General features: G+C 42.4%; 1 protein-coding gene across 1 annotated transcript; it reads left to right on the top strand.

Moving 5' to 3' along the window:
• Positions 1-35,020: 35,020 nt before the first annotated feature.
• Positions 35,021-121,787, top strand: CAB39 (calcium binding protein 39). Its single transcript, XM_082658831.1, has 9 exons — positions 35,021-35,312; positions 70,797-70,952; positions 97,200-97,364; positions 99,715-99,833; positions 104,976-105,144; positions 112,186-112,245; positions 115,839-115,904; positions 118,471-118,614; positions 119,242-121,787. The coding sequence occupies exons 2-9, from the start codon at positions 70,839-70,841 to the stop codon at positions 119,428-119,430; spliced, it is 1,026 nt and encodes a 341-aa protein (XP_082514957.1). The 5' UTR covers positions 35,021-35,312; positions 70,797-70,838; the 3' UTR covers positions 119,431-121,787.
• Positions 121,788-144,179: the final 22,392 nt, after the last annotated feature.

Here is a 144,179-nt window from a genome sequence, read left to right as displayed (position 1 = left end):
TTCAGGGGGAGATTTCAGTGGGCCTGGGCCCCCAGGTCTGAGAGGTGGATGGGTCAGAAGGGGAAGGAGAAGCCGACCACAGGAAGGAGGCCTCGTCTGCTAAGGAATTGGGGTTTTAGCTAGAAGGTAAGCGAAGACGACTAAGGGGAGCTCTGGCCGTGGGGGCTGCATTTCTAAAAGATTGTTCCTTAGCTCTTTGGAGACTGGCCCCAAAGGAGAGCTCCTGGAGGATAGCCAGGCATTGAGAGGCTAATGTAATAACAGGCAACAGGAGGGAGAAGATGAGGGCCTGGGGGAGAGGGGAGGGGGGGAGGAAGGGGAGGGAGAGTCTGGAAGGGTCGGATGAACCGTGGTCACTCGAATATGTGTGGGAGGGGAGTCCCAACGCAGGTGAGGAGATTAACATCTGGGTGGGCCACAGGGCTACATCTCTGGCTAGGGAGCAGATTTTGAGGCAGGGACTGTCATTTGAATGATTCCCTGGCTTCTCTGAGTTGGGATCAGGGTGGGGTTTCCTCATCTGGGTTCTGCAACACTCTCCAAAGTGCCTTGGAGTAACAGAAAGGACACCTGGTATCCCCCCAACTCCACTCTGGGCAGTGAAGGCATCTCTCCAGAGGCTGAAGCCCCAAGTTTCACAGGAGCTGGTCCCTGACCCTCTCCGGGAATCACCCCCAGTGAAAAGGGCCAGGCAAGGTGAAAAGACACCTTAATACTTTGTGGAATGGGCTCGACGTGGTGGTGTCTGGGATGGGGGCCAGGGCTCACAGGGCAATGGGGCTAACGCAGCTCGGAGAAGACTCACTATAGAGGGCTGGGTCCACCCGGGGTCCAGCCCTGCCCCTGGGGGCAATGAAGGGGTTGCAGGGCAGAAAATGTGCCAAAAGGCACCCGGGTTGGCTCTAAAATTGACTGACACTCAAAACTCAGGCCGCCTTTCACAATTTGCTGGGGGCCCCCTCCTGGTAGAGATAACAGCTGTCATTTGCCAGGCTTTGCCAGCTGCTCAAGTCTGTGCTGGGCCTGAAGCCAGCACTGCAGAGCCTCTTCTACACCCTTATCCGCTTGAGGTGCAAGTACGAACCCTCATTACTTTAGCTGATGTCATTTTAATTGTGATCCCTCAGGCCATTCTCACGCCACCCTTCCCTCTGTGATCCTTGTCCCCTGGTCTCCCAGTCTGTGGCCCACACAGCCCTCAAGGCCTAGCTCAGGGCCACTTGCTCCACGGCCCCAGACCACCTGATGACCCCACTCTGGAACCCGCAATTCCGAGTCTGCTTCTTGGGGCGCACAGGCCTTTCCGCCTCATGCTGGGGCTGAAAACAGGGCTCTGCCGTGTTCACCTTCTCCCACGATGTCCTGCACACATCAGGGTCTTCATGGGCATCTGGAAGCAACTACTTCATGAAGGGAAGTGTCCCGCAAAAGGTAGCAGTGGGCGAGTGGTAACCTCTGCACCCCAGGCTGGGGCAGCTGACCATTGTGTCCAACCCACAGGCTTCTGCCACAGCCTGGCGGTGACCACATGGCAGATACCCTGCAAAGACCCTTTCCTGGACGTGCAGAGCATCCGTCCCCCGGCCACCAGCCCTGCTCTAGGGATAGCGCCCCATCACAGACTCACGGCCCCTGCAGCCACTATGCCTCCTTCAGGCTCTTCCAAAGGAAAGTTCCCCACCTGGCAGGTAGAGGCTCAGGCTCCCTACTTCCTCCCAGGCCTCCAGTGACCGACCCCTCAACCGTCTAGACATGGAGCAAACAGCACCAGCACTGAGCAGGCCCTTCATAGGCCACACAGGTATGTCCTTGGGGCCCTTGGCCACAGCCCTGGTGACCACAAACCCTGGGACAGTCCCTGCCCCACACTCCAGCTCCCACTGAGAATGGCTCTGCCCTGCCTGGTGTGCCCTCAGCGCCTTTAGCCAGGCCTCTGCTGCCATCCCCAAACTCCCAGACCCCTCCCACTCCCCCCTGCACAGCCTGCCTGCCCAGCTTTCCCCAAGCATCCCCACTTGTCTCCGTGACCCCAACCTGCCTAGCCAGTCTAGTTCAAGCCCTGGATCCTCTCTTTCTACCCTTTTAGCCAGAGGTGCCCCGTGGAATCCTGAGGGATGTGTTGCCCGCTTCCCAGGGAAGACATAAAGCACCATTACAGAACGCAGCAGGTTTTAATTTCTAGAACTGCAGAATCACCCTGAAAATGAGAAACAGGGTGTTGGGTGTCTGATAAGTGAAGATAGGGGTTTAGCGGATGACAGGTTCCGAAGGAAAGGCAGTTACACTACTTTGTCTAAAGAAGAGCCCAGGAGTCAGCCCGTCAGTAGGGTAAGCGTGGGTAGGAGAGCCCCACCGGGACGCACGGGGACACCCTCGTTGTGACCCTCCGTCAGTCCGCGCCAAGTCCAGCCCTCGCCAAAGGCATCTGCCCAGCGGGGTGGCTGGCGGGCACCTGCGGCCGGGGCCCTGCCACCTCCTCAGACTCAGGCAGGCGGGTGTGGCCTGGGGCAGCCTCGTCATGCCCTCTGGCTTCCCACCAAGGCCATCCAGGCCACCTGCCTCTGCATCCAGCCCCGTGATGCCACTGCCCTCTTCCTATGCCAGGCACCTTCCTGTTGGGGGCAGGGACTGTGCCAGGCAGTCTTGTCAACAGGAACAGGCCGTGCTCCCGGGCACATGGGCTCCATCCCTAGGCCCCCTGCACATGCAGAGGGCCCAGCAGACACAGAGGGTGTGCCACCCGCATCCGTCTGCCACACTCATACCGGGGAGAGGTGGCTGGCTCACAGGCAGCTGCCCTCTGGCTCTGGGGACAGGGTGGAGAAGGGCCTGCTCTGGTTCACCTTCACCCAGATGCTGACCTGCAGAGTGTCCAGGGCTGTGAGGCCAGCAGGGGAGGACAGAGGTTCCCAGCCAGACTCCCGAAACCAAGCTTACAAAGTCAGTAGTCAGAAAGTCTCTGAAGGCCCCTCCTTGGTGCGAAGGGAACACCTGCACGAGGAAAGGGCAAGGGCTCTGGAGACCAGAGGGGAGGGCTCCCGAGGGCAGAGCCCAGGCGGGCCTCCACCCAGGCCCCACAGGCCTGGCTTCACACTGTCCCCAGACTGTGATCGTTCCTCCGGGATGCCTTGGACGATCCCCAGCCTCTGCTGTGGAGTAACCAGGCCATTCCACAACCAGCTACCGGTGACAGAGAGCTGGTGGCAGGGGCACTTCCACCTCCCCGTGACCCTGGCTGAGATGGGCATGGTGTGGTCTTGGAGGGGGAAGAGGAGACAATCTCAACTCCCAGGAAGAGGCGATCTGGGGGTGGGAGTGCAGAGGCAGGAGAGGTTACCGACCACATGTTCAGGAGTTCAGACCTTTGTCCCGCTAGCTGTCAGAGTTTCTGTCCTCTTTCCTAATTCTCTAGAGTGAGGAGTTTGGGGGACAGGCTTGACCAACTGCAGCCTAAGGCAGCACATGGCAAGGTGCACAGCCGGTGTCAGTCGACGGTGAAGGGACCTAACACTGAACTCAGACGGGGTCCCAGCCCAACCGATTATTAGTCACTTGAGCTCTCTAAGCTTCTGTGTCCCCACCTGTAAAATGGTGACAGTATCAGTGACCGTCTCGCAGGGCTGCTTAGAGGATTAAACGAGAAACTCGACATCATGCACTGAGGACAAAGCTCGGCACCTGCTGGACCTCCATAAACCCCAACCACGACTGTTGTCCTGACTAGAAGTGGCAGCTGAAGAACCAGTGGGCTGCTTACACCCTAATCTTGGGGGGTCTGCCCCACTGGGCGGGCCTGCAGGTAGTGCCTCAGGACCAACTGCTTCCAGGGACACTGAGGAAATGCTTTCCCCCAAAGCCGTCTTCCTTCTCCTCCTTCCACTGGCTTCAGTGCCTGAAGTTGTACCGTAGAGACTTGTCTCTTTGGGTGGTACCAGCAACATCTCAGATCACGGGTTTGCTCAAAGCTGCTGAGAGAGAGGGCGAGGGGTCCAGCGTAGACCCATTTAGGAGTGGGGTTGGGAGCGGGGCAGATGGAGGACCGGCCTGACCTCCCGCAGAACTCCGGATAAGGAGGGGGCCCTGGTGAGTCAGCAGCTGGGGCCCCCTCCCCCCAGCCCCAGGAGGCCTAACACACCAAGATGTAGCCTTTCCCTAGCGCCTGCCCCCAGCATCACTTCCTGGGCCTCAGTTTCCGCACCTGAGAAGTAAGTACTTATCTCTTAGGATTGTGGTTAAGATCAAATGAGACAACGTGTACAAAGCCGTTCACACAGAGCTAAGCATGGGTGCTGTATTCGCTCACTAGGGCTACATAACAAAGGACCACAGACTGGGCGGCTTAAACTACAGAAGGTTATTTTCTCATGATTCTGGAAGCTAGAAATCCGCAGTCAAGTGTCAGCAGGATTGGTTTCTTCTGAAGCCTCTCTGCGTGGTTTGTAGGTGGCCTTCTTCTCTCTGTTGTCTTCACATGGTCTTCCTTCTCTATGTGTCTGTGTCCTAATCTCCCCTTATTATAAGGATAGCAGTCATGTCGGATTAGGGCTCACCCTAATGACCTCATTTTAACTTCATTACCTCTTCAAAGACCTGTCTCCACCTATAACCACATTCTCAGGTACTGGGCGTTAGGACTTCAGCATATGAATTTTGGGGAGGACACAAGCCCCTAATAGGTGGTGCTCGGGAAACATTGCTATTTAATTCAGTTCAACAAGTACCTTTTTAGGCCAGCATTATTCTAGGCTCTTAGAATGTATTCATAAACAAAGCAAACCAAGACCGCTATTTGTGTGGGGCTTAAACCTGGAGTGGGGAGAGAGGGGACAGACATGTACAGCCAAAATAATAAAAATAAGTTAAATACTGTGCTAGAAGGTGATCTATTCTATTGAAAAAAAAATAGAGCAGGGTAATGGAATCAGGAAATAGGGGTTGAAATTTTAAATAGAGTAGTCAGGTTAGGTCTCCCTGAGGCAACATCTGCAAAGCCTCCAATGAGGCTTTGATCTATTTATGATGATGATGATGATTCCTAGGAAATCACAGCAGATTCGCTGGTCTGCAAACTCCCACATCCTTGCCCGACCTCACCCACCTTAGTATCGGAGAAGAAACAGTGCCTCTGAGACAGAAGAGCTTATCCTGACTCTTCTCTTACTAGCCATGTGATGCAGGAGAAGTTACTTAACCTCTCTGAGCCTGTGGCCCTACACCCCTGCACTCCTCTGGGCCACCGCCTCAGGGTGGTGGGGTCAGAGTAGAGGCACGGCCATCCTTGGGTGGGGCTGCTGGAGGGTTGGCTGGGGTAGGTGCTGAGATTTCAGAAGGAGCCACCAGATTTTGTGTAGGAAGGGCTGTGTGTCAGTTAGGACTAGGTTTACCTGCAAGTACCTGAAAACTAGAGTAACAGGGGCTTAAACAAAGAAGAGATCTTTTTTAATCTCTTGCAAAAAATAAATTCAGAGTTGGCAGTCAAGGGCCGGTGCTACTACTTAGGGCTGTTAGTCAGATTCCTTCTTTATTTCTCCTCCACCACACTCAGCACCTGGCTTTTGTCCTCATGGTTGAAAGGTGGCTGCTGCACCTCCAGGCCTCCAAACTGTCTTCCAGGAAGGTAGAAAGGGGAAAGGGTGAAGTCAGCAATCAGAGGTAAAGAACTGACGAACATGTCTGCTGAGTCAGTTCCTTTTTCAATATCTACTAGCTGACTTCTCCTCCCATTCCATTGCGCAGAACTGGATCGACATGGCCACCGCTGGCTACGAAGGATCCTAGGAAGTATCTTAGCTGGGTACATTGCTACCCCTCTCCCCAACTCAGGGTCCTGCTAGTAGAAAGAAGGGGACAACAGACATTGGGTAGGTGCCTGGCACACTGCTCTCAGCAGAGCTCAGTACAGTGAGGGTGAGTGATGCATTAGACCCCTGGTAAGGTCAGTGCTGTAGCCAAGAGCCTGGCCCAAGACCATTCCCACCAGCAACAATGGCCCCAAGACTGGCAGGAGAGTCCAGAACTGAGAGGGGCAGGGCCTAGGGCTGTGGATCTGGAGGGACTGCGTGGTATGGGCTGGCCAGTGGTGGGTAGACTTTTTGCTTCTCATTCACATACGTGCGGCCCCTATGCACCAGCATCCTGCAGGCTCCATTTTTGCCGCTTGCCCTGGGGTCTCCCGGACACTGTGAGCCTGGTGCCCATGGCAGCTGGGGGAGGGGGCCTGGGGGAGGAGGGGTTGGCCACTGCCCCTCATCACAGCTTCTTGGAGGTTTCCCCCTCCACTCTGCCAAAGAAGGGATGTGAAGCTGGGGTGTGGAGATTGTGTACCAGTTTTAATATTATTCCTAGGGAATCATAGCCCATTTGCCACCTGCTAAAGTCTAGGCTCCATTAATGTCCAAGGCTAGGACATACAAGCATTGTGCTGTGTTGGAAAGCGGGTGCAGGCAGGTGGAAGGAGGAGCCCCAAGTTAATATTTCAGTGAATTATGCTGCCAGGCACGTGGGATGCTTAGCAGGTGCAGGGGACATGGTAGGGCTCCGACAACTCTGTACTGACGGGCTCTCGTTGCCATCAGCTTAGGCTGAGCGACTTATGAGGGGGCTTGCGATCATCACACCTTCTGCGGACACCTTTCTGGGCCCTCCTGCCTGTTCTCAGTGCTGTTTAACTCTCCGGAATCTTACAGCACAGCTGCAGATAAGAAGACCTCGGGACCAGAGGTGGCATTTGCAAATTAGAGCCATGTGAAAGCTGGGGTTGGTGACCCAGGAGAAAAGATGGGAAGAAGATGAATAGACAGAGGGCATCAGGCAGGACATTCTGGGGAGAGGGACTGAGGGCCTGTTAGACTGCCAGGGCCGCCATGACAAGCACCACAGACTGGGGGCGGGGGAGGGTACTTCCACGACCGAAATTTATTTTCTTACGGTCCTGGAGGCAGACGTCCAAGATTGAGTTTGCAGGGCTGGTTCCTTCTGAGGCCTCTGTCCTTGGCTAGCAGATAGTGTCTTCTCCCTGTGTCCTCCCAGGGTCATACCTCTGTGTGTATCAGTGTCCTGATCACCTCTTCTTATAAGGATAGTGGTCATATTGGATTAGGGCCCACCCTCATTTTAACTTAATTACCTCTTTAAAGACCGTACCTCTCAAAGTTACATTCCGAGGTACTAGGGGAGAGGGCTTCCACAAATGAATGGGGGTGGGGCTGGAGACATAACACAGCCCCTAAGAGCCATCACATTGCGGATGTCCGGTATGGGGATGGTCCTGCATGGGAAACGGGTGGGGGACACCAAGATGCTGTCCAGCTACCCAGCCCCACTCTGCTGCCACCACCACCAGGCTGAGCCATCTCCTTCTTACCTCCCCACCCCCCTACTTACTGCTCCCTACCACTCAGACCAGCTCCAGAGCCTTCTAAGACAAGATTAGCTTCTCAAACCACTTCTCAGGCTTGATGATAGCACCCGATGGTGAGTAACGGAGGGACTTTCAGGCAAGGTCAGAAAGGAGGCTGGCACAGAGTATGCGGGAAGGATGAGGTATTCTGGTTGCTCCTCCCCCAGCGCCCCAGGAAGTTGCCCGTCCAGGCCTCTGCCCTGCCCCGAACCCCGTTAGGCTCGCCCCGCCCCAGGCTCTGGTTTGCTGGCCCAGGCAGTGCTCTGACCTGTCGCTGGCCACACTGCCAGGCCTGCAGGTCTGGAAGGAGGACAGGGAAGCAAAAGAGGAAACTGTGTCAAGAAGGAGAGGGGAAGGACAGGGGCTCCCCCTTCCGTCTTTTCAGGCCCTGGAGGACTAGGAGGCCCTGTGGGGACCGCATCCCTGCTGGGAGCTGCACCTCTGCCCAGCCTGGCCCCAGGTGCCCCGTCTGCCTGCTGTGACCTGGGCAAAGCCTGCTGCTCTGCACACACTCGTGCTTTCTGAAACTTGAGGAGGCCAGGGGGGTAAGGGGATGTCCCGCACAGTCTGGGCCCAGCTGGTCAGGCTAATTTTAGGCTTTTCACAGCTTGACCAAGGCCCACTAATCTCCATTCACCCAGAGAATGTGCATTGATCAGATGGTGCCTTCACTCACTGTGACCCCCACCCTCTCTCTAATTTCAAGCCCTCTTTTACCTGCCCCGGGTCCCACCCCTCTGAGGAAACCCGCACTGACCCCTCCCTCCTCTCCCAGCCCCTGGGGCAACTGCAGTCCGAAGGCACAGTGGAGCCCTGTGTCCCCAGTGCTGGCACAGTATGGGGCCGAAAATAAGCACTCAGTCAGTATGGGTGGAAGGAATGAATGAGCACTTTATTACCCGAGGCCATCGCATGCTACATGGAGGTTAGGTCTAAAGTTAGCAAATAAGGTCAAAAGAGCTCAGAGTTTAAATCACCCTTGAGACTCCATCAGGAAGACATAAATCTCTCAGTAAGCCCAGTGCAATGATACTTCCTCCGCAAGATCTCCCTCCTCAGACCCCCGCCCCCAAAGCTAAGGGGAGGGTCTTGGTCCTCTCCCCAGCCCCAACCCCAGTCCTCTGCCCAAAACTTGAGGCTGACAGGTGCTTGCTCAGGGATTCTTGAGGTTCACACAATATGTCCCCAAAAGAACCCACATCTAGAATTCTCAGAAGTAAGAGGTTCTCCATCCCCTCTCAGCCTCTTCCGGGGCTGCTCCTCTGTTGCCATGGCAGCCAGGGTACAGTCTGGCAAATCCTCAGAAAGACCAGCAGGCTGAGGATGAAGCCAGTGAGAGACACAGAGGAGACCTCAAGGCAGAGAGCAGAAATCGGAGGCCTGTAGGAACGGCCCAAATTTTAAACAGCGCTGAAGTATGAGGGGAAATACCCTCCAGCTCCAGGCGTGAAAAGGGACGTGCCCTAGGCTGGTAGAGCCTAAAACTACCAGCCAAGAAAGGACAGCGATTCCTCTTACTCCATTTTTTCTCTATAGTTCGATGGGTTTTCTCTATCTTTTTATTTGCCCATTTCCAAACATAGAGAAGAATGGAAAGAATAGGACAAGAAACACTCGTGAACACTCCATCTAGATTCAACAATTGCCAATATTTTCTATCTATCAGGATTTGGGAGTGAATTTAGTCATGGGGACACATCAGCCCTAAAGGCTTCAGCTGCATCTCCTAAGAATGGTCCATTCTCCAACATAACCACAAAACCAAGTGTAATGGGTATTTGAATTTTAAAAAAAGTAACAACTTGTAACTAATATTTTTTTCTAAATAAGGAAGCTTTGCATGACTAGAAAAATAAGGGGAGGCCGGGAATTACAGAGTAAAATCATACCAAGCCAAGCCTAGAATGAAAACCTTCTAAATTGGGCTCTCATCACAGAAAAACAAGTGAGCTTTTCAGCTCTGCCAAACATCTACCCAGGAAGCCTCTAGGTATATATTTAACAGCAAGTCTCCAAATCATGTATTTATATTTCCCAAAATAATGTTTTGTGAAACTAGAGATGTTCTGTAAATGTATGCTTATCACATAGTAGGTGCTTAATAAATTCAAGTGCAAACTGCCTTGGGGCAGTAGAAGGTCTTCGGAGCCCACCAGGTGGGCTGCACAGGGCTGGCTCATCCTGAATTGGCCCTAACTCAGCTTCACAAGAATGGCCTTTACTTAACCAAAGATTCCTCTGGTCCCATCAGCCACCAGCTCTACACGCTCTGAGACCTCCTTAGGCACCCAGGTCCTCCCTTATCTTATATAAATCCTAATTTGTTTGTGGCCCATATCACAATTTAGCTCCTAATTTGTCCTCTATTTTCTCCCCGTGGGTTGGTCTTATTTCCCCAACCAGGGCTGCAGACCCTCCTCTTTCTGCCGCAGCTCAGAGCTCCCAGCCAGAGTTGGCTACAGACTCCAGGCAGGTGACGGATCACAGAATCCTTGGCTCCTGACAAGCCAGGTCCCTAGCTAAACCCCTTCCCAACACAATCTCATTTAATCTTCACAAAACCCTATGACAGGAGACCTAGTTTTTTTGATTTTTGTTTTTTTTTGTTTTGCGGTACGTGGGCCTCTCACTATTGTCACCTCTCCCGTTGCGGAGCACAGGCTCCGGACGCGCAGGCTCAGCGGCCATGGCTCACGGGCCCAGCCGCTCCGTGCCATGTGGGATCCTCCTGGACCGGGGCACGAACCCGTGTGCCCTGCATCGGCAGGCAGACTCTCAACCACTGCGCCACCAGGGAAGCCCGGGAGACCTAGTGTGATCCCCAATTTATAGACGAGAAAATTGAGGCTCAGAGAGATTAACAGAAGTCACACAACTAGTTAAGTAGCAGAGGCAGGATCTGAACTGGTCACTCAGAAGCCAAGGCCCAGATTTTTAACCAATGGGTCTCAGAGATGGGATGCAAGGCGAAGGGTGCTGCGGCGGTTCCCATGCAGATTGGGAAGGGAGTGGGTGAGGGAGGAGACGACTGAGGCTACACGCATGGAGTTGCTGTTCCAGCGCCGCAGTGATTCGGTTCCCAGTGCAAGGTTTGCATCCTCCTACAGAGGGAGGCCCACGGAGCTGGAGACACAATCGTCTCTTCCAGCCTAACCCTTGGATGTCACACAACAGGTGTTCCATAAATACTCAGTGATCACAGGCAGGTATGAAGAAATGTGACTTATTTCTCCTTCATCACCCCCCTGCTTCCCAAGCAAATGTCCAGACAGCAGAGTGCAGGGGAAGATGTGACCTCCATTTGTGTCCCCTTGACAACTGCAGGGCGCCCCTCTCCGCTGGTCCAGTTGTGTCCTGACATCCTGCCATCGTCTCCTGGGGAACAGTTTCTCCACAGCAGACAACCAGAGGGAGAGACCCCACATTCTTCTGGAATATGTAGGACAGCTGTGGGGTTACAAGGGAGGCCAGAAATGGAGCAGGGATGGTGGGACTTGAGACACGAGAATAAAGGGCTGCCCCCAACAGACTCCTTCATCGTGTGACTCATTCATTATCCAGAAAATATGAAGCAGGAAACAAAGAGGAGATTTCAGTTCTTTTTCTCAAGCAGCCAAATAAAACTTTTAAATTATTATTATTTTTTTTTTTTTTGGAGCAAGAACTTTGTACATGATGAATGTATGAGTAGAAAAGTATGCGATGGGTTTGAAAAATATTAGTGAGACCTGGAACTTCCACCTTCGTCTGTGTGGTTTCTGCCTAGGGAAAATTTAGGATTTGTTACTAGAGTTAAATAAAGAAAAAAATCTATGTGCTATTCAACTTCCACAGGGAAAAAAAAAAAGTCTTGAAAGTCAGACTATCACCTTGAAAAAGAATTCTAAATTACTTAATCCAGCCCACCACCCCATGCCCCTAAGTTAGCTTTCAGCAGAATGTGCTTTCCCCATCCCGTGTGGAGACAAGGGAAGAGCCAGCCCAGGGAATAGTGAGTAGCTTAGCGGAGGGCAGAGAGAGGGGAGCGAGGGAGCAAAGCAACCCAGTGTGTGCCCCAATCTGGGGGAGGCAGACAGGATATAAAACAGAGCAAGGTGGGGGGAAGAGGGAAGCTACTGCTCCACCCCCCGGCCTCCCCACCCCTACTCCTTATTCAGGCCTCTGCAGAGAGGCTGCCTCTACCTGCCTGGGAGACAGCTGCATCCGTGCCAACCAGAGGGGGCATCTAGGTTAGCTGAGGCCCACCCCACATTTGAGCTTTGCCAGATCCGCCCTTGGATCCCGGGGCCACAGGGCAGACTTTGTAGGAGCTGCGGGTCTAGACAGGGTGCTTCCTGGAGGGGCCATCATAGCACAGGTGTTAGGGTGTAAGCGAACTGCCAACTCAGAACCAAGTGTAAGCCCCAGGCTGACCGCAGAGGGGCCTCCTGCCCCAGCAGGAGCTGGGTGGGCCACTCTGTGGTGTGCACGCCTGGGAGCACTGCAGGCCACAGCGTGGTCTCTGAGGATGCAGCAGCCACAGGGTTCAACATCACTGCCCTGTGCCCTTGCTCTGCAGAGCTGGCCTGGAGACAGTGGGCACATATGCACGGGGCCAAGAAGCCTCCCAGAACAAAAGCAACTCTGACCCTGGCCCCCTGGGCCTGTTGACCTTCAGCATGCCAAGGGCATCTCTGATGAACTGAGGCGGTCCCAAATGAGGGCTAGTGGCAGCAAAGGCCTGAGAGGGGAATTCACTATGAGGACAGGTGGTGACGTGATTCAGGACCCGGGTTCAACGGGAAGGCTTAGCCTGCGGGGCTCAGCCTGTGGACTGACCCGGCTTCTCCTGGGAGTAGCGTTCAGAGACAGAGGCTGAGAGCGAGCCTGTAAACGGAACATTCATACCTCAGTAGCTGAGGGTGGGGCTTTGCTGCCATCGGGCTAAAAGCGGAGCAAGGGCACCATCCCAAGTGAGAACAACGAAGCCTTCTTCTGCAGGGAACGCTTTCCCAGCAGCATCTCCCTGTGGCAGGGGCTGAGCCACCCCAGTCAAAACGAGGGATAGACTGAAGTCGCCGTCATTCACTGTCTCCCTGATTTGGAATCCTGTGCCAACCTGGGTGCCTGTCGCCAGGTCCTGGCCCCTTCTGTCCCTCTGCTGACCGAGATCCTAAGCCTCTCCTGTTACAGACTGAGCTCCTGCTCTGTGTCTAGTGGGATTGACTACAAGAGGGGCTTGGCTGTCCGGTTACTGGGAGAGGCCCCCACATGGCACACGCTCCTCCTGGGCCTATGCTGAGCTCCAACACAGGAGTGAGTGCCGGTGTGTCACCCAGCCTCACCCACCCCAAAGCTCGACTTTCACCCACTCAGTATTTGTATGACTGGGTCCCTGTACGCTCAGCCGCTGCAGCTGCACCCACATCCAGAAGCCTTTCTTCACTGAGGGCAGCCAGTCCAAGCATACGTCAGGATATTCCCTCCTTCTGAGCCTTTGCGTGTGACACCCTCCTTCCTCCTCCTACCTGGATTCACCTGGCTAGTGCTGAGAGACACTGCTTAGGCACACTGGCTGCAGAAAGCCGTCTCAGAATCCCTAGGATGGACTAAACTTCTCCAGCACCTGGCACAGACCTTACTCCTAGTACTTCATTCCTTCAACAAATACTTAAGTATCTACTATGCACCTGCCCTCAGCCCTATGGGTGTAGCAGTGAACAAAAGAAACAAACAAACAAAAATCCCCACCCTTATGGAATCTGCATTTCAGAGTGTATGGGAGGGAAACAAACATAAATTAAATAAATAAGTAAACTACATGGCATGTCAGATTTAGAGTTCTATGAAGATACACAAAGCAGCAAAAGGGATGAAGTATCAGGGGGTCATTTATGTGTATCTCTCGCTACGTGCTCCTGGGGGACGGCCATTTGGTTGGGTTTCTCCTTGGGGCTCCAGGCCTAGCCGGGCATCCTGCTGACTGGTCCTTTTCCCCAGTGCTGTCACAGGCATGGCCACTTGCCCCTTGAGAGCACCCAGATCCCCTGAGTATCTGAATCCGTGATCACCAGCCAGTCTCCAAGGCGTGAGGGCCCGGGGAAAGTCAAGACACAGCCTCCACATGACCCTGGGACCACCCAAGGAACATTAGCTCAGGCTCTCTTGAAGCCAATTCTGGGGATCCAGCCAATATCATTTCTGTGAACCCTTATAGAAGAGGACTTCAGGCAAAGAATCAATGGACAGAAAATTCTGATTTTCAACAAACATGTGAATCACAATGTAGCATTAACGCTCCGATGCATCAGAAGAAGGCCCCGCCCAGGTAGCTTCACAGGAGCTACTCAAAGAGGCTAGCTCAGGACATGCGGAAGAGGACCCAGCTTTAGTGTTTCTTTCTAGAAGTTTCCTTTCATGGTTTATTTTTTAAATCAGCTCTACCAGAGATGCGTATCATTTCCTTGCTGGCCACAGCTCCAAGAGGTCCCTTTCCTACCCCCAACTCTAATTTGCCCATGGATCATCCCTTACCCAAAGTGGCCCAATCACTTTCTCCTGGGGATGCAGGAGTGAGTCCCGAGTCCCAGAGGTGCTGCTGCTTAGAAGCTGGCTCATGGACCCTGCAGCTGGGAGGTGACATAGGCTGGGGTCAGTGCCACATGCAAAGGCAAAGCTTCCCAGCTGTCTTGGGGAGAGTGTAACAAGTGTGCAGAGGGGTGGGGGCCGTGAGAGAGAGAGAGACAGAGACAGAGAGATGGAGAGGTGGAGAGAGATGGAGAGACAGAGAGAGCGGCTGGGTCTGATGTGCTGTGTTACATGCAGCGGTGGAGGCATGCCCAGAAGGGCAGCACATGGCTCTGCCTGAGGATGCCAGACGGGCAAAGGTTCCTGGCAGAGAGGTGATGCCTAAGGTGAGCACTGAGGATGAGTAAGAATGAGAAGAGACACCTGAGGCAACATGGCGTGTACTGGAGTCTGCAATGACTAGACAGTGAGGGAGACTGAAGAAAGAGCAGGAGCTGAGACCTGCGGGTACATACCCCGAGGAACTGGGACGTGGTGGTCAGCCATGTTCATGGAGGAGCAAGAAATGCAATCCATATGTGATAGAATACTTTTTTTTAACCCTTACAAGCAGTATCAGGGCTAAAGATATCAATATCTATCAGAGCATTGGTAACATAGAAGTGAAAGAAATTCTTAGATGGATGAGAAATGACACAGAAGAGGAGGGAAAAGAGCACCACGCTGAGCATAGAACTCCAAGGAGCAAGACTCGGGTCTTAAGATCCAGAGCCTCCATCAGAGAGTCTTGGAAGAGGGCTTCCCTGGTGGCGCAGTGGTTGAGAGTCCGCCTGCTGATGCAGGGGACGCAGGTTCGTGCCCCGGTCCGGGAAGATCCCATATGCCGCAGAGCGGCTGGGCCCGTGAGCCGTGGCCACTGAGCCTGCGCGTCCGGAGCCTGTGCTCCACAAAGGAAGAGGCCACAGAAGTGAGAGTCCCGCATACCACAAAAAAAAAAAAAAAAAAAAAGAGTCTTGGAAGAATTGGTTGATTGACTAGGAGGAGCCAGGCGAGAGGCTGTCTTGGAAGCCAAGGAAGTGAGAAGTCTGAAAAATGAGAGTGTGGTCACCATGTCACATCAACAAAGTGACCCAGGAAGATAAGGACTGAAATGTATACAGGGCCTTTGCACAGGCTGTGAGTTTGGCTGGAATGCTCCCCGCAACACACACACACTGTTCTCCAAGTTAATTCCCACTCTTCCTTTGGACCCTGACCTAAATGTCACTTTCCTAAGGATGCCTTTCCCGGCCCTTTGCCTGGTCAGTTGTCTCCCTGTTTTCCCTCATAGGAACATGTGATTCTGTGAAGGCAATTACCACTAGCTACGGGGTCAAACCAAGGTCTCAGTGGACAAGCACAATAGAGGCTTATTTCCCCTAAATGTAATGTTCAGTGTGGGTTGGGTAGACCCCTTAACCCTGTAGCTCCAACATCTACATGGTGCCCACGGTCATCAAAACAGAACAAAGAGAGTTGAAGGAGATGCACCCCAGTTCTTAGTCCTTCCCTGGGGGTGATACACATCATGTCCACTCATGGTCCTTGGCCAGAATTAATCACTTGGGCCCAACTGAAACTGCAAGAGCGGGGGTGTTGGGAAAAGCAGGGGAGCACACAGGATACCGGGGGAGTGCTAGCTCAGCTGCAGCGCTTCCTGAGAAACTTTTATCACACTTGTCATTCTCCAGTAATTTACAAGCTTCTTTGATGACAACCGTCTCCCGCATTGGGCTGTGAACCCCAAGAGGGCAGGAACCATGCGTGTGCTGGCTTATCACTCATTTTCAGAGTACTATGTAGTGGGTGCTCACTAAATATTTATTAAATCATCCAATGAATAAACAAGTAAGTGGGAAGTGGCCTCGGCAGGTGGGAGTTCATCTCGGGAGACACAGGACATCAGTTCGGAGGGAAACAAAACTTTGAAGTCTAAGGGGTGATGTTGAGTTTGGGATCAGAGGGGCAGCACATTTTGATGGAGTAGGGCGAGAAGACCTGATAAGGAGAGGGGTGGGTAGATTTCCCCAGCAGCTTCTAGCCCCCTAAATCAGCTTTTATTAATCCACTTGGCAAGGGCCATGGCCCCTCCACTGCTGCCTCAGGGTAAGAGATAAAGAAGCCAGTAGCTGGGGGAGAAGGGGAAGCCTGCATGGCCATCACTCCTTCCCCTCCCACCCTCCCCCTGCCAAAAATAACCTAGCGACAGCAGAATGGGCAGTCTCTATAATTAGGCACCGTGAGGAGGGGACGCAGTCTCAAAAGGACACTTGCTTTAGCTCTGTCAGTTGTCTGAAAGCAGAGGCTCTTTTATCCAGGACAGATGGCTTAGGGACTGGTTCCTGAGACACAGGCAGGCAAGGAAAAGGAAACCAGTCAGGAGAAAAAGCCTTCAAACGTCTGGAGAGGCAATGGACTCTGGCACAGTCTAAAGCCAGCTCTGCCTCTGATTAGCTCTGTGGCTCTGGCCACATTACCCAGCCTCTCTGAGCGTCAGTTTTCTCTGTACAACTCCTCACCATCAAGTCTAAGATGCACTTTTTTTTTCCTTCACATTTTAACATCTCTGAAATTAGGATGCAATCTGCAATCAGTGTCAGGTTACAACACAGCTGACAAGGTGTTGTTGGGGTTTCTTTGTCCTTAATGTTACACAGAGTAGCATTTGATTTGATGAAGTGCAGCATTTCCCTTTTGCTTTAGGATCAGCAATCACATAGGTGAAGCCTCTGGCACAGGACCTGTGCAGAGTAGTTTCCAAAAAATTTGCGATTTTAATACTATCCCTTCAAGATTTTAAAAAACAGTCTTAAAGTCTTTGTGAATTGTTTGATTCCTACCCTCAGACTCTGCACAACTGTCATTACGGGCCTTAGGAGGTGCCCTTGCACGGCTTGTTGGGGGAAGTGCTCTGATGTGTAGGCAGGACTGGAATACAGACTAGAAGACGGGTGCGGGGCTGTGGGGGGGGGGCAGGGGTAGAAAACAGAGAGGGATTAACAGGAGGAGAAATTAAAAGTGAAGTAATAATCGATCGTCTCCTTGGAACTTTACAGTGGCAACTGAAATGTGAGTGATGCCGGTTCCAAGCCTGGGAAAGGCAAATGAGCTCAGATGAAGTGATCGAGCCTCACGAATGACTCAGCAAGGAGCAAAGAAGAACATGCAGAACAAATCTTCCTGAGCCTTAGAGAACCAGAGGCTAAGCTCCGCCAGACCTGGAAGAGTTGAGAAGCCATAAGCTTTGGTTACTGTAAAGTTGGAAGTTGAAAATCTAAGACTTTTTCTTTCCTTTCTTCTTTTTAACCGGAAGAGAGAGACCGTTGTTTGGTGCAAAGCTCCCTATCAGTCTTTAAAGAAATGAAGGAACACTGTTAGGTACACGGCAGTAGATCTGGAAGGAACGCCTGCATTTACCCCCGGTAGAACCCAGCTCCCTCTGCCCTCATTCACCCCACACCCGGATGATTGGTTCAGTATGAATTGTATCAGTTTTGTTAAAATTTTGTTAGTGTGTGAGTATCTGGGTATTTGTATTTGACTTTAAGATTTGAATGTTTAGTGTGCTTTTCAAAATGGCTTTTAGGAAAGGATTTCATTGCTTAATGGAGCAGGGTAATATTTAAAGTAAAATCAGGGTTTGATCTGCACTGATCTGGAAAAGTTCTGCAGGATGTCAAATGTTTATGGTTTTACAGGTCCCAATTATAAGAATCAGGGAAAGACATTAAAACATCAAGATAGGGGCTTCCCTGGTGGCGCAGTGGTTGGGAGTCCGCCTGCCGATGCAGGGGACACGGGTTCGTGACCCGGTCCGGGAAGATCCCACATGCCGCGGAGCGGCTGGGCCCGTGAGCCATGGCCGCTGAGCCTGCGCGTCCGGAGCCTGTGCTCCGCAACGGGAGAGGCCACAACAGTGAGAGGCCCGCGTACCGCAAAAGAAAGAAAAAAAAAAAATCAAGATAAATAAGCTTATAGAGAAACTTGTGTAAGTAGTGACTCAGGACATTCATTATCTTAGGAGAAGGGAATTATTAATGAATTACTTTAATGGTAGAATTGCCAACTGTTATGTTACCTTTATGGCTGAATAGAGCAAATGTGAAAATGCTCAGTTTTGTTTATAATTCAGCATACAATTGTGTAAGTGTGCCCAATTCCACTCAAGGAAAGTATAAAGTTGTATAACAGGTTTATATTTAGAAAATATAGATCATACAAAAATGCAGAACTGAGTTTTTTATCATAAGATAGCTTGGCAAATAGCAACATGCTTAGAAATACTTTCTATGATGCAATTTGTCCTTTAATTTAATCAAGATGACTTTTCTTTAGAGATCATTTTTGTTAAAACAGTCAGTGATGGAACTTACATTTGAAACAGTGAGATAGAAATTGGGCTGTTTTAATGTAATTTTAATTTAAAACATTCCATAGTGTTAGAGCTTATTTGCTTGGTAATTTGAATGAGAGCATGTAATGATTATTGGTGAACTTGATGGGATTTTATGTTTTTAGCGGTACCTCCTCTACCCATAATCTGGCCTGTGCTCTGACGTGGTTTGCGATGTAATCACCGTAAAAGAGGCCTGGGCTACTGAACACTTGGATCAACTTAGATCTACAAAGAGATTACAAACACTTTTTGTTGTTGTTGTTGTTGTTGTTGTTGTTGTTGTTGCGGTACGCGGGCCTCTCACTGCTGTGGCCTCTCCCGTTGCAGAGCACAGGCTCCGGATGCGCAGCCTCAGCAGCCACGGCCCACGGGCCCAGCCGCTCCGCAGCACGTGGGATCCTCCCGGACCAGGGCACGAACCCGTGTCCCCTGCACTGGCAGGCGGACTCCCAACCACTGCGCCACCAGGGAAGCCCTACAAACACTTTTAATGAAGATGTTACAGTGTTGATACTTTATATATTTTGAAAATAATTTTTATCTCTTTTCATATGAAACTTGTCTACGGCATAGTCTGTCCCTATCCCTGGCTGGTTCCACAAATGACTGGAAATTTACTTGCATGATCCTGGGAGTGGCTAGTAGAGTGTGCTGTGAATATGGAATTGGTATGGCTGGATGCACTGGGGTTTGCAGAAGCCACACCGAGACTATACACACAGATCCTCAGCCTGGAAGAAATCAAGTTTCAGTTTGATGAATTTGCTCTGGGCCATCTCCAGGACACTTAACGTACCTTATGTACCGTTCCTCAGACGCCGTGGCAATACAAATAACATCTTCTGTATCACTCCTAAAATAGCCGGAGATATTGCAGTTCCTTCTTGGAGGCCCTGATGGCAAGTGGAGGCCGGGTGCCAAGTCCATCAGCTGCATCTAGCTGCACCAATCTGGGCATGTACCATGGTGCGTTGTCACTCAGACCATGCCTGGACTGGAGAGAGTCTTCTTCATTCTAGGTCTGAACAATTCTTTCTGGAATCAGTGGGACTAAACCACAGTAGCCGGCAACTTCCCTGAGCTCTCTTCCACCGTCACAGGATCTTGGGAAGGCCAGATTCCAGCCCAGGCTGATGCTTGAGTGAGGGCTTGGTGTCTCCATTCTAGTCCCTGGAAGGCTTTGATCCCTGGATCCTTCTTCTGGCAGAGGTCATTGGTCACCCTTCAGTATGAGGTCGGGTATACCTGTATTGAGGCTTGTCCTACCTGCCAAACTCAACCCATTTTGGAGAGGTAGGGAAAGAAATGGGTAAAAGACAACAGGTTAATACAACTGAACATCTTCTTGCCTTTCTGACCAGCCCAGCATGCACTGCCTGGGGTGGGTCAGTCAACTTCCTGTGTAAGTGTTACAGGCCACCTCCTGCTATACCTCCCTCACATTTATACACATTCATGTTCACTCTCACATACACTCACTCACCTGTATGCACCACACACACACACACACACACACACACACACTCCCACCAGCCAAATGGACAAACCACCCAAGGGAATCATGCACTTTCCTCAACTTAATAGATGCTCTTTCCCAACTATCCCCTCCCAGCCCCCAAGAAAGATGTCATTTACAGAAATCAAGATCCAACTCTTCACCCTAAAATCAAGGACAGAAAGGATCTGGCTACCTTTCATAGGTAACTATGATCTTTTTCATGACAAATTACAGGGTGTCAAAGAGACTTCTAAACTCTGGTTCACACCACTATAGACAGATAGCACAGATGAGTCCCTGTACTGGGCTTCCCCTCTGCCACCGAGAGCACACCTACAAGCTCTTCAGCTGCTGTCTGTAACCCGTATTGGACGCCCCACTGCTCCTGGCGCCACCCAACTGGAAACCGTTGGTCTCAGTCTCACTTGGATACTTGAACATAGAGCCTCGTCCAGTTCCTGCAACCAGCACTCTCCTAGGTAGGTGTCCTTCAACCAGATTATACAAGACTCAGAGTTTGAAGAGTATATTCATCTTTTGAAGCTCAGGTCTTCCGTCCAGGACAACCTAGAAGAAACTTACAATGGGGAGTTAGCAAATCCTTGACCACACCCAGCAAGGACTGATGTCATTGTAAAGAAGAAAAACTGGGAGCTCCAGCTAAAACAGGACAGCCCTGAATGGGGCTGGGTCCACCAAGACAGGAGACATCAGTCTGGAAGGGAAACTAGGATATAACTAGGTTGCATATTCATACAAATCCCATGTAAGTACTTTGAGCCCTCAAACCCCTGCCTCTATTTTTTCTCACCAGGCCCAGACCCTGTATGGTGGCTATCAAGGTGGTCACAGTAAGAGACTCACTTCCAATCATTTTCAATTCATGAAGTCAATTTGGAGGAACCAGTCCATCCATTAAGCTGGACATTCTGAGGACAAACAGTTCAGATGTGGGCCTGTGGGCCAGCAGAGAAGGTCTTCTGGACGTGCGGGGATCAGTCCAGGTCTTCGGTGATACTCTGAGGCCTGAACCACACCAGGTGGGTTCTGAGGACTCACAGGTGTAGTCCTCCAAGACCTCCTGGTCAGGGGCAAAGCCCTACTTGACTGATGTTCTGACCCACAGTTATTTCCTGGACCCTGTCTTTACACTACGTGCGGGCCAGTGTCCCCTCCCCCAAAATGTATATGCAAAATACTTAAGGTTGACTTGACTAGGTTTCTGCATTCAAGGGGTTAAACTCTTATACATCAGGAATAATACTTCTCTGGTTGCCATAGGTATTCAAAAACTCACTTTTGGGCTTCCCTGGTGGCACAGTGGTTGAGAGTCCACCTGCCGATGCAGGGGACACAGGTTCGTGCCCCGGTCCGGGAAGATCCCACATGCCGTGGAGCGGCTGGGCCTGTGAGCCATGGCCGCTGAGCCTGCGCGTCCGGAGTCTGTGCTCCGCAACGGGAGAGGCCACAACAGTGAGAGGCCTGCGTACCGCAAAAAAACAAACCAAAAAAAACCTCACTTTTTCATTACCATCCTGTCAACAGACTTCCTCAGAATAAAAGGAATATTCTTTGGACCCCCAAACTAGCAAAAAATCCTCCCCAAATCACGATCTTATCTGCCCTCATCCAAGCCTATTCTAACTCAGCCCACCCATGTCCGCCTGGCTTGGAAGCCTCCCAAACGTATATACGGGGCCACCATGTTGCTAGAAAACTTTTGCTCTGTTGCCAATTTTTCAAAGAATCTAGTTCTCTGAGAAACCAACTCTCAGGACACAGATAACATTAAAAGAGGTTTTAAGGCTTGGAGAGATGAACTTAACAGAATCTAACATACTGGGCCTCAAAGGCTAACGACAGCGTCTGGAAACAGCTCTCAGAGACAGGAAAACTCAGCCCTGGTCACTTAGAGTGGGCACTTAACTTTCAAAGATGGGGTTTTCAAACAGCTAGCCTAGGCAACCTCTCAGCTAAACCTTATCATATGAGCCCAAATAACAGGAGCTGGCAGAGGCCAGCCTAACTCAAGGAAGGTGCTCTATTCTAAATAAATTATAGCTTAGCACTCCTAGAACCTCCAGCATGACCAGATACCAGCAACAGGCCAGTGTTGCATTCAGCAGCCCCTGGACAAGGTCCTGTACCATTGGGTAGGGACTTCCAGAGGACAGGGGACAGGGGAGGCTTGCTCTGCCATTATGACCCCTTCAGCATGTTCCCTGGGGAAGAGCCAGCACACAGGCCTGTACTTCTGCCAGGACAGAAACCCAGACACATCCAGATGTGAGGTTTCTGGCAGAATATACTCAGGTCCAGGCAAGGGCCAAGAAGACTCTGAAGGCTCCCTATTCCCCTTGGATGCCAGAGGCCCCTGAAAAACTGGACTCTGTAATGGTTGTGGCCTCTCGAACTGCTGGTGTTATGGATGATGTCACCAAGACAATGCACATGATCTCCTGGACCAGAGCCCATTTCCAGCCATCACAGCCCTATTGGTCAAGGTTAGATTCCAATCCACTGACTACCTAGTGGCCTGAGTTTGCACCCCAGTTCTGGAAGCACAGTTCAAAGCCCAATGAGTGTCAATCCACCTCTCTGTCCCCTGGTTTTATTCAAATAATAAGTGAGCCAGAGCCCAGAGGGGTCCTACCATTGCTATACACAGAGATGATTTTTAGCCAGAATCCATTCTGCTTAGTATATACTTGTAGAAATAGTGTAGTTCTGGTGAATAAACATGTTTAATATGACTCCTGGCTGCATGTCACATAGTCAGCATGACCCATGCCCTCATCCTGCCTCTAATGAGCTTTCTAACTTTGTCAGTTTTTTATGACCCAGGACACAATTTTGTACAGTAAGTACAGATTCTTAAGCTTCTTAAAATGGCTCCTCAGTCCCAGGCACTGTGCTAGGCCTGGGGACAGCACAGAGAATACCCAAGGGCCCTGAGGATTCTCACGAGCTTCCTGGCTATCATTGTCCCCTAGGACCTCGCCCCAGACATGCTTGCTTCACCAAGGGGAATCATATCTGATACATTAAAAAAAAAAAAAACACCACGGATGTCTAGATCTCTCAGGCTACAAGAGAGACAGTTCCAGAATGGAGACATCATCTGGTCTCCTCGCCCTTCTCAGCATCATGCCCTTGCTGAAATCTGGAAGGCCTCTTTCCGATTCAACTTCCTGTGAAGTTGCAGAGGTGGTGAATCCTGTCACATGCTGCCATCAGAGACCCCTGAGGGTACATGTTCTGCCCAGTGGAGCCTTCCCTGCCTGCCCTCGCTCCCCTCCAGGAAGAGGAATCAGACGGGGTCAGGGTTGGCTAAAGGCCTGTACACCTTTTACTTCCTGGCCAGTCTTTCCCCTGGACTTTCCCTCTTTGGGATCTCCCCTCCTCCCAGCTTTTAGGGCTGCCTCTGGCATTTCTGACTTTCAGATTCACCCTTCGCTTCATAATGGTCAGTCCGACAGCTCCCCCGTGAGCAGCACCTGCTGCGGTCCAGCTCTGCCTCAGCCTGCGCCCTGCCCGGCCCCTGTCCAGCTGATGTTAAAGACATCTCTGGGTGTGTTTACCCCCAGCTCATCTCAGAAGTATCTCACACTGATTCCTTGCTGTCCCATTCAACATAGGACGTGAGAGCTTCCTTCCGTAACTCCAACACTACCTGAGGCAACTAGGGCCATGCTGTCCTTCTCTGTTTACTCATGTCCTGAGCTGTCGAAAGGGTGGTTGTCCTCAGGAGGGCTGAACAGAGTATCAGGGCACAGTTGGTTGTTATTCCAGCCGGGCAGTCGGGGGCAACGTGCCGGCTGCCATCAAAGGGAGGTCCTCACTGGAGCTGTGACAGAAAAAATTCACCTGATAATTAAGAAGATGATTGATTCAGGTGATTGCAATAAGGAGAACATCCACTGATGAGGAACGTCTCAAAGAAAAGGAAGGGGACCAGGGGTTTTAGAGAGGCAGGTAAACAAGGGAGCCATCTTGGAATCTTACAGGAGTCATGAGAAAGGATGGAGTTGAGACTTTTCTTGGAAACTCTTAGGGCAGTGTGGTCCTTTGTGGTTAGCTGGTTTGTCCTTTCCAAGGCACAGAGGGGTAGGGGGGATTTCTCAAGCATCACTGCTGAAGTTGCACAGAGCTCAGGTAACGCTCAGTAATGTCAGTCCCGCCTCCCCGTTCCAGATGACTATATTTTGTCACTGAACAACTCAGAGGCAAGCATAAGTCTCCCAAGGGGCAGGAAGCAGGGCCTAAGAAACAGTCTCTCCAGCGTTCTCACTGGTGTTGTTCTTCTAAAACTGGTGGCGCATCTGTTGAGAGGTGGGGCAGAGGTCAGTTGTTTTATGGTCCTGGAGATCAGATATCTTAAAAGAGGGATGCCTGAAATAGAGACATAATAGTATAAGAATTGTATTAAGGTAAAGAGCCAGGCGTTGAACCTTGAGAATTCACCAGTCCAGGGGATTCTAGAGGAGGAAAATCATGCAGCACCACTCCTTGAGTTTCTCAAAGCTAAGATGGCCATACTCTTGGTGATGTTGTGCGTCGTCTTGGCTACCTTTCATTCACGGGCACGTGTGATCCAAGTATTTTGTTGGCCTTCCTTAGTGGTCCAGCAGCAGCTTGTCCAGGGAGAATTCCAGCCTGCGCATGGTCTGCTGTGGAGCTGGGTCCTTAAAGGTTGCTGCCAGGCCACTAGGCTACAGCTTGCAGAGCTTCTTCAGATCCTGGGGGGAAAGGCCAGCTGCACGGCAACCTGAAGTGCTGATAGGGACCCAGGTAGCCAGGTTTTAGTGCTTGGTAATGCTGAGTCAGGCAGGAGGGAGAAAAATTTGAAAAGTTAGTTTGGAAGATTGTAGTCAGATCTTGAAGAAAACTGAAAGACTTGAAAATGTGGTAAGGATCGACAATTTTGACAAGGCAACAGATCCAGTCCAACTTAAAGGAAGGTACCAAAACTGGTTTTTCCATGAGGGGTGGGGAAAGGAGGTCAGTGAAATCTCATCAGACAAGACAGAGTCTGCACAGTCATCAGCTACCTGCAATGTACAAAGAATTGCAAAAAAGAAAAAAAACTCAAAGGCAACAAACAGGGTGAGAGTCTGATAACCTGGAAGGGTGTGCTATAATTGAAACACAAATTTTCTCTTTTTTGATACCCCTCTTTTGACAAAGATAACCTCAAAGAAAGGTTTTTCTTGATCACAAAATAAGGCTGGTGTCAGTAGATTTGGCCTATTTACATAGGTACCTCCAGAATGACGATCTTCCACATAGGCCTGCTTAAGTTCGTTTGCTGGAAGTTCTAATAAGGTATCTCAGATTGGACTGTTGAAAGCCTCTTCAGGCTAGGAAGCCAAGACAAGGATTTGCCATCAAATTCACCTGCAGTACTCATAAATTTGAGCAAATTCCTCTCTTCTCAAGGTTGCGCAATTATCCTAAGGCTCAGGGGCCTGCCAGGAAGTGACCTTCCTTACTCACCTGTAAGGCTGGGAACTCGGCAAACAAGTACCAGGTCAGTTTTCCCAAGAAGGCTTTGTAACCATTGGCTCCATAAAATCAACCTTAGTTCCTTAGAAGTGTCAGGTCATTTCTGATCAAATGAACATCATTCTCAAATATGATATTCCAGGCAAAGCCTTGGGGTCATAACCAGTGCTTCCAATTTTGTCCTGTTAAAAAGGAAGACAGATTCTTATTGAACCTATGCAAATAATTATATTGCCATGAAATTAAGAATACTCACAAGACTTTCTGAATTTTGGAACCATCAAGGAGGGAGCATAAGATATTTACACATGGTTTGTTTCTGGTTAGCAAAGCATAGTCTACTGAATTATTATGAGTTATAGATAGCTTTAGGAAAAGAGAATGGAGTTCCTTATATACCTAGAAAACAGAACATTAAAACAACACCAACAATATTCCAAACAAAACCCACCATCACCCCTCATTCATTCATTCGGTCCTAGGTAACTAATTCTTGTTCCCCTGGATTTTGGTTTTGTATTCTCATGAATTCATCTGTGTCTCAGCTAGAATTCTAGAAATCCTGACTCAGCCCACTGGTATGGTCTCACAGTTGTCTAAATAAGGCCACCAGAAGCCTGTACCCCAAAGTGCCTAGCACAGTCCTTTTCCACAGGACTCTGAGACAGCGCTTCTTTGTCAAAGACAAGCACTCTAGTCTATAGCTGATTGTAAGTGCTTTCAGGGAAGCATCAGAGAAACCCAAAAAACTACCTTTAGATGACAAAATAAGATGGCTGTGGTTAACCTGTTACTGACATTTTCAAAAGTGAAAGATAGGCTGGGAGTTCATAACAAGAATAATACAACTGACAAGGAAATTTGGTTGTTTCTACAGCACAGAAACCAAAATAATAAAGTCAATCCAGAAAATGTTTTAGGTAAAATATCTGTTAACATAACGAGTAACTCTATTTTCAAAGAAGAGTAGACATTATATCTAATTTATAAAAATGGAGGAACATAATCTTCAGAGGAAAAATATCTTCAGATATAACATATAGTAATCCTGACATAATATACACTAAGAATATATAAAGAATATCAAGTAAAGAGACTCTGTAAATCTGGAATTGGTCCTAAACCTCTGCATATTAATATAAGCCCATAGTAAAGGATATTAGTTTCCAGTTGAAAACTGCCACTGTAGTAGTTAAATTCAAATTAAAGAAGCTATGGCTGAGTTACCATTTTAGGAAATAGCTAAATTATGCCTGACAACACCTCCTGTGGTTGTCTACAGTTGGTCCTGTGTCCATGGGTTCTACATCTGTGGATTCCAGCAACCGAGAACAGAAAATATTCTGGAAAAAAAAATTCCAGAAAGTTCCAAAAAAGCAAACTTGAACTTGCAGCACACTGGCAACTATTCAAATAGCATTTACATTGTATTTGCATAACATTTACATTGTGTTAGGTATTATAAGTAATCTAAGGAATACGGGAGGATGTGAGTAGGTTATATGCAAATACTTTGCAGTTTTCTGTAAGACTTGAGTATCCACAGATTTTGGTATCTGTGGGAGATCCTAGAACCAGATCCTTGTGGATACTGAGGGATGACTGTACTATCAGGTACAGCAGCACCAAGAAACAACAGGGCCAATGAGAGCATTGACAACGCTCTAGGAATTTTCCCCAGAGCATATAGTTCCTGAAATCCGAATTTAATTACAATTTACCAAACTGATTTATTACCCTGGGACATGCTAAGCAGCATCTCTTCTGATTTAACAACTCTTCCTATGCAACTCATCAGTAGTAACCATCAAATAAACCCAATTATTTCCTGCCTTTTCTCTTTTTACAATGAGAGAACAAATCCTTTGTGTTTTTTCCTTTGGGAAATCTTAAAGACAGTCTTGGGTGCAAAAGGTATTATTTAGGATCAATTTGGGGTAAGACAAAATATCAAAAGTTGTCAGGATATTTGAACACCTGAATACGGTAGGATCATGAGTTCCTGAGAAATAATACTTGGTACTTACTTAAAGTGACAAGAAAGGATTTTAAAAATAAGCATAGGAGGTAACGTGATTGTAAAGAATCTTAGCTCTTTCCTAAGTAAGAAAACTTTGTTCTCTTAAAGAATCAGGGACATAATAAAGTCAGCATAAACCATAAAAAGTTATTCTGGCAAAACAGAATCTTTGTTACCTTGGCAAACCACGCAGAAGGTACCGAATAACCTTTTACAGCTTCATATTCATTTCTGATTGCTGCTCTAACAAATTTGGGAGCTTAAAACAACACAGATTTATTATCTTATAGTTCTAGAGATCGGAAGTCCAAAATCAGTCTCACTGGGTTAAAGTTAAGATGTCAGCAAAGCTGGTTCCTTCTGGAAGCTTCAGGAGAGCATCCATTTCCCTGCTTTGTCCAGCATCTACAGGCCCTTTTCATTCCTGGCTCACGGCCCCTTCCCCAATCTTCAAAGCCAGCAGTGAACTAGCTTTCAATCTCTTTCAGTGTCTGTTGTCATATCACCTTTTTCTTATTCTGACCCTCCTGCCTCCCTCCTATAAGGACCCTTGTGATTACACTGGACCCCCCAGATGTCCAGAATAATCTCCCCATCTCAAGGTCCTTAACTTAATCACCTTTGCAAAGTTCCTTTCACCATGTAAGGTGACATATTCACAGGTTCCAGAGATTGGGCCATAGCCACCTTTAGGGGGCCATTGGTCAGTCTACCAAACCTCTCACGAAGGGCAGACCAATAATTTTCTCATTTTAACGGACAGAAAAACAAATTCTAGTTTTGTGTCCATATATTTGATACTAAAACTCTTTTTAAAAAAATCTTATAAATAAATCCATAAAAAAAATCCACCAAAACTTAGCCAGCTTTCACAAATAAAATCCCCTTTTCTAGACCTTCTGTACCTTTCTATATCCATTCAGGTTGTAACCTACACGTTCCTCTTTCTCATTATGGAACAACCAGTCCGTTTACTTTAGGACAAAATTACTCTTTTTTTTTTTCTTAACAAAACACATCCTGCATACCTCAACTCCCGGAAACATTCCCCTGATTTTACTGAGCCACCATCTTCCCGGACCTCCACCCTCTTCTGTCTTTGCTATTACACAGTGGGAGCCCTCGTCCTTCTCCTATGCTCCCATGAAATCTCCTCCCTCCTTAGGGACCTCCAGGCATCTGTGATTCCCTTCTCTTTCTTGTATCTTCAACTTCTTTAACTGTTCCTTCCCACAAGCACTTAAACGTACTCAAGTCTCCGCTGTCTCCCAGACCCTCTCTTGACCAGGCCTTCCTCTCCACTTCTCTGTCTTGAAAGTGCAACCTCTACTCATATTTTCCCTCTCCATAGCTCCTGTTCACACCTTAAACCCACTGCCATACGAGTGCCTCTTCACCCATCACTCCACTGGTACGGCTCTCTCCAAGGTCACCAAAATCCTCCTGTTGCCACATCCAACCGATAACTTCCAACTTTGTATCACTTGATCCTACTGTAGCACTAGCCTGCTGACTATTCTTTCTCTGGAAATGTGTCTGTGGGACATTATGCTCTCCTGGTTTTCCTCCTATCTTTTGACTTCTCCTAGATGGCATCCATCTAATGAATTAGCCCTATTATCCAACCAGTTGCCTATGTCAAAAGCCAGGTTTTCATCCTATATTCTATATTCTCCCCTGCCACCTATAGCCTTCAAATCACCAATTACTGCCTTCTAGATTTTTTTTTTCCATGCCCCCTAGTTCAGGCCCCATTTCTCTTGCCAGAATGAAACTAGCCTCCCACTGGCCTCACTACCTCTACTCTGGCCTTCTTCCACCCACAGTGCGTGCAGGATCAGAGTGACGTTTATAAGTCTAAAGCACGGATCTGAGCTTGTCACTCCGTGGCTTAAAGTTTCAGTGTTCATTCCTCCCAACCTACCCCCATCGCCTTCATGTTGAAATCCAGTCTCCTTAACACGGGTGATGTGGATCTTCAAATATTAGAACTTTGTTTATCCTTCAACCTTATCTAGTGCCAATTTCCCTCCGCGTTCCTGCCAGTTGCGACAACATGGATGGACCTGGAGGGTATTCAGGTATTCTCCTAAGTGAAATAAGTCAGGCGGAGAAAGACAAATACTGCATGTTCTCATTTATATATGCAGAATCTAAAAAAGATGAACTCACAGAAATAGAGAGTAGAATGATGGCTGCCAGGGGCTGCAGGTGGGGGAAATGGAGAGATGTTCATACTATATCTAATGTAAATATAATATATATAATGTACATATATCACATATGTAATGCTCATAGAGATGTACATATCTAATGTACAGCGTGGTGACTATAATTAGCAGAGAGTAGATCTTAAATGTTATCACCACACACATACACACAAAATCATAATTATGTGAGGGGGTGAAGATTTGAACTAACCTTATTATGGTAGTCCTTTTGCAATACATACATGTATCTAATCACCATAGTGTACACCTTAAACTTACATATGTTGTATGTCAATAATACTTCAGAAGTCGGGGAAAAAAAAGAAATAACAAATTAAAAAAATAAAATTCGCCTCCACAAGCTCTAAGCTGTATATACTGTATGTTCACTGTGCTTTCCTGCGTTGGGTGCTGTTCACATGATTTTCTTTGAGCATTTACCCCCATTTTCAACTGGCTAAATCTTATTTATACTTCAAGTCTCACTCTTCTGTAATTGCTGTTTTTTTGTGTGCCTTTCCTGGACCACAGGCTCACTGAATGCAGGGGCCATGTATTGGCCCAATGTCTCATTCCCACGGCTTGTGCCCAGTAATTATGTGCTCTCAATATGTATTTGTTGAATAAACAAAGTTTTAATGAGATTCAGAGCAGGTTTTGTGGGTATGAGGGTGTGGGAAGGGTGAATGGGTGGAAAGAGCAGTTAAACAGGAGAGTTACAGAGTTCAGGCTTCAAAGGTAGAATCTTGGTGACTGCAGAGACCAGGATGGCGCTAACCAGGTGGTTGGTGAGTAGAGTGGAAGTGAAGGTCACTGGGGCAGAGAGTATGAGGGAACCATGACCTAACATATCAGATGAGTGGCACTTATGTTGCCCTGGAGAAGTCAGGCACAGGGTGGGGTGGGGAGGGAAGCTGTGAGTCAGGCTTCAAAGTCCTTTCGCGAGTGGTGTGATTAAGGCAGGGAGGTGCCTTTTTCGATGGCCCAGCTTCAGCAGAAGACAGGAAGGGAAATGAACGTGATGGAAGCATTAACACAGGACCAATACGGACTCCAGGAGAATGATGACCCTCCTGTGTGACTCTGAGGTCTGTGGACATAGCATGGGAGACTGAGCGGCCCCTGTAGAGAGGGCTTCAAGGTGAAGAGGTCAAGGAATTTCCAAGAAACAGGTCATGCCTCATAGACTATAAATTATAGAGTATATTATATAATACATATATATTATATTAATAGAAAGGGCTTGGAGTCCAGTAGAAGGATTGAAAAGGTATCTCCCCAAGGGCAAATTCAAGTGCTCAGATGGTCAAGTGCTCAGATGACACTGCTTCTTTCACTTTGGCTTCAGAATTTGTTACAAACTCCTTTTTCCAGAAACTTCTGCCATCTTGCTGCTATAATTCTCAGCTGCAGTGGACTTATCCCAGTTAAAAGATTAATCTGGAATCCTGCTCTGACCCTTAAATCAAAGGAATCCAAACCTTGCATGTGGGATTATCCACCCCCGTGCATTCTTTTATTCTGTGGGAAATTGGGTCCCTACTTGTTTTTGTGGAATGTCAGCACAATAAAGCCCACCTTTTGGGGGACTGCCGTTAAAAAGAAAACTCTTAAAAAAAAAATGCAGTGGGAGTAAACTCCTCATTGAACAAAGTTTCAAAATTAGATAAAACTTGCAGTCTGCTCACTGAAGAGGGCGAGGTGCCTCCCTTCCCTGGTAACTAGAGAGAAGCAGAGACAGCCTCAGGAACCAGCTTGCCCAGGGCTTGTCATCAGTTGATTTCTCTCTGAGCCTAGACAGCTATAGTTTTTCTAATAGCTTCTAATATGTTTGAGATCAATTGTCCTTGGTTGGAATGAACTTTACTTGTAATGTGTTATTATTTTACTTATATTTCATACTTTTTATTTAGGTTTTTCATATATATATTCACTGGCAAGATTATATATATTCACTGGCAAGAGTCACTGGTTTTCTTTGTGTGTGTGTTGCATTTATTGAGGTTTTGGTATCAAGGCTATAACCAGAATAAGAATAATCCTCCCCCATCCCACCGCCAACTTGTTAGAAATGGCGAATCACAGGCCCCATCCTCGACCAAGGGAATCAATATCTGCATTTCATCAAGATCCCCTGGTAATGCACGTGGACATTAGTTTGAGAAGCTGTCCCAGGCCTTGACATTTACCGGAAACTGCTTCTTCCATAGTCTCATGGTAAGCAACCTGGCTCTCCTCCTTTCTAGCACCTCCTCCTTTCCAGCTCACTTGGCCTACGGTGCTGATTACACCATCCTTTCACCCATCATTCCTTAGATCCTGCTGCCACTTCCACAGAGTCTCTGCCCTCCCATGGCTCCCACCTCCTCCCCCATTTCCTCATTCCTTCCTATCCAGCTCGGAGGCAACAGTCAGCAATTATTATTATTACTTCCTTGTATATACTCTCGCCTTCCTTTCCCCTTTTTCTCTCCATGGAATTATCTAACAAAAATAACCCCGGCTGAATCCAAGTCTCCACCATCCTGCGCTGGCACCATCCCAGCAAATTGTGGCCTCTGAAAGACAGACTAATCCCGCTGACTGGCCCGTCTGTACACCTTCCCCTCTCCCCTCCAGCTTCCAACACCTCCACCTTGTCCACGCTCTAAGCTGATGACCTTGCTTGCTTCCTATTTCCCTGAGAAAAGAGAAGCCCTCAAAGGAAATGTCCACACGTTCTGCCACCTCATCCCCGGGGCTGCCTGTCCTCCGTTACTGTGAGGGGACGCTTGCCTTGCTGGTCTCCAAGGCCAGACCCGCCACTGTGCGCTGCAACCTTCTCTACTTGCTCACTCAAGGATAACTCTCCACAAAATGCTGCCCCACCCCAGTCATCATCAAATTTTCCCTCACTACTGAATCATTCCTGTCAACACGGAAGCTGGCTCTAACAGCTCCCATCCTCAAAACAAAACAAAATGAAATAAAACAAAAAATCTGTTTTGACTTCACTCTCCCTTCTGGCTGCTGCCCCATTTTTCTGCTCTCCTTTAGAACAAAGCTTCATGAAAAAATTGTCTGCACCCATGGTCTCTCATTCTAGAGCCCAATTCTCTCTACAGAGGTCTTATTCTAGGTCTTATTCTTTCTATTCTTTCTAGAGACCACTCCTGTCAGGCTTTCCCACCCACTTCTGCTGAAACAGCTCTTCCCAAGGCCACTAGTTACCTCTGTGGCACTGACACCAATGACCAATCACCACTACTAATCTTACTTGAACTATTAGCCACATTCAGAGCCATGGATCCATCCTCCATCCCTGATCTTCCAGCATGTGAACCTCTCCTGGGTCTCCTCCGGCCACGCTGGCTCCTCTCAGCATCCTTTGCTGGTTCCTTGTCATCTCCCTGACCTCTCAGTGTTGGGGCCCAGGCTCACCCTTGGCCTTGTCTTTTATTAACCCTCTCTCCCTAAAGGATCTCCCTGAGTACTGTATTGAGATTTTACTTACTCTGAGGACTCCCCCAATTCTATCTCCAGGCAGACCTCTTCCCCAAACCCCAGACTTCTACATCAAGCTCCCTCCTTGGGTGTCTCACAGGCAGCTCAACTTAATATGCCCCCAAATGTATTTCCAAGTTCCTCCCTTCATATCTGTTTCTGTTTAAGTCTTCCCCATTTCCCCAAATTGTATCTTCCAGTTGCTTGAGAAAACAAAAGACAAAGAAACACACACACAAAAACTTAGAAATCAGTAAAATCAGGCTTCCCTGGTGGCGCAGTGGTTAGGAATCTGCCTGCCAATGCAGGGGACACGGGTTCAAACCCTGGTCTGGGAAGATTCCACATGCTGTGGAGCAACTAAGCCCGTGCGCCACTACTACTGAGCCCACGTGCCACAACTACTGAAGCCCACGTGCCTAGAGCCTGTGCTCTGCAGCAAAAGCCACCACAATAAGAAGCCCATGCACCACAACAAAGAGTAGCCCCTGCTCGCCGCAACTAGAGAAAGCCTGTGCGCAGCAATGAAGATCCAGTGCAGCCAAAAATAAATAAACAAAAAAAATTTTTAAACGAATAAAATCTATCTTAAAAAAAAAAAAGAATTCAGCAAAGTCATGTCAGCTCCCCCTTTTAAATGTGTCTAGAACACGACTACTTCTTTAGTCTTCCACTGGGCTGAGTCTGTCTTCTTGTCACTGGACTATTTCCAAAGCCTTCCAACTGGTCTGGATGAAACTCTCAGGCCCTTCAGGCTGGGCTTCACACCACAACCAGAGTAATTCTTTTGAAATGTCAGACCACATCCTTTCTCTGCTCAAAACCCTCCAAATATCTCCCACTCTCATTCAGAGTAAAAACCAAAGTCCTCACTTTGGTCTATATGGCCTCCCTCTCTTCTTATCTCTCCTCTCTCACCTCAGGGCTCTTGCCTTGCTGGGCTCCAAGGCATCCCCACCTCAGGGCCTTGGTCCTTGCTGTTCCTTCTGCTTTTCCATACTCATAGCTCACAGCAGGCTCTTTCTTCAAGTAGCTTGCCCCCTGCGGGAGCGCTAGAAATAACAATACCCTGCACTCCCTCGCCTCTTTAGCCTGTGTGCTTTTTCTCCATAGTACTAAAAACCATCTGATATCATATATATGTTGGTTTATTTGTTGTCTCAGGAGCAGGTAATGTTTCGTTCAGTGCCCCACCACCTAGAACAGTGCTTGGCACACAACAGATACTCAAAAATAGCTGTTCAGTTACAAATTAAAAGCAAAGCAACAGAAAGAAATGAAAATATACATGTATGGCATTTTTATGTACCAGAGTCTGTTGTCAGAGCTTTGCGATGCATTATCTCGTTCAACCTCATAAGCCTATGGTACTATGCTATTATACTTCTGTGTGAGTGTATGTGAAGGAACGTAGGAACAGGGACAGGAAATAGCCCATAGCGACTAAATGGTGGAGTTGAGATTTAAATCCAGGCTTTTGAATCCTACTAATATGGGTCATTCGATCACTTTCTACACTCTCTCTCAGAGGATGCTAAAATGAGAGTTACCTGTCCCTCGAAAGTAGGAAGGAATGAGTCTGCACAAGTCAGCCCCCGGCCTTTAGCAGAAATAGAGCTTTGTTAAGAGTTCAGGAAGTGGTCGCAGACAGTGGACGTAGGATTCCTTCGGTTAGAGTTCTTAGAATGACGAGACCGGGCTGAGCACCAACATCTAAGCTGCAGGTGAAAGGAGAGGAACTCCCGTTCTCTGCTTCCGCTTTTCTCTGCTCCCCCTCCCGCTGCGGCTCGGCGCGGACTCCTACGCCCCGAGTCCGCCCGGCCGCCCGAGGGCGCCCGAGGCCGAAGGGGACGTTGCGGCACCGCCCGACGTCGCGCCCTCGGCGGCTGCGCAGACGCACGTCAAAGCCGGGCTCGGGCCGGGAGCGGGGAGCGGCGCGGCCTGGGAGAGACTGAGACTCCGGGAGCCGGGCGAAGGCTGCGCGGGGCCCCGCAGCAGAGCCGCAGCCGGAGCAAGCGAGCGAGAGCAGCAGTGCGGCGGCCGCCGCGGGAGTCCCTGGGCCGCCGTCCGCTCGCGCAGCCGCCGCTGCTGCCGCGGGATCCTGTCACCGGGAGCAGGAGCGGGCGGAAGACAACGGAGGGGCCGAGCGCCCAAGCCGCGCCGCGGGGACCGAGCGAGCAGCCCGAGGCGGCGGCGGCCGAGGACGGAGACGGCGACGACGCGGAGGCGGAGAGGGAGCCGCCCGGCCCAGCCCCGTGAGTGACCCCCAGCCCGACCCTTTTCGAGGCGCGGACGCCAGCCCGGCTTCCGCCTCCCTGCCCCGGCCCGTCACCGGCTCCGGGGCTGCCTCCATTTTCTCGGGTGGCGGCGGCGGCCCCAGCCCGGGAGTCGGCGGGAGCGGCCCGGCCTGCCCTCTCCGCCCGGCCCGGGCTCCTCACGGAGCCTTACCCTCTCGTCCTCGCCGGCGCGGCGCCCACGGGCCTGCGGCCGGGTCTCCGGAGGCCCCGTGCTCTCCTGCCAGCTTTCCGCGGTTCTGTGGCGGGGCTGGCGGCGTGGGGGCGTCTGCGGCCGGAGCCGGGAGGACAGGGGAGTGCGGGCCCGGGTAACTGTCACTCCCACTGCACAAGGGCTCCGGCCACCTCGCTTCTGGTCCCTGGTAAACTTCCTGTTATCAGGAGGCGGATAGCATCTCTGCGTTCTTCAGTTCGGGAAAATGCCTAACCGATTTCTGGTTAGGAATTGTGCGGTCGGAGCGTTCCTGAGTTCGGTTGAACCAGCCTGCGCGCTGAGTGCGTGCAGGCGCCCTGGTCGGTCCGCGCCAGAGGGATTCAAAGGGGAACCCGGGCCCGCGGTCCCCTCCCCCGAGGAGCTTACTCCTGTGGTGCAGGAGATAAGGCTAGTACACAAATAACCACGATACCGGGAAGGAGATGATAAGTCTTGTGAAAGAACTACAGAATGCTAGAAAGCTACCCAGGGAAGACCGGACTGATCGATCACTTCCGCCTAGCAGAAATCTGGAAGGCTTCTTGGGCGAGGCGGTACAAAGCGGGTCTTGAAGGCCCGACGGCATTTGGGAGAGGGGAGGGTTGCAGAAGAGAACGGTATGTGGAGGAGCCGCAAAGCTAGAGGACAAAGGTAAAAAGGTATAGTCTAGAAATAGTAGATAGTGCAGTTTATTGCGTAGGGCCACAGTGGGGACTGGGGGTAGGCCAAAGAGTTGCTGGGGGGGCAGATCGTTGAATGCTGTAGAGGAGCCGTTTGAGTGGCATTTTAAGGAAACTTAGAGCTGATTTCTCAGTGACTCATGGGCCCGGAAATGTAAGCTAGGGGATATTAAGGGCGCTCTTGTGAAAGAAAGGAGAGAAGGAGGCCCAGTAAAGAGGTGACATTCTGTGCCTTGAATATAATGCAGTTTGAGATCGATTTTGACAGCTTCCCGGATATTCAAATAAATCCACGTCCAGGCTAAGCAAAGGACCTTTTGCAAAAACCTTCTTTAGATATAAGGCTCTTAAGAAGTAATGGAAAGGTGTGTGTAAAATGAGGTGTTTCTGTTGGTGCAGTTCACTAAAATGCATCAAAACTTCTCGCACTGTGTATTAGGTGTCTACATTTTGGAACTACTGAACTGAACATAACTTAGTTCTTTGAGATGGTTTTTGTGTAAAGCAGTCTAAACTGATGCTTTAAAAAATCAGATTGTCACTAATAGAAAGTTGGACATAGAACCTTTTCTTAGAAAGGTAAAAATTTCTTTATTAGTTTTTAGTTATGAAAATATTTATAGGAGAGCCAGAAATGAAAGTCTTTGGCTTTATTTTGTTCCTTTTTTTCAGATTACTAGCAAATAATTAGCACCTTTATTCGAAGTCTAGAAGTATGGTCTATGGAAGCAGCTTAGAACCTGTGTTGGTTTTGTAAGGACTTATTTGTTGTTTGTTTATATGACAAGTGAATGCCAACTTTTTTTCAGTTAAAAAAAAAGACTTTTGCAGGAAGTATGGTAGAATTTTTAAAAATTATCTTATGTAATCTCACCACTTATGTTACTATTAACATTTTTGCATATTTCCTTTTCAGTCTTTTTATGTTTTTTTTTTTTACATAATGAAATAAGCTATGCATATATAGCTTTTCTTAGGCTTTTCATTTTTGTCATTGAATATCTTCATATAAAAATAGTTTTACTGAAGTGTAAGGGAAGTCTTTCTTCTTAAGTGTATTATTTTTTCTGACAAGATAGCCTTATTTACCTCAGATAAAATGCAGTAGTCATGCTTAATAACTGTTGCTGTGGACAGAAATTTTTCTAAAGCCTTCTTGTTTGAAGACTATTTTTTAACTTCTCTGTAAGATTTGGATCCTATTGCTTGTTGAATGAAGAAAGGTTTTATTACTTGGGATGTGTGTTGTCATCAGGTATGGAAGAGATCACACATTTCTGCTATATGAGTGGATGTACTTTTTTTTAAAAGGCACTATAAAAAGGTTACTTTCATAGCTGGTATAATATCTCCCATACACTGTGATGCACCTCCCCTTCCCACTCCACCCCATCTCCCCCCGCCCCTAAAAAATAGTCTTTATACTAAGGCCATCCATATAGGTTAACTACTTTTTGATCATAACATCACAAAGATTCAGGCTAGGTGTATTTCATTTTTCTGTCGGTATTTCTTTAGTAAAATATAGAATTTGTTGTGAAATAATTTGCTGCTGTAACAAAAGGGACTTTTTTTTTTTCAAGGCAGATCACTTTAGTTCATTAGCAGGTTCTTGTTTAAACCAGTTTTTTCCCTTGTGCTTTACAGTCTAAACTGCATTAATGAGGTCTCTGTTTCTCTTTCTAATGGCAGTTAAAGTGTGATGCTGAGTTAGACTATAAATTTTCATAAAGTTACTGTAAAGGAAGAGCTGAGAAAGCTCAGTTTAAGTATGGGGCTTGGTTTTATAATCTGGTCTTATTTTTATTTATTTATTTTAATCTTTTTGGCTGCGCCCCGAGAATGCAGGATCTCAGTTCCCCGACCAGGGATCGAATGAACCCATGCCCCCTACAGTGGAAGCACAGAGTCTTAACCACTGGACCGCCAGGGAAGTCCTAATATGGTTTAATTTGAATCTTTATTTGTATTTTGCAAATGTGTATACCACAAGGCATCCTTTATTACTTTTGAATATTTACTGATGTATTTTTCTTTTGATCAACTTTTGTAGGTTATAAATTTCTGTAATTACTGCCATATTTTACCAAGCGTCTTTTTTCCAAGAGGAGTTGTTCATTGATCATTCACAGTTGTGCCACCTGTCATAAAATACAGACACAAACCCAAATCCCACCCCCCTACCTCCACCCACCTCACCTTAGCAGGCAAATACAAAATCCAATATATACAGCAGGATTTCATCATTTCAGGTAGTGTCTTCTGGTTACCTTTCTGGTGGTGTCTCTATTTTAAACATCAATTTCCGTCTTCCATGGCTTCTTTTATTTAGAAATTTGATTTTACGGGTGTTTTCTGGTGTTAATAGAAGCAGGAGTCTGATAGGTGGATTAGTGTATGTAATGGCAAAATGTTGGTAAAACTTTGTTGTGTGATGAAATTGTGGAAAAGAAGATCAAATCTTAGAAACTCTGTGTTAGGTTGCTTATGACTTGTTTTGTTATTTAATTATTGAGATATAAAGATCTTGTGTTTGTGTGAATGCAGATCAAGCCAAGTAGCCTAAACATTGCGTAACAGTTTGGTCATCAGTCTGTAATCTGTTTTCTATTGGAGAGAAGGCTAGTTTGGAGCCATCCTTAATTAAAGAAGGAATTGATCTATGGGACTTCTTACTTATGTGTCTCACCACTCAAATGACTATCCAACTGGACCCTAATCACTACCCTGTCAGTCCAGAGTATGAGGGCAGAGCACAGTGAGGCAAATATTTGTACCACCACCATTTATAGAGTAGACTTGTCTGGGAGTAAACGCTAAATGTTTGTTCTGCTTCTGTTTCTTAGGCCTTCCACGGATTCTGAAAAGAGTTATTGCAAGACTAGGTGGCAGATGATAGACTGTGGTGATGAAATTAAGGTTAACAGCTTATTGCAGTCAGCATTTTGCGGGGGTGTGTGCACATGCATGTGTGTGCATGTGTATGTTGTCCTCCAATGTGATTTGTTTTCTACCCCACTGAGCTTCCCTGGCGCCACTGTGCTTTTAACTTTTCTCTTGAGATAGAAGGGGTGAGGGGATGGCAGAATTGTGGGTTTTTAGCAACTGTGATGTTAAGTTGGCAGAGGAAGGAAGAGTGGCATGCAGAGAATTGCAAGAAGTCAGTCAGGTGTGAAGTAGCTCCAAAGGAGGGAGGTCAAGCCTGCCCTGGCCGTTTATGTTGGCAGTGTCTGGCACATACCTATTTGCATAACCCTTAGTACATTGTGTCTAATTTGAGATTTCCATACTCAGAATACAGTGTTTAAGTTGTAGGTTTGTGTGTGCTTCTTGATATGTATATATATATATATTTTCCTGTGCATGGTTACAGAGGCAGAAAATGTAGTTAACCAATATTTAGTGGCATTCTGGTTTTATATGATAATTATTCCTTAGGAGCATTATCCAGCAGATAAATTTTTATAACCAAGGAAGTATGATAATGTTAAAATATCGCAACACTGATTATTTTAATAACATGTTTGAGAAACAAAATACACATTTTGTAGCTTGATCTTAAGTTGCTACTTTATAACTTTGTCAAATGAACTGTAGTTTTTTCTTTTACAGGGTACCCTTAACATGTTAGTCACTGTTCTCTCCCTCCACAGTAGATTATGTATCAGCTGTATTTGGACACAAGGAAGAAATAGCATTAACAGTTTTCTGTTTACATGTCTATAGTTTAAGGCCCGCTCTGGGATTTATAGGATTCTGAGAGCCAGTATTACCTGTGGTTAAAAGCACAGATGCAACCAGACTCCTGGATTGTTGAACCCCTCAGCCCTCTTATGGGCTCTGTAACTTCAGGCAAATTCCTTCACTTCTCTCTAGCTTAGATTCCTTGGATAGGAATGATACAGACCATCTGAGAAGATTGTAGGGGGATTAAACGAGTTACTATGTCTAGAGTGCTTAGAACAGGGCCGATTCATACTGAGTTTTGTGATGGTGCTGATGCTACACTGTTTCAAGTAGAAGAGAGCTTTAGGAACCCTGTAGTCCGAATGGTTCTTCCTGCACCATAACTGGAATGGGGTGTGGCTGACTTTGAGCTGTAACTGGTGGAGTTTTCTGCGAGGTGGAGTCACTTGCATAGGGTTGTGCTGCTTATTAGTTGTAGGACTGATGTAGAGTCTGGTTCTTTGTTCTTTATCCAGTTTGCTTGAAAGAAAGTTAATTTTATACTTTATGCAGTAATGTCTTCTTTGAACTTTTTCACAAAAAATTTACAAAGATTGTATTCATATGTTAAATGTTTTATGGCACTTAATCCTTTTTTTAAAGGTGTTTAATATACTAATGTTTATAATCATGATGTAGATGACAAGTTTTTTTTGGAAGGGGGGTAGTTGTATGAATATAAAGTTGAAATAGGTGAAGAATCAAGTGGTATTATCCCCCAGCATCATTACAGATGGAAGCCAAGGTGAGGGCATGTCCAAGGTCACACAGACATTGAACAGTTGAGCTAGGATTTGAACCCAGATTTGCCTCACTTCAAAATGTGTGCTCCCGGAAACAGTATGACTCTCTCATATGACATAGTTTTATCTCAGTCCATAGGGTTTTGGTTTCTTGCTGACTTCTTTTGATTTAGTACTTTAGAATGAAGGTTTGTAAGTATACCTAAGAGGGTATTAATAGGTTTCTAACAGCAACCACATGTTGTAACACAAAATGAGATGTTTTCTTCTAAATGCTCTAGTTGTATAGAGTCATAATTTGATTAGTGATTATTAGGCCAGTAAGTAGTGTTTATTTTTCATGTTGGTCTTGTAGAGAAGATGGGAGGCTTTGTGTTATAGTGGGCAATGCAGAAGCCTGGGAATTGGAAGATCTGGGCTGGATCCTGACTCGTTCACTAATCACGTCACTCTGGGCAAGTCTTTCCACCTCTCTAGGCTTCAGTCGTCCCATTATTATACTAAGGGGACCAGACCGAAAAGCCCTTTCAGTCTCTTTTGCTCTTATTTTCAGTGATCCTATGTGTAAGCTTTCTGTAGGCTTTTCCCCCCTCTACTGGACACCTCTCCTTTTGCCTGTGGTCTTGAAGTCAGTTTCTTTATGTGAGCTCTGTGGCACGTAACCATGCTTTTACATTTTATCTTCTGGTTGGTCAGGTGCCTCGTGTTATTTCACAATGCAGTAGTTTTCTGCTTCAGGTAATGTTACATCAAAATGTATTTATTTTTCAAATTTTCTTCTTTTGTACTTATGAATAAATGGTTACGATCTAGTGTTATGTGGTTGTGAAGTACAAGCTTAGTAAGTTAATGATTAACAAATCCTCAAGCCTCACATCTAGTTTCACTGTCAACTTTTAAGTATCAATACTATATGTTGTGAAGTGTTATGAGCTGTTTGTTTTGCAGAAAGGAAAAATATTAACTAAAGGCAATGTGAATGGAAAAGAAAAGACCAAAAATGTAGAAACAGATTTGAAGATGTGAAGAACATGCTCAAGATAGTATTCTTTGGTTATAATTGGTACTAATCCTCTACCTGTGAAAGGGTGGTAGGCTGGCTTAGATCATAGGATGGTTTCTAGCCCAGGGTTCTGTAACTGATAAGAGATGAGAGTGATATTCACCACCCCTGAGCATTTATGACTCCTCAGACATCTATTCTGAATTAATTTGTTCCACAGGCAGTCTTTACTGCCCATTATAATGGGTCCTGTTCTATATGTCAGTCTCAGAGGTTTCCTAGTCCAGGTAAACAACTCTTCCCCTCTTTGATGGCATGTTATCAGCCAGTTTACTTTTTCTGGATTCTCCAGCAGGGAGACAGAAACTCAGGTCATTAAAATGATCCTTGCAGATCTTTCGGTTTTCTGTTTACAATATGGTTTTATGAGAGATTAGTAGTTGGTAGGAGAGGTTCCAGAGAAATTTTAAGTTTAGAAAGCATTGGATTAAAAACAGTTAATCAGTTTTTATTTTTTGATGATGGTCGTGTTATTGTTTTTCTGCAGAGCTTTTCAGAGTTTTTAATGATGTGCATTTTGACTGTCCAGGAGGGAAATGTAATGTACAGTATTTCCCAATTTTCGAGTTTCTTTGGTAACAAGAACACCTCCTTTCCCCAGGAAGTACCCACAAACACCTTGAAGGAGGGTTCTGTTGGAACATAATTTGGGAGAACCTCTTATTTCCATACTTATTAGTATGGAATTCAAAGCATTTACTTTTTAATTGGAATGATTACTTACAGCAAGTTGGAATTCAATTAAGGTTGGAATAATTTATTTTCAGTTTTGTTAAGTAAAAGAATGAACGCTTTAGGTGAGTGGCTTTTCAAGCTCCGCCCCCCCTTTTTTTGAACTTCAGCCCACAGTGAGAAATTCCATTTTTAATCAGTGACCCAGCACATATATAAACACACTGTCAAAACTGAAAAAGAAGTTTCATGAAACAATACTTAGGCCTGCCTATGTACAGTGCATGTGTTCTGATACTTCTTATTTTGTTCTATTTTTAAATGTATGTTATTAGTTACTGAAATAATTCATCATTCAATTCGAGAAACACTGTGAGGTTACATGAATTTATAAACTCTTAAGATTTAGAGTGAGAAGATACTGTCAAGACTGTTTTGTGAGTGAGAAAACTAAAGCTCAGCCTAGAAGAGGAAGGGCTCTCGCTTTAGAATTCCTGGATTTAGATTCTGGTTGTGTTTTCTTGGGCAGGGTGTTCTGTGTCCATTCTGCTTCAGCTTTCTCATCTGTAAAATAGCAAGAGTGGAACCTACGGATGAAGTAGTCTTGAGGATTGGAGGATTCAGTAAGAAGTGCTTTGCATAATGTGTCTGATATGCTTTAAGTGCCCAATACCTTTTAGCTTTTATGATAACTGAAGTTATAAAACTCCTTCTGCACTGTACACACTTTCAAAAATATTTTAGGACTTTGAAAGTGTTAAAGTGGCCTTCAGGTGAACCTGAACTCTTTTTGATCTGTAGCTGGATATATCATTTGCTCTGATATCAGCCCTTTGGAATAGTAAGCTTTAAAATAGCCGTAAGGACCCACTTAAAGTTGATTTGCCTCCTAATTGTAAATGGACTCATAATTGCTTCATGCCATATTATTGTATTTTTTAAACTATTTTTTAACAGTATCTTAAGTTTAGAATAATCTTTCTTTATAGCATGTAATTAAATACAAATAAGTACATACCCATATCAGTGGTTAATTTAGTATTCTTATAGTTGTAGTTCACTAAAAGAAGAACAAGGTAAAAGTTGTTCTTTCCTGTTTTATCTCCATTTCTGCATTTTTTAAATTCCCCCATCCTCAGTATTTTATAATGCTATTGAGGGTTTAATTTTTGTGTCCTGACCTAAGAAAAGGAACATTTAGAGCGTATTAACAATGGTGGGGGCCAAATCCAGTTTGTAGACTGTTCTCCATTGTCCTGAACTTAGCTGGCTGCTTCAGTCATTTTTGTCACCTGTTGAGGCATTTACATTGTCCATCCCTAATTAAATTTTCTCCTGTTGTTTCTTTTATTGCCCATTTGTCCTCAGTATGACCTGAAGTTTCTGAAATGAGAGGTTCTAATCAGCATCACTGAGGCAGACCAAGTCAGTATTAAAGAAGCATAAAGATTCTGTACTTGTGTAAGTAAGAGGAATGAGGTAAAAAGAATAAATAATTACTAACATGGCACATATATGTTACCTGCTGGTATAAAGTTTAAGACCGCTATATATATTTACCTCATTTACTCCTTTAATAATCCTATTTTCATTACCATATTTTCAGTTGAGTAAACAGAGAAAAAGAAACTAAGTAATTGGTCTGAAATCATACACCTAGAAAGGGGCCCTAAATTTGAAACCCTGGTCCCGGAGGGTGCACTTGTATCCCACCATACTCTGTTGCCTTCACCACAAGGTATTGAAATGTAGAATCATCCTGGAACATAGGAAATTTCTGTTACAGAAACAGATGAGATCAAGTTTTTTTGGTCAGGATGTGTGATATCCTAGGACACTGAGACAACTTGCACATTACTGAGTAGCTGTCAGGGGTCTTTGAGGAGCTTGAAGACAGAGAGCTGTGCAGGAAGAGGAGAGAAGCTAATGTACTGTTCTTCCAAAAGAGGAAAAGGTGGAATCCACAAATCATAGACAGTGAACTTGATGATTGCTGGACAGATTCCAGAAAGGGGTGAGTCCTTAGCAGAGTGTTAACTTCTAGAAGCTACTGTCCATTTATTAACTATTTCTTTTCCTAATAGGATTCTATTAAGTGTGTTGGATTAGGATGTAGCCAAGATATGGATCTGTAAGGATTCATAGTTTCATTCATATTTGAGATTGTCTGAAAAATGTTAAATCGTATAATTTAAGTTGGAATATTTTTTAGGACTTAGAAGTCATTTTGATGTCTTTACAAGATCACTTTACTTATGTTTATTGTATTAGAATATAGCTTTATAATAATACACTTTTCCTAGGCTGCATCTGGCAAATCAGTTGCAGATACAGTGGCCCGCATCCCTGTGCCTTGCCTTCTCAAGTAGGCAAGGAGGAACTAGAACTGGTACCATCTTCCTGTATGTGCACACAGCAAAGTAAATACTTCCTAGTTTTATATTGTTAGAATCATTCACCCCTGTTCTTTAAGATTGGTCATAACCCATTTGTTTACCCAAGAGCTAGTCTTGCTCTTGTTCCTGAAGACTACCTAGTGAGTGACTGGAAGTAAGTTGATGGAAGAGGACTGGACAGTAGGGGAGTGCACTCCATCCTCACAAAAGCTAAAACCTTATGGGGGGGGGTTAGCTTTTTTCTCTTTTATCTTATGAAAGCTCCCCCACTTTTAAAATTAAATGTAGTGAGGGATGAGTGCCCTTAGCCTAGGCTATCATAGGTGTTTGGAAAGGGCACAGCTATCTTTTGCAGATGCTTTTGTTGTTGTTAAGAAGAGGAAGGAATAGGGAAGAGGAACAAGGCATAGCAGTGCATCCGGAAGGAAGTGACCAGAGAGAAAGACAGTGGCTCTAAATTTGTATGTCATGTGCAACTTTGAAAGAGCTAACGATAAAGGTGGAACTGGTTGCTTTTAGGAATTGTCTTAAGAGCTGCTGCACTTCAATAGATTGTTAATCATGGAATATATTACATGTATATTAAAGGCCGTGGCCTCCCAACCAAAAAAAGGAGGGAATCTTCAGACCTCTATAATATAGACAGGATAAGTTCTTTTAAAAATCTTGAAAAACTTATCAATAAATGATCTCATTTATTCTAGATTCTACAAAAATACCAGGAGGTATAAAATTCATGTTTAAAAACCAGCATGAAAAAAAAAAAAAAAACCAGCATGAACTCTTAAAAACACAATAAAATATAAGAGAGACAACCTGCTGAGACATTACAAAAGAAGAAAACTATGTTCGATTTCACTTGTGGAAATAGCCATGAAATTTCTCAGTAAAACACCAGCAAATTTAATTAAATAGGAAATTCTCTTAATTAAAGAAGACAAATAACGCTTGGTATTTACTGTGTGCCAGGCATTGCTCTAATATATTATCTCAGTTAACAGTCCTCAAAACAGCCCTAAGAAAGAGGTTGTTATTATTACCCTCATTTTATGCGTGAAGAAATTTAGGCCAAGAAGTTAAATTATATGTCCAAGGATAAATTGCCAGTAAGTCACAGAGCCTAGTTTTTGAACCCTTGAGGTCTGGTATCAGCATACATTGAACATGCGGTATCATACCAGTATGTGCCAAGATAACAATGCTAATTCAACAGTTCTTCCTGATTATGAACTCTTTAAAAGAATATCTGTTTTAAACCAACAGCAAACAACCTACTAAATGGGAAAACATTGGTGGAATTCCCCTTGAAATCAGAAAATGAAACAAGCGTGCCATACACCTTTGATGTTTGATATTATCCTGGCCAATGCAAGAATGCATCAAATAAAAGGTATAACTGCTTGAAAAAAATGGTGGAAAATAGCAATATTTGCAGATGTTGCAATCTTAAACCTAGGAAAACCAACAGAATCAACTGAAAAACTAAAAGTGAGAGTTTAATAAGATAGGTGTATACCACATAAAGATATTTAAATGTTGGTAGCATTTTTCTTGTTAGCAATACCCAGTTATAAAAATACTGGGAGAAAAATCTCATCATAGCAACAAAAAATAAAATTCCTAAGTTGGGGGGATTGATATGAAATGTTTAGGATCTCTGAAGAAAACTAGTATAAACTTAACTGAGTGAAAAAAAGACTTAAGAATGGAGAGTTACCATGTTTTTGAAGTGAGTACTGAATGTTATGAAGCAAGAAAATTTCCCAAGTTAAATTAGTGTATTCTTGGCCAGAGAATACAGTCAGATTTTTAAAAAGTCAACTTAGGGAGTTCAGTGAGAGGTATATATGCACCTAATACATAAGTGAAATCATACATCAGTGGGGAAGGAGGAAGGAGTGTTTAGCAAAAGATTTTTAGATAATTGGTTATTTGTTCTTTGGGAAAATCGAGTTTGATAATTAAGCTACCCCTTTATGAAAATAAATCTGATGGGAGAATGAGAAAACAAATAAAAACATAAATTAGAACATTTATCTGAATATTTATCAGACCTTTGGATGAGAAGCAGGCTTATTTCCATTGCTGTCAAGTGATTGAAAGGGAAAAGACACTAAGGTAAATATGCGAAAAAACTTTGCATAATGATAGACAAAAGGTTAATATTTACTTCAGTAATAGTAAAAGCTCATACAGACTGATAACTGCCATTTATTAGTAAGCTCTCCCCGTGTTTTCAGTACTACCCTGGGCATTTTATTCATGTTAAAAATTTAATAGTCATCCTATCATTTTGTAAATAATCGAGACTCAGAAAGTAAATGTTTTGCCCAAGAGCTTTTGTGCACACTTGTACTAAATGGCGGGTCTTGGATTCCAACTTGGGTGTGATAAGATCTTATGTTCTCAGCTCTTAAAAGATGTTGTTTTTCAAACAGGTTGTAAGACTAAAAGCACTGGATAAATGAGTAGTCAATTCAGATAGTGGCTAAATAAAAGAAATTCAAATAAACAATGGGGCAGAGGCTATTAAATAGAGATTTTAAAAACTGATAATGCTTATGCTACTAGGGGTGGGTTGAGACGTGAGATAAGGCAATTTTATGTACAGCCTGGCCCTCTGTATCCACAGGCGGGGGTTGAGCGGAGTTGGTTCCAAGGACCCCCATGGATACCAGAATATGCCCTTATGTATAAAATGGCATAGTATTTGTCTATAACCTTTGTACATCCGCCAGTATATTTTAAATCATCTCTAGATTACTTATAATACCTAATACAATGTAAATGCTATGTAAATGTTGTAAATACAGAGTACAATTAACCTTTGGGGCAAATTAGATCAATTGGATCAGCTTGTTCTGATCCCTTCAACAATGAGAGCAGGATAGGATGAGTCAGGATAATATTTAAGACATAGGGGAACTGGCAAATTGTTGACTACCTGGCCTGGAGCAGAGTAGTTGGTGGGAGATTCAAGAGTTAAGTTATTCCATGACATGGGCATATTCTTCCTGGTGAATTGTAGATGTTTGCTGATTTGAAATACCAGATATTGCTAAGAAAGACTTATTTTCATCATCACTGACAAGTATTTATATGCAGGTGACCCTGCTAGGCCTTGCTGTAGGTGGAGGGTGCTTTGCCTTTGCTAAATCAGAGTAAATGAAATAGAAAAGTTGGCTGGTCATAGGGGAGGCAAGATGGCCATAGTTTAGTAGGGGTAACCAAATGTCTTGGCTTGCCAGGAAAAGTCCAGGTTTATGCCTGTTGTCCTCACATAATTATTCATTGTGTCACCCTTTATTCCCTGAATTGTCCTGGTTTGGATGATAAATTATGTCATCTAACATTTAGCAATTGCAAAACTAGCTGTTCTTGGACCCCTTCCCTGCCTTATTTACTTATTTATTATTTTTGATGCTTAAGGAGCAGGGTTGTCTCTCAGATCCTCAGGTGTCTCCTCCTAAAGTAGCTTGATTTTTGAGACATTTATTCTGGAGCCATGGCAGCTATCTGATTCTTCTTTTGAACCAAAAGACTTTTCTCTCTGAATGAGAACTCCGATGTTCTAACTCTAAAATGTTCTGCTTTACCTCAAGTCAGACATTTGAATGGAGAGATTCTAAGTGTAAACACCTTGTTTTTGCCCCAATTCCCTCTTTCACTCTTCCTCCACTCATATGTGTAGCTTCTCAGGAACTACTGAAGAAAGAGAAGTTGTGGAGTTCTAGTTTTTAAATGGTTGTTGTTGGATGCCATATAACTCTGAAAAAGACTTTTTTTAGAAGAAAATTTGTTTTTGAGGTATAGTTGATTTACAATGTTGTGTTAGTTTCTGGTGTACAGCAAAGTGATTCAGTTATACATATATCCATCTTTTTTCAGGTTCTTTTCCCATGCAGGTTATTACAGAATGTTGAGTAGAGTTCCCTGTGCTATACAGCAGGTCCTTGTTGATTATCTGTTTTATATGTAGTAGTGTGTGTCTGTTAATCCCAAACTCCTAATGTACCCCCCCACACACCTTTCCCCTTTAGTAACCGTAAGTTTGTTTTCTATGTCTGTGAGTCTGTTTCTGTTTTGTAAATAAGTTAATTTGTGTCATATTTTAGATTCCACATATAAGTGATCTCATGGTATTTGTCTTTCTCTTTCTGACTTACTTCACTAGTATCTCTGGGTCCATCCAAGTTGCTGCAAATGGCATTATTTCATTCTTTTTTATGGCTGAGTAGTATTCCATTGTGTGTATACACCACATCTTCTTTATCCATTCATCTGTCAGTGGACATTTAGGTTGCTTCCATGTCTTGGCTATTGTAAATAGTGCTGCTGTGAACATTTGCGTGCATGTATCTTTTCAAATTAGCGTTTCCTCTGGATATATGCCAAGGAGTGGGATTGCTGGATCATATGGCAACTCTATTTTTAGTTTTTTTAAGGAACCTCCATACTGTTTTCCATAATGGCTGAGCCAATTTACATTCCCACCGACAGTGTAGGAGGGTTCCCTTTTCTCTACACCCTTTCCAGCATTTGTTATTTGTAGACTTTTTTGATGATGGCCATTCTGACCCGTGTAAGGTGGTACCTCATTTTAATTTTAATTTGCATTTCTCTAATACTTAGTGATTTTGAGCATCTTTTCATGTGCCTATTGGCTATCTGTATGTCTTCTTTGGAGAAGTGTCTATCTAGATCTTCTGCCCTTTTTTTTTTTTTTTTGTGGTACGCGGGCCTCTCACTGTTGTGGCCTCTCCTGTTGCGGAGCACAGGCTCTGGACGCGCAGGCTCAGCGGCCATGGCTCACGGGCCCAGCCGCTCTGCGGCATGTGGGATCTTCCCGGACCGGGGCACGAACCCGTGTCCCCTGCATTGGCAGGCGGACTCTCAACCACTGTGCCACCAGGGAAGCCCCCACTTTTTAATTGGGTTTTTTTGTTGTTGTTGCTGAGTTGTATGAGCTGTTTGTGTATTTTGAAAATTAAGCCCTTGTCGGTTGCATTGTTAGCAAATATTTTCTCCCAGTCTGTAGGTTGTCTTTTCGTTTTGTTTATGGTTTCTTAAAAGGACTGTTTAAAGAGATGATATACCTGTATTTACTACACTTATATATTTATGTAATCTTTAATTCTTAAACGTTTCCATATTTCTTCCACATTTCAGAGCAACTGTTTTCAAGGGAAAGATAAAGGGTTTCACAAAATCATCTTGAGAGTTCACTTTAGGATGTCCATGGGAAAAAAATTGCATTTAATTTGCATTTGCTTATATAATATTGAGCTTTATTCTCAGTTTGTGACAATAAATGGACATATCTATTTACACATTTTCATTTTTTTATGTTACTTCCTGTGTCATTTAATGACACATTTCAGATCTCCAGCCCCAAAAGTAGGTATGTGGAGTACACGGTAGAGTAAAAGATGGTGCCACTCTTAGTCTTCACTGCTCCAGTTTTGGCCTCTAAAAGGTTGAGAGAGCAATGTCTAAGCCCTACCCTTATTAGAGTTGCCTTTCTGAGGCACAGGGCTGGAGCAGTGATGCCTAGGAAGTAGCCCCTTTGTTACTTGGAACTCCCTTTCTTCCAACAAGGCAGAGATTTAGTGAAAGTTTATCTCAGGGAGGAGTCAAACACTCAAGGCAGAAATGCACTGGGGTCTCACCAAGAGTTCTCACCAGGGACACAAACTCTATTGTGAGTGTCCATCTGCCACTGCGTTTCTCTGTTTACTCACTGTCGTGGCCCCCCTCCCCCCAGCATCCTCTCTCTGCAGACCAGCTTTCTCCACCTGATAGAAAGCCTGGTCACCTACATTTCTTTCATGGAGCTTCAGCCCCTCAATAGACACTTTAGTCCGGGGTCTACCTTCCCCTCTAGGTTACTTTGCTGGGGACAGCAGGGGTATGGTTCTTACAGGACTATAGCACCTCCTATTGGAGCTGTGTTAATGGTGTGGGGTGGGAGGGGCAGTTGCCAGAAGGAGATGGTGCTGGGGACCTTATGACCCTATAGAGTGACCTTATGATGTTCCCAGCTGTGAGGATTGTTGGCATTCTTAGCCTCCTATCTGATTTGTTTAGGTGTCCAAGATGCAAGTTCTAAAGGACTTCTTGGTTATTTGTCTGCCCTGAGGCCACATATTTCTTGCTATTCTTTTGTCCTTTATCTTTCTTTTTAGCCTTAAAAACAGGCTCCATCTTAGCTCCTCTGGCCATAGATATCCTCAAGGCCCAGAGGAGTCTGTAAAGAATTGGACTATAGTATCCTAAAGGAAATCCACCTCTGACTAAAAAGCTACTGCATTTGTATCAACAATCCTGGAAATACAGAAGGAGGGGCTGGGTGTTCTGCTTTTAGTCTAAACCAGCAGTGTTTGTTGATTGAGTAGCATTTTGATTTATCACATCATTCTCAGTTTGTTTCAGCTACAGTGAAGTGCCCTTTGCCTCTGCACCGCCCACCCGCCCCCCCCCCCCCGCCCCAAATGCCCTGACCCCTAGTTGTATTCTTGTTGTTTTTCCTAATTTCCTAGAAGACATTGGAATAGAATAGAGGTTTGGAAGTATAATTCAGCCATTATTTTAATTTATGAATGGTATTTTTTACACTAGTTGAATAGAATACATTTTGTATAACTGGCTAAAAATATTTTCTGTAAACACAGCCATTCAGACCTTGTATCTGTAAAGCCTCATAGGTAATAGGGGCTTGAAAAATATGTTGAATAAACTTGGAAGTATTTTTTATTTATCCTTACTTACCAAATGACAGGGACTGAATAGGAGTTGCATGCTGGAGTCAGAGCTCTTTGAGTGATGGAGGAGCTGTGACAGCCATCTCTCTATGTTAGAAAAGAGGCCGGGGCCATTGTTATTCATAGAAATTATTTGACTCTGAAGAACAGTGATGGAAGTACTTTATTTTGCTGCACACCATACACGTTGATTGCCTCAATACACTTTCCGTGTTTGACTTAATTTAGTAATCTCTTCCCAGACAGGATGTCCCCTTAGCAGTGTTACCTGTTTCCACCTGAGCGAGAAAATTGACGCACTAGATCTTGCAGTATTTAACAAGTTTATCATGGTGGTAAGGTTAAAACCACACCCTTATGTTAAGATTAGCTAGTTATTTTTTTTTTTCATGTTTCTTGCCTTCCATTTTAGGGAAATGCAAAAAAATAGGGGTATGTTTCCTTCTCTTTTCCCCTTTCTGTCTCATCCTCTCCCTCACCCCAGAGAATTAGATAAGGAGCAAAGGAAAAATAAGGAAAGACAAAATGATTCCTGGGGCAGGGTTAGTACACAAATAAATGCATGTCTTTTACACTAGCTAGTTGGGGACCACCCATTTGGCTTTGAGTTTTAGAAGCCAAAACAAAGAAGAAATCGATCAATTGCAAGGCTATGTTCATGAGATAAAAAGTAAACCAGCCACTTAGGAGAAGCATAATTTTTCCAGGAATTGAGACCCTGTGGATCCTTTATTAATGAAGGCTCTGGGTCCTTGGTACGCTTCTCTCTGTTCTCTGAAGTGTCTGTAAAGGTACCCAGTTCAAGTATAAGGCATCTTAGTACAAGACATAGGAATAATGTTAGACTGGAGCACAGTTTAATTAAATCACTACTTTTCTGATGCTCTATAGCTATGGAAATGGCCCCCTATAATCGTTCATGCCATTGAACTTTTTATGAAAATTGAGTACCAAAGAGGTCCAAGGTTATAGTTTTCTAGTAACTACTCTACTTTAACAATTAACTGAGGGGGCCAGCAGCACTAATCATCTGCCTTTGAAAAATTGAAGAGTTTAACCAGGACTTGATTTCAAATCTAGATGTATAAATTGACTTGGAGGCCAGGTCATTGAATTCCTCAGAAAACAGTTCTATGTCCAACATGCAGACATGTTTTTTGGTTTTGTTTTTTGTTTTTTAAATTTTATTTTATTTGGCTGTACCGCGCGGTATGCAAGATCTTAGTTCCCTGACTAGGGATCGAACCCATGTGTCCCCTGCATTGGGAGCATGGAGTCTTAACGAGTGGACCACCAGGGAAGTCCCCCAAACATGTTTAATGGATAGTGTTTTACGTCATAGGGTAGTAATTTTTTTTTAATTTGTTAAATTTCTGACACAGAAGCCCAACATAAAAAACTGATAGAAGTGAGGTGTTTGGGCTAGAGATGAGGTGGACCCTCACCTGCTCCTTAGGGAGACCTTAGGGCAAGGTTTAAAAGCCACTGTGAGATTCAAGGCTAACACCATTTTAGTTTGGAAAAACTTCAAGAAAGCCTGGATCACCAGACTCCCACTTTTATGGAACAAGCTCACCCTGTGTGCCCCCTACCCACAGAATACCTGTAGAAAGCCTAATTTTAACATTTAACTCATTAACTTCCTGTTTAAACCACTGTGATTCTGATAGGTTGGTGACATGGTTAGCAATAACCCAAATATTTGGTAGATCAAGTTAAAAACTAAGAAGGTGGATTTTTGAGGCCTAGTAATCATATTCACTTGAGTTGGTAGCATTCTTCTGCTGAAACAGTAAAGGAAAAACAGAATCCCGTGTTCAGAATTTTTGTAGAAGGAAATAAGTTTTTAATGGAAGAAAATGTATCCTTTGTAGCTTTTCCTGAATGTTTTGTGGCCTCTACCTAAAACTTAAGTGTCTATACTCCCTTGGATATAAGATGTCTCTGTTGTGCATTTTCAATACAGCTTTCAGATAAAAAGCAAGTTTTCCATCGTGACTGTATTGTGATGTCAACACTCACCTAAAAAGCACCACTCCATAAAGTGGGGAATGTTCTTTGAGTAATAAAAGAAGCCATGTGTTTATTCTGTAAACAGCACTTAAGTTTACAGTGAGTTCTGTAAACTCACTGCCTTCTGCCTTCCTTTTCATTCAACACTTTATTACCCACCAGAGCTTGATGAAATTACAAAATAATTTTTGTTTCCTTATCAGAGTTCAGATTGTTGCATAAAGCTCTCTAATCAATTGTAATACATTTTCTGACTTTTATCCCAATTTATTCTGTCTACAAAATGCAGCTCAAGAATCATCTCCCCTGTCGAATGAAGTGTGAGACCTTCAACACACAGTGCCCTGTCTGTCCTCTGAGCTTGCCACTTGGCTCTCTTATTTGGGTTTTGTCATGCAGGGTCTGGTGGCATGTATTAGTCTTCCATAGATTTCACTCTTGCTGTGTGTGCCTTGTCTCCCTAGCTGTATTCTGAGTCCTGGAAGAATTCCTGTGTGTACCACATGAGGCATGACCACATCTTTTGGTCCACAAGCTGAGTTTTGGCTGTAGGATTGAGAACTTTTACCCTCCAAAAACACAAGCAAGAGTTTTTATATACGAACATGCCAATCAGGTGACAAATGAATTCAGTTACTTCCTCTGATATAAAATGTTTTTAGCCTCATTATTTCATCTAGAGTTTTTCTCTCAACTCAGGATCAAGCCTCCATATGCCAGTTAGTGTGTTGATTTGGAGGGGTGGAAAGGAATGTTGACTGGTTAGAAGAATTCTCAGAGAAATCATCTTTGGGTAAGATGTTCTACATGATCCTCTAAAGGGCCATGCAACTGTGTATTCTGTGACTCTAAATATTTCTGCTGGAAAAAGTCTGTTTACACTGAATACCACCATACGGTGGCCTTTGAGCAGTTTTAAAAGAAAACAAACCTTCAAATCTCCAACTATGGTGCTTCAGCTCAGGCTGGTTTTGTGGCATGTTTATGCTTTTGTGGGCATTTAGCCAGAACAGAAATAGCAATGCTGAACCTTGAAGGAGAGTGATTTTTCAGGTTTACATCTGATCCTCTAGAAATAAGTTTTACGGTTATAAATTTTAAAAAGGAATTTTTTTTTCAAAATACAGTTCTTAATTGGAATGACTGAAAGGAAAAAAATAAAAATCATTTCAACACTCTCAGGTGTAACTTTTTAGAACCACAGTATTTTCTTACTTTTTCAATCTATCTTAATTCTTTGACAAAAAAATAATTTTCGAAAAGGCTTTTATTTTTCTTGTTTGAACTTTGTTTCAAATTTTCTCACTTGTTTACTGTTCAAGTTTTGAATTACACAATTTTTTTAAGGAATTACCATCTTTTTAAAAGAGCAGGATTGGCTATTTGCTTTTTCTTCTTTACCAAACATGGGTGAGGCTGTGATGTTTACTCATGGTCATATGGACTATGCTTCCACAACCTTGTGGCAAAGTGAGTAGTAAATTGAACCAGAAGAAAAATGGATTTATAATTTTTTCCTTGAAGATTAATGATTTCACGTTTAAAAATGTGGACACTGATTAACCTTCATATTATTAAATTCAGTGCTAATTTGTCAAGGAATAGTTGAAGTTCATGTTTCTGAAACTAATTCTACAACTATGGTAATGTAACTTAATTCCTTAGAATATCTGTGAATGAATCGGTGTAGATAAAATTAAAGATGGCAGATCCATACTGATAAAAGGCCTTTAACATATTCATGGAAATCAGTTAATTAGTCATGTATTACAAGTATTTCTAAATAATGCTTTGTAATATGTAACTATGATTTCAAGTCTTAAACCAAGTGATGAAATCTTTTTGCCTTGTGATAATTTGAGAAATTAAGCATTGTGAATAAGATAGCTATCGTTAGTAAATGAACTACTCAGGTTGATTATAAATCTATTTTACAAACTGCCCGTCCCATCCTGTCAGTTGGTTATGAGATCAATTTAGTGGGCTATGACTAGCATTTTAAAAGGGAGGGAAGGGAACAGGGGACTAGGATAGAATAAAATAGAATGGAGAATGTCAGTGTAATTTTGCATAGTGAGGATAAGTGCTGTTTGGTGGTACTTTGTGTGTGTCTGTGTGTATGTGATACATATTTTTTATGTATGAATATATGTGTCTTGAAATCAGAGAAATCTGGAAGCTATCACTGCTAGTGGTAATGAGTTAGGTGACCTGGTGGCCTTGTGGTTGTTTAAATGGCTGTACACACAAAATAGTGGGAAGCAGCCGCATAGCACAGGGAGATCAGCTCGGTGCTTTGTGAGCACCTAGAGGGGTGGGATAGGGAGGGTGGGAGGGAGATGCAAGAGGGAAGAGATATGGGGACATATGTATATGTATAGCTGATTCACTTTGTTATAAAGCAGAAACTAACACACCATTGTAAAGAAATTATACTCCATTAAAGATGTTAAAAAATAAAACCGCTAAGACTGATGTCAGAAAAATTAAAAAATCAACGACTGTACACACAGTACAAACTGATGGCCGGCTTTAATTGGAAGGTTCCAGTATTTGTACTGTGCTTTTAACAGAGAATAAAGGAAGACCTGTGTGACTTGCTGAACAGATTTGTATTTGACAGGAATCTGGTAAGGAAAGCTAATAATACTCTGGTTAACAAACTAGAGATGCAAGAAAAATTTTTAAATGTCAAATGTATATTGAATCTAAATCAGAAGCAATTTAATAGGAATAATTGTTCAGTCCAGCAGATTATGTCCCAAAAGGCAGTAGTAAACAATGGGTGCGGATGTGGTTCACTACAGAACATACAGGTCAATTATGTGGCTCAATAGAGAGCTGCCATGTAATGTATCAAAACTATTAATGGAGTTTAAGACTACATTTATGAAATCTATGGATAGGTAGTCTTGGATCATATGTGGAGTACAGGGTCTGGTTTGGAACACCACACTTTTAAGAGGGGTGGTGACAAGCTGGAATCCTGGAGAATAACTGAGGGCAGTCCTCTGATTGAGTCAACTCTTCAAGTTTTATCTTCCTTATCTGTAACAAAAGCACAACTGGATACATTTTATAGGAATTTGGCTGCCGACAGTGCTAAATGTAACGCAGACTGAATGGGAATATTATGGCTCTTGTTCCCAGACAACTCACAGGCTAGCATGGTGATGGTAATTTATATATTAATATGTCTGATTAGGCTGTTCAAAGTGCTTTGAGTTCTTCTTTCTACATGACATTAAAAATATTCTCAAATCACAGATTTGTATTTTTGAAAAATATATCATTTAAATGTTTATTTGGCATCATCCTTATTTAACATGTATTTTAGTATAGTCACCATTTATAAAGAATGCATTCTGTACCACCCCACCCCCAATAACTTAATTAGGTGGCTATTGGAGAAAGGTCACTGATTCATGTTAGTATAGAGGATTTCTTGATTGATTTTTCCCACAACTAAGCAGTGCTAGTGTGAAAGGTGCCTCACTGTCAAACTGGATATCATAGTGAGGTTTGTTAAATTAGATTCTACTAGAACTAATTTCAGAAAAGGATACCATTGTTTAACTGTAAATAATGTCTGATACCTATAATATGAAATCTTGCATCATAGTCAGTATGCAGTTACAAGCTTGATAGGAAACCCAGAATTCATAAAGAAAAAGATTATAGATAAAGCTATAAGCAAATGAGAACTTTGTACATGACAAAAAGTTGGAATGCAAATGGAAAAACTAACATATTTGCAAAAAAAAGACAAAGGGATAATGTTCATAATTATAAGTATCCTATCAATCAATGAGAAAAAGACTCCAGACCCAGTAGAATAATGGACATTAGAGATGTACAAACAATTTTGCTAAGGAAATACAAATGGATAATAGGCATGAAAATGTGTTCACTGTCATCAGTGATCAGCAATTCAAAGAATCAAGTTGATATGTGGGGAAGAGAAGGTCAAGAGAATAGCATTTTTAATCTGACAGGTTGGCAAAAATCAAAAGGGTTAGTAGGGCTGGTGTTGGTTGGCTGGTGAGGAAATAGCTGCCGTCATCCACTGTTGATGACAGTGTAAATTGGCATAAGTTTTTGGTGCAAGTTAAAAAACATTTAGAAGAGTAGTCCCATTCATGGCACTTATTTTAGTCCTGAGCAAACTACCTTTCTTTTAAGCAACAAAAGATATTTGAAAACTATTATGGGGCCAATACTCAGATGGAGAAAAAAGCAGATGTATAAGAGCAAACTTTTCTGCAGAAGCCAGGTTCAAGTTAGTGTGTGTGTGTGTGTGTGTGTGTGTGTGTATTTTTAAGGTTAAAATTTAAACTTACAAGAAAGAAGTCAGAGAGCTCTGAAACATGATACAGTCTTAACTCCTAAGAATTACTTAGGTAATTCCAGTTTGGTTAAAATACTTCCAGCCATATCTCTAAGTGAATTCTAGAACTGTTTAAGTGGTTGTTTATATGTGCCCTGCCCTGTTCCAGACAGGATCTAAGGTAGCTTGAAGTATTCTGTTGTACTTAATTATCATAATTTTAGTCTTGGAAATCCTTAATGACTGCATGATACACTGAAATTACCACAGTAAAACTTGACACTAGTAGTATGGTTCTCTTAAAAAGTGTTTGAGGCTTAACGTGAGATTCCTGTTTGTAAAATTAATACACAGATTTTTTTTTTAACAAGAGCTGGTGCTTTAAAAAAATCCTTGTAAAACTACTTTTGTCTAAAAATTACTTTGTCTGAAGCAAAGCTCTCTCCTATAAACAGGTGTCTCTTGCTTTGTTGTTCAAATAAAGAATGAACTTTATCATTAGAGCATATTTCATAAACATTCATAATTTGACATTCGCATGTTTAGTGTGAGTAAAAGAAACTTTCAAGGGTTAATAGAAAGCCTATTAGAAGAACACAAAAGTGAAATTATTTCTAAACATTGTATTTACTAAGCCCATTTCATTAAGTTCTTGATCTGTAATTCATACATAACAAAAGCTATTAATTTAAAATAGGAATTTTTTCTAGAAATTTAAATTTATGGGAATACTATTAAAGATTGATTCACCTAGTGATTATTTACTACTTTTGATGACCAAAAACAATAAAAACAACAACAAAAAACAGAATTAATGGTCCGTATGATGTGATGTATGTAATTGGTGCATTTAGCTTTAGGGTCATGGAGAAAGTTCCACCAAGAATAGTCTACCCTAACCTACACTTCTAAATTCTGAAAATGTTAGAGATTTGAGGTTTCCAACAATCTCTCTTTTTAAAAAGTGATCTGGGAAAAAGTATTAGGCATATGCCTAAAGGAGATTTGTTTTAGTTAATATGACATTTTCCCAAAAGATGAGTGGCTGGAGAAGTTCGTGGTCACTCAGACCTATACATGTGTTTGGGAGATTTTAGTTGGAACTGGAAGGTAGTTCCTAGCTCTCTATGCAATGCACTTGTTATTTAATAGAAAAAAGGAACGTGGGTTGTCAACGATGAGAAATAAAAGTCCTCTCCAAAGCATATGGAACAGAGATGTGGGCCAATTTTTGTTTTTTGATACTGTGGGGGGTTTTTTCGGGGGGGAGGGGACAGTCAAGGGTATCCTTTTCATATTTATTTAACTCATAATAATCTTAGAAATTGCCTTTTGTCTATTTGATCAGAATTTAAAGATCAATATTTTTAAAAAGACACTTAGTGAACATTTATTTCTGATTACTTTTTGATAATTAAGTCATACTTCCATGTTGTACATTTTGTGATACTTGATCTGTTTGTAAGATGATAGGACAAATAAATACAAAGAGAATTTGAAGTCAAAAGACTTGCCTTGAATTCTGATGCAGACGTTCAACATGGGATCTCAGGACGGACCTTTTATGTGAATCTGAAGACGTACAGCAAGTATTTACCATAGAAATTGGGGAAAGTGGGAAGGGGTAGTTTCATGGATAGAAAGTGTTGGATTTAGAGAATACACATCACAATATAATGCCCAAGTGATCAGTCAATTAAGTTCATTCTAATATAACATTAATAAAAAGTCAATGCAAAAAAGTTGTGAAGATCCAAAACAGGATGGTTCTACAAATTGTGCCACAGTCTTGGGAACCCAGATCCACCCTTTCAGTATTTCATCTTGGTTAATTACATGAATCTATTACACTTTAGTCAGAATTTTTCCATGTTTATATTCATGGCACAAACAACATACAGGTGGCAACTTATAGATTGGAACAGTTAAGTGAGCAGGTGTGGGTCCAACTTTGTACATAGCAATAGCTAGATTATAGGTGCTTACCTAGATTTCCTGCTCACTTATCCTCCAAGACCATCTAGGTGGTGGCCCCTAACCCTGTTCTGGCTGGGTTTCAGATTAAAACTTTCTGGTTAACTCCTGGTTGTTCATGTATCAATCGTTTCTGTGGCCTTCTTTGTTTTGAGAACTGTTTTTCAGTTCCACTCAATACATGTGTCTGGAGTCTTAATGCAAAGCAATATGCCAAATGTTATGAGAATGTAACATGTTGGCTGGTGTTCAGTTTTGCCACATTCAGTTTTGGGGCTTCCTGACTCATTGAGGGTGATACATATGTAAATAATAAAAGCACACTATAATCGAGGTTTTGAAAGCTCAGGAGTGAGGAGGAAGATTACTGTGGGGGTCTTCATGGAGGAGCTGTTATTTAAAAGTGGAATTAGACATGGGCAGGATTTTGAACAAGTAGAGAAAAGGGGGGCATTCCCAAGGCGGGGATACTCATGCTGGCATTGCTGTAGTTTTCCAAGAATTTCAGGGAGGGGCACTATAAGTCAGCTATTGAAGGCATTGCCTGTGTGTACCTATTTCCTCTGTAGATATTCTTTTCCTGTGCCATCAGCAGATAAGTTAGTTTGTTGAATTACAGTGGACAGAATGACAACACATATACATTGGAACAGTTAAGTAAGAGCTGTGAGACTATAGAGGAGAAAGGGTTGTTTTTATGTGAGAAACATGGTTTAAGGTGATCACTTTGCAGTTATACATAAATTTAACTTTGACCGTTTAGGCAAATAAAGGGGAAAAAAGCAAAAGCAAAGCACAATGGGCATACCAATTACAAGAAGCATAACAATTCTTTAGAGTAAAAAATGTTCTCTATTACTGATTTTTAAAAATTATGAAAATGTTCAAGTATATTCAAATAATCTAGTATAATGAAGTTCTAGCTCCAACAGTTACTAATATTTTGCTCACCTTGTTTCATCTATCCCCCCCCACCTTACTGTTAGGGAGGGGTGGTACTGTAGTATTTTGAAGCAAATCCCAAATCACCTGTATTTCAGTATGTATGCCTAATTGATAAGGATATTTTTTACATATCTACTATATTATAATACCTAACAAAATTAACAGTAATTTCTTAATTATCCTACCCAGTATAATTTTCCTGACTTGCCCAAGTATCTTTTGTATAGTTTGTTTATTTGAATCAGGCTCCAGAGAAGAGCCATATATTTGACTATGTCTAGTGAGTTTCTTTTATTACTTAACATTCTCCACTGCCTTTCCTCCCCCGCTCTGTTAATGCTATTTGATTTGCTGCAGAAACCCAATATTCGTCTTGTCGAGGGGCCCTTGTTCTGGGTTTGACTTGGTGATTCCATGTGATGTTTAACTTGTTCCTTCATCTCCCGTGTTTCCTATAGACTGATAGGTTTAGGAACTTGATTAGCTTCAGTTTTTTTTTTTAAGTGGAGGAAAGGAGATCAAATATTTTTATAGATGGACCTTTCTACTTCCTATTGCATCCTATCATGAGACACATTGATGTCTGATTTTCCTATTTTTAATGATAGATCAGTGTTCCAAGTTATCAGCTCCAGTTATCTACTATGAAGTTCTCCATCAACCTTTCACCTGTGATTTTAATGGCTGTTGATAATTGTTGCCTAGATCCCTTATTTCATCAAGGATTACAAAATGATAATTTTCTACTTTTCTTTCTACATTTATTAACTATATGAATCTTCTATAAAAAAACTTTCCCTTTCAACTATTTGGTTACCCTCAAATACAGGCTACGCAGTAAAGACAGGATAAATGTGCCATTCCCTTTCTTTTATTTACCAGTTTGGGGGGTATTGAGTTCTCACAAACTCTAAGATGACGAATGAATTTTCTTTTTTAGTATTATAATTTTCATGGGTTTTAATGTTTTATATTAACTGTATTATTGTTACTTGTACTACTATTAAATACATAACATAATATATATGCAAATTTTAATTTGCATGTCAATTCATTGCAATAATTTTTCTTTTTTATGCCAAAATTGTACCATCTTAGGCCTGTGGGAGCCTTTCAGATTGGCTCCTGTGTCTTTTTTGGCAGGACCTCATCCATCTTTGCTTTCTGAGGTAACATGCCCTAGGCTCGGCTCATCTTATATATTTTCCTGCTCCTTCATGGAGCCCTGGTTCCTTTTATTGGGAATGATCTTGTACTAATTTTTTTTAATAGCACTTTTATAATCAGGAAAAAACTGTACATGTACATTGTAAATATTTAACATTAAGAAAAATTTAATATGGAACACACATTCTCACTACCCATTATTAACCTCTGATTTTTTTTCTCTTAGTCAACATATGTGTTTGCATATATAGAACACATGACTATTTTATATACATATATACACTCATATGTATATGTGGTGCATATAAATATATATATGCACCTTTGTATCTAAAGTGTTTTCAGTTAAAAGGAATTGTGGGCATTTTTTCACGTCAGTAGAAATCTTCAGAAGAATTGATTTTTAAATGAGTTCACAATGTTCAATTATATTTCCTGGGGCTTTTTCCCTTTTTTTCAACTGTCTTAAGTAATGATTCAGCTGCCATCTTGGTACATAAATCTAAGAGAAGCAGGTTTAAGAGAGAAGCATTTTTAAGTCTCCTGATACATAGTGAACATATTCATTGTCATATGAAAGACACTGGTTAATCTGATAGATGGTGCATTAAGAGTTGGAGTCAAAACCTTGGAAGTCCTTTCTCTTCCACCTTACTAACTAGCTTCATGGTGTTTGAACAAATTATTCAATATCTTTGTGCCTTAGTTTACTCATCTATAGAATAGAAAAAAAAAATAAAACTTAGTAATGAATCAAAGGAGTTCTACTCTTTCCTTGAGAATCAAAAGATAGTTTGCTTGTTCTACAGATATTCTACAAGTATGTTCTAGACACTGTTCCAGGGTCTGGGTATACAACAATGAATGAGTGAAACAAACAGAGTCCTTTTCCTGGGACATATATGTCAGGTAATGGTGACAAGTACTGGAAGAGCAATGAAGCGGGATAAGGAGATGAGATTAGGAGAAAGGTGCTCTTTTGGAAACATTGGTCAGGGAAGGCCCTGTGAGTAAAATGAGGGAGAGAGCCATAGTGATCTGAGCGAAGAACTCTCCATGAACAGTATGGGGAATGTACTTAGGCCGGGCCCAGGAATGTCAAGCCAGGCAGTGTGGCTAAAGCCTCGAGTGTAAGAGATGAGGACAGAGAGCAGTAGATCACAAGGAGCCTTGCAGGCCTTGGTCAGGAGTGTGGATTTTATTCTGAATGAAGTGAGAGGTCATTGGGGGAGGGATTAAACAGAGAAGTGACGGGGCTTTGTAAACTGTGAAGTGTAGTACTGTAGGAGAGATCTTACATTATTTAAAATATTGCTACTATTACCACCATGGCAACCATCTGATTTACCATCTAGGCTATAAAAAAATGTCAGTCTAACTCCTGCATAGTATCCAGTGTTGCACATCATTGGCCCCTGAAAGTCTGATCAAGATACATTAATTGCAAAGGACACTTTACAGGTCGTCTTGTATGCTCTTGAACACTTAATTTTGGTTTTGACATAGTTGATGATGAGCTTTGTATATGGTAGCTTTGGTAATTAACCAAAGGTCCAGTTGCTTCTTAAAGCTATCCATGGTTTATTTTAATGGAGCTGAGTCATTGCATCTTATTTGCAGCTTAGAAGGGCATGTAGCCTATCCTTCCAAAAACTGAATCAAAACTTTTAGATGCAGGTTTTAAAAGGATAAGATCACTCATCTTATATTGCTATACAGTCTGTGTGGATACCTTTTTTTTTTTTTTTTTTTTTTTTTTGCGGTACGCGGGCCTCTCACTGTTGTGGCCTCTCGCGTTGCGGAGCATAGACTCCGGAGGCGCAGGCCCAGCGGCCATGGCTCACGGGCTCAGCCACTTCATGGCATGTGGGATCCTCCCAGACCGGGGCACGAACCCGTGTCCCCTGCATCGGCAGGCGGACTCTCAACCACTGCACCACCAGGGAAGCCCTGGATACCTTTTTTAAAACCCATTTTGGCCTTGGAAACAGTAGTCATGAATCAGATTTTAGAAGGAAAAAAAAAACCATGTAATTATGCTTAACTGCTGTTTATTCAAATTTTACCATATGCAGATGCTGTTCTAAACACTTGAAACACATGCAATTCTTATACCAAGTTGTTAGGTTGCTATTGTTTCTCCCATTTTAGAGATGAGGAAAGGGGGCTTGGAAAAGTCTAAGTCAGCTAAGGCATGGTGAAGCCAGGATTTGAACCCGGGTTATCTTTAAAGCCCATGTAATTAACTACTGTGCCTTATATAATTGCCCTACCTTACTATATGGGTAGTCTAGCACCTAACACAAGATCTAGCATGTTGTAGATATTTAATATTTATCTGAATCAAGTAACATTAACCCTAGAAGCAGGGGATTTAGGTCTCAGAGCCAGCTATCTAAAAAATGGATTCAAATGTTTACGACATTTCACACTTTCCATGACTGCTTAATTAAGTACCTTGATAGTCCTCTGCAACAGTCTTATTATTGTATGTGGGGTTTTTTGTTTGCAGTTTTGGCATTTGACCACCAAGTTTATGAGTCAGATGTAACATATATGTTAGCACAGAGTCCTGTGAACTCAACTGTTTAGGAATGTGTTGTCATTCAGGAGCTTTTCTGTATTGTCTTAAAACATATACACCCACATCCATATATGCCAGAATGTTGTCTTCTTGAGAGCAGCCACTCTTGGTGCCTTAAGTTTGTATGGTACATAGTGAGTGCACGGTTGGTACTTGAATGAATGAATGTCCTAATTAGTGGCTTATGGACTATTTGACTACTTTTCAATATTTATCAGTACATAGGTGACTAGAGTTAGCTGCATTTAGGGGTATGTTGCATGAGCCCAAAGCAGTCAGATTGCCTAAGAAGGTCAGTGCCTAACAGTCCTAGCTAATGGTGTTACCCTTCTAGTTTCCCAGTGGGTGTTCTGTATGTTCTCCAGCGGTTTCTTGGTATGGAGCTTTGTACTCTGAGGAGTATTAACCTAACAGACCAGTGACTTGAAGTTTTTGTGCTTTGTAAGATGGAGGTGACCATTTCTGCTATCATCTGGTCTCCATCTGTTTTAGAGAAGAGTCGAGTCGCCATGTGAAAGACCACAAATATAGAGCAAGTAACAAAAAGAAAAATATATATCAAACTGTTAATACTAGCTGTCCCTATAGGCTTTGCAGGTGATTTTCACTTTCTACCTTGAGTAGTCCTTTAATGTTTGAATTTTGCATGATGAATAGTATAACCATTTTTTAAAAGCTAGAAGTTTAACACTCAGTGATGGACATAGATGCAGGAGTAGATAGAAAAACTTCATTTATTCTGACTCCCAGCCTAGCCCTCTCCTCCCTACCCCAAGGATATAGAAGCTAGCTAAGGACTGTGCTTATGTGAACAGTGGCACAAAAAGCAACCCCACCCACCTTTTTAAAGTGATTTCAGTGGGTCAGTAAATGTCCCAGTCATCGTGGTGGCCAAATTTTCAAGAACATCTCCTAGGGGTGATATTGGCCCCATTGACAACCACTGCCCTTTGTGGAGAATAGCGAGGGTCTACACTTGATGTCTGTAGGGACAGAGAGATTTAGAAAACAGAATTTACTGAAATTGTGAACTGATTATATGGAAGAGTTAATGAGTGGAAAGAGTCTGCTATGGTGACCAGGTTTTGTGATTGGGTGAACAATGGATCCGTTCACTGTGAAGGGGAATTTAGAAAAATAAGCGGGACTTGGGGATGAGGTTTGAGTTGCCTTGAGGACATCTTTCGGGAGCAGTAGTTAGAAATGTAGGCTGATTGGTCGGGGCTGGAGGTAGATTTCAGGTTGTTGAAAACGTGGGTAGATGAGATCACTCACAGAATATAGGGTAAGAAGACAGCCAAGATAGAACCTTAAAGTACATCACCATTGGAAAAAAGATGAGTCATTAAGTTAAAGGCAGAAAGAAAGAGCATTTGGAAAGACAGAAAAACAAATGCGTGAAACCTAAGGGGTGTAACAGTGCTAAATGTTCCTGCAAATCCCTTTCATGCAGATTTAGCATGTTATTTCATAAATATTTAGTTTAAAAGCATGCTAAATTATTCCCCACCCTGGCCTCCCTCCTCCCAATTTTCAAGTTATATTTCCCCTCTAACTCTTCTTTACCTTTGGGATTCAGGCATACACCACTAATAAACTATCAGGAGCACGCTTACCGCCAGTGTGCGAGATGGTAGGCACGGGTTTCCACAGCCCTCTAAATGCGGACAGTGGCTGGCGTTCTGCCAGTGGCATTGGTAGTTTTGACTCAGCCCAAGGACTCCTACTGAGGTTTATTATGAACCAATTTTTTTTTTGAAGGGATGGGGAAGTGAGTATTTGAAAACTAAATGAATTTTTTCAATTATAGTACGTATTTCTGTCCATTTCCTTCATGAACTCTAGTTATGTCTGAAACATAGTTTAGGCAAAACATAGTTTAAGAAGAAATTTGAATGTACAGAATAGTTGAGTGGCAGTGAAAACCCATATATCCATTTAGATTTAAAAATTAAGATTTTTACCATACTTGCAAGTTTGTGGTACTCTGGCTTAGAGGTAGTTGGCATATTTAGGGAACAGAAAGGACCTCAGCGTGGCTGGACCTCTGTGCGAGCCTCTGTGGGCTGTGCGAGTTGGAGATGGGTAAAGCTATGGTAGGGAATTTGGATTTTACCATAAGGGCAATGAAAAGTTATTGAAGGGCCTTACTCAATGAACTCTTGCTGTTATTGTTCCCTAGAATTCTCTCAAACACGTATGACAAAGGAAGAAAGTGGGAAATGAGAGTCAGGCAGGTGAAAAGTGTCTTGTAACCATCTTATCCTTTGTTTAACCATTGCTACTTCCAGCTTTGGCATCTTCATACTCTTGGGATTGTCAGTTCCAAAACTCAGACATGTACCTGGGTGTTTCACATCCTTCAAGGAGACAGAACCCTGTGAATAGTTCTGCTTGATGGTGGACCAGGCCCCTTTCAAGGCACCGTCTCCACTCCTGGGAGAAAGCAGTGTGGGCTGGAGAGTTCACTCTCAGTGGTGCCTTTGCTATCATTTGAGCACTGTTGGAAGGTCAGGAGTTATTCTGTGAAGGGATTCACTTCTATTACTTGTAAGGACTGAAGTAAGGAGACTGAAGCTTCATGTTCAACCCTTAAACTAAGTTTGTATGTGGTTCCAAATCTTCGTGTGGATTTCAGGTTGTTCTTTATTGTCTCTAAACTTAGTGATTCATGAGATCTAGGTTAGTCATCCATATTTTTTTTTAGCTGTGTGTGTGTGTGTGCACATGCACGTGTGTGTAACATTAAATAGCTTTCTTACTTATAGATCATGATCAAAGTTTGCTGGTTTTATTGGCTCTGACTTTGGAGATGAGTAAGATTAGTAAATTGGCAGCCTTACTTTTCTGTGTCATTCAGCCTTCCATGGAAGTGTTTTATGAATAGTACTTTTTATGTATTAAGGATAGATTGTTTTATATTATTCATTGATTTCTTTACACTTAGTTTTTTTTTTTTTTTTTTTTTTGCGGTACGCAAGCATGTGGGGTCTTCCTGGACCGGGGCACAAACCCGTGTCCCCTGCATCGGCAGGCAGACTCCCAATCACTGTGCCGCCAGGGAAGCCCTACACTTAGTTTTATGTTTATCAAATTATACATGTGAAATTGAAGGACGCAAATAGTTACAAAAAGAGCTTATAAGAAAAAATACCAGTTGCCCACTCTCTTCCTGCTCCCCAGAGGTACTCCCTCTTTTGATCAATTGTTTTGGGATCTTTCTCCCCATCTTTAATGAACATGCTTATATGACACATCCATGATTTCACCATATTATAACATTTGCCTCAATAGCTGCTTTTGTTTTCTTTATTAAAGTCAGGAACACGATAAATACTTAGTAGCTCTGTGCATATTAATCTAACATGTTTATTAAAACTTTTATTTCTTAACGCATTTCTCAGCCTTTTAGCAATCAATGTTCTAGGCACATGTATTGGCTACCTACTTGGTCATCACTTAGCAGCCATTCATGAATTTTAAACTTTTCTATGTTTTCAATTAATTATTTAAAAAGTTGGAACGCTGAGTGGCATACATTAGCATAAGCTTAATGCAAAGCAAACTTAGACATAAGAAATTCTAATGCAGAAGTTTTAAGGGGTATTATTTCCTTGTTTTTGACCCCCCAAATCTGTCTTAGTTGTGTTGATCAAGAATTGGTGGATTTGAGGACGTAAATGAAAGAAATAAAAGGATTTGTTTAATTATTGCACTCAGGCTTTAAAGTAAGAACTATATGATATAGTTTTTATTTATACTTTTTTTTTTTTTTGTGGTATGCGGGACTCTCACTTCTGTGGCCTCTTCCTTTGTGGAGCACAGGCTCCGGACGCGCAGGCTCAGTGGCCACGGCTCACGGGCCCAGCCGCTCTGCGGCATATGGGATCTTCCCGGACCGGGGCACGAACCTGCGTCCCCTGCATCAGCAGGCGGACTCTCAACCACTGCGCCACCAGGGAAACCCAAAGTATAGTTTTATTAGTTTATATGTTCTGTAGAATCTTGACTGCCCAGTGTATTAATTAAGAGGAATGATTGTGTCATGCTTCCCCTTTCCCTCAACAAAAGCATTTTATATATGTATTCTCTTCTGCAGCTGTACTCTTTTTGCTGTGGACCAATATTTGGTGTGTGGTAGGACTTTTTTTTTTTTGGTAGGACTTTTTAAAACCCCCTTTGCCCTGAGAAGTCACTTCTTCCGCTGTTGAGTCAGAGCTGAAAATATCTCTGTTGCATGGCACCCTAACATTTCCTGCAAAATTCCATTAAACATTCCCACCTTTTACCCAGCATTGACTTATAGATCACTGCTATTATTTGTGGAGTACAAACAGGGAAGATTATGGTTTCATAGGACTTATCGTGAGTGTGAATCCACTCTGTTTATAGAGAAGCAGGCTGCATTGCCCCCTACCCTTCTTCAAAAAAAATAAAATAATTTTAAATAAATAAATAAATAAAAAGAAAAAAGTAATGGAAAAGAATGATCCAGAATTTGGGTCCCATCTTGCCAGGTAATCAGAGAGAAAAATGTAACAGCCACCTGTAGTTGATCCAAACTTCTTGTCATAGAAAAAATATTTGGAAGTAAATTTAGAACCTGTGTTTGAGGACATTTCCCTTTGGTTAATGAAGATGTGGTTTTAATGTGATCAAAAGAGGATTTATAAGCTGACAGAAGGTGAACTATATAGGTGATATTTGGGTATAGAGATTGGTCAAAACATCATATCAAAGCATGTCAAGAAATAACATACTTGTTCATGATTTAGTTGTAAGCTTCTTGTTAGCATTCATTTGCACGTTCTTTTCCCCTAAATGTTTATTTGTAAACAGATATGCAGTTCACTGTATCTCATACTTTAGAGAAAAAGCATTCCAATACTTTCTTCCAGTGAAGTCTTAGGCATAGGTCAAAGGAAGTGTTATGATGCTGTTCAACAGAGATATTTTATGTTGATGGGGGAAAAAAACCAAAGTAGGGTTGAGGTATCTGAGACCCACCTCTCCCCACTTTGGCAGAGGTGGGCAGTGGGTGCCAGGGATGGTGAAATATAGGAGTTTGGAACTCACAGTTTGAAAATCACTCATCTAAGTGATCTATAAGGTTCTTCGGAAAAGTGTTGTCTTTTGGTATCTTATATGAGATTGTTTAATGCCTGTGAGTGTAAATTATTTTAGTTTATTTAGTGAAAGAAATTGTAACTTCTGACATGTTCCAAAGTTACTTTCATTGCTTATCTTGTTAACTTTGTTTTTTCATGGTGACCTTTTGGAATAGTTGATGTCCTCCTTTTGCATGATGTAATATTGTGGTTTATGTGGTTGAAATGTTGTTTTCTGCTACCTGCAAAATTTTAAGAACTTCCAGAAGTTCATTGTCCCCAGAATTTGTGCAGTGAGTTCCTTCATGGGATATAGTCATATCCAGGCAGAAAAAGTACACGTTGAAACCGTCACTTAAAGAATTTGAGGATCTGATGGGAGATATGTCCAAGGCTCTGTCCAAGGTTCTCTCCAGCCCTGAGACCATAGGATTGACTGAAGAGGAGGAAGGGTGTACCCACAGGATGCTGAGGAAGCAGCATCAGCATGAACACTGGAAAAGGCGCATCTGGAGAGACCTAGAGAGTGGGTCTGTTGCTAGTGCTTTTTGGCTAAGCTCCTTGCCTAACTTTTTACCTCAGTTTCCTCAACTGTGAAACAGAGATATCTATTAATTGGAGGTATAGTGTGGTGATTAAGGACGCTTTGGATCAAGACAGACCTGAGCTGGTTTTACCCCTTAGTACCTTGAGGCAGTTTCTTAATGTTATTCAACTCATTCAATGTTACCTGTAAATGGGAGTAGAATTAATGTCCTCGGGGAATTGTTTGAAAAGATCCCATAGATGATGGATTCAATTGCTTAATAGGGAGCCTGGCGGTGCTAGTTACCCTCCATCATCAGCACCATCATGTTCCTCCTCAAATGGGTGGTTAGGAGAGCAGGGGATTAAAAAGGTATTTTGAAAAGTACAAAGTGTTCTGTAATTTTATTATCATTTCTTATATATTTGTGGGTTTCCTAGTACTGATTTTGAAAGCGATATAAAGTAACTTTCTCAAACACTGTTTTTCTTCTCAGATTAGGGTTTAGAAAGTATGTCTTCTATCCACCTCACTTTTTCTCTCTTGTACCATGTGCTGTGTCCCCAGGTGAAGCAGGCAGAGCGCAGTGAGGCGCCGGTCGCTGCCGCCATGCCGTTCCCATTTGGAAAATCTCACAAATCTCCTGCAGACATCGTGAAGAACCTGAAGGAGAGCATGGCCGTGCTGGAAAAGCAAGACATCTCTGACAAAAAAGCGGAAAAGGTGTGTGTTTGGCTTTATTTTATATTTTTAATCTTTTGATTAGGAGCAAATGTAAGACAAGTTATGAGGTGATTTCTAAAAATCAGTAAATCTCAATTTGGGTTTATTTGGGGTTTTTAAAATTTAGTCCTAAAGTGGCATTTGCTGGTGCTTAAACACCACGTGTTTTCTCCTGTACTGCCATCTAACAAATACATTTTTGACTTTTTTCTCAGTTTTTCATTTGAGGTTTGCAATTCTATTTAAATTTCGGGGTTTTTTTTTCATTGTTGATATAGTTTATCTCATTTCTGAAATCAGTGTTTCCACGGGTAGTCCTCTTAGGGAGATAACCTCTCCTGATTTTCTTTTTGTGTTCTCTGTATCCATGACAAGTATCTTCTTCTACCCAGTCACCACAGGCCAAAACCTGACTTTCATACCAATCTGTCCCCCCCCCAAAAATAATCATCTTTCAATAAATAGTATGAACCCCTACTTCCTAAGGGGTTTATGAATTGATCCCAACTTCCATTCCTACTTCACGAAAATCCTCATGACCTTTTTTATGGACCTTAGCAGTAGCCTCTTTAGGGCTCTTTCTGAAATATCTCCCCTGCTTTAAACCTTCAGTTCAGCCTTCTCACATAGTACACGAGACCCTTTGTGACCTGGCCTGTGCTTCTCTAGGTGAATTTCAACCCCTTTCTCCCTTTTTCTGTATGCTCTAACAATCTCAGCTTGTCTCTGTTCATTGAAAGCAATTAATAGCAAACAATTAGCCATACTGTCTTTGTCTTGTTTTCACCCCTGCACCATTTTCCCCTCAGCCCCCATTCATTTTTCAGAACCACCCAATTCATTTCTTTTTCCCGTATGGCTTCCCAGAATATTCCCTCTCCCGACCTTACCCTTACACTCTAAAATGAATCTACCATTTGGCCACCTCCTTTGGAAATGGCAGGAGTGCTGCCATCTTCAACATGAATTTATTTGTGTCATATTTTTTCTTCCTTACTAGACCTTGAGCTCTTTGACCCATGTGTCATTTCTGGCCCACCTGTGCCCTCCACAGTACCTGTCTCCCATGGGCTGGATGCCTGATGATTCACTGGATGAGTGTTTTGATTGGAACAGGATTTTCCATCCTATCTTTTATTTTAGCAGGTTGTTTTTTGTTTTGAGTTGACACTTAAACTGCTTAATTTCTACCATCTTTTTAAGTCTAAGACTGTGGTTTACCTGTATTCTTATAAAGAAAGGAATTTCGCGCTCGTGGGATTAAGATTTGTAATTATAGGCTATTTAGTTGTATCTTTCTGTCACTGGAAGCAATCTACAATTAGTGAAATTTTCTATAATTCAATTTTACTTTAGATCTTCCATGGAAATTCTAGACAGTTTCTTGCGTACCTTAGTAAGAGATGTAGATAAATGTTAATAATATGATGAAACTAACTTCTTTTAAAGATGGCTGTTATGTTATTTTGGTTGAAGTATATGAAGAAAATCTGGCCTCATACAGATGCATAATTGGAAAAGAGAGGAGTATTTTAATAGCCTTTCAGATAATTTTGAATATTTTTTGATACCACAGCAAAATTCAACAGTTGATAGTTTCTTGGTTGTAATAGACTCAAACTGTATAAATGAACTTTTCGTACTCAGTACTTTGAAAAGGTCCTTTATCCATGCATGACTTTGTAACATGCACTGGTCATTTAGAAAATATTGGATCACTGAGTTACATACATCTTCCAAACGTTGACACATTATTCAGTATCAAAAATTCACATTTTAAAATATCACCACTGTGATCTCATCAGAAAAGTATAAGTTTTGGAAAGTGGTCAAACTTACTTATGTTGTATTCAAATTTCAAAATTCAAATCTGGCAACAAATACTGTTCGTTGGTTGTTTTCCTTAAGGATACAGGTTCACTTTGTTTATTTTTGAGAAAATGTCTGCAAATATACAAGCCGGAATAATTTGTCAGTTTTTCTTTCAAGGAAAAGTGATGTTCCATAAAGAAAATGGTTTGTTCAGCTCATAGCTCAAACATTATCATACAAGTACTTTTCTTCAAGACAAGCAGTCTTCAGTAAGGGGCAGAAGGTGCTTTATGTGTACTTCCTATTTATCACACCAAGTGTTAAAAAGTTGTATGTATACTCAGGTCAAAATTTAATAAAATGAATTTTTTTCCTGCTTTCTCATGACACTCTTAAGTGAAACAGTTTTTTGAAGCTGAGTGCGTGATGATGAAAACTACAACGATAACTACTACAGTTTGTTGTCACTGCCTTGACTTAAGCTAGAGGTCAACACCATCAGTGCAAATGGCAACGGTGGAAAAAGGCAAATTATGTGTTTACATTGATATGAAAGCAGTTTTGACCTCATGGACCCCTTGAAAGGGTCTCAGGGAACCTTTTTTGGTAACACAGAGGTTGAGAATTCTTGCTCTAAACATAAGCAAGAATAGACCTCCTGCTAAATAAAGCAAAGAAAATTAGTTAAATTTATGAAAAATAAATTTTATTTCAAAGGAAGGGGACAACTCTGAAGATTGAGGAGCAATCAATGCAAATTACTTTCCTGAAATAGATTAGAAATAGGGAGGAAAACTCTGAACTTTCTGATTTCACTGTCTTATCAAGATTCAGAAGGAAATAGCACTAATGCAAATGGTGAAGAGGGAATGAGAACTGAAAACAATGGAGAGATGAAAATACAACCTCTAAATTAAAAACCACGAAAAGCAACTTCGACATCATACTTAAGACTGAAAACTTGAATGTAGTCCCATTAAAACCAGGGTGCTTGCTATGACTTTTTATCTAGAGTTGTTCTGGAAATTCTAGGCAACGCATAAAGAAACAGTTTAGAAATAAAAAACACAGCTATTTAAAATAAAGAGGGGAAATTACAATGTTGAGATATTCATATATCTTTACAAAACACAAGAGAATCAGTGTGAAAATGAGAGTTCACTAGGGCAGCTAAATACAAAATGCATAGCTTCCCTAAATACCATCAAAACGATCTAGAAATTGTAATTTTTTTTTAAAAAGTATTTTATTTACAGTAGCAACAACAAAAAAATAAGGTGTCTGGGAATACTTTCATCAGGAAGTATGCAGAACCTATATGAAGAGAACTATAAAACCTTATTCAGAGGTACAAAAGAATACTTGGTCCATGTTATTGGATGGAATATAGTTAAGATGCCATTTCTTATCAAATTAATTTTTAAGCTTAAAGCAGTTCCATTCACATCACAGCAGGATCTTTTTGTACCCTGACAAAAAATGATTCTGAAGTTGTGGAAGAGTTAATACAGTAGCTACAGAGTTGTGCTGGAATTTAAGGAATATGAATTCTACTTTGTTTTGAAGCAAAACACACATTTCACACATCCACTCACAGTCTTTCCAATCATGGTTAATGATACGCCATCCTTCTAGTTGTTCAGGCCAAAAGTCTTGAGTCATCCATGACTCCTTTCACACTTCCCAGATCCAATTCATGAGCAAATACATCCACTTTATTGCGGGGGGGAAGGGGGGTGTTAAAAAGCCAGACTCTAATGACCACTTCACCCCGTTTTCTTAGTCACTACCTGGGTCTGAGCTACCATTATCTTTGCTCCGGATTACTGTAGTATTCTTCTAACTGGTCTCCCTTGCCTTTCCACAACCATAGTGATTCTTTCAAAACATGAGTCAAATAATATTTCCCTTAGAGTAAAAGTCAGAATCCTTACAAGGGCTGAACTAAGTTCTACAGGTCAAATCCTGCCTAGGCCTGTTTTTGTAAGGCTCATGAGCTAAGAATGGTTTTTACATTTCTAAAGGGTTGGTTTAAAAAGCAAAGAAGATTATGCAACAGAGACTTTATGTGGCCTATAAAGCTTAAAATATTTCCTGTCTGGTGCTTTTACCAAAAAATAAATGCCCACCCTTGCCCTGGTCAGTCAGGCCTGTGACCTCAATGGTCCCTTCTCCTAGTATTCCCCCCACATTGGCTTGCTTTTCCTTGTGTACTTCAGTCACACTCCTGCCTTATGGCTTTTGCATTGGGCTGTCCCCTTTACCTAGAATGTTCTTTCTCCAACTCTCTGCTTGGCTAACTCCCTTATTGCCTTCAAGTCTTTGCTTAAATGTCACTTTTCACCCAACCCCCTATTTAAAATGCAGCCTAGTCCCCGGCATTCCTGTTCCCCCGGTCTTGCTCTGGTTTTCTGTGTATCACTTAACACCTTTAATATACTTAATGATTTTTTTTTTTGTTGTTTTTACTAGTTCTTCCCTCTGTTAGAACATAAGCCTTCCAAAGACAGCTCAATAATTATTTTTTATTTATTGAAAATGGAATACAGAGTTAACATAGTTCTGTCAAGATAACTCTTCTAAACTCTTAATTCTACTGAATAGGATAAAACATGTATTACTGAGAATGTTGTAATAATTTGTATGTTGAGTTTATGACCAATAAGAGGGTATCCCAGCCAGATGTCTTCTGAACTTTATGATGGTGACCAAGTATCACATTCCCTTGTAGTGCTACCACCCACAGAAATATTGAGATAAATGACCCTTCTCAAGAGATCTATCCTGTTGGTCCTAGTATCTTCCATATAGTTTTGTGTTTATTAATTATCTTCCCCTGTAATTCAGGATGCTTAGTGGACACTTTTCCTGATTGGATGAATAATTATACCCAGTGAATCTGATTAGTGGATAACTCTGAGCACCTAGGCAGGGTTTTGGTGATCTGTTGCAGGATACTGTCCCCAACTTTAAACTTTTAATAACATTTATTGTCACTGATTTATCTGAGGAGAATTAAAAGGTTTAATTAGCGGAGCTTGTGAATGATAAAAATTGGAGAAGGATAGGAAACTCTATAGGTGACTAAATCAGGCACCAAAGAAGGGTCAATGAGCTGGGGGTAGTGGGGCAGGAGTTGGAGGAAGGACATGATTGTAACTGATAAAATGCAGTACAGATGAAAGTATAGCTCTGTACTAGGGTCTAAACAGATGAGATACCAAAGGAGAAAATACAACATAATTACTAAAAATATTTGATTAAACCAAAAGAAGGCAGAAAAAGGGAAAAATGGCTTTAAGGAACAGATGGAACAAATGGAAAACAAATAGCAAGATGATAAACTCAAATGTACCATATCAATAATCACATTAAGTATAGATGGTCTGAACACCCCAATTAAAAGGCAGAGATTGTCAGGTTGGACAAAAAAGTCCTATCTGGATGGACCTAGAGATTATCATATTAAGTGAAGTAAGTCAGAGAAAGACAAATATCATATGATATCACTTACGTGAAATCTAAAAAAAAAATGATGTAAATGAATTTATTTACAAACCAGAAATAGACTCACAAACATAGAAAATAAATTTATGGTTACCAAAGCGGGGGTATAGCAGGGATAAATTAGGAGTTTGGGATTAACATACACACATCACTATATATAAAACAGATAAACAACAGGAACCTACTGTATAGCACAGGGAACTGTATTCAATATCTTATAATAACCTATAATGGAAAAGAATCTGAAAAAGAATATTATATATATGTATAACTGAATCACTTTGCTGTACACCTGAAACTAACACAACTTTGTAAATGAACTATATTTTGATTTTAAAAAATGGTTAAAAAAAAGAGAAAAAATCCTAACTATATGTGCCTACAAGAAATGTACTTAAAGTGACAATGACACAATTAGGTTACAAGTAAAAGGATGGAGAAAGATATACCATGTTAACACTTGTCAAAAGAAAACTGGAGGGGCTCTATTAATATCAGACAAAAATAGATTTCAGAGCAAAGAATATTATCCAGGATAGTTATTTCATGATAAAATAGGGGTCAGTTAATCCAAGGGACATAACAATCTTAAATGTTTATGCACCTAATAACAGCTTTAAAATAAAGCAAAATAAAGCAAAAACTGATAAAACAAGAAGATGAAACCATCAAATCCACAATTATAATTGGAGATTTCAGTACCCCAATCTCAATGACTGATAGAAGTAGGCAGAAAATCAGCTAGTAAAAGGCTAAATGTATGTGACATGTACCTGTGATCACAGTGGAATTAAATTAGACATCAATAACAGAAAGAGCCTTGGAAATATTCCAAAATATTTGGAAACTAAATATCATACTTACAAATAATTCATGGATCAAAGTTATTTGAGTGGAATAAAAACATAGCAGAGCTAGTGAGATGTTGCTAAAGCATTACTCAGAAATTTTATAGCACTGAATGCATATGATAGAAAAGAAGAAAGGTCTCAGCTTCTACCTTAAGAAAGTAGAAAAAGGAGAGCAAATTGTAAAGTAAGGAGAAAGGATATAAATAAAGATCAAAGCAGAAATTAGTTAAATAAAAGCCAGAGCAAAAAATAAAACCAAAACTGGTTCTATCAGAAGTTGAATAAAATTGATAAAATCTAGCTAAGACTCATCAGGAGATAAAAACAATTGCCAATATCTGGAATAAGAGAGCTGACATCACTACAGATTCTACAGGTATTAAAAGGGTAATAAGGAAATATTATGAACAACTACTTGCCAATAAATTTAACAACTTAGATGAAATAGGCAAATTCCTTGAAAGACACAAATGGCTCAAACTCACTCAAGAAAAAAATAGATAACCTTAATAGCCCTGTATCTATTAAAGTAATTCAAAATTTAGTTAATCTTCCCACAAAGAAAAATCTAGGCACAGATGGCTTCACTAGAGATTTCTACCAAACATTTAAGGGAAATATAACACAATTTCTACACAAACTTTTCCAGAAAATTTATGAGGAATAGTTCTTAACTCATTCTATGAGTCCACGATTATCCTGATACCCAAATCAAAGACATGACAAGAAAACAACAGACTAATATCCCTCATGGACATAGACGCAAAAATTCTAAACCAAATTTTAGCATTCCTGATAAAAACTCTGCAAACTAGGATAGAAGAGAACTTCCTTGACCTAGTAAAGGGCATCTATAAAAACCCTATGGGTAGAGAATGGACTTGAGGACAGCGGGAGTGGGAAGGGTAAGCTGGGATGAAGTGAGAGAGTGGCATGGACATACATACACTACCAAATGTAAAATAGCTAGTGGGAAGTAGGTGCATAGCACAGGGAGTTCAGCTGTGGGCTTTGTGACCACCTAGAGGGATGGGATAGGGAGGGTGGGAGGGAGGCGCAAGATGGAGGTGATATGGGGATATATGTATATGTATAGCTAATTCACTTGTTATAAAGCAGAAACTAACACACCATTGTAAAGCAATTATACTCCAATAAAGATGTTAAAAAAAATCCTACAGGTAGCATTATACGTAATGGTAAAAGGCTCATTTATCTCTAAGATCACTAATAAGACAGGGATGTCCACTTTCACCTCTTCTATTCAACTTTGTACTTGTAGATTGCAGACTATGCAGTCAGGCAAGAAAAGGAAATAAAAGGCATGGAAAGAAAGAAGTAAAAACCTGTATTGATGACATGATCACCTACTCAGAAATGAAGGAATCTACAAAAACCGTAGTTGAGTTACTGTATGAGTTTAGCAAGGTTACAGGTTATAATATTGATATACAAAGAGCAATTGTATTTCTCTGTAGTAGAAATGACAGAACCAAAGTTGAAATTTAAGAGTATCATTTGGAATAGCATCAAAAAATATGAAACAGAGATACTCTGACAAAAGAAATGAAAGACCTGCACACTAAAAACTACAAAATATTGCTAAGAGAATGAAAGACCTTAGTAAGCGAGAGATACACTTTATTCATGGGTTGGAAGACTCAATATTGTTAAAATGTCAGTTCCCTCCCAAATGATTTATAACTTCATTGTAATCCCAGTGGACTTTTTAATAGAAATTGACAAGTTGGTTCTAAAATATATATGCAAATGCAAAAGACCTAGAATAAAACAGCTTGGAACAAAAAGTTGGAGGGTTCACACCATCTGATTTCAAGAATTATAAAGCTGGAGTAATCAAAGCAGTGTGATATCAACATAAAGACATATTAGATAGACAAATAGATCAGTAGAACAGAATAGAGAATCCAGAAAGAAACCTACACATGTATGGACAATTTTTGACAAAGGTGAGAATGCAATTCAGTGGAGAAAGGACAGTAGTTTCAACAATTGGTGCTGAAACAATTTGATAGCCACGTGCAAAAAATATGTTGGACCCATGCCTCATACCATATACACAAATTGATTCAAAATGGATCACACAACTAAATGTAAAACCTAAAATTATAAAGCTTATAGAGAACAGGAGAAAAATCTTCATGACCTTGGGATAGGCAAAGAATTCTTAGATATGACACCAAAAGCATACTCAATAAAAGAAAAAAATAATAAGTTGGAATTCACCAACACTAAAACCTTCAACTCTTCAGAAGACACTGTTGAAAGCATGAAAAGACAAGTCACAGACTGAGGAAAATTTTTGCAAAGCATATATTTGATAAAAGGTTACATTGAGAATATGTGAAAAAAGAAAACAAACAATCCAGTAAAAAAAAAAAAAAAGGATTAAGTATACAGTTCACCAAAGCTGATACACAGATTTCAGATAAGCACTTGAAAAGATATTAATCTTAGCAAATTGCAAAGTAAAGCTATGATGAGATACCACTTCACACCTATCAGAATGGCTAAAATTGAAAATACTGGCTATATCAAATGCTGGTGGTTATGCAGAGCAACTGGAACTGCTGGTGGGAAAGTAAGATAATACAACCACTTTGGAACAAAGTTTGGCCGTTTCTTGAAAAGCTAAACTTACATCTAGCCATTTCACTCCTAGGTATTTACCCAAGAGAACAAGAAATACATGTCCATACAAAGACTTCTACATAAATGTTCATAGCAACTTTATTTGGAATATCCAAAACAGGAAATTGCCCAGGTCTGTGAATAAACCTGTTGTGACACATCCATAGAATAGAATACTACTCAGCAATAAAAAGGAATGAACTATTGCTGTACACAACAATATGAATGAATCTCAAAATAATTGTGTTGAGTGAAAGAAGCCAGACTATAAATAGTACATAATGTATGATTCTGTTTATACAAAACTCTGTGAATAGCCGTAATGACAGAAAACAGATCAGCGATTGCTTTGGGGTTGGCAGGGATGTATGTGGAGGGTTAGAGTGGGGTTGGTGGTATGAGGGGATCACAGTGGAATCATGGTGGTGATGGGCATGTTCACTGTCTCGAGGGCTTCAGAGATGTGTACAAAAGACCAAAGTTATCAAATTGTACTCTTTTAAATATGTGTGCTTTGTTGTATGTTAATTATAACTCAATGAAGAGAGTAAAAGACTATCCGTGTACCAACTGAGATATAGGTGGCTTAGAAACCACAGATGTTTGCCTTGAGAATAAATAGATCATGTAATAAAGCACCTAAAAAAGACTATTGAAAACCTAGGTTGCAATAATAGAAAAACACTAAATTCAAAATGATCATCTTCTGCTCTGTGTAGATAATAAGTCCATATTTGAGGATGTAGAGAAACCAGAGTGTATTGAGAGGGGAGTGACCAGGTTAGTACAGAAATTCAAAGTTCTGCCATGAGAAACAGTTGAATGAACTGGAGGTGTGATGTAGAGAAAGAATAAAATTTGAGCCCTAGAGCTCTTAGTAAAATGTTTTTAGGGGATCATCTAATATCAGATAAGGGAAGCTTCCAGACAGTGACAGGAGATAGAATTAAGGCCCTGTGAGTGGAGGAAAAACAGGGAGTCCAATTTCATCCTGATATTAGGGAAAATAATAAGTAGAAGTTGGCTTCCATGGGAGATCGCAAGGTTCCTGTTTCTGGATGTGTATTGGTGTGGGCTAGGTGGTCACTTAGGTCTTTTAGAAGGAATTCAAACTTTGTACGATTGACACATTGTTATATCCAACACCATATTTTGCAAGGTGCCTTTGTAGAGAATAGGCCTCCGTCTTATTTTGAGGTAGAATTATTTGTTGTTATTATTCTCACGATCCACATGAAGAAAGCTCTTGTTTCCTAGAACACCTGTTATATTAGAATCAGAGGTGGTATTCACTCCTAGCTCTGCCAAACCCATGGTAAAATTTTGTCTGTTTTTGCTTTATTCATTATATCCATGGGCATTTTCTCACTCATTTCTTGTGATCTTGTAGACAAAATGATAAATATAACGTTTGAGTGTTTCTTTCTTTGTAGTGTGTTGATGTTTTTACTTGTTCTGTATGGTACACAGTTGCCATATTAAGACTTGTCTATAATACAAATAGATTACTCCCTTAGGAACTGTGCCATACCTTTTAAAGAGAATTTGAAAACTACTTTCCTTATACTTTTAGAAAACACGGTTTATCTTACCATCCCTATTTTTAGGTAATTGGGGCATGGGCGTGGGGTGGAGTGGAATTTGTTCTTTCATTGCTGACAGCCCCATAGATCTGCATACATAATGACTGGTTACACACTCTGCCCACTGCATGCTATGTAAAGGAGGTATAGCTGCCTTGCTCAGCTTATCCTTGGTTCCCTTCATCACTGTGAATGCATGTGTTCACAGTGTTGAATAGCTATATTCACTCATTTCATGAGAGGAGTAAGTTTGCTGGCATATTTAAGAGGGGGGAAGGGAATAGCCTTTTCATAGCATAGCCATCTAACAGTGACTCATGGTTACTAAACTTGTTTACAGTAATCTTTGACACCAGAAGGTTATTAATAGGTTTTTTTTTTAGTCCATGATCTTTCAGCTTAGTATACTCAGACATTTTCTTTAGTGGAGAGACACATATGTGTGTAGGATTTTTTTTTAATTTAGAAATTAATATGATAATAGAATTGGTCTCATTATTAAGTATTTGGCACCAGCAATATTTCTCAGTTTACTTTTAGATTCCGTCTCACATCCTTTATCTTAATTTACTTTAAGAACTTCCTTTTTTTAATGAGATCATCTAATCCCTTTTTGAGAATGAATTAATATTTAAGGCAGTAAAATAGATTGATATATATTTAGAGGACTTTGTTTAAAATGATTCTTTTGCTAAAGAGTGGGTATAGTGGGATAGGGAGGGTGGGAGGAGGGAGATGAAAGAGGAGAGAGATATGGGAACATATGTATATGTATAACTGATTCACTTTGTTATAAAGCAGAAATTAACACACCATTGTAAAGCAATTATACTCCAATAAAGATGTAAAAAAAAAGTGGGTATAAAGAAACTCAAAAAAAGAGAAGAATATAAGACAAAATAATAAATGATTTAAGCCTCCTCCTCCTCAAAAAATCTGGGTTCTTTGAGGCATTTCTCAATAATAATAACTAGTTACGTGTAAATTATACATGTAAATTATAAGTTACGTGTAAATTATACACTTGATTGTGTAAACTAATAGGGAACAGAAGCAAGGAAAATTCTGCTTAATCATTTCAAAATTGCTTCTAAAAAAGATGACTATAAAGAATGATTTGCATTTGAATTATGTTTCCTTATGCTGAGCTCCATCCTTACAGTAGTTAGCAGGACAGCTTTTTTTGCAAAAGATAACAATAAGAGTAATTACTGTCATCACTTCCATTGTCATCTTTTGCAGAAGATTCCCAACTTGATTGAATTCATAGACATTTTAGTGCCCTTATATATATATATGGGCAGATAGATGGACACGTGGATCAAGTTTTGTCCCTGTTCTTAAGGAGTTTATAAGCTAGTAGAGGAAATAGGTATGTAAAACAATATAGTGTAGAGATACTTGGAGGTATGAGTGAAATTCTATGGGAACCAAGAGGATAAAGCAGTTACTACCTCTGTCAGAGACGGGTACATTAGATAGCATTAGGTGACATTTGAAGTGGTTTAAAGGTGTTTGGCAGGCAGAGAGTGAGAGGGAACAGAATGTGAAACAGACTAAAGCATGGCATATCCAGAAAACAGTGACAAGTTTAGGGTGACTATAGGAGTTACTAGAGGAGAATGGTAGGAAGTGAAGCTAGAGATGTAGATTGTGGTAGATTGAAAAGTGCCTTATTTACAACCTAAAGATAGACTGAGGGAGCTGAAGAAATCTGCAGTTGTTGTTGTCCTGCTTTGTTTTAAATCTTTATCGTTAGATAATTTTTAATTCACAGGAAGGTGCAAAAAAGTATACAGGGTGATCCCATGTACCTTATACCCAGTTTCCCGCAATGTTAACATCTTACATAACTATATACAGTATCAAGACCAGGAAGTTGACGTTGGTGTAGTCCACAGGCCTTATTCACATTTCACCAGCTTTACAGTTTTGTGAGTGTATGTGTGTAGCTCTGTGCAGTTTTATCACACGTGTAACCACTACCACAATCAAGATGCAGAGCTCTTCCATAACCGCAAGGCCCCCTCCTGCTATCCCATTATAGCCACACCCATCTCCTCTCCCCCATCTCTAACCCTTGCTGGCAACCACTAATCTGTTCTCCCAACCTATAATTTTGTTATTTCAAGAATGTTTTGTAAATAGAATCCTATAGTATGTAACATTTTGAGATTGGCTTTTTTGCCCATTCACCTTAATTCCCCATATATCTGTGCAAGTAGTTGTGAATATCAGTAATTACTTTTGATTGCTGAGTAGTATTCCATTCCATGAATGTACCATAGTGTGTACATAGGGTAAATGTTTAACCATTCACCCTTTGAAGGACATCTAGAGTGTTTCCAGTTTGGGCTATTACAAATAAAGCTACTATGAACATTTTCATACAGGTTTTGTGTGAGCATAAGTTTTGCTTTCTGTAGGATAAATGCCCAAGAGTACAATTCTTGGGTAAGATCATGTTTAGTTTTTTTTTTTTTTTTTTTTTTTTTTTGCGGTACGCGGGCCTCTCACTGCTGTGTCCTCTCCCGCTGCAGAGCACAGGTTCTGGACGCACAGGCTCAGCGGCCATGGCTCACGGGCCCATCCTCCCGGACCGGGGCGTGAACCCGTGTCCCCTGCATCGGCAGGCGGACTCTCAACCACTGCACCACCAGGGAAACCCCATGTTTAGTTTTATAAGAAACCCACCAACCTCTTTCCCATTACATTCCTACTAGTAATGTTTCAAAGTCAGAGATGGGGTGAGATTGGAAGTGTTGTAAAGATAGACATAATGGCAAAAGATTAACTTGATAAGAGGACTCTGATGACAAGGAAAGCTTAAGGGTAAGGAGGAGAAGCAAGATGTGAGACTAGATTTCTGAGGGAGGATTGAAAGGATTTGATGGGTGTCCACATTTAACTTCAGGTTCACATATCCTTTGGCCTTTACTTCTACCCACCAGATATTTTTCAGAGCATGAGTGAATAAACTGTGGCCCAGGTCAGCCCATTACTTGGTTTTGTAAATAAAGTTCTATTGGAACACAGCCATACCCATTCATTGACACATGGTCTGTGGCTGTTCTCCTGCTGCAGTGGCAGAGTTGAGTAGTTGTGACAAAAACCATATGACCCACGAAAAGAGAGCTACGTACATATCTAAAGAAACTTGATAAGATACTTCTTTTAAAATTTTATTTATTTATTTTTGACTGTGTTGCGTCTTGGTTGCAGCGTGCGGGCTTCTCATTGCAGTGGCTTCTCTTGTTGGGGAGCACAGGCTCTAGGCTCACGGGCTTCAGTAGTTGTGGCATGTGGGCTCTAGAGCGCAGGCTCAGTAGTTGTGGTGCACGGGCTTAGTTGCTCTGCGGCATGTGGGATCTTCCCGGACCAGGGCTCGAACCCATATCCCCTGCACTGGCAAGTGGATTCTTAACCACTGCACCACCAGAGAAGTCCTGATAAGATACTCTTGATGAGATAGATTATAACAGGATTCTTATTGCGTGAGAAATCGGGGGTGTGGTGTGCAAGGCAAGTGTTGTTCTGTGTTTGTTTTGCCTTGTTTTTTAAGGGTGTTTTTTTTTACCCATTTTTAAAAATTGAAGTATAGTTAATTTACAATGTTGTGTTAGTTTCAGGTGTACAACAAAGTGATTCAGAAATATATATGTGTGTGTATATTCTTTTTCAGATTCTTTTCCATTATAGGTTATTACAAGGTATTGAACATAGTTCCCTGTAGTGTACAGTAGATCCTTGTTGTTTATCTGTTTTATATATAGTAGTGTGTACGTGTTAATCCCAAACTCCCAATTTATTGCTCTTCCCTTCCCCACAGTGTCCCCTTTGGTGACCATTAAATTTGTTTTCTGTGTCCGTGAGTCTGTTTCTGTTTTGTAAATAAGTTCATTTATATCATTTTTTTTAGATTCCACATAGAAGTGACATCATATGATACTTGTCTTTCTCTGTCTTACTTCACTTAGTATGATAATCTCTAGGTCCATCCATGTTGCTGCAAATGGCATTATTTCATTCTTTTTTATGGCTGAGTAATATTCTTGTTTTGCTTTTAAACTTAATGTTCCACAGACGTGCAAAGGGTGCTCTGGAGAAGCAGGCCATGGTTTCAGGTGTTCTTTCTCCCTTCATCCACTTTTTCAATTTTACCTTATCCTTATTGGTATGTTAGGGTTCTACACAAGATCTTTACTTTGAAAAATGGTGGCAGCAGGATTAGGAAGTGTGATTATCAGTGGCCCCCAAAAGCACTTAAAAACCACTGATTTCGATGACTTCTGACATCTCTTCAACACTTAAGATATTGTGATTCCATACTGAGGCATCCCTTCAGACTTAACATATTCAACTCAAAAATTCATTTTCTCTGCCCCAGAATTGGTCTCTCTCTTCCTGAGTGACTGGTTTAAGAAATATTGCCTTTCTGGCTCAAAACCTTAGAGTCATCAGATTCTTTCTCTTTACTTAAGTATCTTTTTGACAAAGTCCTGTTCGTTTGAAACCATTACGTGAGGGGAGAGGAGGCCGAAATTTGCAGCTTCTCCCTCTTTCCCTTTTTGTAAGCACTCTGTAGGTAATGTGGGAGCGTGGGTGTGTGGGTACATATGTGTGTGCAAGAGATCTATGCTTCCTTCATTAAGCCTGATAGTTTTAATTGATTTCTATATTTCTGTCTATATGAAGTGTTATGTTTTAGTAATATGTTCATTCCAAAAATTCAGAAAATTCAACAGAGTATAAAAGGCAAAATAAAGCTCATCCTAATTCCACTCCCACATGAAATGACTACTGTTAAGATAGTGGGATATCCTCGCAGATTCTCATGCATATTCTAGCTCTCTCCCTCTCTTTCTGGGGCCGGTAAGTTACTAAACACGAGGTCATGCTATTCTAGGTCCTTGTTTGTTTTTTAATTTTTTAAAAAATATTTATTTATTTATTTTTGGCTGCGTTGTGTCTTCGTTGCTGCGTGTGGCTTTCTCTAGTTGTGGCGAGCGGGGGCTACTCTGCGTTGCGGTGTGCGGGCTTCTCATTGCGGTGGCTTCTCTTATTGCAGAGCACTGGCTCTAGGCATGCGGGCTCAGTAGTTGTGGTGCACAGGCTTAGTTGCTGTGCAGCATGTGGGACCTTCCTGGACCAGGGATCGCACCCGTGTCCCCTACATTGGCAGGTGGATTCTTAACCACTGCGCCACCAGCGAAGTCCCTGTTTTTTAATTTTAGTGTTAACATCTTTGCATGTCAGTATAGATCTACTTAATTGTTTTTAAAGCTTGCCATAATCTTCCATTTTATGGGTACACCATGATTTAACCAGTTCAGTGGGATAACTTGTAGTTCTGATCCTTTGCTATTGTAAATGACACTGCTTGTACGTAACATCTTTGTGTAATTATGTTTCCCCAGGGTGAATTCCCTAGAAGTATAATGGGTGATTCAGAGGGATTGCACCTTTTAAGGCTTTTTGATACATTTTGCTAAATTGCCCTCCAATAAAGTTGTACCAATATATTTTTCCACTACCAGTATATCTTCTAGAAGTCTTTGCCTCTAATAGGAGGGGGAAAATGTTTCATCATTTTAAGTTAATATCACGATAAAGTAGAATATTTTCTTTTAAGGTTATTAGCCTTTTAATTTCTCAATTAGCCATATCTATACTTTAAGCGTTTTACTCTTGCTGTGTTTAAGTGTGCTTTATATATTGGTAAGTTGGGCTTAACAAGTAACTTTATCTATTAAAAATTGGGAGCCAAGGGGAGGGCAGACCCAGTGTTGTACTCCAGCAGATAAACCCTGTACCTCCATCTGTGATGAGACACCTCCCACCGTAAGGCCAGTTTGGGATCTACTGAGTAGTTGGGCCTTGTTGGGTCCAGAAGAGGTGTGGGTGATAAGGGCTACGAGCACTTCAGTGGTGTGGTCTGGAAGCATTTGCGGGTGAGTGAGTAGCTCCTCTGGTCTTCTAAAAATGTGTTTTTGTATCACTACTTGGTATCTGAGTGGTTGCCACTGATGACGGTAAAATGGTACAGGGATGGGTACTGTGGAAACATTGGGTTTAAGGCAAGAGATTTAGTATGAAATCTGAATTCTTGGAAGTCTTGAAATAGGCCACTTGTACAAATGTTTGGCTTGCTAGTTGCTTTTTTTCCACCTCGCTGTATTTTTTTAAAGAGAAAACAGGCAGTGGGAAGTCTCACAGCCTTACTTCTAATTGGGGATATCATTATGGGCATGACGCTTAAAATTTTGAAGTAGTTACTTGTCTCCTCACCCTGGGAGGGGAAGAAGTATAGTTGTGATATTGTTACTAGTGAGGTGAGAGTAGTAGGTGTGAACTTTGGAATATTGGTTACTGCTTAAGTAGATCCTGTACCTTAAATTGTTTAATTTTTAAGTATTTTTAAAAGATACTAAGTAGAAATAAAGTCGTTATCAACTGGTTGTGGAAGTCACTGAGGCTTCATGGTACAGGATTAGTATGCCTGCCCCGCACCCTACCCCGGCCTTGACTCTGAGCAGCTCTGCCAAGCCTCAGACTCCTTCCTCCATGACTCTGCTCAGCTGGGTGTCCCCAGACTCCCACTATATATGTGGCTGCTTAGTAGAATCATACAGGGTAAACCACTTCTCAGAAGCCGCAAGAAAACAATCAGGAGCTTAAAATTCTGTGTGTCTCACCTAGACGAGTCAGCAGTGTGTGAGTTAGTGAGGCACAGTTCACATCATTTTCCAGTCAAGTGAATGGGCTTATCATGAGGGGGGTGCTTCTCACATGTTTCTCTTCATCACCATGTATTTATTAAAACAGTTGGCTACTGTTAGTAGACTGTACCCATGAAACATAATATAAGGCTCACTGGCCACATAAGTGTAGCATCTGTGTCTCAGAACACCATGTTCTACTGACAAAATGTCCTAGACAATTCAGTTATTTAACAAAATCATGAAGTCAGACCGTGTGTAAATCACTGTCTCAGTCACATTGGAGGGAGGAGGGTGTAAAGGAGTGTAAGCAAGCCCTTTCTAAAGCCCTTGAATGTATGTTAGGGAAATGAGAGGTGCAGATGAGGAGATAGAGCACTGCAAGGCCAGGGGCTGAGACAAGGTAGCAGCTGCTGTGGCATCAGGAGGAGAATGGCAGGAGGGGGGAATGGGCTGTGAGAGGGGAGAGGAGTAGTGTGAGCATTTGGGGTCACTTGAGAAGAGACAAAGCCTCCAGGGCGAGAGAGTGAGAGTAGATGACGGGGCAGAAGAGAATTGGGAGAACCTTTATTTGGAATTTGAGATCTTAAGAAATGGAATAGATCCCACCAGGCGTCGGGCCCAGCAACCTTGCATGAGGCCACACAACTGGCAAAATTGCAAGGGGGGACTTGAGGCAAGGCCAGCCTCCTTTTCATGTAGGAGCCCTTTCCCCAGCACACATATATAGAGCCACCAGCCTGGGGATTACGGAGGGCTGCCTCTTACCTGTGAAGTAGAAGCAAAATAAGAGGATTGATTAGCTTTTAAGGCTGATAAAATGATTACAAAAGAGTACCCTTCACCCTGCTTCCCCACATGTTAACATTTTATGTAGCCACCGTGCAATGATCAAATCAGGAAGCTAACATTGATACAATACTGTTGACTAATCCACAGACCTTTTTCAAATTTCCGCAGTGTCTGCTAATGTCCTTTTTCTGCACCAAGATGCAGTTCAGGATCACACATTGCTTTTAGCTGTAACATCTACTTACTCTCCTTTAATCAGGAACAGTTTCTTTGTGTTTGACATCATGACCTTGACACTTTGGAAAAATACTGGCCACTTGTTTTGTAGACTGTTCCTTAATTTGGGTTTGGCTGATGTTTCCTCATGATTCAATGCAGGTGATGCCTTTTTGGCAAGAAAGACCACAGAAGTGATGCCATGCCCTTTGCAGCGGGTCCTTTCAGGAGGCACACGAGGCCAGTAGTCTCAGTACCATTCATGATGATCACATGGTTAAGTGGCGTCTCTGTGTAAAAGTACTATTTTTCCTTTGTCATTTAGTAAGTCTCTTAGGGGAGTGAGCATCTTTGTCTAAAATTTCCCCAGGTGATTCTGGTGTATCTCCAGGGTCGAGACAGAGGATGGCAGAAATACATCAAGATGGATCAAAGAAGTCGAAGATGTTTTCACTAGATTTCCAAATGGGGGAGGTGAAGCTAGATGTTCGGATACGGAACAGAGAAAGAGAACTAAGTTCTGTTGTGGAAAGTGAAGCAGTTTTGAAGTATTTGCTGCTGGGAGTAACTGGTTGAAAAATCAATCCAGTTTGAAGGAATGTTTCTGGCTGGAGTGAAAGCAGTTGAACAGCATGAATTTTAGGGAACCAGGTGTGCACAGGTTCCATCACCTTCTCTACCCTGGGGGCTGAAGTAGAGAAAGTCTTCAGTAAAGGACACCCCACATTGTTTAGGGGAGCAGGAGACCTGGAGCTGTGAGCACGGGCAGCCCTGAAACTTTGTCTTAACAGGACAGGTCACACGGTCATTAGGGAGCCCGGTGGATTAGGTGTCATGATGATCTCAGCAGCTTGACCATGGTACAGTGTGTGAGGAGCTGTGTGAACAGCTTACTTAGTAGGTGTGAGGAGACAAGCAGGGGGGTGGCAGATAAGGAGGATGTGGTCAGAGAGGCAGAGAACGTGCTGACATAATGCAGGCTGGCCAGAGAGGGGGGACTGGGCAGGGTCACTAATGTGAATGCTGATGAAGGGAACCAAGTGAAGTCTAAACAAGAACAGCCAAGTTTATTTACTCTGTATGTGTGTCTTCATTCAGTAAATTCTTGCTGCATCACCTTTTCTGGTGAATCACTTAATTTCATAAGCTTTTCTGATCATCTTTTAGTAATATTTGGTCATGTTTATTTCTTTTTCAAGCTTTTTTAAAATCAACTTGTAATTGTGTTCAACTTGTAATGGGGAACAGAACTCACACAAATGGTTGAAATATACATAAAATTAGAAGTCGTCAATTGGAATATGAACTTGATTGCTCTCATGTATCAGGACTGTTAGTAAACAATAAAGTTGATGAATTTTAGTTTTTCTTTTATATCATGCTGCTGATTATCCTGTGTCGATGGTAACTAACCATGGAAATACCCAGGTTTGGAAGTCACTTGTCCCCAGTGCCATTCTCTACTTCTCAGTAGTTTGAGGAGCCTTTTACCTGTTAAGCCCAATTCTAGCCTTTAGCTTTCTATCTGGCAGTGTTTGTGGCACTGGTTTTCAAGGCGTGGTTGGTAGGCCTATTTACGTGTGTAGACCTATACACAATACTTAGTTATTTGTTAGAAATCTTAAAAATTTAGGGGTGATGTGTGGGGAGGAGTGAAAGGAGGGAAACAGAAGCAGAAATTAGATAAGACAATTGTTACCAACTTAGTAAACACTTTGATCTATTTCTCTCATTCCCTTTGTCATTTTGCTCTTAAAAAACTAAAATATGAACTGTAAAACATTCAAACAAATCTGAAATACAGAAAGTGCAGAGTGAAAGTATTCTTCTTGCCCCTCCCCATAGGCATATTGTACTCAGTTTGGTGTGTATCCTTCCAGACTGTTTTCTCTGAGGAAACAGGGAGTTAGGTTCCTTGCTCACCACTGAAACTGTCAGGTAGATTCCCTCAACTTTTCTTGGTGAGGTGTTGCAGAGTGTCCTTCCTTCAGGTCCCTGGATCTGCACTACTTTTTTAGAGGAATTCCTTGACTTTATGGTGTTAGAACATCACATTTCCCTACATCCAGTGTTCATCTGGATTTTGTATCCCAGTGATCACGTATACTCATGTTCAGCCGCTCATCAAGCATGAATGGAGCACCTGCACGCACTGGGCTGCTACTGGAGCAGAAGGAAACAGACATTCATTAGAAATACAAGGAAAAGCAGAGTTATGTACAGCTGTGAGAAACACTGTGAAGCAGTACCAGGTAGTAGGAGAATGTATGATAGAATTGACTTGGAAAGACTTCTCTGAGGAGGTGATCGTTGAGCTGAGCAGTGAAGGAAGAGCGGGAGTTGGCTGGGAGGTGGGGCGGAATATGAGCACGAAGAGCATTGTGGGCATAGGCACCCACATGTGCAGGGGCCCGAAAGGAGCCCAGTGTGACCAGAGCATTGGTGTATAGATAGTGGGGGAGGAATTGCAGTGCAGGGTGAGGTCAGAGAGGTAGGGTCAAACCATGCAGGGTTTTATGGGCCATGTTAAAAGGGAATTTTCTCCATCCTAAGAGCAATAGGTAATTGAAGCATTTTAAACACAAAGATTTAAGCATTTTAAGACAAAGGATTTAAGCACAAATCTTAATCATATTTGTGTTATGAAAAGATCATTCTAATTGTGATGTGGAAAATGGACTGTAGGGAATTCAAGGAAACCAGTCAGTAGGCTCCTTAGTCGTCCAGACAAGAGTTATGGGGACTTTGGTGGTGATGGTGGAGTATAAATGGATGGATTTTGGAGACTTGGTGATGGATTAGATATCGGGGCAGGGTGAGGAAGAGGGAAGAGTCGAGGATGAATCCTAAGTTTCTGACACGTTAAGAGCATCAGTAGTGGCATCTCATTCCCAGAAATATGGAACAAGGGAAGAACATAGGCTTTGGGGCAAGAGCATGAGTTCTGTTCTAGATGCATTAGGTTTGAGGTACCTTGAGACATCCAAGTAGAGACACTTCTAGCAGGTTGCTTAATATACTAGTAAGAGAACTGGATTTGAGATAGGAATCTGTGAGGCATCTGCATTTAGGTGTTCATTAAAGTTGTGTGTGGATGAGGTTACCTAGGGAGAGATGATAGAATGAGAAGAAGAGGGCCCTGTACTCTGCCTGGAGGAATTCCCAATATTTAAGTGGCCCACTCCAGGAGGATGAGCCAAAAAGGAGACAGAGGAGCAACCAGGGAGACAGGAAGAAAAAAAGTAGGGTGTTGGTAAGTCACAGAGGACAGGGAGGAGCGGTTTTAAAAGCAGAGTGTAGCCAACTTCAAATGCTGCCGAGAGCTCATGCATGATGAAGGCTAGAAATTGTCTTTAATGGCAGGCAGGTCGTTGGTGGCTGTCTGAAAGCTATAAAGTACTGGCTGTAGAAGTCTCACGGGATTGGGCTGAAGAGTGAATAGGAAAGAGATGTGGGCTGTAACAGACACAGGGAGGTGTTCTGAGAGGCTTAATTATGGCGGACAGTAGCTGGGAGGGGGTTATGGAGTCAAAGGAGAGCTTGTTTAGTTTTGTTAGTGGGAATCTAATAGATCATATTTAAAATTGAGTTTGGAGGAATCAGGTAAGAGGGGAGTCGACTATATGAGGAGATAAGGTAACAGACAGGATGAGATCCTGAGAAGGCAGGAGATGAGTGGAATCCAGAAGCAAGGAGGGTTAATATAGGTAGGTGAGTATAATGGTTAGAAGCAAGGAGGGTTAATATAGGTAGGTGAGTATAATGGTTAGCAGAGGAGAGAATTCGATGGTGTTTTCCTCCCCGCTCATAATGTAGGTAACAGTGTCATCTGCTGAAAGGGAAGAAGAGGGCTTTATGTTTGAATCCAGGGTGCCTTTCATCTTAGAAGCACCATAAGTAGCTTTCTATTTCCTCGCTTCTCTCCTCCATTTTTTAAAAACAGCTTTTTTGAGATACAGCTTGCATATCATATAGTTCACCCATCTAAAGTGTACAATTCAGTAGTTCGTAGTTTATTCACCGATAATGTGCAACCACAATCAATTTTTAAAATTCCATCTCCTCAAAAAGAAACCCCATACTTAAGCTATCACTCCCCTTCCCCCCAACATAGTGAGCATTTTGATCTTCATCTTTTGTTCATAGTGAGCACTTCTTCATCCTTTACTATCAGAAAGCATAGAGTATGGTCTGATCTCAGATTTTCAAAGCAGAGTATAAACTGAGACACATGAAGGGTTATTAAGAACCTCAAAACTTTGATCTAGTCAGAGAAGCAGACGGGGCTAAGGTCTATGACGTAGTAGGGTCAGTGAGTAAATTCAGCAGATAATATACTCAGAAAACCTACTAAATGTTAGATACTTCCCTGTCAAAGAGAATCATCTTAAGAATAGAGATTAATAAAATGAAATTGTAAAGGCAACACATGTAATTAGATTATAAGAGAATATTTACTGTTGATAAATGATTTTTATCTCCTGGTCCAGAAAAAGTACATTCTGGGGTACTTACAATTTATATATGGGATGACAACAAACTGCTGTCAGAAATCTAAGACATTAACAGAATAGGGTAGTGACAGCAGACTCAGAGAGGTAAAGGGTCTGCTTACATTGACACTGAATAAGGTTTCATAATGGGATTATTAGGAAGATACTTTGTAAGCATTTAGAAAAGAAAGCAGTAGTCAGTAGAAATCAGCATAGACTTAAGTAAAACGGTCGTACCAAATTAACTTTATTTCATTTCCTTATATTCAGGAAATGTGGAGGAAATAGTATATTCTTATTTTATCAGAATATTTAACAAAAAGCCTTTTGAATATCATTTGGAAATAAGTGTATATGTAAGTGGCTGAGCAGCCATGCCCAAAGATTATTTATAGATCATTACTGAAAAGAGCATGATGATTCAAAGGCATAATGTTAGGCTCCATTCAGTTACTTCCTTTTCGGCATTTTGGTTAATGATTGAGGCCATGCGAGGCATACCTACCTATCAGATTTCAGATGATACAAATATGGGTACAATAGCTGGCATTTTGGATGTCCTTCAGAATTCAGAAATACCTCCACAGTGTTGAATGATGGGCTATTAATGAGATTAAATTAAATAGTGAGAAGAGTTAAAGCCATCATTGCAGTGTTTATTCCGAAGATCTGGCTTTGAATGAATTATATGATATAATTGCAAAAATTCTTAAAGGTAGCCCTGAGCTACATTAAATTTGCAACATTTGCAGGGAAATGGTGGTCCGGTGTCTTGTGCATCATTCCATCTGGATAGAGTTGAAACATTAATCCTCTCTTTCTTAGGAGGATAGTTAAAGTAGCTGAGAGGAGGTTTTTCTGGAGAAGACTATTTAGGGAAGACAGGCAAGCTGTTTTCAATGAGGAGCCAATGAAGATACTACCTTATCTGCAGTGCAGACCCAGGACCAGCCGACACTATAGTGAGGCAATGTTCGTTTCACTATGAAATTTTCTAACAGCTGTCTGATTCTGAAGTCTGCTAATCCTGCATTACTGGACACTGGAAATATTTAAGGTGAAGCAATGTGGTCATTTGGTAAGAAGATTTAGAAGGTTGTAGAAGGGAATACCGTGGACCTAGATGATTCTTTAGGTACCATTAAAGGCTGATGTCCTCTGAATCTGTGCTAAGTAATCTCCCTGAAGTAATTTCTGGTCATAAATATTTCCATTTATTTAGCTTTTTATAGCCTTTATTTTTCTCACATATCTTTAGTATTCTACTTTTTTGGCTTATTAGCTATAACTCTTTTGGGTTTTTTAGTGGTTCTTTTAGAACTTACAGTGTATGCCTTTTAACTTGTGGTTTGTCTTCAAGAAATATTATACTGCTTCATGTATAAAAACCTTAACACTGCCCCCCCTTGGAGCTATTGCTGCCACATATTCTTGTTCTACATATGGCATAACCCCAAAATACAGTTATTTATGCTTTAAACAGCCAGTTGTCTTTTAGAGACTTTTTTTTAATAATGGAAAAATCATTTCCATTTATCCACATTTCTGTCTCCGGTGCTCTTCATTCTTTTCTGTATACACAGATTTTCATCTTGAATCTCCTCCTGTAGGACTTCCTTAAACGTTTCCTATAGTGCAGGTCTGCTGGTGACAAAATCTTCCAGCTTTTCTGTGTCTTAAAAATTCTTATTTCACCTTCATTTTTGTATAATATTTTTACTAGGTATAGAATTCTACAATGGCAGTTTAGTTTTGTTTTTCCCCCAGAATTTTAATGATGTTCCTCCACTATCTTTTGACTTGCATCATTTCTGTCAAGAAGTCTGTTATTTTTTGATTCTTTGTCTGTAATGTTTTTCCCCCCTCTGGTTGCTTTTAGGATTTTCTCTTCACTGAATTTAAGCAATTTGGTTATTCTATGGCTTGGCGTAGTTTTCTTCCTGTTTCTTGTGCTTGGAATTTTTTTTGAACTTCTTGGCTCCATGGGATTATAGTTTTCATCAAATTTGGAAAATTTTCAGCTATTATGTCTTCACATATTTTGTCTGTCCTTCCCCCTCCTTTGGGGACTGCAGTTACACATGTATCAGACTGCTTACAGTCATCCTGTAGCTCACTGCTGTGCTGTCTTTTTTCTCCCTCTCTTTGTGTTTCATTTTGAATAGCTTTCATTGCTCTGTCATCATATTTACTAACCATTTCTTCTGCACTGTCTGCTCTGCTATTGATCCCATCCAGTGTAATTTTTATTTCAGAAATTTTAGTTTTTATTTTTAAGTGTTTGATTTTGGTGGGGTTTTTTTTACGTCTTCCATACCTTTACTTAACATGCTCGTTTTTTCCCTGAATGTACTGACTATAGTTATAGTAACTTTTAATGTCCTTGTTTGATTTCTACCATCTGTGTCACTTTGCAGGGCTGTTACTGTTGACTGTTTTTCCTCCTCATTATTGGTTGTGTTTTCCAGTTTTGATTCTTTCCAGGCTTGCTTTTAAGCTTTTTGGAGAGCAGAGTTTAGTCCAGGGCTAATTTTTTATAACAGCAGAGACAAAACCCTTTGAGAGCTCTGCTTTATGCCTGTGAATATGAGGTTTTCCATCAGGTTGATGGGAGCCTTGCGTGAGCTCCATGGCTCTGTTCCCTGGCCTTGGGTACTTACTCGCATGCATGTGCTTACCAGTACTCAGATAGAGTAGCAAGTGAGTCTTTGCAGGTCTCTAACACTCTCTTCAGCGTAGCTGTCTCCTCTCTGGTACTTGGCCCTGCAGAAGTTCCAAGTCTCCTTGGCCTCCATAGATTACCAGCTCTGTCTCCTCACGTGGAGTTTGCCTGTTCTGCCTGGCTTCCCTCTCCCTGTGACGTGGCCTGGAAATTTTCTCCGGGCAGGCAGTAAGCTGGGGCAATTGTGACGTTCATTTCGTCTGTTTCCCTTCTCTCAGGAATCACTCTCCTGTGCTGCCTGAAGTTCAATGTTTAAAATTCATTGTTTCAAATATTTTCCTCCAATTTTTGGTCTTTTTCATGGGGGAAGGTAAATCTGACCCTTGTTTTTCATCCTGCCAGAAGTGGAAGTTTTTAGTGACTTTTTATTTATTGCCAGTATTTTAGCTTTGCACTCAAAGCCTCTTTCAGCTTCATTTCTTGTCACTCGCTTATTCCCTCCACACCTTTTCTCTGACAGGCCCTATGCTGCTTCCTCTCCCTCATTCCCAGTTCATGCCATTCGTTCCCCTCAGTCTCCTTCTCCCCAGCCAGTTCTTGCTTGGCAGTGTCTCTCCATTCTCATGGTCAGCTCAAGTGCCTCTTCCATGTTGTTTCCCTCCCATTTGAGCAGAACTGAACTTTTTCTCCCTGTTCTGTTTCTACTACAACAACATTGTTTTCAGCGTTCAAGTATACAGGTTGTGAATCTGCTGGCCTTCCCTGTCGAGCACATACGTCAGTCCCCACCTGTGCACACACATGCAGTTTTTGACTCCTGAGGGCCAGGATGGGGCTTGCCCACCTTTGTGTCTTGTACAGGGGTCTGGGGGTATGTAATATATAGAGAAGGTATTTAGCAAGTGTAGGTATGTTATATGTGTTTGTGAAAATGAATTTTCTCCTCTCCCCCAAAATCAGGCTACAGAAGAAGTTTCCAAAAATCTGGTTGCCATGAAAGAAATTCTGTATGGCACAAATGAAAAGGAGCCACAGACAGAAGCGGTGGCACAGCTCGCTCAAGAACTGTATAATAGTGGGCTCCTTAGCACCCTAGTAGCTGACTTACAGCTCATTGACTTTGAGGTAAGAAATCAGTTTTTTATTTTTCAAAAACACTAACTATTCGTAGTCATTTTCCGTATGTTCTCTCTGAAACATTTTAAGGTTCCTGTTGGGCTCTTGGCTCAGGGGTACTGACCTGTAAGCATACCCGGGCTGCCTGTCTAATTAGCGGGGCCAACTCAGGAACTCAAGGGTATCTCGGACTTAGGCCAGGTTTTTTCCCCCTCTTTCACTACATCGTATATGAAGTTTTTTAGGTATTTGTTATGCCCTTTCATTTAGGCTGTATTTAATAAACAGCTGCTGGTTTACATAATTCACTGGTTCTTGGCTCTCAAGGAAGAAACAATCTAAAGAAGACCATAGAGTGTTAGAATTTTTGAGGTAGATGAGATCTTAGAGAACATTTGGGTTTTTTTGTTTGTTTGTTTTTAACCTGCTGAGAACTCACTACAGTCGAGATTATATGTGTTTTGTTTGCTTGGCACTGCTTTTAAACATTTAAATGAGGATAACATTAAAACAGCAGGAGATTTTATACACAATTTTGAATTTCTGGTTTCCCTTGGAAAATTTGGCAACATTGGGCCTTGTAGTCTTGTGTGGCCCCTCAGCCCGTGACGTTGGCATCCACACTTGGGTGTGCCACAGACGGCACAGCGTGCTTTTTCTACCTCGGCCTGCTGCGCTCATTTGCATTTCCTGCTCGTCCCTGGTAGGCGTTTGAGATTGGTGCCCAGGCTTATACAGCCAGATCATCCCATGTTGGATATTTAGTGCATTTATTAGTGAGAAGAATGGTCCCTGATACCAGTCTGAATAAACTAGTCTGAGAAGTGTGTAATGAAGGGCTCTGGCATAGTCGTGAGCAGTCTCCTCTTCGACTCTTCGTTATGGCTGTGCTTTGTTTAAGCCCCAGTGTTTATCGTCCTGAGGGATTGTATGTCTATTCAGGTACTTGGAAAACCAGGGGAGAAAATGACAGACACCTGTAGCTAGATTCAGTTTTAGAGAAGGGTGGGGAAGATGTGGTTCATAGGTTACTTGAATGTATTATCAATAGATAATAAAAGAGAATAAAAATTTACTTCTGTCTTTTAGAACAGACAGAACTATGATATTTCCATTTATATAGCTGGTTTCATATATCTTTAATAGAGTGTCAAATTCCAACAACAAGGATTTTTATCTCCACTACAAAGGTGGGAGTGCACTGGACCATCCAGTTCCTTCTCCTTCGTCTTGCCACCCCACTCCCCAACCTGGACCTTGAACTTAATATTCATTTGGGACTTTAGAGACATAAATTTAATTTAAAAGAAATGTGTGCCCTTGAGACTGGTTCTTCGAGATTGCCATTACTACTCCTGACCTAGCATAGGCCCCAGGGTGATCTCTAGTGCTGGAAAGCTAGCGTTTCACTCACTCTCCTGCAGACTTGTCAGCCTTATAAAGTGGCAGTTCTGAAACATCTCTTGGGGTCTACTTCTGCATTTGTTACTTTCTTGTGCAGCTTTCTGATTATAAGCTTCGCTGTATTGTGTTAACATCTACCTATTTTGTTTCGTGAAGTACAGTGGTGTAACACTGATCTCTGAACTGTTGCATCATGTGATACTTAGTACCTTAATTATCTATATATAAAGTTTTTCCCAATTACACCTAGTTTAGTAGGAGGATATGTCTACTTGCCATTAAAGCTCAACTTCTTACAGAATTCTTTCATTTTTATTACACTAACAATACAGTTTCTCCTCCTTCCACCACTATAAAAGGAAGCTATATGTATTGTTTACAATACAAGCATCCTATTTGAAGCTGCTTGGGTGGGAATCGGATCCCTGAACAATGTAAGCATATAGCAAGGTTTTGTTTTTCATATCTGAGTCAGCATGATTCTGAGAGTTAGAAATCATTGAAATTATATATAGTAAGATTTCACTTTGTCAACACATTATTCATGTCAAAAATACTTTACTATTAAAACTTAGGGACTTCCCTGGTGGTCCAGTGGTTATGACTTCACCTTCTAGTGCAGGGGGTGTGGGTTCGATCCCTGGTCGGGGAGCTAAGATCCCACATGCCTCGAGGCCAAAGAAACAAAACATAAAACAGAACCAATATTGTGACATTCAATAAAGACTTTAAAAAAATGGTCTACATCAAAAAAATCTTTAAAAAAAAATTCACTATTAAAACTTAGAATTTGAAATTACGAAGGAAGAAATAAAATAAGAAAATTTAATGTCTACGAACATTTTAAAGTCAGATATTCAGTCATAATTATAAATATACAGTACCTAGATTTGAGTTTATTTAGGGCATTTTGGCATTTAGTCAGGCATTTTGATATTTTTGTCTTCCTTAATAGGGCAAGAAAGACGTGGCTCAGATTTTCAACAATATTCTCAGAAGACAAATTGGTACAAGAACTCCTACTGTTGAATACATCTGCACCCAACAGAATATTTTGTTCATGCTATTGAAAGGGTATGTATAAAGTATAATGTAATAAGATTTATATTTTTGACTTGAAAAATAAAAAGGAAAGATGGTCTTGGGCAAAAACAGGATGGTGAATGTCAGAAAGCATTTCCTCTGTAGTTTCATCAGCTCATTTTCCCGTAGTTCTGGAACACATTTCCCTCCTTAAAATTTAACCTGTGAGCTAAACTGAATTTGAAAATGCCCATGGGATTTTAAAGTTAGGTGAATTGTGAGCCTTTAAATTCTCAAACCATACATGACTGAAGAAAAAAATAAGTCCTCTGTGTTCTTGTTTCTGTTCTCTAAGATGTAAAAACCTTAATTGTTGAAATATCAGCTAAATCATGTATTTAAAGACATCTTCTTTGGACTTACATGCACACAGTACTGCAGTAAAGGCTTCCCAGTAAATGGAGCTTGGATGCTATATAGCTTAACCTTGTTCAGTCAACAGTCAACAAAGTACATGTTTATGACGTACTTCCCTTTGCTTTTCACCTGTGTGTGTCCACTCACCCACTTAATCTGGTAATTCACAGTGCATCTTCCTGGAATTACTGTTGGACTAAGCAGGCATTTATCTTTGGGTAGCCTGTCAGTTTCAAAAAAAAAAAAAAAAAATCAAACAAAAACCAAAAAAGCCTTAAAACTAAAAGTTAAGAAAAAAGTCCTCTTCTCTGTCATCGCTGATTGGCAAAGTAACCTCCTGTTGTTTCACACCAGAGTTGTTTGCCAGCTCTGGGTACGTGTGCACTGGTGGTGTTCTGTTAAATTGGCGGGCAGCTGTTTTATTGGCATGACTGGTGGCGTGAATCAGCTTGCTCTCCTACCCCAGCTTTATAGCTTGCCTCACTCTGATTCATATCTCTGTGGTTTAACACTTGCCCCAAGTTCAAACTCGTTTAGACAAAGCATGAGTCAGTGCATGTGTTGGATGCCAGCATTCTATTTCCTTCTTTCTAGTTCTAACTATCTATGTTGCTTCTTCAGATGTTGCCATACGGAATTTTTGGCATCTGATTTTTTGTTGTATCAATCCAGAGCTGCGTGTATGAACATGTAGTGAGTAGTCTGAAATTTTAGTGTTCTTAGAGCAGCTGCCAGATGCCTTTGTGTATTTTTAAAGCCAGTCTTCCTTTTTCCATAGAAAGCAGCGGTTGTTAAAATCTATGAATTAGTTAACTCTGCCTGTGTTTCACTTTAGAGTGGCCAGGGGTATGATATGAACATTGTTTAATGTCATGTAAAGTAAGACTTTTGAGGTAATATTTAAAGAAAGGTTTCAAGCTCTCAACTGAGCTGACCAGAGCAGAAATCTCAGTTTACGGAGGCGAGGAGAAGCCATTGGTGTTGGGATCCCACAGAAGCCGTCCCCCCACCCCTTACAACCCCTTTCCTACCTGTCACCAGGCTTCAACAATTACTAACATTTATTAACATTCTTGTTTCATCTATTCCTTGCCTCTTGTTTTTCCTCCTCAAACATAACATCACTTCAGTATGCATCCCTAGTACATAATAAAGGATTCTTTAACATAACCATAATATCATTTAAAAACCTGATATTATCTAATGCCCAGTCACTGTTCAGATTTCCTTGATTTTCACCAAAAATGTCATTTTTCATTTTGTTTAAATCAGTTTTCAAGCAAGGTCCACAAACTGAATTTGGTTGATACGACTCTTAACTCTGTTAATCTATAATAGTTCCTGCCCCCTTCTTTTAACACCATTTATTTGTTGAAGCAACTGGGTCATTTGTTTTGCAGGGAAACCACATATTTGGGATTTGCATCCTGTGGTTTCACCTGTAACCATGTTCCTCTATCCTCTGTTCTTTCAAGTTAGTTTGATTAGATTCAGCTTCAGTTTGGGGGGGCAGGAATTCTTCATGGATGGGATTGTGATGGGATTGCTTCCTGTTGGGCAACGCAGGTTGTCCTACTTCTGGTGATATTTAGATTGATCAGTGGATGTAGGTGTTGTCAGTCTGTCCATTATAAAGTTCTCCATCAACCCTTCACCTAATGGTTTTAGTATCCACTGAGGATCATTGTCTAGGTTCAAAATGGTGATTTCCTAATTCTGTTATTCCTTCTCTGTATATTAAATGTGTTTTGTTCCTCAGCAGTGATTTCTATAGGAAAGACAGAATAGATGCTTGATTTTTTTCCACTGTATCATTTTTTAGTATAATCGATTGGTGCCCTAGCCACTTCCTTAGATGAGCAATGAGTATGTTATTGTCTTAAGCACCATTATGACCTCAAGTTTTAGGAGGTTTTAAAATATATTTGATGTGTCTCAGTCCGTTGCAGTCATTATGACCAAATTTTTATGTCCAAATTGCCCCGTCTTGGGCTATTGGGAGCTCCTTCAAATTGGCTCCTATGTCCTTTTGGCAAGACCCCATTCGTCTTTGATGGCTTCCTTGCAGTCTGGCACAAGATGTCCCTTGCTCATTTTGTACAGATCCTGCCTCAGACCCGGAAACAGCCATTTCTTCCAGGGGCCCTGTTGAAACTACCTGTTGAAGATGTTTCTGCTTTTTTGGGAATTCCCTGACAATCCAGTAGTTAGGACTCGGCGCTTTCACTGCTGAGGGCCCAGGTTCAATCCCTGGTTGGGGAACTAAGATACTGCAAGCCATGCAGCGTGGCCAAAAAAATAAAAAGATTTTTCTGCTTTTGTTGATTAATTAGTTTGGACTACTTTAACGCAATGTGATTAGCCACTCAGGCTATAAGTATTGACACTTTGATGTTAGACATTTGGGGGAGTTATGCTAACAATATTAGTGTGCATTTGAAAATAATCCTGTTGCTAGTGTTAGTCTAAATCTGGAGCAATCATTTTTCCACTGGCGATTTAAATGTTAATGTGCTAACAGGTTGTACAGCGTAACTGTTTACCTTGTACTTACGGGTTTACATTTAATCGTTTAAGACAAGCTTGACAAACTGCCATCAAAACCTGCCCAACTTGTTGCACCAAAGTGTCTTACCCTTGTCTTTCTAGTCTCCTGCCTGTTACAGATCAGCAGAAATGAATTGTGTGATCAGCCATGTTGGGAGCAGACATTTTAATAACACCTAAGAGCCAGTAAGCCTTCTAGCTGCCATGCCACAAGTGATACAAAGGAACGTGGTTTTGCTTTTGTTGGGAATCTATGATGAACATATGTACAACAGAAGGATAATTCTACTAGATAACACTACTAGTGGATTTCAGGGGATAAAATGTGGGTTTAGTCAATAAGGCAAGAGTTGGTAACAGAAGATGGACTTAGGATTGAGGTTCCAGATAGTTTCAAATTTGCATAGGCAGAAAAAAGAGTGAGTACAAGGGCAGGAATGAACACAGTGATTGACAACAGGAAGGAGATAGTCAGAGTGTTTTATGGCATAGTGGGAGAGGATTTGTACCAGAAGAGTAGCTATGATGTGGGGAAGCCTGGGCATCAAAGTTTGTCTATTTGATTAGCAAGAAGAAATCATTATAAGCTCCTAAGCTGGAAAGGCTATTGATAACACTAGTCGTCGGATAGATTTGTTAAGACAGAGCTTGAACAAAGGTGCTGGTTAGGGGTCACTTGAGTGACTAGGTGTGACTTCATGCAGCACTGGGAATGGATAAAAGAAAATGAAACTGAGATATTGCAAAGAAGTATTTAAAAGGGGTGGTGACATTGAGGATGGGAAGGTTGGGAGTAGGTAAAGAGGGGAAGGTTTAGAACTGTGCTGTTCAATACTGTACCTACTAACAACATGTAATTATTTAATTTTAAATTAATTTAAATTAAATGACATTTAAAATTCAGTCCCTCAGTCATACTAGCCAGATTTCAAGTGCTCAGTAGACCGCATAGTTACAGAACATTTCCATTACCAAAGAAAGTTCTGTTAAACCTGTTTTAGACCCAGGTATCTGAAGCAAAATAGTGATGCCATATTAGACTTGTAGAGTTTATGGTAGGCCTTTAACTGAAGTTGTCCAGAAGCAACAGAAAATGCCTCACTACAGCCCAGGGTAGATCTGAGCTGGGGCAATTTAGGAGCCATGGAGGGAACTATGAGGTCGTAGGAGCATTCACTAGCAGGCCAGAGGCAACAGAGGAAGGACCTCAGCCAGGCGAGAAATAGAAACAGAGGAGGTAGAAAGGAGAGCTGGGAGAACTTTTCTTTTTTTAAAGAGAGAGATGCAACGATCTGCATTGTCAGGAAATTAAATAGCAGAATTTATGAGAAAAGACCATTTGTTTTAGCGAAGCAGAGGCATTTACTCGTAAAACGTTAGGAAATGGATTCGATGGCAGGAAAGTAGAGGACGCTGAGTGGGGAAGGATATTAAGCCTGTGTGTGCAGCTTGGAAGGAGGTGGAGGAACAGAGTGATGTGTTTGAGCAGAATAGCAGAGTCCAGTCCAAGGGGTTTGATGTACATCAGAATGGAAGAGTCTGCTGGGCTGAGAGGAAAACAAGGTTCTCTTTCTGATCACGGGGAAGGAAGAGGCAAGAGACATTGAGGTGGGTGTAGAGGAAGGCTGTGCGGAAAGCTGATGAGGGATGCCGTGGAGTCCCCTGTGTCCACCGCGAGAGCCCTCGGGCCATCCCTGACTAGGGACTTGGTGACATCCTTTGTAGCATTTATGTGTTGCTGCCAACGGTCTTGAAAGTACTATTTTGAGTACTGAATTGAAACAAGTATAAATGCTGTATATTTGATAGACCCGTTTAGATACTATGAATTTTAGGAAACTATTTTGCTTATTTCATACTGTTTTTTGGTTTTTCTGAAGTGGTGAGAGCACCACATGTAAAACTAAACCGTATTTGGAGGTGTGACCCTGTAGACGTCTCTTCAGATCTTTTAGCTTAAGTAATAAGCTTTTATTTTCATGATCGCTCTCACGGCTGTTATTTTTCTTCGGGTTGAAGCAGTCACGACCAACTAATGTGTGTGTGCCCTCTAGACTAAATCCCTCTGAGCACATATTCTACTCTGAGAGAGATGCATTTCGTAACCTGCTCTGTCACTTAATTAGGACATGTCTGAAACTTCCTGTTCTAAAAATTGGAACTGTTAGAGTTTTTAAAAGAACAGTGATGGGGAAAAAAAGCAGTCATCTTTGTCTTTTCTTTTTGCAGATATGAGTCTCCAGAAATAGCTCTGAATTGTGGAATAATGTTGAGAGAATGCATCAGACATGAGCCACTTGCAAAAATCATTTTGTGGTCAGAACAGTTTTATGATTTCTTCAGATATGTCGAAATGTCAACATTTGATATAGCTTCAGATGCATTTGCCACATTCAAGGTAACATAAAAACTGTAGAATTCTAAATATACATACAAATGAGATTAACAGGTGTGCTGTTTTTCCTAAACCTTCTCTACCCTCCAAGTCTATACATGGCTGCCCTCTAGCGGGAAGAGAGAAGATATATTTAAATATGTATTGTGACTCAGGTATACGCAGTAGAGTCACAGCTTAAAAAGGGTAGAAAAGTTAGATTCTAAAGTCTGTCTAAAAGGCAAAAGTCCTGTACGGTCAAAAGTACACTTTTCTGTTAAATTACCCATCAAGTACAGTATATAGATATGCACTACATGTGAAAATCAGATTTTTCTCCTGTGTTGGAACATACTGCAGCAGTTTCTTTGATTAAGCATCAGACAAAGTAGTTGGCTTCTGTTCAGGGCCATTGTTAATTTGCAGTATACTAGAACCACACTCAGGACAGAGATTTCCCTATTGTGGACAGGCCCAAGGGCACAGTGGACTTCTCTCTCCCATCTCCTGCTCAGGCCAGAGCTTGTTTATTAAACACAAGGGGTGGGGGTGCAGAATCACCAGCACTACTACTCCCCCCTCCCCTGCCTACCTTGTCTCCCTGTTGTGTGTTTGTGTAAATTAAATACACAGATGATACGATACCACTGTACAACATGCACATTTTTGTTTTGAGTTGCAAAGTTCTGTGCTGTTTAAGGTATGTAGATAAAGCAGTAATGTTTTTTAGTGTTTTTCACAATGAGAGCAAGCCTTTATACGTTATATTCCCTTATGTAAAATGTCTGACCTCATAAGTGAATATTTAGAACTGTAATTTTAATATAATCAGAATTTAATATACTAACCTGCAGACTACTGTGCTCAGAAACGATGAACACTGTTACAGTGAGAAGTGGCCACTGTTTTTGTGAAGGTTCACTTTTATGTATAAAGAGCCATTGAGATAATGAGCACATCTTGGTCTCTGAATAAAATTTGTCCCTCAGAGCGAATGAACACCCTCAAAATGGGATGAAAGCCTGGGAACTTGGCCGCCTAGGGATTATTAGAGAGGATGTCAGAAGACCTCAGATATTTATATGTTAATGTACAAAGCAAAATGAAATGAATATGAGATTATAACATAGAGTGGAAAATATGACATCTTAGGTATCACTGCACTTGGTGGGATGGGACTCATGACCTGGGATATATTGATGGAAGGGGACGCCCCATTCAAAAGAAGCAGACCTGTAATGAAGGGAGATGTAGCAGCACCATGTGTCAAGAAGGGATACTCCTGGGTGGGAAGAAAGCCAGAAGCCTGAGCGTGGGACACTCTGGGAGGAGGAGGGTGAGGGCAGAGGAGAGGAGCAGCAGTGGGGTCGGAGAATGCAGCCAGACCGCCTGACCAAGAAGAGCACAGGTCACACGCTCCTGGCGCAGTTGGCTCAGAGGTGAGAGAGATGTGCTGACTAACTCTGTGCCACAGATGTGAGTCCCTGATTGGCCTTGCTGATAATTCCATCTCAGATAGGATTGCTTTTTTGAATGAAATTCTCACCAAGAAGAAAACGGTGGTGATGGAATCACTGTGGGTAAAGCAGCCCTGTCAGGTCGTGGTAGCCAGAGAGGGAAGGATTGGGCAGAGTCAGGCAGTCCCTACCTGAAGAAGAGAAACTTTAAAACCATGTAGGATTCTAAGGATGAGCTCTAGAAGAGAGAGCAGTGAGGAGCGAGCTTGGCTTCTGTATCTCAGCTGCTCCCGATGACTCAGAAGGGGCAGAGCTGATTAAAGAGCCTCCTGAATGGAGAGCTCTCCAAGAAGCAAAGTTAAGTAGAGCCCAAAACTAAGACAATATAAGAGAGGCACAGACCTACCAAACACGCCGAAGGTACCACCCACCCCTCCTTAAAATGTCTGGTCGGCTCTGGTCTCACTTTCACACCAGAGGTGCTGACAAGCAGGGAGGGAGGACCGCTCCTCTTCTGGTTTGCTAATGTCTTCTTTGCAAAGAACATTTTTATATCAGAAAAGAGTAGATGGTTCGTGCTCTCCTTCGAGAATATGACCAGAGCTACCTTCCCAGAAAGTGCATTCTACACACAAAAACTTTGAAACAAATGCAGCTTATCCATAACCCTGGATTTAAAGTCCAAGGAACAGGTGCTGAGTCTTAAAAGGGAATTAAAACTACCTGCGTGAAATATGTCTAAGATTCATAGCTTGAACGAATGGGGTTCTGAGATAGTAAATCAGTGGCCAAATATTTGTTCGTGATTTTTTTTTTTTTTTTGAGGAATTAAGGAGATGGGGAGGGACATCAGAAGGCCAACAAATATATTTCCAATTTTCCAGAGTAAAAGAAGGTAGATTCCCCAGAGAGGCTGGTGGAGCTCGATATTATACCTGTGTAAGGTACTAGAAAGTATTGCTAAAGAGATGATTTCTGAGCATTTTGGAAAGGAAACCGTGTACCCACAGCCAGCATGGATTCACTAAGAGTAAGTTCAGTCATACTAATCTCATAGACGCCAGTAGATCAGGGGGCTAAGGGTGTGGCTGCCTGGATTCAGTTCCCAGCTCTGCTGCTGATTTAACCTCAGTCTTTTCATCTGTCAAAATGTAGGTAATACTAGTATGTCAGGGTTATTGTGTCTTCACATAGTATGGGTGCAGTGAACAGTAGCTATTAGAATTATTCCTTTATGACAATGTGGATATATTAGATGTTGAATAATTGTACAGGTCTGTTTTCATGGAAACAATGAAAAGGTAGGAGCTAGATGGAGTTTCAGGGTAGCAGTTCATAATTAATTGAACGCCATATCCATAAGGAGCCAGAAAATGGATTGCCACCCTCCTGGAGCAGAATTTTTAGTGGATTTGTCTTTACTCAGCACAGCTGAACATTTTTATTAGAGACTTAGATAAAGGGTGATAACAAATGTATACCATGAGGGGATAGAAGGCAGATAACAGAGATCCTGAAATAAGGCCTCATAAAGATCCAGAGAGGCCAGAAGATAACAGGTTGAAATTAAATACGGATGAACTGAGGTCGTCCTCCTGAGGACTCAGCTCTGTCAATATGAGATGTGGGAGTAAGGCATAATAATAATAGGTAATGCTAGGTGTAATTGTTACAGAGTGTAATAATGACTAAAAGGCAGGTAACGTCATATCATACTCAACCCTATGAAGGAGATACTGTTATTATCTCCTTTACAGATAAGGAAACTGAAGCCTAGAAATGTTGGGGGAAGTCAGACCATAAATGGGGAAGCCAGAATTTGAACCCAAGCAGTCTGACTAGAGAGCCCACCCTGAGTAAACAAAATTCTGAGTACGTCCGGTAAAATTAAACAGTATGATGCTGTTGCCCTGCCCCTAAGCTACCTGTGACCACGTAATGTGTGACCTAAGGAGCTGTCGATGGTCTCAACCCCACTATAAGCTTATAAGGTAACAACACATAAATGTGTTCCATTCCAGGCGCTACACTTTAAGAGGCACATAGACAAATAGATGACTTTCAGAAGACAGTAGATGGTGAGGGGGACTGAGAACCTGTCATTCGAGGAGTGGTTAAAGGAACTGGACGTATTTAGCCTGAAGAAGAGGAGACTCGGTAGGGACTTGCGTGAGAGCACCACTTGTATTTAAAGTGGGTCCTAGAGAAAATGTACTAAACCTAGTTCTGTTGACTCTGACAGTTTTCTGGAAATAACCTGGGGATAGGTTTTGACTCTCTAGCACAGGAGGAACTTTCTGACTTTCAGAGCTCCAAAGGTGAACCACACAGTTGGAAGAACTGAGTCTCTTGTCCTTGGACATAGACAGTCATCAAGTACGAAACTGGGCCACATGACTTGCCAAGCCTCTGTGAAAATAGCCCCCGGGTGAGCAGCATTTCTTCAGGGATTCCAGGGCTGTCTTTGTGACATGATGTTCGGGACCCAAACTCACATAACTTTTAGGAATCTTTTTAATTCAGCCCACCCTAAAAGTCGGCTGCTCAACCTGCTGGACTTGGGAGATGACCCCTGACCTTTCTCCAGGTAATACCAGGGTCTCGGCTATACTGGAATTTAACAGGTTCTTTCTGTCCCCCTGCTGTCTGGCCCAGCAGCTCTGCTGATCTGGGACCGCGTGCACCCTGTCCACTCTGCAGGTCGCTTACCAGATGCTGGCTGCATGACCACTTGCCTTCGTTTTCTGATCTGTCGGTTTCTGCCCCCCCCCAACCCCCACCCCAGCCTGGTTTGAGCTCTCCAGAGCTCTCGGCTCTAGTTCCAAGGGTAAGGTCTTCTCCCACCTCTCAGGAGACAGAGGCTCTGCGCAAGTCCCCACTTCCTCTTTTCCCAGCTTAGTATCAGCCTTTTTACCGGCTCCCGGCAGTGGTTCCTTCCCTGCCAATGTTTTACTCTCCTTAAAGGAGGGCTGCTTTAGCAGCCTCAGCACCCCTTTCCAGTGTCCCTACCCCAAGGCCATGGAGAAGTGATTCCTAGATTGGCAGTGGTTTCCTGAGCTTCCTGGTCTCTTTAAACCAGATGATAACAAGTAGAATCTCTGATGGGGAGATGTTTGAGGTTCCCCCTTGTCATGTGTGGCCCAACTGTGAGCCTCTTGCTGCTGCTGGAGGTACAGCTTTCAAGGTAAATAGTCGCCTTACTCAGACCTAAAGAAAAAACTCTGGCGCAGCATATTTAGGATCTTTGCTTTTCAGAGTAATACTTTCTACCTACCTGTTTCTAAGAAACCAACCCCAGTGGAGAGCCGTTGTCTCTGAGACCCCCTCCTTTGGCATTCTCTTTCGTCATATCATGACAGAGTGGTGAGCACCTGGCTCCTGGCTCTGTACTTCCTCACAGTGGCCTTCAGAAAGACCCAGCCACAAAAAGTAGACGTGACACTCAGTCTTGCATGGATCTAGCCACAGCAGTCCTTAAATTCACTTTTTCATTGTTCATTCAGTTCATTCCACAAGTCTCTGAGTGCCTGCTCGTGTCTTTAGGTCCTGAGGTTCAGCAGTGATCTCTTTTTTTTTTTTTTTTTTTGGCCACACTGCACGGCTTGTGGGATCTTAGTTCCCTGACCGGGGCCCCCTGCAGTGGAAGTGCAGAGTCCTAACCACTGGACTGCCAGGGAATTCCCAGTTCAGCAGTGATCTGTCCAGACAAACGCCTGCCCTTGAGGCTCCTAACTCAGGGGAGACCGTCATAGACCACACAGTAGCGTGTTAGAGGCGGGACACACTCTTTAACAAGCATGGTTGATACATTCCCATAAGGTTCTCATGTTCCTGTCTCCCTCACATCTGACCCCATGGACCAATAGATAATATAAATTCTTCTAGCCCTGCCATCTCCTCCTTCCCATGTGGGGAAGCCTCAGCATTTCTTTCCAGATGCTTGAAGGTACTCAAACTCCAGGTTTTCTAATTTTGCCTGTTTAATCCCCAAGGGGGATTTAGGAAAAATTGGGTAGACCTTCCATGGGCATAGGACACATACCCCATCCAGCAGTTTGAACACCTGTAAATCTTTGGGGTAGAGTTAGAAGCCTTCTTAAAAGCATACTTTGAAGATTGCTTAATGTGCTGTTTTCCCAAACATGTTCCCTGATTCTGTTGGTTCATTCATTTATTTATTAAATATTAAGCTCTTACTATGTGCTGGATACTGCATAGGTGCTGGGGATTCAGAGGTTAGTAAAAATAGACATGACCCTTGTATGTATAGACTTTATAGACATGACCCTTGTATGTATAGACTTTACAGCCTATCATGAGAGAGACATTAATAAAATAATCCCACAGATGTCAAGTCATAACTGTGACCATGCTTTGGTGCCAGTGACCAGTCAGGAAGGGTCCCCCATGGAGGCGATGTTTGAGTCGAGGTCCAAAGGTTGGAAGTAACTAGGCCAGGGGAAAGCCTATGCAAAGGAGGCCTTTCAGGGAAGGGTGCTAACAAGCAGGCAGCAAAAGAGCTCCCTGCAAAATCTCTTGAAACCTGATGGATCCCCACGAGGGTACCAGAGCTGTAGCTCTTTCCTCATTCGTTGACCATGGAGCATTCCTTAGAGCACTTCTCAGGACATACTTCAGGAAACACTAGTTCATTGTAACCTGGGTAAGTCAAACATACACAGCAAAGAAAACAAGTTAAAGGAAAGTTGGTTTGCAGAAAAGGGATTATTGGCAGTGACCTCTCCAGTGGGCAGCTGTAAAGGAATTTAATTCATTAATTCACCGAAGATGAATTGGCTGTTCCTGCTGTCACGTGTTTCCATTCTTGTTCCCACCTTGTGAGACCAAGCCTAATTCATTGCTAACTTCTATGTCCTTGAAGGCAAGGACCATATCTTTTTGTCTTTGTAGCCCCAGCACCTAGAACTTTATCTGGCACATAGTAGGTGTTTTCTGAATGAATGATCCTTGAGTTGTTTCCAGGGAAATTCATGGGGTGAGGCATAAGCTCGATTTCATAGGGGTGCACAATTGGACTCTAGGTCATACTAACTTCTGGTGCTACATGTTTGCAGCATTAGTCTGCTTACTTAGGAGCTAATGTTTATAATATGATGGGGCTTTTAAAAAACATTCTACCTCTGAAAAAAGATTGCATTCAGTATGAAACTGAATGTAACTCAATTTAGGAGGAAGAAGATGGAACCTCCAGTACTTTTTCTAATAAAAGAAATGTCCTCTTTCGCCACCAGGAGCAGTATACTATTTGACGTTTTATCACAACCGTTTACTTTTATTTCATTTCAATTCTTGATTCCCTTTCTTTGAGTTTTTATCTCCATTGCCTTATAAATTTTCTTTTTAATTTTTCCTTCTAAGAGCTGTAGACCTGTGACAATCATTACAATCACAATTTGATTATTAATGATTTTATTTGCTCTTACATAGAATCAACATTTTCAGTACAATTCATGCTCAAGTGTTTTTAAGTATAGTAATTTTTAACAACAGTTTTTATCAGGTAAAATGGCGTGGAATGTTTAGGATTCTCTTTTCTAAAAGAACTTGAATGCCAAACAACTGTAAAAAGTGTATTTTCTTTTCCTAGGATTTACTTACAAGACATAAATTGCTCAGCGCAGAATTTTTGGAACAACATTATGATAGAGTAAGTACATGAAACACTATTTAAAATAGCACATTGTAAGTTTTGTTACCAGAAATGAAAGATTTTAATTAGATTTTGTACCAGAGTATTTATTTTGGAAATACAATGTTTTTAATTGATGCTGTAGTCATTTCTCTACTAAAACAAGGTATAGAGCGTTACGTGGTCAGAACAGAATTTTATCTTTTTGACGACACACTGCACTTTGCATCTTTTCTCGCTTTAGAAGAGGGAAATAAAGCACTTTGCTGCTGAATGATAATATACAGTTAAGATAAAAAGAAAATTACCGTCTGACTTCTTATCTTCCCCTTACTTTCCGTTAGTTGCTCACATTCCTGCTGCTTACAAATAGAGAGAAAGGGGCACAGCAGCAGGTAGATGGGCAGAACTCTAGCCTAGAGGACGCAGCAGCCAGTTCTGCCCTTGCTCTGCTGCTGACTCCTTGTGACCAAGACCAAGGCCCGCTGGGGGACTCAGAAGTCTGTCCGTATTTGTAAAATGAAGACATTGGATTAGCCCAGCCTTAAGGCCCCCTCCAGATTGAGCTAGTAGTAGAACCCCCAGAGGTTTGTGAATAGTGCTGGGTGCTCTGATAACCTGGTTGCCCTTGATCATCACAGCAGTAGCGTCATGTGTTCTCTCCCACCATGTGTCAGCTCTGCTCTCCACAATTCCCATGAGCACTTCCTTATGCCGTACTAGTTTAATGTAGGCATTGTCCAAGATCTCATAGGTGCTCCTGGAGAAGTTATGATAGTAACAATCCACTTAAAATTTCTCTCTCTCCCCCAACATTTGGCTTAGGTTTGCATTCTTCCACTAGTTGTTTGAATTTTTAAAATCCTAGGTATTGTTAATACTTCATTGTTCACTGTGCCATTGAACTAAATTAGAAGATTCTTGGAGGCAAAACCTATGCTTTCTAATTCTCTTGTGTTCCTTTTCCCGTCTTTCCCTCCCACTCCCAGTAACATCATAACACAGTGCTGAGTACATAGTAATTCCCTCATAAATAGCCTCATCAATGGCTTAAACATAGCTGGTCTTTTTTTTTTTTTCTGCCCGTGTACATTGGGATGTGGGTGTGTTTTTTTTTCCTGTGCATTTGTTGGTTTAAATCGGAAGCACAGTCGTTTTGTTGGTGCCTTTTGCAGTAGTTAGAAGCGTGGGCTTTGGCACCAGACTGCGTGGAGTTTGGCTTCGAGTCCCAGCTCCACCGTGTGCTTCTAGCTCTTGGGCAGCAGCCTTCATTCACCCTCTGTGCCTTTAGGATCTTCAGCTCTAAAAGAAGGCTCATAATAGCACCTTCTTACTACTGGGTTGCTGTGAGGATTAGATAAGAATGTGTGTGTCAAATGCAAGACACAGTGCCTGGAGCACAGTAGGCATTTAATAAACATTAGCATTATTATTTCTATTACCACATGGTCTCAAGGGTTTTTTTTTTTTAATTAAACATATGAGTATCTTAATTTAAAACCTACCAAAGATAAAAACTAATTTCCCAGAAATTTGCTACCGGCAATGATGTCGCTTTAATTTTGTGATAAAATATTTTCCTGTATGTTATTAATGGGTGACATTGGTTAACAGGATTTTAGCCAGTTTATGTGCAGCAGCTGACAAAAATGTGCATGCAGTGCAGTCAGATCCAAGGAGGAGAAGGAAAGTGGGGAGGTGCAGGCAATTTAAACTAAGCTGAGGTGGAGTTACTGGGCAAAGACACATGCTCTAGAATCTGTACACTTGACTCTGAGCTTTCTAATAATTAAAGCATAGAGGGAAACAAAACCAAGGAAAAGCTCACAGTATCTGTAAAGCTTGTTCAAAAGAAACAGCCTTTTCTAGCACTGGGACCTGGAACAAATTTCTTCCATCGACATTCTTAGACGGGAATTGAATTACAGTGTCATGTAGTGGACGCAGTCACCGAGCGTGCCTCTGCAGTAAATAGAATGGCGCTCACGGAGAGCAAATCTTTGAGGGGCCCAAACGGTGCCTGACCTCTGTCTCTCCTAGTCCTTTATTGCTGGCCCAGGGATAAAATCTAACCAGGCAGTTCTCCTTGAGAATAATTTCTTGCAACCAAGCTTACCCTAAAAATTATGCAGCAGAAAATCTTAACTTGCATTTTCTGTCGAGAACTTGAGGTGTTCCTGTTTCTGCATTATTGATTAAAGGCAGACCCAATTGTTTGATCATTGGCTTGACGATCATTTGAGACAAGGTAGGGTTAACAGCCATCTCTGAAGAGAAGAGTTTTAGTTGCTTGCATACTAAATAGATGGCCATCCCACCTCTGCCTAGAGATAAGCAACAGAATGAATGCATAGGCAGTTCTGGTTAGCTTTAAACCAAGGGCTGGAAAACGTTTTCTCTAAAGGGCCACCCAGATAGTAAATATTTGAGGTTTCATAGCCATGCAGTCTCTGTCAGCTCTCCTGTCTGTTCTACTGCAAAAGCAGCCATAAAGAGTTCATAAACTGAATTTGTTTACCATACACAAGTGAGCATGGCTGCGTTCCAATAAAACTTGTATAAAAACAGACGGTGGGTTGGATTTGGCCCATGAGCTGTAGTTTGCCAACCCCTGCTCTAAACCACAGACAAATGGCTGATGAGAACCCATCATAAAGCAAAGGTAGAAACGGTTTTAGCATGGACAAATTACAAAGCAGGCATCCTCTACCACCCACCACAACCAAGGAAAGGTCTCAGTAAAGCACTGATACCCAGCAGAGTCATACTAGTACTGCAAAACTTTGGAACTTTTAAAACCTGTCTGTAGTTAAAACAAACAGCTAAGTGGCCTTCTCTTCTAACTTTTGGGAAGTGTGGCCCTAGCCCTTGTGTGCCCTTCACTTCTGTTTCCCACCTCCCTGCTTTCCTCTGCTTCTGCTCCTTACCATTCCAGGGACACTGTTCTTGTTAGGGAGCACCATTTTGTAAATCTAGTGGACATTCGTCAGCTCTTAAAATCTGTATCATTTTGCATTTTCCAGGTCTTCGCTCATGCTGTGTTCTTCCCTTTCTATTCCGCAAGAGTGTCTCTTCTCCTCCCCATTTCTGAACAAAATCTCTCCCATTAGTCAAGTTTGAGCTCAAGTCCTACCTTCTGTGGGACACCTGCCTATTTAAAAGTGCTGAATTTCTTCTCTCTCCTGTTTTTAATTATTTTCTCTTCTTGCTTTGAAAGAACAGGCAACTTTTCTCTTTGTGCTTGTGCTTTGGACTAGTTGAGTTGTAAAAAATAGGAATTTTCTAATCTAACACCAGGAAATGAGAGCTGACTCAACAGTGAGAAAACAGTGGGGGGAACGGGAGTTATGTTGTGTGCATATGGACTTTGGACAGAAGAGGACCAGATTTAAGCTATATGCGCACCTGGCTAGAGCTGGGAGGGGGCCAGGAGCCTTCTTCGTGGAGGTAACCAGTGGGTACCACCTTGAGGATGGGTGTGAAGCAGACAGGAGGGGCTGAGCTTGGGCAGCGATTGGCCTTTGTGCTGTTAGAAGTTTGTACTCAAGCTTTTTAATGTTATTACTGGTCTTTAAAAAAATAACTCTGATACGTGTTTTCTTGTCTTTTAGTTCTTCAGTGAATATGAGAAGTTACTTCATTCAGAAAATTATGTGACAAAAAGACAGTCACTCAAGGTATGACAAATTATTGAAGTAATTCATTTCTCTCCACCCCTTATTTGAAATGTGTGTTTGGGGAAAGGGAGATATGGTGCTATGGGTTCTAGACCTTTACAGGGAAAATAGACTTGCCCATGGTCAAGATTTTTGTGGAAAGGAACAGGCTGGGTTCAGCAGTGGTTCCTGCGGGGCAGCTGCCCCTGCTCACCTCCTCATGTGTTAGAGATACCAAAATGGAACATACAGAATTTTGAAGAGGATTTAATCATTTAGTAATGAGGTATTTTAGATTTGGGAGCCTATTGTTAAAACTTAGAATCGTATCACCAAATTGAAGGCGCTGCAGGTGTTTTGTTCCCCAGAATGCTGCCCAGATGGCACAAGCTTGCTGTGTGAGGGGAGAGGGGTGGCCGTGAGCAGTGACACTGTGAACCGTAGACGAGTTTGGCTGCTTTGTATCAAAATAGGATGTGGACAATTCCATTTGAAACTTAAATATTTAAAACTCTAGAACAGGGTTTGGCAAACTACCAAATCCAGCCCACTGTGTATTTTTGTAAATAAAGTTTTATTGGAACACAGATGCATTCTTTTATTTACATATTGTCTGTGGCTGTTTCGGCTGCAACAGCAGATTTGAATCGTTGCCCCAGAGACACTGTATGGCTAGCGAAGGAATGGATATGAAGCAAGTCTTTCATTCCTACAGTTTCTCATGAACACATGGAGAAATTTTGAGGACCAGTGGTACTCTAAAAATGTATTTTAATTTGTACTCCTTTTTGCTGCCACATTGGCATTTATTTATCCCTATATTTATTTTACCAGCAAATTTGTATTCCCTGTACCAAGCTTCAATTTATTTATTTGTTTGTTTGTTTTTGTTTGTTTATTTTTGGCCCCGCTGCATGGCTTATGGGATCTTAGTTCTAAGACCAGGGAATGAACCCTGGCCCTCGGCAGTGAGAGCGTGGAGTCCTAACCACTGGACTGCCAAGTAATTCCCCCAATTTTTTATTTTTATGTCCAAAGAAATTCTTTAAATTACTGGTCATCCTTCTCTAAATAATCACATTGAAATGAGTCATTTTCAGTATTTATTTGGTTTCTGTGACAGAAAATTAACACCCAATAAGTCTATACATACTTAATACTACCTTTTGAGCCTCCGTAAGAGTAAATACTGGGCTTCTTACTTTGAAAGTTGTATATTTTGTGATTCAGATTTGATGTGAAACCTATGTGAGCTTTTGAATTCTTCCTCTAAATTCTTTATAAATCCTAAGTAGAATAGATTTGTTTTCCTGCACATCAGGTTATTTTTGATTTACTATGATGACATGTTATTTATCTGGAGATCAGTTATCTGGAAACTTCAGGTATCTAGAGCGTAGCCAGAAACCCAGAAAGGAATTAATAACAGCAAGTAAACCATGGCAAAGTAGCTCTATCCATGCATTTTCCTTCCCTTAGACCTCACTCCATGTCTCTTATTAGACTCGGGTCCAACGTGCTTTTCATGTATTCATGCTTTTATTTCTCACTATACTCTCATAAGATATAGGTCCATTATCCACTCCCACTGTACAGATGATAAAACTGAGGCACAGAGAAGTTAAATAACATTCTCAAGGTTAGAGAACTCACAGGGAGCAGGGAGTCAGGACTGGAACCCAGGCAGGCTGGTGCCAGGGGCCAGGCTCTCCACTGCTCTGCTTCTGCCTGTGTCCACAAGGACCACAGCTTGGTCCCTGTCCCCAGGCAGGTTATACCACCTGCACACTAGTCCTTGACTAGAAGTTGGCACACTGACAGCATGAAGAGGTGACTGCTGGCTTCAGAAAAAGAGAAATCTAGAACAAGCAGGGACAATTTTAAAATTAAGGGCTGATACGGTATAGTCAACTCCGTAGAACTCAGGAAGCACAGACTTAGCTGAAGGCATGAACTTTTTTTTAGCTTAATTAATGTCATTTTTAGTAATGTTGAGGAGTCACTAAGAAAAGCTTAGAGTATCTTCAGGATACCTTGCTTAAGAAGGAACAGAAAAGTATTTGTTTTTATAAACCTTTCTGAATCAGATAAGATAAAATGATAAGTTTGGTGTGTTTAGGGGTAAGTATGTGGAAAACTTTGTACATGAAACCCTTTGTCCTGTAAAGTTCAGATAAATAAAATAAGAAATAGTAAAATTATTTTTAAATTAAGCTAAGGTATATAGTTATTCAGTAACTTATCGTCTGACCAGTTTCTTTTTACTGAGATAACACAAATGCATATTTAAAGACTAGGTTCTGACAGTCTCAGATTCTGGGCCAAATGTGACTTGAATGTCCTCTTCAGAGAGCAGTGTCAGACTCACCATAGGTTTAAACCCCGGAAGAAGAGGTAGGTGTTCAAGTAACAAATAGGAGGCGCTCGTTAGCTTTTAGGTCATAATTCAGTTCAGTTCATCAGTCTTTTGAGTGCCTACTAATATTCTGTGCTTAATAATGATGATAATTTAATGAATTGTTTTTAAAACTTTGGTTTTACTTCAAATCTTAAATGATAATGGAAGAGTAATTGTTTGTCTTCTCAGCTTCTCGGTGAGCTACTATTAGACAGACACAACTTCACAATTATGACAAAATACATCAGTAAACCTGAGAACCTCAAGTTAATGATGAACCTTCTACGAGACAAAAGCCGTAACATCCAGTTTGAGGCCTTCCACGTTTTTAAGGTAGAGTACTAAAAGCATAAACACTAGTTGTTCATCCCATTTCATTTACAAATTACTGAAGTTTTATTAGGTTCATTTTGGTAATCTCAGTGACACAGCTCAGTTCAGTCAATTTTCATAGTTGTGTGGTACAACATTTAAACAAAAACAGACCCAGAAACAGGGTATATACCATTCGCATTTGGGAACAAGAAAAGTTTATTTGTAGAGGGGTGTCGTTTATCTTTGGCGTAGAAGATTATTAATCATCACGTAAAGCGTAATCCATTTCTTAATGCTTTCCACGGAGCTTTTTGTTCTTAAAATCCATTCTGACCTCCTCTGCCCAGAAATAACTCCTGCTCATTTTATTCTACAGTCAAAGTCTATATTTAATACCAACTGCTGAGTTTCAGAGCATGAGTGAATATGTCAGTCCTTTTTGTGCTAAAACATGTAATTCTCCCCCTTTTTTAAATTGTAAAATAAGGTCTTCCAAAGCGAACACCTCTGAATTAATAATCCTGGCTTCACCACAGGCCCCAGGGAAGCATTGGATGTGTATAGCATGTGCTCTGCTAACTGCGGCATACATGTCCCCGTGTCTTGTTCTTTCCCTTTGGCTGATGTTGATTTTTCTCTGTGCAGGTGTTTGTAGCCAATCCTAACAAGACGCAGCCCATCCTAGACATCCTCCTCAAGAACCAGACCAAACTTATAGAGTTCCTCAGCAAGTTCCAGAATGACAGGACCGAGGATGAACAGTTTAACGATGAGAAGACCTATTTAGTTAAACAGATCAGGGATTTGAAGAGACCAGCTCAGCAAGAAGCCTAATTTCCTGTAAACATCTAAAATATTAAATCCAAATTCAGCATTTGCTGTTAGCTATTCAGCATCAGGCACTGTTATCAATTCATGAGGAACATTACTGCTAATCTGCTGTTAAGTGAACGGTTTTCATTTTACCTTGTTTGTTTTTTTTAGTCCAAGTTGGAGAACGTAGCTGCTGCTTTCTTGCACACTAGAGCACACGTGGACTTTTTCTTGATCTTTGTGTCATTTCAGAATTCAAAGACTCCGTTTGCTGTAGAAGTTCTGAACATGGCTAGGTTCATGAAGGCAAATGCATAGATGATAGTGTGTGTTAGGGGAAGAGGGCACTGATATTATCAGAGCAGACCTGCTTGTTTGCATTTATCTTTGTTAAAGATCTGGGTGTGGATTCTTGGTAAGATTATATGCCTTCACTAATGGAAGACTGTGCAGAGCTTTATTTGAAATCATAGGGGAACTATATCCAAGATGTGAGCTTCTTGGGTGGATAAAGTTGACACACGAATAAATTGATACTGAAACTTAGCAGCTTCTCAAAATTGTGAAGCTTCGTAAGGTCATAAGGAAAATGTATATATGCTTTTCACAGCTTTCTAGAATTTTTTGACATTTGATTTTCTTGAGACTTGTAAACCTGGATATGTTGAAGGGTATTTGTTAATTTTACTTTTTGAAGGTATTTTAAAACAGTAGAGCTAGCAACGACACCTCGCATTTCATTTCAACAATGCTTACAGTTTCCTTTTGTATATAATTCTTAGAATGCTCATTTCTTTTAAATGATTTAATTTGTACAGCAGAGGAATGTTATTGTATTAGTATGTAACTATTACCTAATATTGAGTTTTTGCAAAAAATGAATGCTCATAATATGTAATTGAAATACTTCAGATCACCTGAAAATGCTGATTTAAGTATCACAGCATTAAAAGAAAAAGTAAACCAGTCCTTTGTATTCAGTTATCCAATGGGGTGCCATCAGTAGGCTACAATACAGATCTGGAACTCAGTCAGCTACACTTTCCTGCATAATATTGGCCTTACTCATTTAAAATGAGTCATGAGTTCTCCAGATCCATGAATGATACCGATTATGCTAAATTAACGCCGATTCTTTGTGTGGGGGGGAGACCTCTGTAGAGCACCTTTTCTTTCTTAAAGTAATCCAGTACAATAGTTGTGAAACTGAATAATTAAAACTTTGGCTTCTCTTAGGAAAAGAAGAGTTCCTAGTCATAGGTGTCCTATGGGGAAATTTATTTTTTTTAATGTCCTGTTCCTTAATGCTGCAAATTATCAGTATTTATAAAGTAACTGATTTTGCACCACATTTTTGTTACTGTGACCACGGCAGAACAACGTCTCCTAGAATATATCTATGTAAAGTTATTAGAATGGTATCTGTTCATCTTAGTGATATGAAGATCACAACTAACAACTTACAAATCAGAGTTTGTCAGTTCGAATTCAGCATGGCTGTAGCTGATTAAGAAATTTATATAATTATTCTTTGCTAGCCTCTCTTACTAATTGAATTATTTATCAGCCAGTAAAGTGAGACTCCCAATTGATGTTTCAGCGGCTTTAAGATCTCCTTCTAGGAGCACCAGTTAGGAAAACAGCTCCAGAAAACATAGATATATTTTATTCTGTTTAATTGAAATGGCAGTCTACACTTATAATTGGTTTTCCTGAGGCTGTCTTTACCAAAATCTGTGTAAAATAATTCATGTTTTTCTATCGGAACTAGAGAAAGCAATCCAAGCTCCTTGAAATGAAAATATCCAAGATGTTTAGGAAGGCAGACTTGGCTGCAATGCATCATTCTGGTTCTTGTGGTCCAGTGCTGGGTATCCGGATTCCGTGTGCAAACATTAATTACACCAAGTGGAAGAAAGGTTTCCTTGCCAAGCTGGTTCTTAGAACTTGAAACAACAGCTTCCACTTTGGCAATGCTGTCATAGCACTAGAGCCTTTGTGTGGAAGACAGGGGTGCAGTGTGTCAAAGAAAACACTGATGTATTACTATTGCATTGGAATCTGGGGATAGTTAAGACTTTGGGGTTTTTGTTAAAATGTGAAAACATTCAAAGTTGAAAAGTTGCATTTGAAGTTATCATTTAATATATTCATATTACCAAAACTATTATACTGGAAGTGGTTTCTTTTTGTGTTATAAAGGTTTCATTTTACATAAGTCAGTTAATGTGTGATTTTTTAACCCTTAAAAAAGGTGGAGATGTATACAATTGTTAACAATGCCATGGAAGCATTTCCTTTCTCTTGAGGAAAAGTAAATTTCTTATCAGATTATCTGGCTGGCCCTGTAATTTAAATTAAAATAAAATTTTGGAGAAACAGCATTGTCGGTTTTTTGGTTTTATGATGTCATAGATAAATTCATTTGTGTCACTGTGAACACCACCATCAGGAGACACAGTAGCACAAAGTTTGTCACAAACTGTACCCGGGAACAGTTAATACACAAGCCTCTAAGTCTTTTTTTTCCCCTTCGAGGTTTTATTTTTGTTGTCAAAAATGTGGTTTTCATTTAGGTCATAGCTCCCTGGCCTTTCCTTTCACAGTTAAGTATTATTAAGCCTTATACAAGCGTTGCTTCTTAGACCGTAGCATTTGGGGAGTAGATCCTGTTGCTGGTTCTGTGATTATTAATACGCTAAGATAAAAGTGAGTACTTGGCAGGACTCTTTATAAATTACTTGAGTGAAATTATATTTTCTTTTTGGGGGGGGGGGTGCTGTGTTGGATCTTAGTTGCTGCCTTGAGGTGCGGGAGCTCAGTAGTGGCCCTGCGTGGGCTTAGCTGCCTAGCAGCACGTGGGAGCACGTGGGACCTTAGTTCCCCCACCAGGGATTGAACCCGAGTCCCCTGCATTGGAAGGTGGATTCTCTACCCTGGGACCACTGGCGAAGTCCCTTGAGTGAAACTATAATGAAGGTTGAAAGAACTATGGAAGGAAGCACAGTGTTAAACGGCACCTGCAAGGAGGTCCGTCCTCCAGGCCACCTGCCAAGACGTGGCACACAACCCTGCCCTCGAGGTTTAGTGTAACCCTTGTCAGCGGATGGGGTCTTCATCCTCCCCGACGTGTTCTTGCCAAAAGCACTCATCTGAAATCTGAATAACAGCGTTTTGCTTGTTATAATCTCTTATAGGTAGTGCAACCCACGTGTCTGTCGCGCTTCTCCAAAGACGACGGGACCAGGCGACGCTGCCGCTCCTGAGGGTGAGCGGGGAGCCGCGCTTCGCGCGGAAGGAGAGTCCACACCGAGGCCTGGATTCGGGCTCTCACGCGAGTTCCGCTTCCTCCTGCAGCCCCCGCCCCGCCCCCCGTCCCCACGCCCGCAGCTGAAGTTACCCGGCTTCTCCCTTCATCTGTGACGGTCAAACAGACCGTGGTGGCGAAGGCGCGAGGAGGGCGGCCGCGCTCACGCGCTTGTTCTGGTAGCGGGAGTCCCCGCGCCCAGCGCGCCCCGCAGAGGCCCCGAGGCGGGGCACCGGCCACTCCTGTGTCCTCCCCGCACCTCACGACCCTCCCGCCAGAGAGGTGAAGGCACGAAGGACGAGGTGAGACTCCCCACCACAGTCTCAAGGTGCTCCCTCCCGCCGAGCGGCGACCCCGCTTCCGGCGCCAGCGCGCTCTTCCGGTCCCTCGCAGCCGCCGGGCACTTAGCCCCAGACGGTTAACGCGACCAGAGACTTACACCTTCTCGCGGGCACTGCCGCCTCCCGGAGTTCACGCCTTCCGGGGCGCCGGCTGTTGCTTCGCGGGCCGCGCGGTCCCGCGCTTGCACGAGGCCCCACAGTGACCCTCGGGGGATGGCGCAGCCCGGGTCCCCGCGTGGCCGTCGGGCGGGGGCCGCACACCGGACCTCGGCTCCGGTCCGCGCTGCGGCGGTAGGGTGCAGCGCGTGCACGGAAGGCCGGTGTCCGCGCGCTGCCCGGGGACCCTCCCTCGGTCCCCAAGCGTCAAAACTGATAGCAAAAGGGAAATTCCCAATCCCCTCATGCTCTGCCCGCTTCCAAAAGAGTTTTTTTCTTTTTTTAGTAAAGTATAGTATAACCCTACAAAATGATTGCACAGTTGGGAATCGGGGCCAGAGTTAGGAAATGTCCGGGTCTAAATTAGAATTGAGATGGGGATCAGTGTGGAAGGGACTAGGGTGGAATCAACTCTGGGCCTCCTTCCCGTTTTCCTGCACTCAACGCTTTACCTTTAAAGATCCACTAGGTGGCAGTAGAGCTCTTTGTTTTCAGCGGCTGCCAAGCCTGGGGCATGGGGCGTCCGGAAAGCAAAGCCAGCCTAACCAATGTGAAGGGACCCAGGGATCCTGTGGCAGGTGGGTGCCGCGGGTCCCGGGCTTCCTGACTGCCGTTCTGAGCAAAAAGGAAGAAGCAGTCAAGCGAGGCTGTTTAAGAAAAAAAAAAAGGATAGGGCAGATGTGTGATAAAGATGTGAAGTATGATAAGGATAGTAAAGTGTGAAGGGTAGGATTTACATGATGGGTATATGGTGGTTGTGTTTTTTAAGAAACGTTACTTTTTAGAAGCGTTTTAGTTTTACAGAAAAAAATTGCAAAGATAGTATAGAGAGTTCCCTTATACCCCGCACCTGGTTTCTCTGTTATTATTAACATCTTAAATTAGTATGGGACATTTGTCACAATTAATGAACAAATACTTACGTGTTATTATCAACTAAAGTCCATACTTTATGCAGGTATCCTTCGTTTTCCCCTAATGCCTTTTTTCTCTGCCGGGACCCCATCCAGGATCGCACATGACATTTAGTCATCATGTCCCCGGGGGCTCCTCTTGGCTGTGCAGTCTCAGACTTTCCCTGCTTTTGACGACAGTTTTGAGGAGCACTGGTCAGGCATTTTGTAGAACCTCCCGTAGGTGGGATTTGTCTGATGTTTTCCTCGTGATTCGAATGAGATTATGGGTTTAGGGGAGGAAGACATCCTCATCACAGCATATCAAGGATGCACAGTGTCACCAGGACCTATTCCTGTCGATGCTGACCTTGATCTCCTGGCTGAGCTAGTGTTGTCAGGTTTCTCCAATGCAAAGCTGCTCTTTCATCTTCCCTCTTTCAGTTCTGTCCTCTTAGGAAGCAGTCGATATAAGCAGCCCACACTCAAGGGGTGGGGATTAGGCTCCATCTCCTTAGAAGCAAGTACCTACATATATTTCTTGGAATTTTTCTGCATGGGAGCTTTGACTCTCCTCCCCCGTTATGTCGTTTTCCCCTGTAAAATCCTTTCAGTTTTCTGCCTGAAACGTTTTGTGCTTGAAACGTTTCATAATAAAACGAAATAAAATCACTGATCCAAAAAATGGCTGAGGGTAGGGTGTGGTGTTCACCCAGCGTGTGTGGCTGAATGCAAGGTGAAAGGCCACTCCGGTGTTCAGGATGTGAGGGGACAGAGCAGCACATGCAGCATCTTCACCACTGCACGTGTGTGTCCAGCACACGTACCAGGTCCAAACCAGAACTCATGCAGGCCTCCCACCCTCCAGGCTCAGGGCTCTGGTTGCTTAAATCAACAGTCATCCTTGATTCCCTGCCTTGTCTCCCACCATCTCCTCCCATCCAGTCAACAGCAAATCCTGTTGGTTCTGCCTCCAAATGCTTTGGTCTCAAGGTTTCAGGTCAGATGTCCTTGCAACAATTATAACAAGACTTCTAAAATTATAAGAAAGCTTTTTTCCCTTCTTAGGAAACAGACTTAGAAATTTAATTGTATGATGATGCAATACATATCAACTTTATTTTTGTGGTAACTAGTAGGTAAATATTGGGCTGGCCAAAAAGTAAGATGTTACGGAAAACCCAAACGAACATTTTGGCGGCCCAATGTTTGCTAACCATCTCCATCTAAATCTTCCTAAAGCACCCATGTCAACATTCTTTCAAGGTTCTTCAGTAACTGCCAACAGTCCTCATTAATACTGACTGAGTGATTACCAAGCATTTTACAAGGGCTAACTCACTTAATCCTCGTAACACTCAGATGGTTAGGCCCTCTGTTATCCTGATTTTACAGAAGAGGAAACAGAGGGACAGAGAGGTTAAGCCACTCAGCCAAGGCCACACAGCAGTAGGCGGCAGAGCCGGAAGTGGACTCAGCAGGCAGCATCTCTCTTCTTCTTTCTCAGTCTTACACTCTACATCCTCTTCCAAGTGCCTGCCTTCCTCCAAAATTAACAAGAGCAGATAATTGAGGCCCAGTGAGCAGTGGCAAAGTGGGTCTCAGAATCTCACCCACTCTGACCAACTGTTTACATTAAACGCCCAGGAGGAGAGGCCGTTTGTCTGGCACCCTTCTCACAGGTTCCTGGAACCATGAGGCAAGGCTAAGAGCAGCTTCTCAACCTGAAATGAACATGCCACTGGGGGGGGGGGGGGGGGGGCGGGGCGGGGGTGTGGCCTTGATTAAAAGCTGATTCGCATCCAGTCTGTCTGGGATGAGATCCTACTTTTCTAACAAGCTCCCAGGGTGCTACGGCCCCAGGACCACACCTGGAAGAGCAAGAGAGGGCAGGTGACAGCTGCAGGTGCCAAGAAACAAGTGTGGATTACCCAGCTCCTGGAGTTGGCCGCAGAAACAGCTGCTGGCGAGGCCTGGCAGGGCAAATGAGTAAGGAGGAGCAGCTCCGGCAAGTGTCCGGGTTTGAGATGGACGGGCGTCTCCAGGATGAGGGCACGCAGGGGACCGGGCGTGGCGGAGATGCCGGGTCTCGGAGAGCTCACTGAGCCGTGGCCACCAGAGAGGTCTGGGGGGCTGGGCTGTGGTGTGGACCAGCCTCGGGGGCCAGAGGACTGAGTCAGGCCTGAACCCAGCTCCCATAGGGAGCTGTGCACGGCCACCCAGAGAAGGCGCGGGGCTGGGCTGGGCGGAAGAGTGATGCAGGGCGCCCGCAGCGTGTTGTGCATCCCTCACCATGGTATCGCGGTTTATTTTTATGCGTCTGCCCTCAGACCAGGAGCTTCTCAGGATCAGGAATGGGGAGCGGCCGGGGGTGGGGGGGAGGGATATCACTCACCTTTATGTCCTCCGCCCTCACTCCAGGCTCAGCCGAGAGGTACAGCCCACCTAGGCGGCCGCAGCTGCACACTTCCAGGGGCCGCCGTTCACAGTCGGATGGTCCCCAGGTTGTCTACTTAATTCGACGCTTCTTCAGCAGGCGGCAGTGAAGCGCCTTTATTTTAGCGCCCGTGAAACACCGTCGGGGCCGCCTCTCGCTGACCCAATGAATGAACAAAACCCCAGTCGTCCGGTAGCTGCGGTCCCCGCCCCTGGGGCCAGGTGCTCAGACTTGCTGAAGAGGGAGGCGGCTGCCCACCCACCCTGGGAACTTGAGATCTCCTGGGTCTTGAGGCCGAGCCTGGAGCCGCAACCAGCACACTGTGCTGGAGCAACTGTGAACCAAGCCTTAACGAAGGTCCAGCCTCTGGCGGTGGGGACAGGTGGGCGTCCACCCTGCCATCAGGCCTTCCGGGAGGGCCACGTGCCTCCAGCACGTGGAGGACATTCCCGAGCTGCCACTGGCCGGGGTTTTGAGTCTGGCTGGTAGCAGCTTTATGGGCTGACACTGGGGCAGCAAATCTCTGTCCTGCTCGAGGTGCAGGAAGACGAGACTTGAGAGGCAGCAACGTTCCTCCGGGCTCTGCGGTCCTTCCTCATTCCGCACCAGCCGATGTGGGTGCAGCGCAGAGCGGACGCCCAGGGCTGGGCCCAGGGAAGCACGCGAGGCGCTCGCTTCCCCCGAGGGAGTCCCGGGAGGGCTGGGACCTCTGGCAGCTCCAGCTGTTCCTCCCCAGCTCAGTGTGCAGCTCGCAGCGACTCAGCTGGAAGCAGCTTGCGGGGGCGGGGTTTCCTTCGCTGAGGCTCGCCCTGTTGCATCCACACCACGCATGTAACCCCCTCCGCCCAGGAGTGCATCAGCCGGCTAAGGATGGTGAGCAGGAGGTAAATGTCTCGGAGCTGTGGTGCCTTTCTGAGTCGGCCGCGCCTGGACATCCCACTCCGACTGTGTGTAAGTGACAAGAACACACCCTTGTTTGGTCCAGCCACGCCACTGTGGGCTTCCCGTCACATCCATCCAAACACCACCCTAAGGAAAGGGTCCCCGAGGCCCCTGTAGGAGGGGTTCAACACTCCACTGCAGGTGTGGGCAGTGGGAGGGATGGATAGCTGTTCCCAGGGACACCCACCAAGTGGCTGCTCCCTGACGTCGAGGGAATGTCACAGAGGCCAGTGTGACGGGAAATCCTTTATTCCTCTTGCAGGATGTTGGACTTTGACCCAGATGTCTTAATCCTTTCAGTCTGCTATAACAAAATGCTGTAGACTGCTGGCTTACAAACAACAGACATTTATTTCTCACAGTTCTGGAGGCTGGAAGCCGAGATCAGGGCACCAGCATGGTCAGTTCTGGTGAGGGCCCTCTTATGGGTTACAGATGGCCACCCTCTCCCTGTGTCCTCACATGGCAGAAACAGGGTGAGGGAGCTCTCTGGGGCCTCTTGTATAAGGGCATTAATCCCATTGGTGAGCACTCCACCCTCATGACCTAATCACCTCCCAAAGGCCCACACACACACCTTCTAATACCATCACATTGGGGGTTAGACTTTGACATCTGAATTTTGGGGGACACAAGCATACAATCTATAACACCAGACCTGCACTTGTGAAGGTCAGAGGTTTAATAACTGTCTCAGTGAAAGAATGTGTCAGTTTAAATATTACTGTATTTTGAAAATGTGTAAGACAAAAAGTCAAGTTCATACAGGACTTTGAGTAAAATTTCCGTATATGCATTTCCTCTCTCCTTTGTCTCCTCATCTCTGTGTAGTGGGGAGAGTAAAACCCTCCTCTTAGACTTTCTATGAGGATGAAACAAGCCCATGTTTATGAGGACTTGGGAGCGTGCCCAGCACATAGTAGGCCCTCAATAAGTACTTGCTTGGAAAAACCATCAGGTGTCACATTTTTAGCAGTGTCCTTCAGAATAATACTGCCTTACCCTGATTCATCACACTGGCTGATGGTTAAAAGCAAGTCTCAGGAACATCCCAGCATCTGCCCTGCCCAAGGCCACCGTGCTGAGTAATCATCACTATAGCTATTGGTTGTTGAGCGCTGCCTGCCTGCCAGTCATGGGGCTGAGGGTGTACGTGCATCAGCTCATTTAATCCTCACCAGAGCCTTATGAGGGCAGGACTCAAATAACAGTAAAACAGAGCGGTTGAGAGCATTCATTCTACAGTTCAGCACACCCAGTAGAAACTCCAGATTTGACCTCTGCTTGCAGCCAAGGTTTCCAGGTCTCAAAAGACTCTATTCCTGTGATAAGAAGAAGGAAAACAAACAAACAAAATTGAAATTATATGTTTCTATGAAGCTAGCAAAAAGTGAACACAAGGAAGCCTTGATGAACTAAATTCCCAAGAGGACTGAGACTTTCATAGGTGAACAGGAAACTGAGGCAGCTTCCATAACCTGGTCTGGGTAAGAGCAATGCTGCCATAGATGGAGAGACTTTGCAAAGATAAGGGGAAATCAGCCAGATCTTGGAAAACAGAGTGGGTTTGTGGTACAGATTGGAGTCTGGAAGAGCACCAAACACAAGGACACTTGGCCCAGAAATTTCCTCCTGTGAGTTTTGCCAAGAAAACAGCAATAGGGTAGAGGATGGTAAGTAGAAGGAAACAGCATAATCCCAAACATTCTTATGGTGATTGGATTCTGGGGCTCTGCCAGAGCTGAATCCAAAGATGCACCAAAAATATCTGAAATTGAAGCCAAATGCCTCCCAGTTCAAACGATAAAATAAAAAAGTCGGTGGCCCAGGAGACTGGGGACTGGGCCAACCACAGAGAACATGGTGGAATTAAAACTGCAGCCCAGGGCTTCCCTGGTGGCGCAGTGGTTGGGAGTCCGCCTGCCGATGCAGGGGACGCAGGTTCGTGCCCTGGTCCGGGAGGATCCCACATGCCGCGGAGCGGCTGGGCCCGTGAGCCATGGCCGCTGAGCCTGCGCGTCCGGAGCCTGTGCTCCGCAACGGGAGAGGCCACAGCAGTGAGAGGCAAAGCTCATCCTGTTCTAGGAGGAATCTGAAGGATCACCCCTGCACCAGATGGAAGAAAGTGCTTATAGTCAACATGAGTGTGTATACAATAATATCATTCTACACATTCAAGAAACTGCATGAATACCAAGTAAGATAAACTCAAAGAGATCCATATAGTAGGACCTCAATTATGTTGAAACCACAAAGAGAAGATCTTAATAACAGCAAGAGAAAAACAACTCGTCGGTAAAGGCAAACAACAATACAATAATAGCTGATTTCTCTCATCTAAAAGGATGGAAGCCTGGGGCAGTGGAATGACATATTCAGAATGCCAAAGAAAAAATTGTCAATCAGGAATAGTGTATCCAGTGAAACGATTCCTCAAAAATGAAGTAAAATAGAGAGATTTTTAGATAAATGAAGACTGAGAGACTTTATTGCTAGCAGACCTGCCTTACAAGAAATATAAAATCCTCTGAGGGAAAGGAAATGAATCCAGATCTTAACTTAAATCCATGGGAAGAAGTAAAGAGAAATAGAAATGGTAAATATGTAGGTTTATGTAACAGATAAACATGTTTTTCTCTTGTTTCTTCCCTTAACTTCCAAAAGACATGTTTGCATAAAGCAATAAGTATGACACTGTAGTGTTGTGTTTATAACATATATACATATGGATAGATGATAGGTAAATAGAATGATTTGTTGTCTATGACAATAATAGCACAGAGGAGAGGGGGATGGAATTGAACTAGACTGGAGCAAATGTTCTGTGTTTTACCAGAATCGAGTTAGTGTCAATCTGTGGTTAAATGCATATTGTAATGCCTAAAGCAATCACTGTGGGGGGAAGAAACTTAAAATGTCATTTAAAAATCAACAAAAGAATTAAAAGGGTATACTAAAAATATGTATTTAACACAAAAGAAGGCAGTAATGAGGAACAGAGGGGGAAAAGGCATACAAAAACCAAATAGCCAAATGGCAAATATAAATCCAAACGTATTAATAATTACATTAAATGTGAATGGTCTGAACATCCCAATCAAAAGGCAGATGTTGTCTGACTGGGTGAAAAAGCAATATCCAGCTAGATTCTACCTACAGAAGACACACCTTAGATTCAAACACACGAATAGGTTGGAAGTAAAAGGATGGAGAAAGATAAACCATGCAGTTAACATAAACTTACCATGTCACCCAGCAATTCCACTCCAAAGAATCTTCCCAAGAACAGTGAAAGCATATGCCCACACAAAACCATGGACCTGAATGTTCACAGAAGACATTATCCATAATAATGAAAATCTTGAAACAATCCAAATGTCCAAAGACTAATGAACGTCTAAACAAAACGTGATGGACTCATACAATGAAATACTATTCGGCAGTTAAGAAGTACAGACATAAGCTACAACATGGATGAACCTGAAAAAAATTATGCGAATGGAAAGAATCCGGACAAAAGATTACATGTTATCTGATTTCATTTATATGAAATGTCCCAAATTTATGAGAGAGAGAAAGCAGATCAGCAGTTGTTTAGGGGTGAGGATGGGAGAAAGGATGAATTGCAAATGGGCATGAAGGAACATTTTAAGGTGGTTGAAATGTTCTAACACTGGATTGTGAAGATGGTTGCTCAGCTACAGATTTACTAAAAACTATTGAATTGAAAAAAGTATACATTTAACAACCAAAAAAAAAAAGATATATGACAGAATATTTTGCTTCTATCCATCTGCCTTAATGTTTGGAAACACTTTAAAATACAAATAAAAATTGTTTGTAGGGCTTCCCTGGTGGCGCAGTGGTTGAGAGTACGCCTGCCGATGCAGGGACACGGGTTCGTGCCCCGGTCCGGGAAGATCCCACATGCCGTGGAGCGGCTGGGCCCATGAGCCACGGCCGCTGAGCCTGCGCATCCGGAGCCTGTGCTCCACAACGGGAGAGGCCACAGCAGTGAGAGGCCCGTGTACCGCAAAAAAAAAAAAAAAAAAATTGTATTTTTTTTCTATTGCCTAAATATAATCCATTGGGAAATAAAGTAGTAATTGATAATACTTTTCTAGTACAAAGTCATGGTAAAATATCATTGTAATATGGACATAAAGAAGAATAATTTCTATTTTACCAAAAAGAATTTTAATGAAGGTGAAATAAGACATTTCCAGAAAAATTACAGCTGAGAGAATTCATAGCCTGCAGACTCACTGTACAAGAGACGCTAAAGGGAGCTCATTAGGCTGAAGAGAAATGATACCAGATGGAAATGCAGATCTAATAGAAAGGAATAAAGAGTGCCAGAAATGCAAATACATGGGTAAACATAGAAGACTATTTTCTCTCTTTCCTAATTTCTTTAAAAGGCAGTTGACTTTTTAAAGCAAAAGTAATGCCATATTGTGGAGTTTATAACATATATAGAAGCACGGTATAGCCCAGGGGAAAGACAAGAGAGGAGTAATTATATCGTTGCAAGTTTCTTGTGTTATGCAGAAGTTTCTTAATACTAATTAAACATACACTGTAAGAATACATGCTTTATTTAATCTCTGAAGCAACCATTAAAAAAATTCAAATAAATGAAAATTAAGAAAGTACAGCTGCAAAATCAATGATAGAATACTACAACATACCTGATTCATTCAAAAGAAGATGGAGAAAGAGAAACCAGGAACAAGGATCAGATAGGATAAATAGAAAACAAACAGCAAGATAATGGACTGAAACTCAACCACATAAATACTTACATTAAATGTATTAATAGTCAGACTGCATAAAATTAAAAATTGTCGGACTGCATAGAAAAGCAAGACCTAACTGCATGCTGTTTATAATAGGTGCACTATAAATATAAAGGTACAGATAAAAGTAAAAGGATGAAAACATTACGATGCAAACACTAATTCCAAGAAAGCTGATGTAACCGTATTAATAGCAATAAAGTAGGCTTTGAGGCAAGAAGTATTACCAGAGATAAAGAGGGATATTTCTTAGTAATTAATAGGTCCATTCATCAAGATGACATAACAATCCTAAATATGTCTGTGCCTATTAACAGAGTTTCAAAATACGTGAAATGAAAACTGACAGAACTAAGTGGGAAATAGTTAAATTCACAGTCATCGTTGGATAGGCAACTCCCCTGTGGTAAGATTGCCTCCAAAGACAGCCAGTACCAATTCCTCCATCCTCCAACCATGTGCCATGCCTTCCAACATGAGATGGAGCTGTTTTCCCACTCCTTCAACCCAGACTGTCCTTGTGACTTGCTTTGACCAACTGAATTTAGCAGAAGTGACACTATATCAATTCCAGCCCAAGTCCTTAAGAGGCATGGAAGATTCTCTTTCACTCTCTTGGACTAGACTATTGAATATGAGAGACAGGGAAGCCCCTTGGAGGACAGCTGTTGCGACCTAGGCAACAAGTACCAAGGCCTCAGACATGTGAGTGAGTCTTTCAGATGGTTGCAACTGTACAGGTGACACCAGCTAACACCTCAACAAGAAGAAATGCCCAGTGGACCCACAGAATCATGGGGAACGATGAGTTGTTTTAAGCCATGAAGTTGTAGGGTGGTTTGTTATGCAGCAATCCATCATTGAAACACACCTTTCGTAGTACTTGCTGGAACCAGCAGACAAAAGCCAGTGAAGACAGCAGCTGTACCGCACGGGGACGGCATCCTCTGTATGCCCACACCCCCACCCACACACTTTGCTGCAGCTGCCCAGCCCAAAGGAGGGGTCGTGGGAAGTCCCCAAGGAGGGCCAGTGACTCTGAGAGGTGGAAACAAGAGAAGGTGAGGAGCGAGCTGTCCAGTTGGCTGAGATTCTGGAGCTCTTACTGCAGCTGTTCTTCCAGGGCAACAATGAAAGGCGTGTAACCTTTGGACAAGGTGTAGGGGGGATGATGGCACAGCAGCAGACGCAGCTTTGACGCAGATGCTGACTTGCAGCAGACACGGATGCTGACTTACTCCTTCGTGAAAACGCTATGATGGTCAAAAACTAGCTCTATCAGAAAAAAATGGTCCCAATCCTGCCAAGGAGGAAGTGTCCACACTCGCTGGAGCCCCGCTAGGCTAGGGATTTTTTTCATGTGTTTTCTATTGTTTAGTGGGTGGTGAGGGGATGCGAGCCACAGAAACAAAAGAAGAAATGGGTCCAAACTCATCATATTGTATACATTAAATATCTATAGCTTGTTGTATAGCAAATATACTTCAATAAAGCTGTGAAGGAGGAAGAGGAGGAGGAGAAATAAGAAAAGGAGAAGAAGGAATGGGTGACTACACCTGCTCTGCTCCTACTCTATATCCTGGTTTCGGAAATCTGCCATCTTCCTGGGGATGATGACTTCAGGAAGAGAAAAGAAAAGGCCGTTAAAAGAGTAGTTGAGGGCTTCTCTGGTGTCACAGTGGTTGAGAATCTGCCTGCCAATGCAGGGGACACGGGTTCGAGCCCTGGTCTGGGAAGATCCCACATGCCGCAGAGCAACTGGGCCCGTGAGCCACAGCTACTGAGCCTGCACTCTAGAGCCTGTGCTCCACAACAAGAGAGGCCGCGATAGTGAGAGGCCCACGCACCGCGATGAAGAGCGGCCCCCACTTGCCACAACTAGAGAAAGCCCTCGCACAGAAACGAAGACCCAACACAGCCATAAATTAATTAATTAATTGAAAAAAAGAAACTCAAGGCTAGAATTAGGGAGTTGTTAACGACCAAAAAAAAAAAGAGTAGTTGACATCTCGGAGGCGGATGAGAGACACATGGCTCTTCAAGAACGTACGGGCCAGCCTGAGCAAGGAAGGCCTGATTTTTAGCTTTTCCTGCAGGAGTGAGATGTTTGATGAGGAAGAAGCCCTGAGGGGCTATTACTAGGTGCTGGGTAGAGCTCGGTGGCAGGAGCTCTGGGCCACCTGAGCTCCCTTCAGCAATTAGAGGCGGGTCCCTGGGCCATGGCAGCCTTGAATAGCTGAGCACCCAGCTAAGCCCTGCCCACCTCAGCAGACACCCAGGCAACCCTGAGACACACGAGCAAACCCAGCCAAGATCAGCAGGGCCGCCCAGCCCATCTCAGCATCAGTCAACCTCCAGCTTCATGAGAGAACCAGGCTGAGGCCTGCAGAGAGCAGCCAACCTCCAGCTGACCCCGACATGCAGGAGTGAGCCCAACTGAGGTCAGCAGAACTGTCAACCAAGTTCAGCCCAAGTTAGTCAATCCCGGCCAACCTGCAGATTCATTATCAACAACATCAAGCTACTCGTCAAGCTGGACAAGGCCTGGGTGCCCCTGGCAATGCACTGGAGCAGAGATATTTTTTTCAACAAATGGTGCTGAAACAACTAGACAGTTACATGCAAAAGAAAGGAAGGAAGGGAGGGAGAGTTGGAGAGACGGAGGGAGGGACTGAGAGGGAAAGAAAGAAAGATCTAAACACAGACCTTTCACCCTTCACAAAAATTAACTCAAAATGGATCATAGACTTAAATGTGAAATGTAAAATTATAAAGCTCCTACAAGATAATATAGAGAAAAACCTAGATGACTTTGGGTATAGTGATGACCTTTTAGATACAACATCAAAAGCAAAACCCATGAAAGAAATTATTGATAAGCTAGACTTTATTAAAATTAAAAACTTCTGCTCTGTAAAAGACAGTATCAAGAGAATGAGAGAGGGACTTCCCTGGTGGTCCAGTGGTTAAGAATCCACCTTCCAATGCAGGGGATGCAGGTTCGATCCCTGGTCGGGGAACTAAGATCCCACATGCCGCGGGGCAACTAAGCCCGCACGTCGCAACTACTGAGCCCGTGCACCACAACTAGAAGGCCCGTGTGCCTCAAACTACAGAGCCCACACGCTCTGGAGCCCCCGCGCCACATGGAGAGAAGCACTTGCACCACAATGAGAGATCCCGCATGCTGCTACAAAGACCCAATGCAGCCAAAAATAAATAAATAAAATAAAAACAGAGAGAACAAAAAGATAAGCCACAGACTGGGAGAAAATAATTGCAAACGATATATCTGACAAAGTACTATTATCTAAAATATACAAAGAAATCTTAAAACTCAACAATAAGAAAGCAAACACCATGATTAAAAAAATGGGTCAAAGACCTTAACAGACACTTCATCAAAGAAAATAGTCAAATGCAAAATAAACATGAAAAGATGCTCCACATCATATGTCATCAGAGAAATGCAAATTAAAACAACGTGATACCACTACACACCTATTAGAACGGCCAGGATTTTTAGGGCAGTGAAAATACTCTATATGATACTATAATGATGGATACAGATTATTATACATTTGTCCAGACCCACAGAATGTACAACACCAAGAGTGAACCCTAATCTATACTATGGAATTGGGGTGATAACAATGTGTCAATGTAGGTTTATCAACTGTAACAAATGTACCATCTGATGGGGGCATGTTGATAAGGGAAAAGGCTATGCATGTGTGGGGTCAGGGGGTCATACTGGAAATCTGGATACCTTTCACTCAATTTTGCCGTGAATCTAGTCTCCTCTAGGAAATTAATTCTTTTTTTTTTTTCTTTTTTCTTTTTTTTTTGTGGTACGCGGGCCTCTCACTGCTGTGGCCTCTCCCGCTGCGGAGCACAGGCTCCGGACGCGCAGGCTCAGCGGCCATGGCTCACGGGCCCAGCCGCTCCGCGGCATATGGGATCCCCCCAGACCAGGGCACGAACCCGCGTCCCCTGCATCGGCAGGCGGACCCCCAACCACTGCGCCACCAGGGAAGCCCAGGAAATTAATTCTTAAAAAAAGAAACTGGAGGACATTATTGAAGAGCTGGAAACTGACAACTCTTTACTTGGGCTTAAAATAGGGGCTTTTAGAAAAGGATGTATCAAAGAGAAATCTAAACATACAGAACAAGTTGAGGTGATGGCTGGCATTACACGAAACATTCAGTCTTTAGGAGATTCATCAAAACACATCCAATATCAAGTACCTGCAACTGCAGCAGGCTTCAAAATGCATCAGAAGAAAAAAAGAAGAGCTTTAGACAATGCTAAAAGATGCTTTGGATGAAAATGATGATCTGTAGGGATGCATGAAGCTGCTTTCACAAGAAGCCAAAGAAGGAAAAGGGAGAGTGAGTGAGCATATTAAACACAATGAAATGTTAGAGAATTCTGAAGAAAATCTGATCAAGCCTCAAGTGGCCACTTGCTACAGAGAAGCAATTGGCTGGCGTTCTTAGAAGACAAGGTGGATGGTGGGAGCTTGGAGTCAGCTATAACGAATGCACCAGAAAACAGGAGACTTCTTAGAAGATGAATCAAAAGGACTTTTGAAGAAACTGATTGATGCCACTCAACGAAAGGGTTATTTTAAAACACTTTAAAAGAAATAGAATGTACACTAAATTCGTCGAAGAAGATGAAATAGCCAGTGCTCTCATATTTAAAGTCTTCAAACTAAGAAAGCTTCACTGAAGTCAGAAAAACGCAAAAAGGGAGATGCGATAATACCAGCAGAAATTTCAAGTCCTTCCTGAATTACAGCAAGAAAAATAAACGAATGTTCGCCAAATAATCCAATCTAGAGAGAATTTGCTGTTGAACGTCATAGGAGAATCTTTCCAAAGCAGATGGCAAGGTCAGCTGGGCTGGATAACTACAGCGTACAAGCCAAAATTCCATCAGAAGAATTCAAAAGACTCATGGGCTATGACTGAAGCCAGCTTATTTCCCATGAGAGAAAAAGCTCATGATAATGTGGCTAAGGGCTCTCTTGGCTGAAAGAAACCTTGATAATGTAAGAAAAGCATTTCATACATCAGACAAAAAATACTGAGGAAGAACTTTAATCTTTTGAAGACCACCTTATGTCCCTGATGTTCCAAATGGACATACGGCAGAGTCCCAGAGGACCACTAGAGGGGGCTACCAGGTGAAGTACAGGACGCCTGGTTAAACTGACAAATATCACCCCAGCCAGGTCAATATCGTCAGCCATAAATGATGCTGTGACGTGTATCTTTGATGTGATGTGATGAAAATGGCACTTTACCTCTGTGATCTTCCTCCCCCAAACCCATGACCCCTATCTAACCATGTGAAAACCATCAGACAAATCCCCTCTTAGAGGGACGTTCTACAAAATACCTCAGAACTGTCCAACAGTCACGAAAAACAAGGAAAATCTGAGAAACTGTCACAGCCAAGAGGAGCCTAAGGACATGTGATAACTAAATGTCCTGTTGGATCCTGAGTGAGATCCTGGAAGAGAAAAAGCACATTAAGTAAAAACTAAGGAAATTTGAATAAAATATGACCTTTAGTTAATAATAATGTATCAATATTGAGTCATTAATTGTAATAAAAGTACCATACAAATGTAAAAGGTCCCTACAGAGGGGAAATGGGGTGTGAGGCATATGGAACTCTCCATACTATATTTACAATGTTTCTGTAAACCTAAAACTGTTCTAAAAAAAGTTAATTTTTTAAAAAGTCTGTGAGAATACAGGAGATTTGAACAATATTATCAAACAACCTGTCGTAATGGACATTAATAGAACTTTAAACCCCAAACTGCAAATTACACATTTTTTTCAAGTGCACATGGAATGTTTGTCAATGTCTACTATACGCTGGACCATAAAGTGATTCTCAACAAACTTGAAAGGAAAAGGATTGAAATTGTACAGCGTTATGTTAGAGGATGTTCTTTGAACACAGTAGAAAGAAATTAGCAGTCAATTACATAAGATCTCTCTCAAATCTCCACATATTTAGAAATTAAAGAGCAATCTTCACAGTATTCCATGTGTCAAAGAAGAAATCACAAGGAAAATAAGAAAATATTTTGATATAAGTGGAAATTAAAACCTAACACAACAAAATTTATCCTGGCCTTTGGCTTCTCCATCTGTGATTGATGATGTGATTGGGACCTCATCCAGTCCCACGACTTTAAATTCCATATCTAAGCTGCTGAATCCCAAATTTATATCTCCAGCCCAGCCTCCGCCCAGAACTCACATATCAAATTGTTTGATGTCTCCTAGATGCTTGAAGGGCATCTCAAACCCAATATGGCTAGGAGAACTCTTAATTGTCCTCCCTACAGCTTCTCATTTCACCACCATCCATCCGGTCCCTTGGCCCCAAACCTACGAGTCATCTCTCTCCTTCCCACCTCCCCACACTTCCTATCTCTCTCCAGGTTCTTCTTATTCTACCTCCGAACAGATCTTGAATCTACCCACTTCTCTCCATATCCCTCACTGTATGTCTCAGGGCCTGGGACAAAGTAGATGTTCAATAAACAAAACTTGGGGTGGAGGATGAACCCCTCTTTCCCAGGTCAGGGGACTTGGAAAGCTAAATTAGAAACCAGAAGGTTGCTTAGGCTGGTTTGATGGTCTTTTTCAGCAGAGTGTGGGAAAACCTGACGGCTTCACCCTGTTGTCTAGTTTGCTCCTGACTTCATGCGTCCCTCCCTTGAACTTGATTCACTTCCATCCTCTAGCAAGTAGGTGACACTTACTTGAGTTGAATGGATGAGTTTCTGAAAGCCGTCTGGTCCCTGCCCGTTGAGCTCCGTGTTCTGCCTCTTTCCTGTTAACAGTCTTTCCTCACCCCACCCGGGTGCAGCATGGTTAGTTAACGCTCAGCTTTCTTGGGTTTCAACACATTATAATCTCATGGCCCAACCCTAGTAGGACGCTGCTCAACCTTCTAAGCCCAAATTTACAAGTATTTCTTACAGTAAGTCACTTATTTCAACCATTATACTTTGACTCTTTTAAATTTCATTCTAAAGATAACATTCATCTAAGTGTATGAGTTTGCTAAGGCTGTCATAACAAGTAACAGAGACCGGCTGGCCTAAACCACCTAAATTTATTTTCTCGTAATCCTGGAGGTAGAAGTCCAAGCTCAAGTCAGCAGGGCTGGTTTCTTCTGAGGCCTCTCTCCTTGGCTTGTAGGTGGCCGTCTTCACGTGGTCTTCCTTCTGTACATGTCTGTGTCCTAATCGCCTCTCTTTTAAAGATATCAGTTATATGGGATTAGGGCCCACCCTAATGGCCTCATTTTAACTTAATCACCACTTCAAAGGCCCTCTCTCCACCTACAGTCATATTCTGAGGAACTGGGGGTTAGAATGTCAGCATAGGAATTGGGGAGGTGACAATTTAGCTCATAACACTATGAGTCGTTAATTCCTAGACTTTCTTTTTAGTATTGACAGCAATAATTACAGAAAAAAAGGAAATCCTTAAGCACAGTCTGAAAGACAGCTCAAGGTCTAAAGCAAGATGCGTCCCACACCCAGGTCAAAGCTGACAACATCCACATTCCCTGAACAAGTACAAATGGCGGGGTCTGCAGACAAACAGGAACTTCACTCTTACCTTGTGGGTGAAACATAGCTGCATCGTAAAACATGAATATGAAAGAATGGACAAGGCAACGAAGACTCATATAATTCCACCATCTCCTGATTGAATTTCCACTTCTGAAAAAAATACAGGCTCCGTATTTGATAAGAGGGTTAATCTCTAGTCCAGCTGTCCTCCTGCAATGACTCGTCACCATCCAGCTCTCCACTTCAGTGACACCTCCTCCTGGAAGCCCACCCTGACCCCTTCTCCATTCTTAAACATCACTGTTTTATTTTCTTCAAAGCATGTAACACTCGGGAATAATCACATTTATTTACTTGATTATTTCTGGTCTCTATTCATTAGAATAGAAGATGCAAGGGAAAGGTAGGGTCCTTGCCTGTCTTGATTCACTCCTAAATCCTTACAGCCCGGCCCATAAGACACCCTCCATCAGCGGGTGTTGAGTGCATGAAAAAATAGCTGCTACATTTATGAGTCGATTTGGCTTTAGAGTGACTTTTACAAGTTCATCTACCAAATTGTACTTCTCTGAATCAAAAACGTTGAAAATGTTTGCCTTCTTTGATGAGAGGTGTCTCGAAATTCTAGCAGGGAAGTAAAATCGAGGGGGGTGATGCGAAGGTGAAATTGAAAATTAGCAGAAGCGCCGCCCTGGAGGTGGCCACCAGCAGGCGCCACCTAATCGCCCTGAGCAGGCTGGGGAGGTGCCAATCTCAGCCCGGGCCGGCGGACCCTGGGCGTGGCCACCGCCAGTTCCAAGTTCTTCGTTCCCAAACGTGCCCCTCCTTCCCTCCAGGTACCCCGACGGAAGGAAGAGGGGCCCGGCCTGCGATGGGGTTCCCAGGAAGAAGGCTGGCTGCAAATATATTTCCCCCACAAAAGCAACTACAAAACAGAATTCCTAGGAATCAGCTTTATGACCTGTGTAAAGAAAGGCACAAAACTTTCCTGGGGACCATAAAGCTTAAATGGCGAGACAAACCATATTCCTGGATAGGAATGTAGACTCTCCCCCAAATTAAAGCAAATCCAATAAAAATCCCAATAGGTTTTTGCAGACAAGTCGAAAATTCATTCTAAAATGTGTCTTGAAAAGCCAATACGTTACAATCGTCAAGAGAGTCTTTCTAAGTGTGCAGGCAAGGAAGAAATCGTAATGGAAAATCTGAGGGATTTCTATATCAAAATAGTCCATGAATGCAATCAAAAGGCAGGTGTCGAAGTGGAAAAACACCAGTGATTTCTGATGGACAGAGCTAATATTCCTAATATACAAAGAGATCTCTGTTTTTTATGAAGAGAAACACACGAGTAGAAAAACTGGGAAAGGACACAGGCAGAACCCTAAAGAGTGGGGTCAGGAGCCGCCGGCCAGGGTTGTGGGGTTTATCCTGAATGAACTGAGAAGTCAGAGGCAGGCTTGGGGGGAAGCAGGGCTTGGTTGATTTACTTTTAAAAGTGCGCCCTCTGGCGGCTGAAGCGAGAACAGATTTTTGCGGGGGCCGGGAAGGGTGGAGAGGACCCTGCAAAGGGTCGGGAGAAAGACCAGGTGAGGTGATGGCGTGGACCAAGGTGGGAGAAGCGGTCGGATATGGATAGACTTTGGACCAGGGAAGTTGCTGGTAGATTCAGTGCGGGGTGGGAGACAAATAAGAGGCACCAGGATGATCAAGATCTGGCGTTAGCTGCTAGAAGAGAGTCGTCCTCGCTCAAGTGTGGAAGACTGGGGAGGAGCAGGTATGAAAGAGGAAGTGCTTTGATGAAGGGAGTATAAACAGTCACAGCTTTTCTAAAGGGCAGGTTGTCAATATGTATCAAAATATTTCGCAAGAGGTAGGCCATTTAAACCAGCCGACCCACTTGTAGCAATGTATCTTCGGAAAATAGCAAGCTAGGAAGCAAGGAAGCACACAGCATACAAGTATCTTCATGGCTGCTTTGCTTGGAAGAGCAACATTTTGGAATATTCTTCAATCAGTAACATATGGCACATCAAAGGATACAATTCTATACACTCATTAAACTACAATCTGTATTTGATGACATGGAAAGCTGTTCAGAACATTTTGTTAACTGAAAAAAGCCGATTAGAGAACTGCGTAATTCCATTTTTTACAGGATAAACTTTGTGAGTATATATATGCATGTAGAGGAGACCTAGAAGAATATACACCAATTGTGTATCGATACTGATAACAGAAGTTATCCTAGCAAAGCGTAATTTTGGACAAGGCTGCTGCTGTGGGTTGAATTGTGCCCTCCAAATTCACATGTTGAAGTCCTTAACCCTCAGTACCTCAGAATATGACCTTATTTGGAAATAGAGTTGTTGCAGATGTAATTAGTTAAGATGAGCTGATGAAGATGGGCCTTAATCCAATATGATAGGTGCCCTTATTAAAGGGGAAATTTGGACACGGACATACACATGGAAAACTCCATGTGAAGATGAAGGAAGAGACTGGATGATGCTTTTACACACCAAGGAACGCCAAAGATTGCCAGTTAATCAGCAGAACCCGGGGAGAGGCGTGGAGAAGATTCTCCCTCCAGACCTCAGAAGAAACCAACCACGGCACTATGAGACTATGAACCATGAAACAAAAAATTTCCATTGTTTGAGCCACTCAATTTGTGATACTTTGCTATGGCTGCCCTCGCTAACTAATACAGCTGGCTTCCTATATTGTCTGAGATTTCTCCAATACGCAAATATTTACTGCATCCTCAGAAAAACAAAATATTTCCATTTTAAATTTTAAAAATTTTTACTAGAAATTAAGTCTCATATAACGTGATGGGGTAAAAAAAAACATGATTCAAAATATATTTCAAATTCGTATACCTGTTGATGATATTTTTATTTTTTCTGAGCAGTGTTCTGAAAAATTCAGATAAAATAGTACTACTCTTTTTCAAATGATTTAAATGGAACCTACCTCCCCCCCGCCACCAACTGGGGAGGCTACAGAGAGGAAGCAGCAGTAGTGGCAGAGCTGGTGGGGTTTGAACTGTATGCCCTTTGTGAAGAGTAGTGAAGATGTTCACTGCAGCATTGTTTATAATAGTGAAAAACTGAAAGTAATCCCAACAATAACCGGCAGCAGAAAGTTATTTGAGTTATGATACCTCCAGTTCTGTGCTGTTTATTATCTCATTTATGCCTAATATTATCACTTAATCATTATTACCTATGAAATAGGTAATATTTACCCCAATTGGTAGGCAGAGACATAATGAACATGAGAACAAATGTTTTATCTTCACTAGTAATAAAAAAAAATGTTAAAGAAGAAGAACAGAACAAATCTGAAGAAAAAAGAATATTCACTTTTTTAAAAGGCAGAAATAAAGTAACTAGAAAACAGAAAAACAGAATTGATAAAGCTAAGACGTTCTTTTAAAATATACATAATTAGCAAATATCTGGCACTTTAAATTTTTTGAATAAAAAATTGACAAAATGTTATATTATTAAATAGAGCTACCATATGATCCAGCAACCCTGCTCTTGGGTATACATCCAGAAAAAAATGAAAACTCTAATTTGGAAAGATACATGCACCCCAGTGTTCATAGCAGTACCATTTACAATAGCCAAGACATGGAAACAACCCAAGAGCCCATCAACAGACAACTGGCTTAAGAAGATGTGGTAGGGCTTCCCTGGTGGTGCAGTGGTTGAGAGTCCGCCTGCCGATGCAGGGGACACGGGTTCGTGCCCTGGTCCGGGAAGATCCCACATGCCGTGGAGCGCCTAGGCCCGTGAGCCATGGCCGCTGAGCCTGCGCATCCGGAGCCTGTTCTCCGCAACGGGAGAGGCCACAACAGTGAGAGGCCAGCGTACCACAAAAAAAAAAAAAAAAAAAAGAAGAAGAAGAAGAAGATGTGGTATATATACAATGGAATGTTACTCAGCCATATAAAAGAATGAAATATTGCCATTTGCAGCAACATGGATGGACCTAGAGAATATCATGATTAGTGAAGTCAGACAGAGAAAGACAAATGCTATATATCACTTATATGTGGAATCTAAAAAATAATACAAATGAATCTATATGCAAAACAGAAACAGACTCACAGATGTAGAAAACAAACTTATGCTTACCGAAGTGGTGGCGGGGGGCAAATTAGGAGTATAGGATTAACAGATTAAAAACTACTCTACATAAAATAGATAAGCAACAAGGATTTACTGTATAGCACAGGAAAATATATTCAATATCTTGTAATA

This window comes from Grampus griseus, assembly GCF_964374135.1.
Source record: "Grampus griseus genome assembly, chromosome: 7".
NCBI lineage: Eukaryota > Metazoa > Chordata > Mammalia > Artiodactyla > Delphinidae > Grampus > Grampus griseus.
The sequence above is the reverse complement of the archived record's forward strand: the minus strand, read 5'-3'. Positions and strand labels throughout refer to the sequence as shown.

Bases quoted from the DNA above. Each gene is read 5' to 3' on its own strand.
- CAB39 (XM_082658831.1), top strand. From the start codon at position 70,839: ATGCCGTTCCCATTTGGAAAATCTCACAAATCTCCTGCAGACATCGTG. The intron at 99,834-104,975 runs GTATGTATAAAG...TTCTTTTTGCAG, and splicing joins TTGTTCATGCTATTGAAAGG to ATATGAGTCTCCAGAAATAG. The intron at 115,905-118,470 runs GTATGACAAATT...TTGTCTTCTCAG, and splicing joins CAAAAAGACAGTCACTCAAG to CTTCTCGGTGAGCTACTATT.